Here is a 142,055-nt window from a genome sequence, read left to right as displayed (position 1 = left end):
AACACAGTTAAGTATTTTATCACAACTCCACACTGTTGCCAAATGAAACACTGCACTCAAAACCACGTCCTTTATCAAAACTGATTCACATTCACACACAACATTACACACTGTTATCATATGAATATCTGAGCATCAATTTAAAACATCATGTATGTTATGTTATGTTATGGAAGCCTGAGGCATTGTTTCATATGTACAAAACTGAGTGGAATCTGTTTCCTTTTGGTTTGTTTCACTGCAGCTGAAGAAATCAGTGCACAAATACAAAAGGTGGCAAAGCAAATACAGTATTTATTTGTCCCTGTGAGGCAGAAAAATGTTCAGCTGAGTGAAATGAGTGCAAAAAAATTATGTCGCCAAGTGCTTGCTCAAGGGGTGGGTAAATAGCACCAAAAATCAAAATGAGCACTTAAGAAAAATATAAATGTGTGTGTGTGTGTGTGGGGGGGGGGGGGGGGGGGTCACTGTATTACAATTTAATTAAAGAGTTTGGTCTCGACCTGCTCTAATTGAAAAGTGTCATGACATAACTTTTGTTGTGAATTGGCGCTACATAAATAAATATAGCGTCAATATATATATATATATATATACACATACATACAGCGAGAGCGCGGCGGCGGCTCACAGCATACCATAACAGACTGGCACTAAGTGCACTTTATTTACATTACTTTGTGTTTTACATTTTTTTAATTTTTCTTAAGTGCTCATTTTAACTTTTGGTGCTATTTATACGTGTGCCTTAAAGCCGAGAATGTCGTTCTGCTCGCATACTGACAACAGAGAACGGCTGCTCCATAACACAAACACGATGTGTATAAACCACGACATGTCTTGGCCGATGGACAAACATCATACGTTCCCTTTTTTGTCTTCCAGCACCATGCTGTCAATGACTTTGCTATAGGAGGAATCCCAGCCCTCCTCTAACGTGACAGCTCTCAGCACTGCTTTCTACTTTTCTCTTCTGTTTCTGTTAAGTTGGCCAAACTGTTCGAGATGTAACACAGCAAGTGCAGCAACATCCGAATATCTGGGAAGCTTCTCCAGATATTCGGAGGAGATACAGAAAGACAGACGGACAGAGATTCCTGTCTTTGTAGTTAGATAAAGCAACAGAGCGTATGGCATCACGAACACAAACTTCAGTATACTCACAAACGACTGCTGTCAGTGATGTTATCCTCCTGTACATTGTAGCGTAAACGTTCAAACAGCGCAGCAGCAGTCCAGACGTGATGCGCGTAACCCTGCGGCTGTAAACTGAGCAAACTGAGCAAACTGAGAAAGTCTGCCGACTGCTTAGTACTCGGTTTTTAGAAAGGGGTGTTTTCTTTAACTAACGTGTCATTGTTTTGCTTTACAGCCTGTCCCAATGAGAAGGGCGGTTGTACAATAACATGCCAACTGCCATATACTGTCACATACTTATTAAATAGCGAATTGGGCTCTAGTTATTATTTCTATAGTATTCAGTCAGTCGCATCGTAAATGAAAGTACCGCTAAATTAGTAAAGACCGTTAAATTAAAGCCCTGGTACAAATGCTACCGCCCGTGTGGAACACTCTGTTACCCAAACCCAGCGCCGCTATCTGCTGTAGCACCGCCTCCGACTCAGTGACGTGGCTCACACACAGGGACAGACACACCCACATCCACACACACCGTGCAGCTCAACGTCTCTGGACAGCGGGAGGTCAGGGGGAGGAAGCTGGAGAAAACCACCAACAGCAGCCCTTCACTACCCTCAGCCCAGTCTGGTCACACACTTCCACTCACACACTTACTCTCTCCATTTCAGCCCGCTCATATCTGACGAATGGCTCGTCATAGTAACAAAGAAGAGCCAAACAAAACATCCGTTGCCATGTGGTGTGACATGTTGTCACATTTCATAAGAGGCGTGCAGATGAATTTTACCATGAAACATTCAGGTGTGTGTTTTCTTGCTGTTGCTCCAAGCTTCCTTCACCAGAACTCCTGGTGCTTCTGAACAGTAAACGAGTTGTGTTCTGACAGCCATAAACTCATGTTTTCACCATCTGCTTTCCTCGTTTCAAGCCACGTGAAGTTACTGTTGTCTGACTCTCTTCTGTCTCCGACTCTCTCTCTGTGTTCGTGTCTCGAATCGAGCCCTGCGAGTCTCCACAGAGCGCTGTTCAGCTGGGGACTCTTATTTAACATGTCCCGAGTTCGAATGTCCCAAATTCAACAAAGCACGTCACGAACCAGCTGGGAAGTATCACGGAGGGAGGGGGACATGTCCCCTGCACTGCTTCAAAAGCCCAAAACGATGTCACTCTATAGTAAACAGAGTGCGTCCCCCCACCTCTGAAATCAAAACTTCGTCCTTGAGTTAGATTTTGACCTCAACAACAACAAAAGTTCAGTATGCTGACTAACAGCTGCTGTCAGTAATGTTACCCCCCCACACACTGTGGTGTAAATGACTCACAGCACAGCAGGCAGCTCAGACACACAAGTGATGTGTGCTGTCACAGCGAGCATCCAGCTACTGCTCATATAAAACTTCATCTCTGTCCTTCCTCGCTGTAAACTGGCGGTCGGTTGTTGAAAGTGTCGTGATACAACTGTTTCATGTTTGAACTGAACTGAACTGAACTGTTGATGCCTGTGTATTGCTGTAGCTGCTGTGACCTACACTAAGTGTGCACAGCAGTTGTGTCACAGCATTTTGACTTCTCTCAGCACACACACACCTGTGACTCACTTCCAGCCCCTGAACAAACATCACATCCATCCATTTTCTATACCGCTTATCCGTCAGGGTTGTGGGGGAGCTGGAGCCTATCCCAGCTGACTACAGGTGAGAGACGGTGTTCACCCTGGACTGGTCGCCAGTCAATCACAGGGCTGACACACAAAGACAGACAACCACACACTCTCACACTCACACCTAGGGGCAATGTAGAGTAGCCAATTAACCTAATGTGCATGTTTTTGGTATTGTGGGAGGAAGCCGGAGAACCCGGAGAAAACCCACACAGGCACAGGGAGAACAAGCAAACTCCACATAGAAGGGCCCAGACCGGAACCCTCTTGCTATGAGGTGACAGCGCAAACCACTGCAACAGTGTGCCGCCCACAAACATCACATGCCTGACTGAAAACTTGTGAGCCTCACTCACACACACTTTTCAAATCAGGAGTGTGTATTGAACCTGTGCACTTTCATCTCAGCTGATTTGCTATTTTTTAACAAAAGTCTGAACATGAAAATGTGTTTTTAATGGTAAAAAATGGTTTGGTCACTCAATAGAGACTAAAAGTTTCATTTTCCTCAAATGACAGCATTAACAGCAGCTGTGCAGTGGGTGACTGACAGGAAGTGTGTCTGCAGTATGAGGGGTAATGATATGTGAGTCCACCTGAGTCCATACAGTCCTGTATAGTTTTTATCTACCCAGCACTCACCCAAACACCTTGTTTCAACATCCAGCATGAATATTTCAGTCCCATATTTACTGGTCCCTGTATGCTAAGTTGCCTGTTAAATTTTATGGAACAGTCTGAGTTTTCCTGCTGATTTCTTTATTATCTGATGTATAAATGTATCATCAACCAGATGAGACTAATCTGATGATCTGATTTTTTGTCCCTTTATAAACACTGATTGCATCAAAAAGTGGCACAGGGAAATGTGTGGATTTTACAAATTATGTGGTAACTGTGAAAACTCCAAACATGTTAGTGGTTAGCTACTTAATGAGCTGATAAGTTCACACAGTGAAGAGATGTTTAAGAGATGTATATACGTACAACAACACATGTCCCATAACCTTGTTCCTTCAGAGAGACACACAGAGTAACTTCATGAGGATTTTGCAACACAGCTGCTCACCCACATATCACTTCCTAATATGGACTTCCTTTTTACTCAGAGAGACAAGATGTTTGAGTATTTTTTTCTTTCACGTTGGTGAAATATTTGTGCATGAATGAGCTGCACATCAGTGAAAGATATCAGAATCAGAATCAGAATTCCTTTATTTATCCCTGGAGGGAAATTCTTGAAATGCTATGCTGATGGCTGTGCAGGTACAGTGTGTTTTCTACACTGATTCAAATGTGTGGAAGGTTACAAGCTACCAGCTCCTTGTGGATGATTATCAGAATCAGAATCAGAATCAGAAAAGACTTTATTGCCATGTAAGTGAAGAGGTTTCACATTACTAGGAATTTGTCTTGGTGATTGGTGCATACATAGAACATAACAGTAACATATAATTGAAGAATAAAATAAAATAAAAAATAAAAAAATAAAAAATAATAAAAATAAAATAGAATAAGGTAACACAAAATAAAATAAGTGAAATAAATACTTTACTGGAGGTAGTTCAAAGTAAGGTAGTGCAGGGTGGAGTATAGTGCAAGTGGGTGAGGTAGACAGTGCAAATGAACTGCAGGTGGACAGTGAATGAGCAATGTGATGAGCATGTGAGCTAACAGAGAAGACTTAAGAAAAAGGGAACTTCCCACCCAGCAGTACAGAATGAACAGACTGACTGGGCAGCTTTTTTCGATGTGCAGAGGAAACACACCTTTCTCCTTCCAGCCTCCGCCCGTGTGTGTAGTTCTAAAATATTATCTGAATGTCATTGGAAGAGCTTCCTTGTTTACAGTGAAGCTAATAATCCTGTCAGGGAGGCAAAACTCTGTCAAGTCAGGTCACAGAGTGTATTCTGTTTGCTCATCACACACATTACTACACCAACATGACCTAACATATCCATCCACTCAGCCTAACACTGGCTCCTACATGTCACACACTCCATTGAAATGGCACAGGTGTCAAGTCAAGTGTTGGACATTTTTCCTTGTACCAGCCTCTCAGAAGAACAAAGAAAATGATATTCTTCAAGTGTTACAAAACAAACACTGATAGAGTTGTCAGGTAAGTCTGACACAGTAAAGAATATGAGGCGTTATGAAGCAAATAAGATAACACAAAAACATACACACGAGTCAGAAAACACCTAACAAGGCTCAGGAGTGGATCTTACAGACTTTGGTTGAGGGACACAATGACTCAGGGTGAATGCTTTTGCCGTCTGATCTAAAAAAAAAACAACAAAAAACCCAAAGACTGAAACAGGCTTTTCTACAATGGATTAATTCAGTTTATTTATATTGCACCAATTCACAACAAAAGTTATCTCATGACACTTTCCGATTAGAAATTAAGTTTTGCAATACAGAGAACCCAACATTCCCCCACAAGCAAGCACCAAGAAAACATTCCCATAAGAAAGCTGCAGGACATGGCAGTACAAAGAGGCTCCTCCACATGCAGATGTTCCAGATGATGAGAAGCTGTGGACTGGGACCAACACTGGAGCAGTCAGCAGATCATCCTGTCAGCCTGTCAGGTTGACCAACAAGCTGCTGTTAGCTGGATGTCATAGGGCCTATTTATAGCGTAGCTAGAAAAGGACTAAGGAGTATACAAATGTTTTGAACATTGTTATGACTAGGAAGAACTAAGATGAAGGAAAGAAGGAAACAAGGGAGGAAACAGAACAAGGAACACATCTGGAATATCCAGGAGCACATTATGAAAAGCGCATTATCAACTTTTAAAGGAAATGTGTGGTCAAATGTTGCTCATGGTGTCTTTACTATGTCTAATCCTTCATCTCTATTTCTGTTTGTCTGCATGTTTGGGTGAGATTATGAAACTCCAGAAGTTTGTCTTGCTTCACTGACACACGTGAAGTCATCAGTCCTTGAAGACTTGATGTTTTGCATAAGATGATCATTGCTGTAGTAACCGGAGTGTGGAGATAGTAACAGAGGTGAATTACTGTCTGTGTGATACATGCACATCTACATGCCACACCTCTTTTCTTCTGGAATCCAACCGTGAGGTCCATTTACCCCACTATCCAAACCTGTTAAAGGGCTTAAGGAATGCTGTGAAGACTTTTTTGTTTGTTTGTTTATTGCCAGGATACCACAAGTACTTTAGGTGTGTCAACTATTAAACCTTTTGACATGAAACTACATTATCAAGCCATCCTGAGACAAACTATTTCATCCTCACAGTGTCTCTTTTGAAATAACTTCATACTAGAGGAATATCTACTCCAACCTTGATGGCGGTATGACATTAACTTTAGACTTTAGACTTCAGACTTTCTTTATTTGTCATTTGGATTTTCATCGCAAATGAAATTTCGGTACAGTGGCTCAAGCACAGCAGGAATTACCGACATATTCTTTTAAAAGAAAAAAAAGTAAAAATATAATATATACACACAATAAATATGCAGTAAAAAGTACTTGAAAAATGAGGTATTTTGTATAAAAAGACAGTCAGCATATATACATATGTAATTATTATTGTACAGTGAGTATTTGTAATAAATAGTACTTTTGTAGATGTACAGAATATAAATATATTGCACGGTAAATAAATGGGCTGTAGTCCTGAGTGGTGTATGTGTGGGTGAGGAGGGGAAGTGATCATGTAGAGTTAAGTAGTCTTATGACATATGAAAAGAAGCTGTTTGCGAGTCTGGTTGTTCTGCACCGCATGCTGCGGAATCTTCTGCCAGACTTCAGCAGTGAGAACAGACCATGGTGAGGGTGGGAGGGGTCACTGGTGATGTTGTGGGCCCAATGTCCTGGAGAGGAGGGAGTGGAGTCCCAATGATTTTCTCCGCTGTCCTCACCACCCTCTGTAGTGATTTCCAGTCAGAGGCCCTGCAGGCCGCTGACCAGACTGAGATGCAGCTGGTCAGGATGCTCTCTATAGTTCCTCTGTAGAAGGTGGTGAGGATGGGAGCGGGTAGTTGTACTCTCCTCATCCGGCGAAGAAAGTGCATGCGCTGCTGGGCCCTCTTTACCAGAGTGCCAGTGTGATTGGACCAGGTTAAAGAGTCAGTTATCTGCACCCCCAGGAACCTGGTGCTGCTGACAATCTCCACTGCTACATTGTTGATGGTGAGAGGGGTGTGGCTGGGCCGGTTCCTCCTGAAGTCCACAATGATCTCTTTTGTTTTAGAGACATTCAGGATCAGGTTGTTGGTGTCACACCAGACTGCCAGGTGTTTCACCTCCTCTCTGTAGGCCTGCTCATCGTTGTTCGTGATGAGGCCCACTACTGTCGTGTCGTCTGCGAACTTCACACTACAATGTGGTTGGTAGTGGACCTGGCGTAGCAGTCGTGTGTCATAAGTGTGAACAGCAGCGGACTCAGGACACAGCCCTGAGGGGAGCCGGTGCTCAGAGAGATGACACTGGAGACATTGTTTCCCACCCGCACACGCTGAGGTCTGTTGGTGAGGAAATCAAGCAGGAAATCAAGCAGCCAGTTGCAGAGGTGGGTGTTATATCAAAGGGAGATTAAGGAAATGAATCACACTCACTTGATTGTTAAACCACAGTGTGTGTGTGTGTGTGAGAGAGTGTTTTAACACTGTGTAAACTTACTACACATACTTGTACGTACGGGGTAGCTCGCAGTGAGTAATTTGTGGCTGCTGGAGTACACTGATGCACTGCAATGGAAAAGTGAAACTCTCATAACATGAAAAAAAGCTAAACATTTTTCATCTAGTGCTGACTTCTTCAAATCCAACATGACTTTGCATTAGGTATGACTGATGGCTGATTCTTCATTCTCATGTGGTCTACAGAGGCCTGTCTCATGAGGCACAAGATGGGCAGCCTGATATGGAGACTGAAGCCCATTGGGCTTCAGTAAACACTCTCAAGCCCCTCACATGGGTTAAACAATAAATAGATATGTAATTTAAACCCAAAGGTCATAATTTGTTTCAGCTGTATGACACATCAATGATTGTAGTCATGGTGACCAAAATCACTGTTGAGTGTTTTTAAAACAAGACATTTTAATAAATGTAATTTATTCCAAAGTTTGTGATTAAAAAAAAGAAAGTCAAGTAAAGTAAAAAAATGCAGTTTTAGTAGTTTATTGCTTTTAGTAGTATGCATGCAAACTGGTGTCTCCACACTTTTGGACATCATTAGTTGGTTTAAAATGTGTGCTTAGTTATGTCATCAATACTGCTAAGTACTAGTACTACTACGACTAAGATAAAGCATAATGATTAATCTGGGGCCACTTGCTTATCAAATGTAAGAAGCAGCCAAAACACAAGAAGTCAGAGTACTTCATTTCTGGGGTCAGTGATCACATTGCAAATGTGTACATTTCTCTCAAAGGGAAAACAGACACTGCTGTGTGTGTGTGTGTGTGTGCGTGTGTGTGTGTGTGTGTGTGTGTGTGTGTGTGTGTGTGTGTGTGTGTGTGTGTGTGTGTGTGTGTGTGTGTGTGTGTGTTTGTCTAAGACACAAGAACCAACTAACACACACATACCCATTGATTATGTTCACCACAGGCCCTGGACACAGATTCATCTTCTCCCTACCTATGTACCCACTCCTGTGCAGTACACACTATAAGTAGGAGTATACACTGACTCCCTGCAGGAGTGGAGGGAGTGGAATCTCTTCACTGGAATCTCTTTCCCCTCCATAAGAGACATTTATATCACACGGTGCATCTGCAACCCCAGACTCTGCAACAGTTTCTTTCCCCAAGCCATCAGACTCCTCAACTCCCAGGAACACGACTGACACAAATACACACATACATTCTGCACACTCACACGCACACACAGTAAAAAATATTAGCGCACAAAATACTGTATGTACTCCTTTATGTTGCACCATGTAGCATCCTGGAGGAACGTTGTTTCATTGCTCTGTGTACTACACATGCTACACATGCACTGGACAAGTTTGTGTCGCTCTTGTCCTTAGTGTGTTACTGGACGTTCACAAAGGCGACCCTTCTCTGTCGCATACGCTGACAGGAAGCATTAGATACAGTCTTAAAACCATGTATACATTGGGAAATGTTAACTGTAATCCACAACTTAACATTGTTTCAGAAAGTTTGATGGAGGCACGTTCAGTTCAAGACAATCTGTTTGTTGTACTAAAACCACAGCTTCGTTTTCCTTTTCAGCTTTGAGTTTCTCCCACAAAATTGACATTTAACATATAGCACACATTTAACACATTACATTGCATGATTTAATATTTTCATTGACAAAATCTCGTAAAGATACTACACGTTCAAAGTCATACTTAGCCCAATATTTTAAAAGCGAAGATATTTTACACATTAAAAAAGAAGCAAATCATAAGGCTAAATGCCAACGTGGGCTCGTGCCTGTGCAGTAATCTGTCAGTGCACATAACATGACCTGGGCTTGGAAATGTTTCTCAAGGAACAGACACAAAACAAATCTCTGCTGACAGTAAAACTATGGTCTGAGTTGATCGAAATGCTGCCTAGGCATGACTCAGCATTTTTGATGCATGGGTTTAATGGTTGTTCAGGAGCTGGTCTCCTGATGGTGGGTGAATGTGAGTGATGAACCAGGTTACTTTAAAGAACCAGTCTTCTTATCAGTATTTCTCAGTCATTTGTGGTTTTCAGTGATGTCTTTATAACTGCTGAATGGATTGTCATGTGCCATGTGGTTCAATAATCCATGTTCCCCTCAAGATGAAGAGTAATAACTTTGGTGATCATCTAACTTTAAAATTTCAGTTTTCCCAATACTTTGGTTCATGACCATCTGCCTGCAAAACTAATCAGACTGTTGTCCTGTCCTGTGGTGAAACTCACTGAAACCTTCTCCTCACACTTCTGTCCAGTTCATAACTCTGACCTGACCTGGACAAAACTCTGCTCTGAAGTCCATTGAGTTGACCCCAGATGGCATATCATGTGGAAAACCATCATTTACATTTGAATTTATATTAAGTGGTCAAAAATGTGACCTTAAAGGAGAATTCCGGTGTTTTTAAAGCTGGGTCCTATACTTGGATATTCTGGTGTGTGAATGACTTATACTTAGCAAAGGTTTTGGAATTAGCTGAGGTGTTAGTTACTTATTTATTTAGTCTTAGTGACTATAGCTGTAGACTTTGAAAAAGTGATCGCTAAGCAGAGCCCTGCATATGCATCCAAATTTCACTCCATCTACTGCAAGACTCTTCTCATTCTCTTCTCATTAGATACATCAACAAAAAGCATGCTTTTTAGAAGCCACGTCCTACTATCCTGCTTCAGTGACGGACACGATGGGAAAAACAACCTTCTGTCTCACTCCTCGTCTTGCCTCCACTCCACAGCCTTTAGTCCTGAATCATTTTATTCTTCCTCTTTTTGAAAGCCTTCCTGACACTGATGGTACTTCAACAGACATAGATGCACACTCTCACAAATGGCCTATACACTAATGGTAAATGGCCTACCTTCAGTCCCAATATGTCAGAACTGCTGCATCGTTTTCACAGCTTAATATTGGCAGGTATGTAGTTGCTGACAATTAAAGCCAGAAATGTCAACTTCAGGGGATCACCAAAGTCAGTAATACACTACATCCTGTGGAAGACATGAATATGTGGACCAAATAGTTGTCCAAGCATTTCACTTTCAACTGAAAATATCAACCTGCTGTAAAGTGATACTCCTACATAACGAGACTGTGGATGCACAGTCATGCCAACACGCAGGACAGCAGAAAAAACGGACAGAAGAAGCCAGTCGACAGCTGGTCTAAATAAAGATTAAGCTGTTGTGTTAACGCATGATGTTTGGTCATGGACGCAACCAACATAATTTCTCTTGACACAAACTGTGAGAGTGTTTACTCAGAGATGAGTAACATTATCTACAGATGATCTTTGAACAGTAGGATACACTTGTGAAATTCCTCCATTTATTTATGTCTCAATAACACATCTCATGTTCTTTCTTTGTTAGAAAGGGTGAAAAACACATTTTGTGTGTCAGATGTATGTACAAGGCTAATGTTTCATAACAAGAGAAGTAGTAAAAGCTGTGTAGTAACAGCTAAAAGAAGCAGCCTTCCTGTTGTAAGGACATTGTGTGCGTAGTTCTTAATTTCGAACAGTGACGGGGTTCCCACTACACAGCCATGCACTTGGAGAAAGTATTAAATTCCCCAAAAAACAGAACGTAAAGTACAGAAGTATTATTATCTGTGTTTATTTATTGCATAACTGGGTACTAACGGTGGAAGTGCTCATTAAGCAGTTTGACTCCAGTTGTACATATATTACTGTTTTAACATAGCTGGTGCTGTATTTCACTGACAGTTGGGCAGTTGAATCTTTACAATGCATTAATTTTAATAGAGTAACAGGCCTCCAGAGTACCTAGAATGTCGAACATACAACCTTGACCTCTGAAATGAAGAGAATTAGAAGTATGTAACAAAAAAGATGTACCTCCATAGCGGTCCCCCACAATCACTTTCCACCAGTGAAAATAAAGCACCACCTCAAATATTCTCTGTGGTTACAATATTAGCCTTGTATGTAGTATATGTCTTATAACAGTCAAAATGTATTAAACACGATCAGAATACTCAACTTGCTTTTTCTCCCTGATTTAATGATGATCTTTTATGTGATACTTCTGTAACTGTAAGCCTGGATATCAAAAGACTTGTTTAATAATTAAAGCTGACAATGAGCTTTATCACACTGGAGATAACAGTATCAGTCAATGTAAATAGTACAGGGCACCCCACCTCATCAGGGAATATGTACGACACAGTTATACAAACAATGGCAACTCATTGACCATATTTATAGTATACAGTGTGATGGTCAAATACATGGTATACTGAATACCCATTTTATCAGTGGCAAATCTAACTGTTAGTATTCTTCAGAATTCTAACACTGTTTATTCTGCACAAAAGAGAATTTGACTTCTTTGATTTGACGGTAGTTTGTCTTTTATTTACTCTATGCACTGTGCACTACCGTGTCGTGGTTTGGGTGAGTCATTACAGATACACTAACGGCTTAAACAATCTATTCAGGATTAGTTATATTTGCTGAGCTCCATGCCAAATACAGCATAGCTTCAAAGCCCAACTTTAATGATTTCACTGCCATTATGTGTTCAAAGAGTGTTAGAGTAACATTGCTGTATCATTGTGGTCAGATAAGCTGTAGCACACAGATTCCAGATTGACAAGGATGTGGTTAAAACCACCACTTTTAATGTAAGGAACTACAGGGCTTAGTCGTATCTGGCCTTGTGGGTATAGAACCTATTCTGCATGCAAAGTGAGATTAATACTGACTGCACACCAATATGTTCATCAACACCTTTGAACTCTTCATATAAAATTAACTCAGCACTTTTCTGCAACTTGGCTCAGAACAAGGGAACAGGGGGTATGGACTGTATGTTACTGCTTTTCAGTTCTATTCAATTTCAATTCAGTTTATTTATATAGCGCCAATTCACAACAAAAGTTATCTCATGACACTTTCCAATTTGAGCACGTCTAGACCAGACTCTGTAATTAAATTGTAAATAGAGAGAGCCCAACATTCCCCCTTGAGCAAGCACTTGGCGACAGTGGCGAGGAAAAACTGCCTTTTAGAAGGCAGAAACCTCGGAGCAGACCCCGGCTCAAGATGGGCAGCCATCTGCCTTGACCGGTTGGGTTGAGAGAGAGGGAGAGAGAGAGAGAGAGAGAGAGAGAGAGAGAGAGAGAGAGAGAGAGAGAGAGAGAGAGTGAGAGTGAGAGTGAGAGAGAGAGAGAGAGCAAGGGAGAGAGGCAGAGGGGGTTGGGTGTGAGAGAAGGAGCACACAAGCAGAGATGCATAGCAGCAGTAATAATACCAGAAGTAACCAAATGTAGATATTGATAATGACAATGAAGTATGCAGAAGGTATTATGGTGATTTTGATAACAATGGTAGTAACAATAATGGTAGTAGCTGTACTGAGTCGTAACAGATTTAAATCAGATTATGACTAAACAGTAGTAATTGCAGTAGGTTTTGAGCAGGACGACAGCAGGACCGCAGCAGGAGGTCCAGTCATGATCGCTAGGAATCTGCGGGACAAGACAGCACAGGGACTCCAGGGAAGAAGTTGTTATCCTCAATTAATTTTGAGTAATAGGCTGCTCTGGCAGTCCGTAGGGCCTTCCTATATAATCTAAGACTGTCTTGCCAGATTGAGCGAGATTCAATAAGTTTGGAGGAACGCCATTTCCTCTCAAGTTTTTGCCCATTTTGCTTTAATTTGCGAACCTCTGTATTATACCAGGGTGCAAGTTTCTTTTGCTTTATGAGTTTCTTTTTTAGCGGAGCAACAGAGTCTAAAGTCGTCCTTAGTAAACTTGCAGCACTGTTCACGAAATGGTCAATTTCAGAGGGATTATTGTATTGTTCACTCGTATGGGGACATGATACTGAAGTTAATGACAATAGAACTGTTTCTTTAAATTTAGCCACAGCACTATCAGACAGGTATCTAGTGTAGGAGTTTTTTCTTGGTGGTATGAAGTCAAATAGTATAAACTCAAAAGTTATTAAACAATGGTCAGACAGAAGAGGATTTTGTTCAGAGACAGTTAAATGTTCTACATCTATACCATATGTCAGGACAAGGTCAAGAGTGTGATTGAAGCAGTGAGTGGGTTCATGTACACACTGACAGAAGCCAATTGAATCTAAGAGAGAGATAAATGCTGCACATCCACATGGATGTTGAAATCACCCATAATAATAACTTTATTAGTTTTAAGGACCAGACTCGATAGGAACTCTGGAAATTCCAGTAAAAATTCAGAGTATGGGCCAGGAGCGTGGTACACTACAACAATAAAAATTGGTTGTATTGTTTTCCAGGTAGGGTGTGAGAGAGTAAGAATAAGGCTTTCAAATGAATGGTAGTTGACTTTGTAGTTAGTTGACTAAATGATAGGTTTGGGTCAAAAATGGTGGCAACTCCACCTCCTCGGCCGGTGTCTCGAGGAATCTGAGTATTAATATGACTTTGGAGAGTGGATTCATTTAAACTGGCATATTCTTCTGGTCGAAGCCAGGTTTCGGTTAAGCAAAATAAATCTATATTATTGTCCAATATTAACTCATTCACTAGTACAGCTTTAGATGAGAGAGACCTAATATTTAACAGTCCACATTTAATTCTCCTATTTGTTGTAGCTGTGGAGGTGTTGGTGTTGATCTTTATTAGATTTTTAAGTATAACTCCTCTTTTTGAATTTGGTTCAATTAATTTAAGTGGTCGGGGGACAGACACAGTCTCTATGGGATATTGGGTGGGTAACTGTAATGGAAGCGCAGAGAGGCGTGTAGGACTGCAACTCTGCCTCCTGGTCTCAACTCTGGGTTGTCAGGGTTTTGGTTTAATAAGAAAGTCAGTCAGATTTCTAGATAAGAGAGCTGCTCCATCCAAAGTGGGATGAATGCCGTCTCTCCTAATGAGACCAGGTCTTCCCCAGAAGGTCTGCCAATTATCTACAAAGCCCACATTGTTTGCTGGACACCACCTCGACAGCCAGCGATTGAATGATGACATGCGGCTAAACATATCATCACTGGTCAGATTGGGTAGGGGTCCAGAGAAAACTACGGAGTCCGACATAGTTTTTGCGAATGTACAAACTGATTCTACATTAATTTTAGTGACCTCCGACTGGCGCAGTCGAGTGTCATTACCGCCGACATGTATTACTATTTTACTGTATTTACGCTTATCCTTAGTCAGCAGTTTTAGATAAGATTCAATGTCGCCCGCTCTGGCCCCAGGAATGCATTTGACGATGGTCGCTAGTGTCGCTAACTTCACGTTTCTGACTACAGAGCTGCCAATCACCAGAGTTGGTTTCTCAGCGGGTGTGTCGCTGAGTGGGGAGAACTTGTTGGAAACGTGAAGAGGTTGGGGGTGAACCGTGGGCTTGTGCTTAGCACTATGCTTCCTCCGTACAGTCACCCAGCCTCCCTGGTTTCCCGGCTGCTGGGGAACTACCGGGGGCAGGCTACGAGCTACACTAGATCGGTCCGCACCGGCTAATGGGGGCTGACTAACAACAGTAGCTAGAGACTTTGTTTCCATGGTGCGGAGCCGTGCTTCTAATTCACTAAGCCTCGCCTCCAGCGCTACAAGTAAACTACATTTATTACATTTACCACTTTCACTAAAGGAGGCAGAGGAATAACTAAACATTTGACACACCAAGCAGGAGAGAGCAGGAGAGCGAGAGGGAGACAGACAAGCCATCGCTAATGAACAGGCTAAGCTAGCTTAGCGGAATTTGGCAAATGCTAATCGGTTATAAGATTAGCGTCAAATTAATAAAGTGAGTGATGACGTCTATGACTAGAACAGACGATCAAGGTAACAGTGTGAAATTACTCGCTACAGCGAATATTAGAACAACTTAAGCGATCTTTAATTAAGGCGCAGACGGAGCTGCTCGTACCACCAACACACAACAACAGGAAATGACGTAGGACGCTTACCGCAACAGGAAGTTGATTCACGAATGTTGAGGCTGTAACTGCTGCCAAATGGGGCTTCTCATGTGTTAACATGACTATTTTTATATACAAACAATCCAAGACTGAGCCGTATAGACTGACAGGGAAGTCACTGGACAGCTGTGGTGATGTCCTGTTGCATCATCAGCGCTGCATGGAGCCATGTGGGGAAGTCAAAGTTTGGAGTCAAAGAGAGCTGACATTGACTTCAAGGGTGGTCACTGAAATTCACTTGTTTCATTTACATTTTATTAGGGAACTGCTAAAATATACAGAAATAAATTTTAAATCAGTTTCACTGATGCATCAGAGAAAATATTTGCACTCATGTGGTTACATGCATATGTGTTGTCAAGGTCACAAAAAGATCTTGAGAGTATTTACAATCAGTCCAGCATAGAACACTCTCTGTCTGTATAGAAAGTCGATAATAACGGAGAAAAGAACAGTAGAAACCTCAGGCAGAGCCACAAAGGGGGGTCCCTTTCCTAGAACAGATAGACAGAAAACAGATAACGTTTACAGAATAGAACATCCATCCATTTTCTATAAGGCTTATCCATCAGGGTCTCAGGGGGTCTGGAGCCTATCCCAGCTGACTACAGGCAAGAGGCGGGCTACACCCTGGACTGGTCGCCAGTCAATCGCAGGGCTGACACAGAATAGACCAGCAAAGTAAAATTCTGTAGTATGGACAATCAGGATACCACAATTCATCGATTACATTACATACCTACAGTCATCAAGTCACATGGTTGGTCTGCTTTGCTCTTATACCTCAAAGGAGCTGTATGAGAACCGTCAGACCAAGACCATCCTTTCATGATTTTGAATGATTGCAGTTCAGTTGTTGAGTCTACATTTCCACACATCTGCCCAAACAACACCAAAACAAGCACACACACCGGAGTTCAAGCTGAACGAAACAATGAAGGTGTAAAAGCACCTTAAGACTTGGTTTGAAGCAGTAACTATGATTAGTCACTTAACGCCAAATTAACTCACATTAAAAGAATCCCAGTTTTGATTTTTGAGTTTGGACTATCATTTACTCAAATATTAACTGATGTGTCCATTAAAATGTGAACATGGCCTCAGACTATCATCTGCAAGACACCAGTGGTAAACTATGAATCTAAAGCTATGGCGCCATCTAGTGGCAGCTTCAAGAGATGCATGCTGTCAATTGGCTATGTTCACATCCTGCTGCTCCTGGCCAGTTTCAAAACATTTATTAAGAATTTTCTCATATATTTTATTTGTCTTCAGATCTTTCTTGATCAACATGAACCACAACTCTGAATGGATGTGAGCAAAAAATACCTTCCCTGCAATGTACTAAGAAAGGGGGAACAAAGTGGAAGACAAAAAAATAAATAAAAAATCAAATGTGCATTGGCAGCCACTCGAAAAGTTCTCGTTTACAGAAAAGCCTGAGGAGGAGTGGCCTGGGGAAAGGGGAAGACATTTCTACTCACTCTCACTTCTGTCTGTTTGTCCAAGCCTACAAATACGTGGGAATACAATTAGATAACAAACTGGACTGGTGAGCTAACACTGATGCACTCTATAAGAAAGGACAGAGCCAGCTCTATTTCTGCTTCAGGCAGGACCTCAGCCTTCTCTGGCTTCCTGCCGGAAGCTGCTGCAGATGATGTACCAGACTGTCGTAGCCAGCATCCTTTCTATGCTGTGATGTACTGGTGTCATGCAAAATGTCCATTATTCTCAGCTCTTCAGTTCCTCCATAAGGAAGGCTGGAACTGGATTGCATCACTGGAGAGTTCTCATTTTACACTTGGGTCACATTACACTCTCTTTGCATGCTTTCTTCTTCACACTTTCTTCATATGTTTTAGAATTGTTTTACATTTCACTGTGTCCCACAAAGAGTTCTAATAGAACGTGATTTTGTTCATTATCAAGGCAAACACAAACTGGTTTTTATTAGGCACAAACACCAGTTAAAAAAGACATTAAAGCTTTCGTCGAAGTGCTGCTTTTTGCTGAAGACAAACAGGACATCAGCTTCTCTGCATGCTGCATTTTGTTGCAGTTTGAACAGACTGAATGCCACTGCTGAGCTTCTCCAACCTGCTGCGACTCGCCCTTTTGGACTTGTTTTTGCTTTGCTTTTAGCGTCACCTGTCAGTTATCAAGCATGCAGGTCAGACTTGATCAACAAGAACCACAACTCTGAATGGATGTGAGCGAAAAACACCTTCCTTGCAATTTACTAAGAAAGGGGGAACAAAGCAGAAGACAAAAAATAAATAAAAAATCAAATGTGCATTGGCAGCCACTTGAGAAAAACAAAAATCAAAATCCCTGAAAAAGTGCTGAGATCAGCAGTCAGACGGGCCCAGGCTTTCATTTATTGCCAACACAAACAACTATACCAAACTGAACTTTGCACCTTTAGCTGCAGGTGCAACATATCCAGTCTACAGACAACAGCACAGGCACAATCCAGCAGATTAGCAGTTAACTCTGAAAAACAAATATGTTTGCAGCCATGCATTTTTCCCCACATACAACACAAATACAAACAGAAGTCATAAACAAGCCAAAGCAAAGATTTTACAAAGTAATTTGATGCAGTTTGTGCTCACCAGTAGTACGATCTGCCACAGGATTGTACTTGTAAACAGGCAGAAAGGGAAAGCATTTACAGATAAGGCTGAGGAGGAGTGGCCTGGGAAATGGGCAGGAATTCCTCCTCACTCTCACTTCTGTCTTCTCAAAACAGGAAGCAACTCTCTGAGGGAAAAGGGAATGGAAAGTTGTGTTATGTTATGTTATGTTATGTTATGTTATGTTATGTTATGTTATGTTGTGTTATGTTATGTTATGTTATTTGGCGCACACACAGTATTCATGTTTAGTATTGGCTTTGGGTTGTGTAGATCAATGCATTCATGTTCAATAGAACACTGACAACTTAATTCTATTGAAGGAAATTCCATCGTGTTTGGATGACCTCGCTGAATTATTCTTTGCTTAAGTTGATTGCAGGGAGAGAGAGATCAACAACAGGGTCAATGGCTTTTAATAAAAGATGGAACAGGAACACACTGTGCTGTCAGTTCATCAGCTTGTGTGCGTGTACACCCATCAGCCGCAACATTAAAACCATCTGGGATGCACAGGATCCTTTGGGTCCCACCTGGTCGGAAGGTGGATTCAGCTTATTCAGCAGTTCATTCCACAGATTCTCAATGAAGTTGGGATGTGGGGAGTCGTTGCTGTGGTCCTTGTGACATTCCTGAACTGTTTTCAGAATTTGACAGGGTAGCCTATATTGCCAGTTGGGGGGAGGCTGCTGTCTGGCCAGTAGCGGTTTCTCATATGGGCGAATTGGGCGGCCGCCCAGGGCGGCACTTTGCTGGGGGCGGCATGTGAGGACCTCCGCCTCGCCCACCAAAAAAACCCCAAAAAGATAAAAAAAATACTTAAATAATTAATTAATAATTGGCGCCTCCTGGCGTCGTAATTACGCCCCCCGAGAGCGCCGCTGCAGTTAACTATACTGGCTTTTATTGTGTCAAGTTGCTGCTGGCTGACAAACCCCATGTGCTGAGACAATATTCAGTGATTGACATTGACATTGTTGTCTCCTCCATTCTTTAATGTCTTACTCAGAGGAAACTTTACAAACAATTCAAGATGGTTGTGCAGGTGGCGGTGCGGTAGAAAACACAGTGCCAAGACAGAATATTCATGGATACTTTCCTTATTGTTATCATTATGAGCTGAAAACCAGTGAAATTATTGCTGAGAGGTGAACTTGTATGGAGCACTCATCCTAACATTTAAAAACACAACTTCAGACAATAAGGAAGTAATAAGTGAGTTCTTACAAGTAGTTAGAAAAAAGTAGCACACGTTACCTCAAGTAGAATTCCTGCTGTTTGTCTTCTCAAGTTATAAAAGCAGAAGCCCTCTGGTTGTAGATATTACAATGGTAATGTTGGCTGGTTACCATCAGACACTAAAACTTATAATAAAATAAATAAATAAAAGAGCCTCTCTGTGTCTCTTTCTTCTTCTGAAATATCATAAACAAATAAAATGATTTTTTACTTCATGAACCTGATCGACTTTTGCTCTGTTCATCAAAGAGCCATACATAGTAAGAGATCTTGTGATACCAGTTTTTACTTCTGTTTGACAATTCTGATACCTGAAATATCTGAAGCATCATCTGATAATGAGTAACGATCTGATAATGCCACCTTTAATACATAGATAGACTGGATTTTGTGTAGTTTGTGCATAATCTGTTAAGTTGCACACAGGTGTATGGAACACTGCTGGGGAGTCCCATTGCAAGGATTGCAATTATGAATGAATTATGTGGTATCTGCTCAGATGTGTCAACTTCCATACTTGTTCATACTCAGTCCAGCGTTTTAAACCATGTCGGACACTTTTCTGATACTGGTACCTGAAATTTAATGCTGATCTATCTATCAGCTCTCTCACTCATCCAAAAGTAAAGGTTATGTTTGAAACATTAACAGTTGTTTCAATAAGCATGTATGATAAACCTTTCTGATGTGGTGTTTTGTGCAGTGGTCTGCCTAGTGGTTAATTTAATCTCTTAAAAAATAGTTGACCTGTAAAGTCTGAATGGGTGTTATGAAACAGCTCAGGGGCTGTTTCCAAAAAAAACATCTCTCAAGTGCAGGCTGGTATTACAACAACTTCACAATTTGTTCTGTGAAGAATGCACCCGATCTTACCTTGATGTGGTACAGAGGAGAGAAGGAAATCAACTGAACCAGCAATACAGACGTTTACACCAACCTGACTCTGCCTCTGGAGATCCTAGTCAACATGAAGGCATCTACAGCTGTGTGTCAGCAAACCCTGTCAGTTAGGAGACGGTTACTGTCAACTCCACACAGTGGTGTCCACTTATACAGTTAGTTAGTAAATGGGTAAACAGATGAAATGAAAATCAACTCACTATGTAATTTGATGGGTGTTTGTGTCATCATCATATTTCTGGGCAAATTAACTATTCTTCTTCTTATAATAATAATAATAACGATAATATTCTGAGTTAAAGCATTTTCATTCATTTACAGATCCCAAATGATTGCTGAAGTTGTAGCTGGAGTTCTTGTTGGTATATTGGTCTATTTGCACACGTGAAGGAGCAAAGAGTATTTAATTGCCTTTTACAATTCAACTTGTGTTTTATATTTATTTCATGTTTATTTTTCTTGACTTTGTTTTAGTATGAGAAACATGGGACGCCACCTCAGAAGAGCCATGTTTCAGAAGTATCTACATCAAAGACTGTTTCACGCTCTCTCTCTCTCTCTCTCTCTCTCTCTCTCTCTCTCTCACACACACACACACACACACACACACACACACACACACACACTCACACTGCCTTTCCACATCTCCCATCAATTTAAGTATGTTCTGAGTGCAACATTTGTCAGAGTACTGCAAGCAGCTTCAGCCAATCAGGTACACATGTAACATGACCAGGTATGATCCTCATAAGTAAAAATATACGTTAACATTTAAAACATAAATGTATTGGTATATTGTATAATGCAGTCTAATTTTCAAAATAATATAACAATAGTGCATTGCTCTATTTTGCCACACAAAGACAGACAACCACACACACACACACACACACACACACACACACACACACTCACGACTAGGGGCAATGTAGAGTAGCCAGTTAACCTAAGGTGCATGTTTCTGGGACTGTGGGAGGAAGCTAAGCTAAGTGTGTGTGTGTGTGTGTGTGTGTGTGTGTGTGTGACTCCTAATGGCTTTGAGGTTAATAAAAACTGTAGGATATCTGTAAATATGAGAGAGATAGTGAGGCTGTAGTTCTGTAAAGACAAGAGACATAAACAGATGGATTTATAGCATTTTTTAAAAAATAAAATAAACTTTGAATTTGTAATCAACAGTATTGTTGTTTGATTTAACAATCATTGTTCAACATGTTCAGACTGAGCCAACAAATTTTAACAGAATAAATTGAATATTAACAAAATGTGTGGGTCTAGGTAAAAAAAATATGTCCTTTTCCTGAAAACTATTAAAATGGATTTAAAAGGTTTTGTAAAAGAGCTCTTCGAATGTAAATGCAATAGTCTGGTGGCACTGTTTTGATTAATTCTTTTGTATATATTTGGGGAAAAAAGCATTTTTGAATTACATTTTCACTTTCAAGTTTACATCGTATATTAATAAAGTCCCATCAGGGCTTCCGTAGAGAAGGACACACACACACACACACACACACACACACAGCGGGGAAGTGTTCCTGGACGAGATTCAAGGAAGGTTTCAGCGTTTTATGGCATCTAATGTTGAACTAATCCACACGGCAGAGGAGGGAAATACATTAAACAAAACTGTAAGTAAACTGTCTTCAGGTTACATGGCTTCTTCAAACTTCATTAATGAACTATCGTTAAGGTTGTGCTCGTTCGCTTGTCCTATTGAAGTAACAGGCCGAGAATTATTGTTCTGGTGTTTTTAACTGTAACCCGTACAATAGCTTTATGTTCAGCTCCCTTATTCGTGTAGTTTTCATCCTTTTATTGTTTTAACTGTGAGTGTTGTTATTTTTGATCCCCTGCGTAGTTGAGAAATCAAATCAAACGTACACTTTGGTAAAGTTAGAAAGCGATTGACAGATTCGAACTTCTGAGATCAATAACTCACAAACAAAACGTTGTGGAGACACACTTAACTGAGTTTGTTTTTAAAGCGAGTGGTTGATTCCTCTAATTAACGAGTTTAGGTGTGTTAGGGACCACATCCATAGGACAGAAAGTAATCAAATGTGCCAAAAAGCACAAAAGAGAAAAAGTACAAAAGAAGAGAAAGCAAAAAAAGCACAACGCACACATGGGACTGCTGGAAAGGCTGCCACTCCCAGCAGCGCCAAAACAGATCAATCAGTTGATGTACAACAAGCAGGACCTTCTTGATTTGTGTAGTGATTTTTGAAACATTGCACTGAATATTAGTAAAGATATTGAATATTCTGTGTGGAGTTTTCATCTTCGCCCTGTGCCTGTGTGGGTTTTCTCTGGGTATTACGGCTTCCTCCGCTTTTCATTCCATTTTTTCTTTTCATGTGAATCTCTTTATTTTTTGTCTGGATTGACTTTAAGTTAAAACCATGACACTTTTTGTCTCCTTAGATGGCAGGCTCTGCAAGAAAAGTTCGGGAAAATGAGGATGTAGACAGTACTGATTCGGAGGACAGAGTTCCTCCACTCAGGGGATGTGTAGATAGGACATTAGCAGAAAGGTAAGTCCATGGCCTGTGCAGCAGGATGCTGAAAACACAGCTTTAAAGTTGGATATAGATGGATGACATGACAGTTCCCCAAAAGTGAAGCTAAACCTCCTGATTGCTACTGCACAGCTCTAAATGACATCATTATTGCAAGATGGCAGCAGTCATATCTGATATATGATAAGATAACATTGTATTGTAAATGTAATCATATCTTTACAATGCAGTACGGGAAAGCCTTTTGTACATTGGGGGACACAGACAAAGTGGAGACATGTCGTCCATCTTGGTATATGTACATGTAGTGAGAATATGAAGCTTTTAAAGAAAAATTAACACAGTTTCTTCGTATAAGACAAAAGTTTGGCTTAAATGTAATTGTGATAATATGTAAACATGCACAAAAGGAAGTTTTTTAGGCTCCTGTGTGTTTGGGCGCGTATAGACCTTATCCAGCCACAGAACATATATGTTCAGACTGAGACACTGAGTCAGTTCCTTGACTTGCACTTTACTCCCCACACAGGAGTGACATGGAGACATTTTACTGATAGGGCTTAAAGGGCCACCCACACCAACAACAATAGCTGTAAACTGTCCACACCACAGCTACACTGATCAGCCACAACATTAAAACCACGTACAGGTGAAGTGAATAAAATTAATCATGTGTTTACAATGCAGTGCTCTCCAAAACCTTGGGTTCAGTTACTGTAGTTATCATTAGAGTTATCATTCTTTGCGTAGACAGCCCTGAAGACTTTAACTGGACCTAAAGGATCCAATTCTAATTTCCTGCAGTCACGTGTGTAAACAGTATAGGGACTATGATGCTGCAGGTAAAAATACATTTACATATGTTTATCTTTTCCCCACTTTTTAGCGTTCGGTCTTTACATTTTGGTGTACATGAGATGGCCACCATGGACAAAGGCAGAGAGTTACTCACTCATTCTGGATCTGATGATGGACCTGCAGAAATGGAAAAGAGTCAAATCATGGCGATTATTAAACAGAAGCTTAAAGGTCATCTGAGGGAAAAGTTTACATACATAAACGAAGGTACGTCAGCCAGTCAGTCTCAACTCAAGAATATCCACACAAGACTCTACATCACTCGACAGACTGAGGAGTATGGCTGCATACCACATGAGATTTTAGATCAGTTTAAACTCCCAAATGAGAAGTCACCATATTCAAGGCTTAACTATAAACAGATCCATAGCCTGAATATCTTCAAACCAGGAGGAAATGTTCACCAACAACAACCTGCAAAGGACAGGTCCATCCGAAGAGTGATGACAAAAGGGATTGCTGGCATTGGAAAGACAGTTGCTGTCCAAAACTTTGCCCTAAATTGGGCAGAAGGAAAATCCAACCAACACATTGACTTCATCTTTGTGCTTCCTTTTAGAGAGCTGAACATGCTCAGAGAGGGTGAGTACAGTCTGCTGCAACTTCTTCTTCACTTCTACCCTGAACTGAGACTGCTAGAAGATACGCAGTTATTTGTGAACAAGCAAATACTGTTCATCTTTGATGGTCTGGATGAAAGTAGGTTTCGACTGGACTTTGAAGTAGGTATGAGAGTTAGTGAAATAGTTCAGCAGTCAACAGTGGATGTGTTGCTGACAAACCTCATCAAAGGGAACATGCTGCCCAATGCTCTGCTCTGGATAACTTCCCGTCCTGCAGCTGCCAGTCAGATTCCCCCTAAATACATTGACCAGATGACAGAAGTGCAAGGGTTCGCTGATCAACAGAAGGAAGAATACTTCAAGAAGAGATTCAGCAATGCTAGGCAGGCCGAAGAAGTCCTATCTTGTCTCAAAGGAATGATAAGCTTCCATTTCATGGGCCATATCCCAATCTTTTGCTGGATCACAGCTGAGGTATTTAAGGCAGAGTGGAGTGACCAGAGGAGTCGAAGGATCACAACAATGACAGATTTATATATTCATTATTCACTAATTCAAACACAGAGAGCAGCAAACAAATATGGGAAGAAAAGTTCCAAGGCACAAAAGAAGAGATCGAAATCAGTGAATGCGGACATGATTTTAAAACTGTCCAAGTTGGCATTTGAACAGCTGCAGAAAGGAAACATCATATTCTATGAAGAAGACCTCAGAGAATGTGACATTGATATTGACAAAGCTTCAGTGTTCTGTGGATTTTGCTCTGAAATCTTGAAGCAAGAATGCGGCCTGTACCAGAAAAAGATGTTCAGCTTTGTGCATTTAAGCTTTCAGGAGTTTCTTGCTGCTCTTTACATGTTTCACAGCTGTGTAACAAAGAATATCAGCACTGTGAAGTCTTTCTTGGGTGTTGACCCTACAGATCTGAGCTTCCTAGATTTGCAGAAGAGAGTTGTGGATAAAGCTTTGCAGAGTGAAAAAGGTCAACTGGACCTTTTTCTCTGCTTCTTCCTTGGATTATCGCTTGAGTCCAGTCAGACAATGCTCGGAGGTCTACTACCAAAGATAAAGAGCAGCTCGGACACCGTTGAGGAGGTGAAGAGATACTTAAGAAATTTTCATGCAGGAAACATCCCTCCAGAGAGGTGCATTAATCTTCTTCTCTGCAAGTTTGAGCTGAAAGAAGAGAGATTTCAGGATGACGTCAGAATGTATCTAGATTCAGGAGTAAGACTATCACCCATTGATTGCTCGGTGCTGTCCACCGTGCTGCAGATGTCTGGTGAACTGGTGGATGAACTTGATCTGACAAAATGCTTCACACCATTAGAGGGGATTGAAAAACTTCTCCTACTAATGAAGAACTGCAAGAAAGCTGCGTAAGTACCACATGAAATCTGATTGTGTGGAAAAGGTGTGCTATTTCTACTCTGCAGTACTCTGGTGTTTGACTGTTTTAGAGATTCTGCAACAATTATTTATTTGCCCTGATCAGCCAGTCAACTGTACAGATGTTAGCTTCGGTTAGCTAGCAACTTAATGTTTTTATGTGTAGAATTTGGCTGGTGTGCATATGGTTATGTGACGGTGTTGAAGTGGATTCAGTACAGCCTTAAGAAAAGCAGACAGTTTTTGACATCTTTGAGCTGCATTCAGTCTGGACTGCTGTAAGTGTTCTGTGGAACCAGAAGGTATCACTGAAAAGCTAAGTAACAAAGAGTGACCACTTGTAGGGCAAGTTAGTAGTCAACACAATTTATCAAAACACATATTTGCATATGTATTTGACTCCTATCTCTCAGCTGAATGCAGACCATGCCACACCTTTGTTGTTGAGCAGTTTATACATGAACAGAGCAGAGCTATAAATTAGGAAGGTATATTAGCAGCACAGCTAATATGACGGCTTCCTTCATTTTGGAATCTTAACATGGCACATCTAGATAAGCCAATTCTTGTAACTGGTTTCACATTTCTTTTCAGCGTAATATATTTAGTGATTCATGTTTAAAAAAGTGCTGCAAAAGTGCCATCTTGGATGCCTCTGTCGTAGTAATGATCACTAATCCTACCTGCCTATTTCCTGTTTTAACAGGAAGTTTAAACTTAGTCTAGTCAACTAGTCTAAAAGTAAGAAAACACTCAGAAAACAGTCGAAATTGAGCACAATTTTATCTGTAACGTTAAAAGTGTCCAAAAATATTAATAAATATAGCATTTTAAGTTATGCGAAATAGTTAAACACATTTTTCATTAATATCTTACACTCAACAGTTAACCAGCATTGTTAACATCTTTTTTATAAAGCAACATTTGATGAGGAAGACATGATAGTTCAGTGTGATTTATGTCAATATTTCATTTAAATGTGTACTCTAACAGCTAAGCCTAAACTTAAAGCTGCTGAGGGCCTGCATAGACTGATAGCTGACTAATAGCTGGATTGGGTAATAAATGACAGAAATAAGTCTGACTTCTGCTTTTCTTTGATGGAATATTTATTGCTCGCTGTTAATGTTCTGTGTTTTACATACAAGAATCCATGACTATTGTCCATAACTCTCCATACAGCTAAACATTTCACCAAAACAACAATGAAACATTCGCCTAGCATAACGCTCAAAATGCTATTTGTGCTCCTAAATCCAGCAACACCTTTTGCCCAAGTGAAAGTTCCTACCTGTACTGTAAGTGAGCCAAAGGTGACCTACTGGACCAAGGTGATGTCCTACATGCACTTAGCTCCGGAAAATGTTCTGATGTGTATTAATTAAATAATAATAGTTATAGTAATAATTTACTAACCAACTCGGATTTCTTGTGCCAGCTTGCGAGATAGTCAATTAATTGCTTACGTCCCTACTCTGTGGTAGATAAAATATGATGCAGCGCCCTCTAAGGTGGTTCACTGAGTGTTTTTGTTAGAGAAGGCAGCAGTTATTAGTTAGTTGATCTTAATCGCATGCTGGTACTGCATACTGCTGGTGCCCCTGTCCCTCAAAGAGCCGGAGTCTGCCACTGCAAACTTGCCAAAGTAAAAAAACAAACAAAAGAAAATCTGCCAGTTGTTTTGATGTTTAGGGCTCAGTGCAGAGCTTTTCACTGATGATGGTTATGACTGCTGTTAAGGCTTTTGTAGTACCACCAAAATGAGCTTGTGTTGTTGGGAATAAGTTGTACTTAGTATTGATGTAGTTGTATACTCTTACAATGTTTTCTAAAACAAAACAATACAGTAGCTGTTTACTTTATTACCCCTGCTGCCAGCTGTAGCTTGGAGGGATCATGTTTTTGTTTGTGTGTGTGCTTGTGTCGATGTCTGTCCATTGCTTTTTTTGTGCACATTTGTGAGTGTATGGTTAAGGATTTCTCATAGCTGAGATGTGTTATTGTAAATGTAAAGCAGTATTATGTTCAAAGGAAAATGCATGTGCAAGATAGTCCAATAAAATTAATAAAAACTCAGATGTTTTACCTTTTCAAACAGTGCAATGTCTAATTATGAAAGACCATTAGATCCGAATGATTGTGTAACTTTTTTAGTTTACTGACTTTATTGATTACCTTTTGGAGTATTTTCATGACAAGCTGGCTTATTGCTTTTCTTCTCATTCTGCAGACTCAAGAGTGAGCATTTGGGACATGATCGTCTTACTATACTAGTCTCCACTCTGCAGTCAGCAGACTCACGCCTGAGAGAACTGTGCCTGGTGTGTTTTTCTAACTCCAATGTTCCTCTTCCTGAGGCTCTCTTTGCTGTACTGGGACATCCTGACTGTAAACTGGAGACACTGAGGTCAGTTTAAGATCCAAACCTGAACTGTTAACTGTTTAACTGTTTTAAAATATGAGACATGCTCAGTTATATTATCTACACTCTTGACTTCACAAGTGAATAACAGTAAATTTTGATCCAGCACATCTGACAGACTTTGGCTGCACTGTATTTATAAATGATATGTGATGTTTTGTACAGACTGTCGGGGTTTGCTCTAGGTTTTGAACACTGCCACGCACTGACCTGCATCCTCCATTCAAAACACTCATCTGTGAGAGCACTGGACCTGACAGACTGCATATACAGTTATCCACAGGATTGGAGTGGATATTACTCTCAAGAGGTGAAGGAGAAGAAAAAGTATGAAGATGTTGATGATGAGTTAAGCCTGCTCACTATCATTCCTGCTACCTTGATCAGTCCAGTCTGTAAACTGGAGAAACTTAGGTAAAAGTTTTTAACGATAGACTCATCTTCGTTAATTATTATCTTGTTAACATAATGCTCCATCATTATGTATTTTTGTCTTATTTACAGCATGCTTGGTTGTCACCTGAAAAGTAAATGCTGTCAAGTGTTTGCCTCAGTTCTCTGCTCAAACTCCCAGCTGAGAGAGCTGGACCTCAGTCGGAACAACCTGCAGGACTTAGGAGTGCAGCTGCTCTCTGTTGGACTGGGGAGTTCAACATGTAGGCTGGAGATACTGAGGTACAGAGACATACCTGGACCTTATGATGTAGTTAATCAGCTGGGTATCTGCAAGAACAGTTACAGCTGGAAATCCAGGGTCTTGTGTGTTCTTCTGTTTTCATAAGAGCCCTTTCCTCTACAGGCTGTCACGTTGTGGGATCACAGAGGGAGGCTGTTCCTCTCTGGCCTCAGCTCTGAAGTCTAACCCTTCCCATCTGAAAGAGCTGGACCTCAGCTACAATCACCCAGGGGGGTCAGGAGTGAAGCTGCTCACAGAGAGACTGCAGGACCCAGAATGTAGATTGGAAATACTCAAGTTGGTATACTGTAGAGCTTCCATATTAAAGGAATAGTTCACCCGAAAATGAGAATTCAGTCATTATCTACTCACACTCCATGTAAGTGGAGAGCTGGGAAAAGTTTCAGGAGATCGGTGAGAACTTGCATAGATCAGTGTTACTGCTACTGTACCCAGAAGCTTGTGTATCATGTGAGTACTCACTCACTGCAGATGGGATGATAGCTTAGAGCTACAGTGAAAATCTTGGTTTAAGAAAGGATGTAAATAATGTCTTTTCAGCCCAGTTTGGGATCTCAAGGCTTCTGGAGACTTGGATTATCAGACTTGGATATTATGAACTGTATGGAGCCATTTCATATTTTGCTTTTTTGCCATAAAGTTACAGAAATGTTTTGTGGGCAAACAAATTTTACTCAACTAAATGACAATTTTTTTTGAATTGTGATTTTTTGGTGAACTATTCCTTTAAATAATAGTTCTCCTTCCCAGTACAGGCACCCTTTAAAGCCAGTAAGTGTGGATTTTTTTTTCTTTGATTGTAACATATGTGGAAAATCTGTGTGAATGCTGTGAGCTATGGCTGCAGCATTCAGGAGAAATTGCAAGATTTTTTTTATATATATTACTAATAGGCATTGTCAAAGTAAGAAATCCTACACATACTGGCTTTAAAGCTGCTGTAGTCAGTTCACTTATTATTCATATTAACCTCCTCACTAAGCTAGTAGTGCTGTCAGTACCAGCACATGGGAGAGCTTTTGGCTTTCTTCCAGAACACTTGTTAAATGTTGTCAAAACACAACGTTTTCCACTATGCATTTTTGTTACCTAACCTATATCTGTATGTAACATATAGTGCCTTCTGAACATGTCAGTGTGAGCACATTAGTATCTGATGCCCATGTTAATGACTGTGATCCTCTGTCTCAGTGTGGACCATGATGAAGAGCTCTGGGTGAACACACAGCTTCTGAACAAGTGTAAGCTACTCATGGTGTTATTTACTGAATTTCTACTCTGCCCTGTTAAATGCTCAAAACCAAAATTTGGCTCTCACCATTTCCTTGATAGATGCCGTTGAGCTCACGTTTGACCCCAACACGGTGAATGAACACCTCCTTCTGTCAGAGTGCAAGAGGACAGTGAACCATACTGAAGAGAAGCAGGCATATCCTGACCACCCAGGGAGATTTGATCAACAGAAACAAGTGCTGTGTACAGAAGGTCTGACTGGACGCTGCTACTGGGAGGTGGAGTGGACCGGATTTGTGAATGTCGGTGTGGCATATAAGAGCTTAAAGAGGAAAGGCCGGTGGGACACGGAAATTGAATTGAGCGACAAGGCCTGGACTTTCAATATTACTGTGTGGAACGGTTATTCTTTTCGTCACAGGCGTAGGGAAACATTCATTCCAGTCCCCATCATTGACGTCCAAGGCTTTCTAGCAAGAACGATGAGACTGGGACTGTTTCTCGACTGGCCGGCTGGCATTCTGTCTTTCTATTGGCTGTCTGGTGACACAAAAACTCTGCTTCACACTTTCCACACCACTTTCACTGAGCCTCTCTACCCGGCATTCACTGTTTACTCTGGATCTCTGACGCTGGCCAGTGCAGTAAAGCTGAGAATGGATCATGTGAGTACTAGTTGTCTTAGAGCACCACAGTCCAATTTGGTATCACTGGAAAAACAACTAATTTCTTTCCGGCTTTCTGGATTCCAGGCTCAGTCAAGCTTCACACCTGAGGTGATAACAGAGAGAATTGGCATCTCATACAGGTAAGAAATATTGTTGGTGTAACGGTTACGGTGGGCAACCAGACCTTTTCCTGAGGAGGGCAAATACTGAAATTTAATGGCGGGCAAAAGGAAAAAGCAAGCACCTGTTGAATTGTTTTGTATTGTATTGTTAAGATGCAACATGCCACTAGGTCTTTCTTTGTCTCACTTTTATATTTTCAGGTTGACTTAATTACTAAAATCTTTCAGATTTTTTTTCTTTTTTACTGTCTCCCCACTCTGATCCAAATGAGAGAAAGAGTAGCTGATAAAAATGTTGATACACTCATTTGAGTCGCCTTCATTTACTGTGGCTCAGAGCAATAAGCTAATTGAAGTTACATATAGTTAGCCTAATGTAGTACTCAAAAAACAGCTGTGCTCCTCCAACCAGTAGCAACTGTCCTGAGTGGAAATTCACACTACTGTATACAGTATGTCCTATATTAACCAAAGCACAAGGGTGACACCTACTGGACCAATGAGGTATCCCACATACATTCAGCTGAATCTTCATGATTTCAGTTTACTGAATTGAGATTATAGATGAATAAAGTACAACTATAACTGTAATCATATAAACAGAAAAGTATGTTATGTGCTATATAAAGAGCAGTCATCTCTCCTCCTCTCCTCTCCTTTCCTTGGCTCTCCTCTACCATTCTCAAAAGCATCATTTTACAAAGAGTATCATAATCAGTGGTCATATTAAAGCCAGCACAGTTTTTGACACTTGTTGCACCTGCATACAGGAGAGGAGCAACAGCCTCTGCTGGGGTACAGCAACCCCTTTAACAAACCACACACCAGTTCTGTAGTACTAGAACTGGTAGCAATTTTAATGGCAATTTGTTGACTTTAGTTATGATTATGATTACATTTACTAATGATTATTTGCTATTGTAGCATAGCATTATATTGAGGGGCATTTTGAGCATTGTTTGTGGATTATAATTACTGCCATGCTCCTTTATTTAAATTAGCAGAAATAATAATTAGTTAAATAAAAGTCTAGTGTTTATTTCAGTAATTTCTGAAAGGAATATCTGTGCATATCATCATTCTTTTTATTTGAAAAGGAAAACAAAACAAAGTTTCCACAAACTGTCAAAGTCCATCACAGTTTACAGACTGACTTTGTGGTTTGACTTTGACCCCCCATACCTACTACAGCTGTGCACACATAGCTGTTTCCTGTCCAATTTTTGGATGCACTCACATTCAGTTTTACCTTCAAATGAATTGATTTACATAGAGCATTGAACACAATAACATTGATCTAATTCTAAGAATGAAGGCCAAAGCTTGTCCAGTTGTTTCCTGTTTTAAAATCACTCTGTGTTGTCCAGGTTCACATTCCCCAGCTCAGGTGTGTTCCAGTGTTCTTTGACTGGGCTGGTGTTTCATGTGACTCAGGAGGGGGAGGTCATGTACAAGACTTTGATTTGGGATAAAATGCTCCTCCAACCTGCTTGCAAGGTACCTGGAGGCCCGCTGTTCAGTATCAAGTGTTCTCAAGGCTCCATCTGTCAGCTTCACCTCCCACACTGTGAACCGGAACCTGGTAAGGACTCCATGGCCACCTGTTATACCAACAGACTACAGTATTTTCTTTGTAGGTACCTAAAGTCTGCAGCTGTGCTTTGACAAGGTCATGTAGTGAAACTAATATCAGATGCTGTTGCGTATTCTCAGAACTGGTCTCGGAAAGCCTCTCTGTCGTCCACATTACTGAGGAAGGCATGACCATCTTACAGCCACGGGAGGTTACTAAAACCCACGTGGTTGTGGACACCCCTGACCTCTCTGCCTTTGGCATCGTATGGGATCTCTTCAGCAGGTTTATGAACATCTTGACCAAACCAGTAAGCGGCCAAGTGCTCCTGTTCCTGCGACCAACGGGCAGAAGGGGGAACCTCATCCTCAGCGTGCTTCTGCTACCAAGCAACGTACCTCTGCAGGAGGTAAAACCCTTTGTCACAGCATCCCTTCAGACTTCTTTTGTGTTAATCAACTCTGAGTCATTGAAGTGGCCTCCTCATTATTACAAAAGCACGCAAACATTTCTTAATTAACTCCTTTAACCCTCCAACAAAATGTTCTGATAATCACCAAAGGTAAAAGTGCAACATGAAAACTGTGAGTACATCCAGGCCCCATCCTACTGTCTCCTCCACAAAAGCCAACATTACAGCCTCCACAGTGACCCAGAGGGCTATAAAATCCAGCCCCCAGTGAGTATAAGTGTCAGATACAATTTCTACTGCATGTGCATACAACTCTGAGAGCAATCAATCTGCAAAATGACATGATTGTATTTTCATTTCAGCGTGCGCTGTTTTTTGAAAACTACGGACCAAATTACCATGCATCGTTTGAGGTCATCCTGACGACGAGCACAGAGGAAGTGACTCTGATGGTGCAAGATCCAGACAGGATGCAAGTTTGGGTTCATAGCCTTCATCTGCCTGGTGAGGACAGCACTGCTCACTTCAAAACACAGGCTTTGAAACTGTGATACAGCGTGATGTATATTGTAAAATTTGAGTCAAAATATCATTTTTTATCACTCTTGGAGTCATATGTGAAAAACACAAAAGCCCATCTCTGTAGCTGGTGTTTGGTTTGTCCTGTCTGGGCTACTGTACAAATGTGGCTCATTGTAAGGTAACAAAAACAATCCATTCCTGCTCCGAAATTCCCTCCAAATCCTACACATTGGACCTTTAAGTTCATAAATTGAGTTACATTTTTAGAAGTTCTCACATTTTTAGCTGTCTTTGTTGAAATATGGCCACTGACTGCTGAATCAAATTATTTTTTCCAGCTTCATCTGCACATGCTTCTCCAGATGAAAATCTGCAAAGGATGCAGAGCAATATCTCAGCCGAGGAGAAGCTGCGAAAAGCTCGGGGACACTTTATTGAGCGAGTGTCTGATCCTGTCCTCAGCAAGCTGCTGATTGAACTTGTGCAGCACAAGGTTTTAAGTGATGCTGAGGAAGAAGCAGTCAGAGACAAACCCAGGGCAGACAAAGCGCGAGACTTAATAGACATGGTGCGAAAAAAGGGAGCAGAAGCAAGTTCGATCATGATTAAAACTCTCTCTGTGAATGATAAATTCCTTTGCAAAGGGCTCAGCTTAATGTGAAGCAAATATGCATTGAAATCTAAAGGCAACTTTGAGGATCAGAACTTAATGAAGATTTGAATGAATGTTGAACATGTAAATGGAGGAAAGAGGATAGAAGATCAATGCAATGAATGATACTGGATTTAACCCCCTGGAGTCCAGGGACGTGCCGGTGCGTCTTTATCACGTTTCACAATGAGATGACGTCGCTGCAAGACGCAGCCTCGCTGAGTTTTTAGTTTTAATTTGTGTCAAAAGTGGACACTTCAAACTGTATACAAGTTTTTAGATTTTGTAACATTTTGTCAAGTAAAACCTGAGTTATGATAAACAACATACGCGATGCTTTTTTCTGAACATTGTCAGCACGTTTTTAGAAATAATATATATAAGTTTTACGTTTTATAAATAATTTGTGTGTGCATTTTATTGTGACACCTGATTGTGTTGTAAATAGCTGTACAAAAAAACACCTGAGGCATTTCCTGCATTTTAAGGTAAATAGTTGTAAATAACTTGTTGTTTGCGATTCTTTTTTTGAGATTTACAATTTATAGGCAAGGCAACGTAAACCATTTTTAAGCTGAAATTTAAAGGTACAATCACAAGTAGTCAAAAACAGACAATGACTCCAGAGGGTTAATGCTTTGTTCTAAATGATTTTGAATGTGGTTGTATGATGTAATCGGGTGACGTATCAGAGTGAGCAGAGGCTTTGCTATACACAACACTTCTTGCACTTTACTTTGACTGAGCAACATCACAACATTTCTGCTATGGGAACCATGTGAACCTTACAAGTCACATGATGAAAGGGTGGGCTGATGACCGACGACGAGCCACACTGTGGCTCTGGGAGGACAGGTGAGTCATTCACACCTGGACACATCAGACTCTAACAAGTCACATGATGGCTGTGTGTGACAACGACCCATTCACCACCTTGTGGTCACATGTTGGCTGGGCAGGTCTCCTGTCTGGGTTTAATACCTGGGACTCCCAGCCAGTGAATCAGCACTGAAGAAGCCTTCTGGATGAGAGGTGAAACGCTAAGCTCTTCTACACAAGATGGCCTGGATGACTGAGAATCTACACAGACAACATTTCTGTTTATATTTCTGTTGATTACCTCTAACATAGCTGTAAGACAGTTACTGTATGTACCAGTGCTCTACAGAACATGCTGTTTCACTACAATATGAACAGATTCTGCTTATTCAGCTTCCTCCTGTCCTCAGTGAATTTGATGGCAGTATTCTGCTCATCTGCTGGGTCTACTGCATTTTTCTACTTGTCATAATTTCTTATTTTCCATTCCAAGTACACATTTAACTTTAATATATTATCTGTATTTTTTATTTTCTCTGCTACTCCTTCTGCTACTCAAAGCCTTCAAGAATATTAGTCTGGTGGAAAAAATACGAATTCTCTCCATTTTACTTTGTATTTTTGGTTGAAATTTAAGAATTGAAGAATGTAAATTTCTCAGGTCTTTCAGGTTCCTCAGGTTCTTCAGTGGCCAGCTCGGACCATGTGCATATGCATATAAGAAACAGGTTTATTTTATTTACTGCATTTATGAAAGACATGTTTGAAAAGTTGTCTTTAAAAAAAGTTTTCAAGTAATGTTTGAAGCTGTCTGAACTGTGTTTGGGTTATATGAATAAAGAATTGAAAATATGGCCAGTGTTTCTGTTATATTTACCAGCTATGGCGGCATGGCTGGTGTATTAACCTTGTTGTTCTTGGTGTGTGCTTGTGTGTGTGATGGCAAAATGTGATCCTGGAGACACTTCCTGTAACATGGACTATCACACTTTGTAGTCATTCCTACAGTATTACTGGAGTACTCAGCGGAACTGCAACTAACAATTATTTTTGAATGTCATATTTCATTTTCAGTATTATTTCAGACACTCATCTGAAAAGTTTTTTTACTGCACCTTGCACGGTGGTGACACTATCCCTTTGACAAAATCTGTCCATAGACGGATTTAAACATGTGACAAAACTCAAAACCATCACCAGTGAGTTTCTCCATGACCCCATCTTGCCATGTTGGTACACACACACACACAAGCAAGATAATAACAATACTGTATATATGTAATATACTTGAAAAATCAAAGCAAAGTAAAAAATACTCATTTAGCAAAAAAGGCCCCTGTGCATGTTACTGTCATAGCTGGTTGGTTTGAACTCCATTACATAAACTTCATATACAGTGAGGTAATTTAGTCTAGCAGTCCCAAACTAGGGGTTGGGTCTTTCCAAAGGGTCACAGGATAAAATTGAGATGTTGTGAGAAGAGAACAAAGAAAAAGCAAACTCTGTCTCAAATGTCCATGAAGTTTTTGGACTCTTTGTCGGAACTTGATTCACAACCCAAAACATGCAAGGAACTAGTGATTTAATTAGAAAAAAATGTATTAGCTTATCATATGTAGAGCTGCAACAGTTGATTGATTAACTAGTAAGTTGATTAACCAAAACAAAAATCAATGACAACCTTTCTGATTGATTCAAAGGTAATTTTTCAAGCAAAAATATCACGTCACAATATATACAGAAGTGTATATATGCTGCTCAAGCTAAATAAATAAATGAATAAGAACATCTGACTCAGTCTCTCGTCATGTCCTTTACTTTGTTATTACATATTTGAAGGCGTGTAAAGTTTTATAACACTACAGATGTTTTGAGGACGGGACACAAGAGGGGGCTGCTGCTCTGCCAGCTGACCTGAACCATCAGTAATGTGTGTTGCAGCTTCCTGATACTGCAGCATTTTTGTATTTCAGACAAAGTTTTCATGCCCAACATTCATTTTTAAGAGCAGTAGAAATTTATTGTTGTCATGAGGGCTGTGGGCTGTAACAGAGATGAGAACCCCTGCAGATACTGAAAGAGACAGAAGCAAAACATCTACAAGGCAGTGGAGACAGTTTAAAGGAGGCAGATCCCGTGTTGAACAAGAACGAGGCAGAAATCTCATATTATCAACGTTATTGCTCAGTCACTCAGTCAACTTTCTCAAACTGTACTGTACAAGGAATTCTACATCAGCTGGGAACAAAGAGGACTTAATGGTGCTGAGAGTATTTACAGCAACAGGGCAGTGTATGAGAGACATCACCTGAATCTGCAGCTCCCCTCAGTTTTACAGTTTTGGTTCAATTTCAGCTTCAAATAATCGTTACTGTTGCAAGAATTGTAAATAAGTAACTAATGTCAATGTTTTTCTTGTTTCTGCTTCCCCCAAGTGGCCAAAACATTAATTACTGCAGGTTTAAAGATAAGAACAATAACAGATTAGAGAGCAATAACATCACACTCATTGTTAAACCGTTATATCAGATTTGTTTTTGTGCTGTTTTTGTACATCTGGGGCAAAAAAAGAAAATCTACACAGCAAGCTGAAAACACGAGCTGTGCGTTTTTCAGCTAAAGTACATTCTGAATTTAGATCCAAAACAACATTTTTATGAATTTAAAGTCATATTTTTGATAATTTATGGTTTGGTCTTGAGACACAATCTCTTTAGCAGCTAGCTGTTTGACCTTCTTAACCAGTTTGATGATGACTCCGTTTTCCATTTAATGCAGGGTGGATGGCATTTGGTTGGAGGCAGTGGGTTGAGACACTGAGGTAAAAGTGGCTAAGTCACTTCGGACTCTGTCTCCTGGAATATGATTTATTCCACCAGTCACACTCTGCATTTAGAACTGGGCCAAACAGCTTCCTCACTCTGGCATTTCACTAAAGTTGACTCCTTTGAGATGAGACACAGTATACAGAAAGAGATGAACTTATCAGATTTTAAAAACACATGCAGCATGTGTTTCCTCTGTTCTTATTTGATGGATAAGAATTAAAACGCGGCTGACATCAGTGTAGAGCTGATGAAACAGTCGTAGCTCTTTTTCTCTCTCTTCTCATATCAGTCAAAATAATGCCAACAGTAACCGCAGTCCCAAAGACAACCACGGGAATCAGGAACAGCCAGGACCGTGTGTTAGTGTCTCCTATGGGAAACATTTAGCATCATGAGGAGAACACGCTGACACATTGTGTTTTACTGAGAATATGAAAATAGGAGAATCAGTCTTACTTGTGATGTCCGTTTTGTTCTGTCCACCACAGGATATCACAACATTGACTAGAAGAGTCTTCTGTTCAGCAGGGTTTGCAGCCACACATCTATAAGAGGAGCTGAAATCCTGTTGGTGTACAGTGAGAGGCAGAGAGAGAGCGACGCTGCTCTGATTCACTTTGTCCTCGTCTCTGTACCACAACAGAGTCGTCTCTTCAGCTTTCTCCACAAAGCACAGCAAGGTGCAGCTCTCAGCACTCACATTCAGTGTGATCACTGTAGGAGTTGGGACAGCCTCTGGAGAGGAGAGTTTTCACACAGCACTCTTTAAAGGCTCAGTTCACGTGCTGTGCTGCCCAACATTAATATTAATATATTAATGTTAAAAATACATTAAATGCAGTTTACGATAATACTTTAACTTTAAAAGCTCAGTATGCAAAATTATACCGAGTGAAGTTTTTCTTACCATACACTGTGATTCTATAAGCTTGATTGAAACCTCTTCCTGTTTTACTGTCAATATGATAAATCCCTGAGTCGTCCCTCCGTAGTCTTGTGATTGTAAAGAGTCCAGTGTTGTTGTCCCAGAGAAGTCTATCCTTAATTTTATCAAAAGACTGGAACTTCCTCTCAGTCACCATAGCAACAATCGTTCTTCCAAAGGAGAGAAATGCCCTCTCCACCACAGAGTCAGGTAGAGTGATGGACCCTCCCTCTGTGCCTGTCAAGTTCTTCACTTCCTCAGCATCAGATGAGACTATCACTGTAAAATATAAACAGATACAACGTTTAGCACAGGTCACAAGTTATTATTGATAGAAAACTGCAGTGTTTAAATGATTCCCACGTGTACACAAAACTTCCTGTGCTGCTTTAGCAGGTCATCCCTGACAGATTCATAGTAAACAGACCACAGAGACAGACAAACAATAAACAGATGTACAGCACTGGAACACAGCTCTTCAGGCAGTCATGACCGACAGGTAATAATAACAATAATATGAAAAAGAAGAAGCAGAACTTTATTTGTATTTGTCTGCTTGGGTCACCATACAAATCATAGTTGTGAATAAGAACAAAAGATATTAAAACACAACAAGCACAAAAGTCACAGTAACAGGTTAAGGTGAGGTTAATCTCCTCAAGCAGGATATTCCAGAGGTTTGGGACAAAAGACGAGTCGACCTGAAGTCAGCAGCCTGGACGGAGGAACAACTAACAAGGACAGGTTAGAGGCTCCCAGGTCATGACTTGGAGCATAACGAGTCAATAGCTCTATAATAAAACTGAGGGTCAGACCATGTTTGGTGTTACAAGTTATGAAAAGAACTTTTAAATCAATCCTGGCAACTAGTTAAAGGAGGAAAGAGTTTTTGAGACCCACAAATGGTCTTAAAATATGAGAAGCAGAATTCTTGATTAGCTGAAGTTGAGCCACTGCTGCTTGACTGGAAAATGTCAACAGGGATTGTGATAGTCGAGACGCAATAAGACAAAAGTGAGCATAAGCCTTTCTAAGTAGAAAAGCTTATCTTAGTCACAAACATACAAGCAACTTTTTTTCTTTTTTCTTTTTTTTTTAAACAATTTTTATTATTTTATTATTAAAAGATGCTGAAGCTGATTTATAGCTTGTTTTATTACAATCCTCTCTCTCAGTTCCCAGACTTACTGCACCTGTGGAACATGAAATGCTTCCCATGTAATTTTTAATAAACACCACAGATCCTAACAGTATACCACTGACCATTTAGCTTGTTTATCTATGGACAATACAGTCGGTTCCATTTGTTTATGTATCAGTGTTTTTTTCAGTTCAAGGTGGCACATTTATTACACACCGAAAATTTACACAGTTATCATTAACATGCCACAGAAACTATTTATATGAATTGAAAATGAATTCAATTCATACTGAATTAATGCTTGAATTGAAAATAAAACTTGGATCTGTGCACCATTTCAGTCATCCACACATTTTCTAACCAGCTTCACCAAAATGAAATATTTGACAGTAAATGTTGAAGATGCAGGTTTGGTTTAAAATGACATTTAAAGGACTGAACAGATTCAGCAGAAATTATTCACACACATCTCTCAACACGTAAACACTGAACATCACACTAACAAGTTACATCAGTTATGTCCATAAAGAGTTACCTGTGAAAACGAGGAAAATCATCATGTGGAACTTCATGGTTGTTTTTGGATGTCAGACCTGAAACTTTGTGAGAAACCTGAAACATGTTTGTGTCACTCGTGAGTAGAGCTTTGTTTCAAATCAAACACAAGCATCATCACCGCAGCTTCCTGTCCAACCTCCCCAAAGTTAAACGCTTCATTAACCCCTAAAGATCTTAGCAGTAAAATTACTGAAATTACTATTATTTTCACGAGAATTTCTTTGTTTTATATTAGTAATGCTTGTATAAATCATTTCACACCAGGACATCTGTCTTCTGCCGTCCGCAAGGCTTCCACACAGTGCCAGTAACATTAGTTGCAGCAATACTAAATTCGGTAAAGGAAAATGTCAATTTCTTGTTCATGAGATGAAATGTCCACACTGAGGGTAGAAGCTGTCAGTTATCAACTTTATCAGCTGGAAACAAGGGAGTTTGTGTTCATCATCAGGAAGAATAAGAAGCATATTTCATACAAAGCAAGATTTTCATTTGAACTAATGTGTTTCCCATTCAAAACGTCCGTGTTCAGAAGGAACACATCTTCAATGTGCAAGCAGCAACACGAGAGACCCAGCAAGAATCGTTCATTCAATCTACTTCACACTCGACACTGACTGCACAAGTTTATCAAGAGAGATTAACCCAACCCTCTCTATATATGGCTCTTAATTTAATCACTACAGCAGGGGTGTGCAAACTCTTTGCAAAGAGGGCCGGATTTGATAAAGTGAAGATGCCGGGGGACCAATAGTTCCTTCTGACATTTTTTTCAACCACAAAGGTTACATGCAAATACACACTGTTATAAAACAATTTTCTTTGTCACAAGTATCTTTATTTTTCAAATGGCAAAGCAACCAAATAAGCCACTCAGGCAGACGTGAACAACTCTAAAAACATTTTCATGTCTGGAGAGTCAGATAACATTGAACAAACTGTGTGTACCTTAAATTTCCATCAGTTTGATGAATATCTTTGCCTCATGATCATTTTAAACATGAGTTATAAGTAATGCAAAGCTGTCTGTTACCATTAAAGTTTAAAACAAGTGAATTTTGCTCTTGTCTTTCACAAGGTCTTTCAGAAAATAATAATTTGTGTCACATCTACAGGTACATAACATCAACAGTGATAACCAAATTATATTAAAAAGTTCAATAAAATAAGTGCCATAAGTCCAAGTGCATAAGTGTGCTTTTGGCTTTTCTCTGTTAATAATGACAAATGTTACCCTTCAAAACACTCAATTTCAGATTGATTAAGAAACAGATAATTTGCTGACACTAATGAGAAGGGTGCTGCTGAGATCTGGATTTCAGTAAAGAGGCCAGGTCTGGTTTGAGGGCAGTGGCTGAGATGCATAAAATGTCACATAAGTGGGAGTCACTTAGTCTTGACCTCAATCAGTTCTTATTCAGGTTCATTACAGAGAATGTCTGCTCACACCAGTATGTGGAGCTGTGTACTTTCCCCTCTGCTCTTCTCCATCTACACCAACTGCTGCACCTCCGGCCACCAGTCTGTCAAGCTGATTAAGTTTGCAGACGACACCACCCTCAATGAACTCATCTTGGACGGGGATGAGTCTGCCTACAGGAGGGAGGTGGACCGTCTGGTGTCCTGGTGCGGTAACAACAACCACCTGGAGCTGAACACCCAGAAGACGGTGGAGATGATCATTGACTTTCGGAAAGTGCCAGCTCCATCGCTCCCCCTCACCCTGACAGACACCCCCATCTCCATGGTGGACTCCTTCTGCTTCCTGGGTACCACCATCACCCGGGACCTCAAGTGGGAGCTGACCATCAGCTCCCTCATCAAAAGGGCCCAGCAGAGGATGTTCTTCCTGCGGCAGCTGAGGAAACTCAAGGTGCCAGTCAAGATGATGGTCCAGTTCTACACGGCCATCATTGAGACCATCCTCACCTCCTCCATCACCGTGTGGTACGCTGGGGCCACAGCCAGGGACAAGCACAGACTGCAGCGTGCTGTGCGCTCTGGTGAGAAGGTGATCGGCTGCAGCCTTCCATCTCTCCGAGACCTGTACACCTCCAGGACTCTCATGTCATGATCCACCTGCTGACCATTTGAGCTGTTTGCCTCACCTACTTGCACTACTTCCACTCTGTACTATCTCACTTTTGTATTACCTCCAGAACCATATTTATTTTACTTATCTTATTTTATTTTGTCTTACCTTATTCTATTTTATTATTATATGTTACTCATTCTTATGTTCTATGTATGCACCAATCACCAAAACAAATTCCTAGTAATGTGAAACTTCTTCACTTACATGGCAATAAAGACTTCTGATTCTGAGGAAGCTCAGCATTTTCTTAGCAAATGAAGAGATGAAGAGAAAATCAACATGTCCTTTTCAATAACTGCAAAATCCTGAAAGCGTTTGTTAACTTCCACAGAAAGAGATGCTATAGCTGTTGTTTTTGCGCACTGATGTTGTTCTGTGGGAAGCTGCCAATGACCTCTTTCAAAGCGGGGAAGTGGACAGTGCAGGGCTCTGTTTGGCACAAGTGTCTTTGGAAAAGCTGCAGCTGAAAGAAAGAGATGAACTTATCAGATTTAAAAAACACATGCAGCATATGTTTCCTCTGTTATTATTTGATGGATAAGAATTAAAACGCGGCTGACATCAGTGTAGAGCTGATGAAACAGTCGTAGCTCTTTTTCTCTCTCTTCTCATATCAGTCAAAATAATGCCAACAGTAACCGCAGTCCCAAAGACAACCACGGGAATCAGGAACAGCCAGGACCGTGTGTTAGTGTCTCCTATGGGAAACATTTAGCATCATGAGGAGAACACGCTGACACATTGTGTTTTACTGAGAATATGAAAATAGGAGAATCAGTCTTACTTGTGATGTCCATCTTGTTCTGTCCACCACAGGATGTCACAACATTGACTAGAAGAGTCTTCTGTTCAGCAGGGTTTGCAGCCACACATCTATAAGAGGAGCTGAAATCCTGTTGGTGTACAGTGAGAGGCAGAGAGAGAGCGACGCTGCTCTGATTCACTTTGTCCTCGTCTCTGTACCACAACAGAGTCGTCTCTTCAGCTTTCTCCACAAAGCACAGCAAGGTGCAGCTCTCAGCACTCACATTCAGTGTGATCACTGTAGGAGTTGGGACAGCCTCTGGAGAGGAGAGTTTTCACACAGCACTCTTTAAAGGCTCAGTTCACGTGCTGTGCTGCCCAACATTAATATTAATATATTAATATTAAAAATACATTAAATGCATTTTACGATAATACTTTAACTTTAAAAGCTCAGTATGCAAAACTATACAGAGTGAAGTTTTTCTTACCATACACTGTGATTCTATAAGTTCTAGGGAAACCTCTTCCTGTTTTCCTGTTGTCAATATGATAAATCCCTGAGTCGTCCCTCTGCAGTCTTGTGATTGTAAAGAGTCCAGTGTTGTTGTTCCAGAGAAGTTTATTCTTGTAAATTTCATCAAAAGTCTCTAGTTTCCTCTCAGTCACCATAGCAACAATCTTTCCTCCAAAGGAGAGAAATCCCCTCTCCATCACAGAGTCAGGTATAGTGATGGACCCTCCCTCTGTGCCTGTCAAGTTCTTCACTTCCTCAGCATCAGATGAGACTGTCACTGTAAAATATAAACAGATACAACGTTTAGCACAGGTCACAAGTTATCATTGATAGAAAGCTGCAGTGTTTAAAATTATGAAGGGATTTTTAAACAATTCCCACATGTGCAGAAAACTTCCTGTGCTGCTTTAGCAGGTCATCCCTGACAGATTCATAGTAAACAGACCACAGAGACAGACAAACAATAAACAGATGTACAGCACTTTTTTAACATTTTTAAATCAATTTTTAAATCAATCCTGGCAACTAGTTAAAGGAGGAGAGAGTTTTTGAGACCCACAAATGGTCTTAAAATATGAGAAGCAGAATTCTTGATTCGCTGAAGCTGAGCCACTGCTGCTTGACTGGAAAATGTCAACAGGGGATTGTGATAGTCGAGACGCAATAAGACAAAAGTGAGCATAAACCTTTCTAAGTAGAAAAGCTTATCTTAGTCACAAACGTTTTTTTTTCTTTTTACTTTTCCCTTTTTTTTTTTTTTTTTTTTTTTACAATTTTTATTGTTTTGTTATCAAAAGATGCTGAAGCTGATTTAAAGTTTGTTTAATTACAATCCTCTCTCTTGGTTCCTGGACTTACTGCACTTAAAGCAAGAGATGCTTCCTGAGTCATTTTTAATAAACACCACAGATTCTAACAGTATACCACTGACCATTTAGCTTGTTTACATATGGACAATACAGTCGGTTCTATTTGTTTATGTATCTGTGTTTTTTTCAGTTCAAGGTGGCACATTTATTACACACCGAAAATTTACACAGTTATCATTAACATGCCACAGAAACTATTTATATGAATTGAAAGTGGATTCAATTCATATTGAATTAATGCTTGAATTGAAAATAAAACTTGGATCTGTGCACCATTTCAGTCATCCACACATTTTCTAACCAGCTTCACCAAAATGAAATATTTGACAGTAAATGTTGAAGATGCAGGTTTGGTTTAAAATGACATTTAAAGGACTGAACAGATTCAGCAGAAATTATTCAAAATTATTCACACACATCTCTCAACACGTAAACACTGAACATCACACTAACAAGTTACATTAGTTATGTCCATAAAGAGTTACCTGTGAAAACGAGGAAAATCATCATGTGGAACTTCATGGTTGTTTTTGGATGTCAGACCTGAAACTTAGTGAGAAAGCTGAAACATGTTTGTGTCACTCGTGAGTAGAGCTTTGTTTCAAATCAGACACGAGCATCATCACCGCAGCTTCCTGTCCAACCTCCCCAAAGTTAAACGCTTCATTAACCCCTAAAGATCTTAGCAGTAAAATTACTGAAATTACTATTTCTTTGTTTTATATTAGTAATGCTTGTATAATTCATTTTACACCAGGACATCTGTCTTCTGCCGTCTGCAAGGCTTCCACACAGTGCCAGTAACATTAGTTGTAGTAATACTAAATTCGGTAAAGGAAAATGTCAATTTCTTGTTCATGAGATGAAATGTCCACACTGAGGGTAGAAGCTGTCAGTTATCAACTTTATCAGCTGGAAACAATGGAGTTTGTGTTCATCATCAGGAAGAATAAGAAGCATATTTCATACAAAGCAAGATTTTCATTTGAACTAATGTGTTTCCCATTCAAAACGTCCGTGTTCAGAAGGAACACATCTTCAATGTGCAAGCAGCAACACAAGAGACCCAGCAAGAATCGTTCATTCAATCTACTTCACACTCGACACTGACTGCACAAGTTTATCAAGAGAGATTAACCCAACCCTCTCTATATATGGCTCTTAATTTAATCACGACAGCAGGGGTGTCCAAACTCTTGCAAAGCAACCAAATAAGCCACTCAGGCAGACGTGAACAACTCTAAAAACATTTTCATGTCTGGAGAGTCAGATAACATTGAACAAACTGTGTGTACCTTAAATTTCCATCAGTTTGATGAATATCTTTGCCTCATGATCCTTTTTAAACATGAGTTATAAGTAATGCAAAGCTGTCTGTTACCATTAAAGTTTAAAACAAGTGAATTTTGCTGTTCTTTCACAAGGTCTTTCAGAAAATAATAATTTGTGTCACATCTACAGGTACATAACATCAACAGTGATAACCAAATTATATTAAAAAGTTCAATAAAATAAGTGCCATAAGTCCAAGTGCATAAGTGTGCTTTTGGCTTTTCTCTGTTAATAGTGACAAATGTTACCCTTCAAAACACTCAATTTCAGATTGATTAAGAAACAGATAATTTGCTGACACTAATGAGAAGGGTGCTGCTGAGATCTGGATTTCAGTAAAGAGGCCAGGTCTGGTTTGAGGGCAGTGGCTGAGATGCATAAAATGTCACATAAGTAGGAGTCACTTAGTCTTGACCTCAATCGGTTCTTGTTCAGGTTCATGACAGAGAATGTCTGCTCACACCAGTATGTGGAGCTGTGTACTTTCCCCTCTGCTCTTCTTCCTCTACAACCAACTGCTGCACCTCCGGCCACCAGTCTGTCAAGCTGATTTAGTTTGCAGACGACATCACCCTCAATGAACTCATCTCGGACGGGGATGAGTCTGCCTACAGGAGGGAGGTGGACCGTCTGGTGTCCTGGTGCGGCAACAACAACCTGGAGCTGAACGCCCAGAAGACAGTGGAGATGATCATTGGCTTTCGGAAAGTGCCAGCTCCATCGCTCCCCCTCACCCTGACAGACACCCCCATCTCCATGGTGGACTCCTTCTGCTTCCTGGGTACCACCATCACCCGGGACCTCAAGTGGGAGCTGACCATCAGCTCCCTCCCTTCAATAACTGCAAAATCCCGAAAGCGTTTGTTAACTTCCACAGAAAGAGATGCTATAGCTGTTGCTTTTGCGCACTGATGTTGTTCTGTGGGAAGCTGCCAATGACCTCTTTCAAAGTGGGGAAGTGCACAGTGCAGGGCTCTGTGGGACAGTTCCTCCAACGGTTGCCCCTTTTCACCCAAGAAATGTCCAATTTTTGATTGATTTGATATTTTCCTTCGACTCACAGACCAGTGTGAAGAATTGCTGTTGTGATGTCAGGGCAGCTTGGAGTTGCTTCATTTTTTTATTTTCAGTGAATAAGTACTGTAAATCCCATCTCTTCTAAAAGCGGCGGACCTCACTCTCAACTTTCCTCTTTTTCTTAGCAGTTGCCCTGGCAGAAATGAGCAGAGAAGGGTTCGCGGCAAGGAGGCAGAGCCAGATAGCATTAAAGCGATGGAGGAATTACATTTGAAAGTTTTATGATTTATTTATTCTGTTTGACAGTGCTCGGGGGCCATAAATAATACAATATAAGACTGAAGCTGAGGGCCGTATGAAATCTGACGGTGGGCCATGATTGGCCCCTGGGCCGGACTTTGGACTTGCCTGGTCTACTGTAAGCTCTGTTATCATCCTCTACTTTTCTCTTTTGAGAGCACAACATGTGCTCTGACTGTCTTAAGTCTCCACCAGTTTGACTCTCATCTTGTCACAATGTGCAGCGTGACTCACCGAGATGAGTCAAGCTCTGGAGTCCCACCTCCACTGCTGTGCAGAGCACTGTTCCACTGGTTATTCAAAGTTTACATGCATATAAATACATGCAACCAACAACAGATGAAATGTCAATTGACGGAAAATGTCAGGGCAACTTTGTATGAGATGGAAAATTTGAAACTCCTGCAATTGTCTCCTGTTTGCATTAATGTGGCTGGGGCAGTTTGAGGACTCTTTTCCTGATTTGGCCTTAAATTTGGAGAGTTTGTCTTATAAAAAGAGAAGGAGTTAGAGTTGGGTATCCTGAGACAGCAATCAGACATTTCTAAAGCGTTGGCACAAAATAATGAGGCAACAAACAGAAATGACCAAATTAGGCTTATAAAGCAAGTGACTGAGTTTAATTAAAGAAGTTAAACTGTGGATTGAAGGGTTGGCTTGGTGCAGTGATAATTCACAACATCAGGTGATGGTGGGGATCCCTGCACTTATACTTTGGCTGGTCTCTGCTGGGAAGTGGGTGTTCTGGTGGAGGGTTTCTTACAGGGCTGAAGTGTTTGTGAGTCTGGGTTTGTTATTTCTGCCATTTTTTTTCCTAAAAGGTAACTGAAAAAACTGCACTGTGCATAACGAGCACTGTAGAGTGCATGTGAAGCCAGCTGCATTAGCTGATCCAGTTTCCAATCTTGTTATTGCTGACCAGCCAAACGAGTTACCACCTGTCATGCTGTCGAATCCTGATTTAAGTTCCTACTTGCCTTTTATTTCAAAAGGTTGTGTGTCTCTTGTTGGTAGCGATGAGGAGGCGCCTGTGATATTACAGGACAGAGGAGCATTCAACTCATTTGTCTTTAAAATCAACCACTTTCAATGACCTTTTTCAGTGAACTTTTTTGTAAATGCACTCTGCATAGCTCTGACTGACTGAAGATATGACAGTGAATACAACGGTGTGTTTGTATTCATCAAGCCTTTCATTCGAGAAGCTACTCTCACCATAATTTGCTTTGGTGACAGAGCGTGTGGTGGCGTTTCTTCTCTTTGGAGCAACAGTGTAGAAGTTTTAACTGGACAATCAACAAATAAGTACCATGATGAAGAATGTCACCATCCACAAAAACATGGTTATTTATTTATTTAATGTGTGAGAGTGTGTGTGTGTGTGTGTTAGGTAAAGTTGCATCCTCAAAAATACAGGGCAATGTGCAAATATGCATATTTTACACACTTATTTTAATTTCAAACAAAAAATGATATGGGTTTTACAAATGTAGCATTTGTTTTATTTCGTTATTTTGGTTTTATTGCTAACATCTTATCAACCTGGTCTTTATCTGAGCTCCAGTCCAGTGAGCACACACAACGGTTTATGGAATATTTGTTTTGTATGTATGGTATTTTTTTGACAGTTTAGAAGACTCGGCTTGGCTTGGAGAGGACAGAAGAGGGGTTTCCTTTGGTCTGATGTTTGACTGCAGCTGTGGTCTGACTTCACATCTCCACTATTTATTTAACAAGCCATTATTTCCCCACCCTGTCTCCTAGCCAGCCTTATCTTTTTACAAACTGCAGATGAGACTATTTTTCACATACTAATATAGAGTTTTTTCTGTCAGTCTGTTTTCTCCTCACCTCTCTTATTTTTCATTGACTATTTTATTAAGACTTTAAGAATGTGACACTGAATTTGGCTGGTGCATTTGAAAAACAGTAAAAAAAAAAAAGATTTCAGCTTTTTCCATCTGACTCAACCTCTAAACATAAATGTAGTGAGTCATAACATGCTTCCTGTTTAATGTGTCAACACTGTGTTTTATAGCCACTGTGTTTGACCAACAGCAGGTGGTAGTTTTTCAAAGAATGAGGGTGGGAACAACTACGACTACAACTAAGGTGACTACATGAAAAGCTGGTATTCACAGATTTGGTTTTAGGTAGTAGTAGTCAGGCACAGGTTTGTGAAAGTGAGGTAGCAGAAAAATGTAATAATTCAGTAAAGTTACAAAGAGCAGATTATAAAAAGCAATATGCTCTTAACTTTAATTTACTACAGAACAGCTTTACTCTTTCAGAGAGTTGTCAGTCACTCACTTGAATGACCAACACCGCAAACACAGCAATAACAAAAAATATCACTTGTACAATCTGTCAACACCAGCAGTCACACAGGACTGACTGCATTTTGTGTGAGAACCTGACAGAAAATCCTTCTTTGTGGTCAGTTTCTAAAGAAATGAAAGCAAGCTATGTGTAGTTGTTGTGGGTTGGTAATATCTTAAGCAGGCTTTAACTCACTACACCGAGCTGTGGTAGACCAGAGGGTTTGAAAGACTGGACAGCAACAGCACATCTTCTGCTTTAACTGCCTTTAAGTCTGACTGCAAGTATGACAGGAAGAGGTATCTGGTTTCCCTTCTGTAACAAACAACTTTCCACCACACATCATGCTGCAGTCAGAAGAAATATGTTTAGAGAAAATGGTGCTTTAAATGCTTTTGTGCATAGGATTTGAATTTGATTTATTAAATAACTATACTTTCTGGACTGGTATCAAGTATATTTCTTTCCTGCAGAGAACTGCAGAGAGTAAAGTGTGAACATCATTTCATACAACACAAAGTCAGACATCATTTGCAGACAGTATATTTATTTGCACATTAGTATTGTCCATCATTCAGACATATTTACTGAATGTCCAGCACCTTGGTGGTAGATGAAAAAAAGTAAAAAACACCCCTAAAAAACAAAACAAAACACTGTATTGGAGCCTGATGATAATATAAATATATTTCATTGTTTGTCTGGTGTGATGGTCCACTACGCCTATTCAACACAACAAATCTTAGCTCCTCTGGCCTGTTTTGATGACTGATGGCAGACAACTCAACAAATAACAACAAAAACAAGAGAACAATGCTTTTGGAAATAAACTTGTCCGCTACACTTAATATAATGTTACCCAAATGTTAAGTGATGTTACAAAGTAGCAATGTTAGTCATTGTTATCAAGATTATGTTGGCTGGCTAGCTAGCCAGCTCAAGCATCGCTAATTTCTCACATTAATGTTCCAAACATAACACTGATTTGAGAAATTGTTTCTATGCTTTATTGGGTAATGTTAGGTGTCCAGTGAGAAAACAGTAGCTTGATAGAAAGCTAAGAAATACATAGCTAGCTGAGAATTAAGGCTAAACGTTTGAAAAAACAAAACCTACCAGGAGTATCAGTGGAACTTTGCAAGATCATATAATCATATGATTATATGATCATCATATACTCTGCCATCGCGTCAAGCATTGCTGTTACAATGCAGATGGCAAGTAAGTCTGATAAGGTGTATGGATTCAGTAATATTGAAATTTGGATTTCTTTTGCCCCAACCAATGACACTTGTGTCTTACTGTTAAATTGGACCAACTAAAACAACTATGTGGCAACAGTTAGGAAAAAGCCTTTTGCTGTTTTATAGTGACAGCGCGCCCGTCACCTCAGTGATGACCTTTTGTACAACTTGGAACAATAATTAAGGGCTGTCTTTTCCATCCATGGACACAAGTTCACACAGACACACTGAAAAAGCATTCCCAGAAGAGTGGTTACTGTTACAGTCCAACTCCAAGTGTCTTGACTCCAAGGAAAGACGTCCAACAAGCTCATATCAGTGTGATGGTCAAGTGCTGAGTTTTGGCAATATGATCTATATTCAGTTGGGACTACAGTGCAAATGGGAAGGAAGCTTAAAGATTTTTAATATTAAAACACAATTTGCGGCCTGGTTGGATTACTGAAGAGAGAATGCCAAATTCTGACAAAATATGGCTAATGAAAATCCTATATATCAATCACATCCCTTTCACTATTCACCTCTATAATTCAAGATGTGTTCGAGGTATCATTTGTTGTTGAAAATCTTGAGATTGATCTTCTGCCAGACTGTGGAAATGTGGGACAAGTGGAAGGCAGGACAAGACAGCACTTCTCTTGAATAGAGTATTTGGTGACCTTCCTCTGTCAGAGAAAGGCAAAAAATGTTTATATAATGCACATCATCATCACAGAAATGTCTCAGCTGCCATTACGGTGTATAAAAGATAGATTATGTAGTTCACAAGTTGTATGTATGTGTTGGATGTTGTCTCATTTCCTTAGTGTTCTCATGCCGCCATGTGTTGGAGTTCTCCCCGGTGAACGAGAGAGTCGTTTCCCTACGCCTTCGAGTCGGGGATAGGCCTCTCACTGTTGTCTCGGCCTATGGGCCGAACAGCAGTGCAGAGTACCTGCCTTTCTTGGAGTCCCTGGGAAGGGTACTGGAATGTGCTCCCACTGGGGACTCCATACTTCTACTGGGGGACTTCAATGCCCACGGCAACGACAGTGACACCTGGAGGGTTTAGGAGGAACGGCCTCCCCGATCTGAAGCCGAGTGGTGTTCTGTTGTTGGACTTCTGTGCTAGTCACAGTTTGTCCATAACAAACACCATGTTCATACATAAAGGTGTCCATCAGTGCGCATGGCACCAGGACACTGTGAGCCGGAGGTCAATGATCGACTTCGTGGTCGTGTCATCTGGCCTTCGGCCATATGTTTTGGACACTCGGGTGTAGAGAGGGGCTGAGCTGTCCACCAATCACCACCTGGTGGTGAGTTGGATCCGCTGGGGGAGGATGAATCCGGGCAGACTTGGCAGACCCAAACTTATTGTGAGGGTCTGCTGGGAACGTCTGGCGGAACCTCCGTCAGAGGGGTTTTCAACTCACACCTCCGGGAGAACTTTGACCAGATCCCGAGGAAGGCTGGGGACATTGAATCCGGGTGGACCATGTTCTCAACCTTCATTGTAGAAGCTGCTGCTCGGAGCTGTGGTCGTAAGGTCTCTGGTGCCTGTCGTGGCGGCAATCATCGAACACAGTGGTGGACACCGGAAGTAAGGGATGCCCTCAAGCTGAAGAAGGATTCCTATCGCGCCTGGTTGGCTTGTATCGGAGGGCCAAGTGTGCGGCAGCCCGAGTGGTTGTGGAAGCAAAAATTTGGGTCTGGGAGGAGTCCGGGGAGGCCATGGAGGAGGACTATTGGTCGGATTTTTTTTTTTAAATTTTATTTAAAAAAATAAGTTTCTCCAACATTTTGAAATTGAGTCTGTTATGCTTTTTTGATACTACTTCTCCAGCTGTAAAAAACACCCACTCACACGGCACACGACATGAGGCTGGAGTGCAGAGAAATTGTAAGGAAAGCTGGTAGAGGTTTGGATAGATTGTCTTTTGGTTGTCCCAGTATCTCATAGGATCCTGGGACCTGGCCATATTGCCCTCTGCCAGGTATCTCTGCACCTCCTGGATGGCATCAGCTGTGGCACTTTTGGTCTGCCTGCGTTGCTGATGAGGCCAATAACTGGTGTGATGAGCAAATTTGATGATGGAATTGGATCCACGTGCAGGCCTACAGTCATGGGTGAAGAGGGAATAGAAGAATGGGCTCAGCACACAGCCCTGTGGTACGCCTGTGTTGAGTGTGATGGTGGAGGAACAGATGTTGCCTGACCTAACATGCTGAGGTCTGTTGGTCAAGAAGTCTCTGATCCAGTAGCAGAGGGAGGTGTTGATCTCCAAGTTTGGTGATCAACTTGGAGGGTCTGACGGTGTTGAATGCTGAGCTGAAGTCCACAAACAGCATCCGTGCATATGTGTTGTTATTGTCCAGGTGTGTGGGCACAGAGTGCAGTGCTGTGGATATTGCATGTACTCCTATTGCTGCAATAGGCAAACTGATGTGGGTCCAGTGTGGGTGGGAGGTAGCTCTTCAGGTCTACTAGTGCATGCTAGAGCATTTTCATCATCGGGGTGACCTTGGACCCCGACACTCGCCTCTCTTCAGACTTCACTGTAGCTTGAAGGAAAGGACAAGAAGTGTTTCTCCTATGATGGTATACTCATCAGCTGTAAGTGGAGTCAAATCTGTTTTTAGAGAGGTCAGAGATACCCACACTGGTTCCCTCTCATCATGTAGCCTTGACAGCATTTCATATGTGCTGTTCCAGCGTCTTGGCACCTCATTGATAAGTTTCAGGGTTGGTCGTCCCATCTGTTGCTGCACTTGAGCAAGCTTCTCCTTGGCTGTAGTGCTTGATCTGAAGTATGTGACAATGTGCCTAGCTTTGTGTCTGATGGATGTAAGTGTGGGGATCTGATCACATGATTTTCTAACTAATAAATTGAGACTATGTGCAATGCAAATTGAGTGCCGAATTTGGAGCTGTCTAGCGGATGCAATCATGTTTGGTGGTGCATCGGTCACAAGACACTTTACTTTATTGGTTATGGCCCAGTCCTCCATCATGCCCCTTTTGACTTGGGCCAAATTGTCAGCAGTGTGACTTTGTGGAAAGTATTGCACTCCCAACACAGATGTACACAACTGCAAATTCTCATTAATGTAGTGACAGGTAAGTAAGCCTCCATGTTCACAGATGTCCACATGTCAGCTGTTATACTCACTGTCACAGCTTGCTGGAATTCCATTTTCACTCGTTCCCATTCCTCCTCATACTTTTTGGCCACCATTTGTTTGATGGTCTGAAAATTACACCAAGTCAAACCAAAAGCAAATCAATATATTTAAATTAAAGATTAAATAAACTGGATATATCAACTACTACTTTAGATAATTTCCACACAAACCTTTCTGGTTGGCAAAACATATGAGGGCTCAAGGACCTGAACCCTTCCCTCTCAACAATGCTGAGGGGCTGGCAGTCTTTCAGGATGAAATTTAGCAAACCCTCATCCAGCATCTGCTTCCTGGAAGCTTGATGGTTAAAAATGAAGTAAAGAATAAATTAATAGGAATTAATTATCAATAAAGCAACTGTGAGTAAGTTGTAGAGTGGCTGTATACCTGAGTTTATCCTGGGTGTATCTCGGACTTCATTGTCATGCCTGGCCCTGTAATGCCTCAGCATTGAAGAGGTGCTTTTGTTTAAATAGGACAGTTCTGTCAAACAAATGCGACATTTAACCTGCAGAAAACAATATGAATAGTAAACTAAGAGTCACTTTGAAATGAATTTGAATTCACATAGATCAAGTGGAAACTCTGAGAGGAACAGGATGAAACAACAAGGATATTAAAACAAATACCTTATTTTCCGACATGAGATCAAAATGGTCCCACACAGCGGAAACCTTTCTCTTCGCTTGAGGCTGCACCATAATTCTTGATTAATTTAACAAAGATATGATTAGATCAGGTCAGCTCAGAGATTCTTTTGGCCGAAACATCCCATTGACAGATGCGCTTCCTTATAAACACAGTTTGGAGCTCTATGAGCTCGACGCATGCGCCAACGCATCGATGTTGCCGGACCCATCACTACTGTTTACAGTAAAAGTGGGGAGTTGCTGACTTCGAATGGGGATATTGTTGGAAGGTGGAAGGAATTCTTCAAGGATCTCCTCAACCCAGCTGACGTGTCTTCCGTCATGGAAGCAGAGGCTGAAGACTCTGAGGCGGATCCACTCATTATTGTTTTGTGGACTTGGAGAAGGTATTCGACCGTGTTCCCCGCGGTATCCTGTGGGAGGTGCTCCGGGAGTATGGGGTCCGTGGTCCTTTGCTAAGGGCTGCCCTTTGTCACCGGCTCTGTTCAATATTTTTATGGACAGGATTTCTAGGTGCAGCCAGGGGCCGGAGGGTGTCTGGTTTGGGAACCACAAGATTTCTTCTCTGCTTTTTGCGGATGATGTTGTCCTGTTGGCTCCTTCAGGCCAGGACCTTCAGCATGCGCTGGGGAGGTTTGCAGCCGAGTGCGAAGCAGCTGGGATGAGAATCAGCACCTCTAAATCTGAGGCTATGGTTCTTGACAGGAAAAAGGTGGTCTGTCCCCTTCAGGTTGGAGGAGAGTTCCTGGCTCAAGTGGAGGAGTTTAAGTATCTCGGCGTCTTGTTCACGAGTGAGGGAAGATGGGACAGACAGCAGTAATGTGGTATCAGTCCGTCGTGGTAAAGAGAGAGTTGAGCCGTAACTTTGGGTCATGACCGAAAGAACAAGATCTTGGATACAAGCGGCTGAAATGAACTTTCTTCGCAGGGGGCGCTCCCTTAGGGTGAGGAGCTCTGTCACCTGGGAGGAGCTCGGAGTAGAGCCGTTGCTCCTCCATATCGGAAGGAGCCAGTTGAGGTGGCTCGGGCACTTGAGAAAGACCCAGGACCCGCTGGAGAGACTATGTCACTCCTGGCCTGGGAACACCTTGGGGTCCACCCAGAAGAGCTGGAGAAAGTGTCTGGGGAGAGGGAAGTCTGGGTATCCCTGCTCAAGCTGCTGCCCCTGTGACCTGATCCTGAATGAAGCGGAAGAAGATGGATGGATGGATGGATGGATATTTTTACAGGACTCATACTCAAAAGATAGTGTTTGGGCTTGTTTTAATTCTATTTTGTTTTATTGCAATATATCATTTTTTGTGTTTTTTCTTCTGTGAGGCACTTTGTAGCTCTGTGTTTTAAAAAGTGCCATAGCAATAAAGATTTACTTACTTGCTTTACTATCCCATAACATAACACTTACATCTAAAATGAGCAACCAACATGACCATGGTTTTCCTTACAGATGCACTAGTATCCACCAAGTCCATCTCTTCACCTGCATAAATTGAAACACGCTCCAAAGCTTGTTAGCTCTCATTTTATTAGATTGCTGGGGGACTCATCAGGAGCCTAATTCTCCCATTTTTTCCCTGTTGGTTTTATCTGGGAGTTTTTCCTAAGTTGATGTCCCTTTGAGACAAACTGCTTGTAAAAATGGGCTATACAAATAAAATTGTCTTGTCTTGTCTTAATTTTTAATGTGCACATTGTTTATCATTCCCATGTTTAATGTCCATTAACATATCAAATAATTAATTCATTTGTAATTTTGTTTATTTATTTATAGATTGATACATTCTGTATCTGTAAGAAATAAAATGTAATGCTTCTTTTTATGTTGTAATTAATTATTACTTACTTAATTGAATTCTTTATTACTTACTGTAACGTATTACGTAACTCTGGTCTCAACAGTGTGGGGATTTCTGCCACTCGTGTGCTTTCCTTGTTCAGTCGTGTACTGCCGAAGAGAAGCGCATGATGCCTGTTTAACTCTGTGATGGAAGTACAAGAGAGAATCATTTTCCTTTTGATCGGTAAGTAAATGCTTTTGACATGATGCTTCACCTGACTGTGTGTGTTTGTCAGTGTCTTATGTAAGACACAAAAGGCATTACAAGGTATTTAAGAAACGCAACGTTACCGAGACGTTAAACGCTGCCTGATTCTGCCTGAAAGACAGTATCTCAGACTGAAGGCACGAATGATTATTATTATTATGTGTGCGCTGTTTAGTCGGTTTGTAGATATTTGGGAATATAGTTTGACAGAGCAAACTGAAACGAAGAGCAAGATGTTCAGAATACAAACTTCCACAAGTTTCACAGCGTTTTTCTACTCTTTCCCCGAATTGTTTGCACAGATCGTATCTGAAGGACTTTGTCTGTGACATATGTCTCCGTCTCCGTGCAGAGAAGAGTCCCGCTTCACCATTTGCTCCATTTTCGCCCTTCACACTTTTCAATCAGTAATTACAACGATTACGTTATTTTTCACGTACCTTAACATGTATGAAAGACAGTTGCAACACTTTTTGCATTTGACTCTATTACTCAGAGACGGTTTGGATTAGACAAAATAAACGTACATCTGTCTGTTAATAGTCAAAACTATTTAAAGATGATTACAGAAAGTACATTCTTCACAATTTCAGTCAGACGGTGCAACTGACCCCGGGTTGCACCATGTTACAAATATAATATTTCCGTGTTAATAAAAGGATAAAAAAATGTATAAGTTGTAATAATATTACGGTGTTATTTATTTATCAGCTTTGATAAGATGACAATTATAGATTTGTCTAGATGAGTAGGCCTTATGTGCAGATGTCAAAGATGCAAATTGATATAAAATACAGTAGGCTTTCAGTGACGTAGGAAAATTGGAACAGTTTATGAGGCAGTTAACTTTTATTTTGCCTATTGTCAGTATATGCATTCATTATGACTATCGAGAAAACTGGACTGTAATTTGTGAAACTTCAGAAAACTTCTTAAAATGTTTTGTGTTCAAACTGTATTCAAAATGCTTCTCCCCACGTCTGGCCACAACCCCGCCGGGTGCCTGGACTGTTGTTATACCTCATCTCATCGACGTTCCAAATGTTCTGAGGAGAGAACTTGTGCTTCTCGAGAACTTTGCTGAGATTGTCAAAGAATTTTCCTGCATTCACCTGGTTGAAGCTGGATGTTCTTGACAGGCATGTGGCTTGTGGATGTCTAATTGAGAGACTGGTGTTCCTCTTCATGAATCCTGAAAACCAGTCTTCCCCAGCCACACCCGTCTCTCTCCACTGCTCAGGGAATTTGCACCCACAGTGGTCAGCTGATATGCAAACCTCCGAACCTGAAATGAAAGTGTTAAAAATGTAAATACTGTCCATCATATTATCTTTAGACCTAATTCTATCCTCCCCCTCCCTATCTGTTCCAAGACTTCTCTCTCATATTAACATGTCCCTTAATAATCCCTGTGGGACACAACCCAAAGTATAGGTCAGCTGCCGTTTTTAAATACTGCCTGACACTGTTCTCTTGTTCACCTGTAAACACTCTCCTGCGGCTCCAGTAACCAACACCTGGTGACTCATCATGTCCCTCTGCTTGTTTGTACAATGTGGTGTGACAGATGACAAACTGTCTCACCACTGTCCTGACTGCCCTGCTTTCATCCCTGATAATGTTAGAGGTTCTCTCCAAAATATGGAGTGGCACCCCTCTGTGATATTCTCACTCTGAGCATACTGAAAAGAAAGAGACGAATATGTGTTTATTTTTAGTTAATCAGACTATTCACTGTATTCTCCTCTGCACATAAACACACAGTTGCACACACTGACACATCTTGTCATTCTTAAGGTCATGTCTTTTTGTTTTTCTTTCTTTCATTTTTCATATTTCCTGTTTTATTGTGAAAACTTACCTCTCGTTTCAGATCACTTCATTTCCTGCCCGTTTTTTCCGTCCAGTTCTGATTGTCTGCCCCGCCTTCATTAGATTCACCTGTGTCTCATTGTCCTTCCCCTCCCTTGTGTATTTAGTGTGTTTCTCCTCCTCTCTGTGCCAGTTTGTCTTTGTACCTCAGTGTCAAATGTTCTAGCAGTTTTCTTTTTTTTCTATTTTTGCCTGTTTGTTTCTTCTCCTTTGCCTTGCCCTTTGGATTTGTTTGCTGAGTGGACAGACCCTCGTGTACCAAACCCCTTTTTCCAGTAAAATGTGTTTGTTGAAACCCAAACTGTTTCTGACAGTCGTGCTTTTTGGAGTACCAGTCGTAACACACATAAACCTCCTGTCCCTGCTCTAACCTGATGTCAAAGTCAAAGTCAAAGTGTACTTTATTGTCAAAGATCTATGTAACAGGGGTTAGCACAGAAAATTGAAATTTCGTTTGACCAGTCTCCAATGTGCAGTAAAAACTAAAAACTAGAACTAAAACTAAACATGTAGGTAAGACAGTGACAATAATTTCACACACACCCATACACATACGCCCACAACAGGCACACACAGTGTGCAGTAAAAGGACAGCATCCTGATAAAACTATGTACAATAAAAATACACACACACACACACACACACACACAGTCATAGCAGCAGAAGTACAGTCAATGGACATACCGGTATGTGCAGTGGGATGCAGTATGTAAGGTGCAAAGAGTAAAGTGCAAGTGACATGTCGTGAAATGTTCATGGAGTGTTCATCAGTGTGTTGATGAGTCTGATGGCTTGTGGAAAGAAGCTGTTTCTCAGTCTGCTTGTGCGGCACCGCATGTTGCGGTAGCGCCTCCCTGATGGTAGTAGGGAGAACAGTTTATGTGCTGGGTGAGTGGGGTCTTTGATGATGGTTATTGCTCTTCTGGAACAGTGTGAGGTGTAGAGGTCCTGAATGGCTGGTAGTGGTGATCTGATGATCTTTTCTGCAGTCCTCACCACCCTCTGTAGTGCCTTCTTGTCTGCAGCTAGACAGCTGCCGTGCCAGACAGAGAGGCTGCTGGTCAGGATGCTCTCAATGGCACCTCTGTAGAAGATGGTGAGTGCAGATGTGGGGAGGTCAGCTCTTCTCATCCTCCGCAGGAAATGGAGTCGTGCCTGTGCTTTTTTGACCAGGGAGGTGGTGTTTGTGGTCCATGTGAGGTCTTCTGTGATGTGCACTCCAAGGAACTTTGTGCTTTTCACAGACTCCACAGCACTGCCGTTGATGAAGAGTGGGATGTGTGGTGGTTGTTTTTTCCTGAAGTCCACAGTTATTTCTTTTGTTTTGTCGACGTTGAGTGACAGGTTGTTCCTCTCACACCAGTTGATGAGTTGGTGTACCTCCTCCCTGTATGATGTGTCATCGTCGTCACTGATGAGTCCCACCACTGTTGTGTCGTCAGCAAATTTGATGATGTGATTTGTTGCAGATCTGGCACAGCAATCATGGGTCATCAGTGTGAACAGCAGAGGAGAAAGCACACATCCTTGTGGCACCCCGGTGTTTATGATGGTGGTCGCTGAGGAGTTGTTTCCGACTCTGACTGTCTGCGGTCTGTTTGTGAGGAAGTCCAGCAGCCAGTTGCACAGTGGAGTGTTGATGCCTATTGCACTCAGCTTGTTCACCAGATGTTGGGGGATGACAGTGTTGAACGCGGAGCTGAAGTCGATGAACAGCATCCGTGCGTGACTGTTTTTGTTCTCCAGGTGAGCCATGCAGAGGTGGAGTGCTGTTGCTATGGCGTCATCAGTGGAGCGCTTGGGGCGGTATGCAAATTGATATGGGTCCAGAGTATTGGGGAGGGTGGATGTAATGTGGGCCTTTACTAGTCTTTCAAAGCACTTCATCATGATGGGAGTGAGTGCTATGGGTCTGTAGTCGTTTAGTGATGATGCTGGTGACCTCTTTGGTAGTGGTACAATGGTGGTCGCTTTGAAGCTTGCTGGTATGGAGGCTTGGTTCAGAGAGGTGTTGTAGATGTCTGTGAGAACATCAGTGAGTGAGTCTGCACAGTCTCTGAGCACACGCCCTGGAATGTTGTCTGGACCTGCAGCTTTTCTGGGGTTCACCTTGAGTAGGGTCCTCCTCACGTCTGCTGGGTCCAGTTGAAGTGTTATGTTGTCTGGGCTGACGGGGGCTTTTGTAGGTGTTGTTTTGTTATTTTCTTCAAACCGGCTGAAGAAGGTGTTAAGTGAGTTGAGGAAGTCTGTGTTGTCCTCACACAGTAGGGGGGCTGGCCTGTAATCTGTGACTGACTGGATGCCTTGCCACAGGCGTCTTGGATCTTTTGTATCTGTGAAGTGGGAGTTGATTTTCTGTCCATAGGCACGCTTGGCTGCTCTCACGCCCCGGTGCAGGTTGGCCCTGGCCGATTTGAGGGCCTCCTTGTCCCCAGACTTGAAAGCAGTGTTTCGTGCTCTCGTGCTCTCGTGCTCTGATGAGAGCTGTATTATATTTAAGTAAAAACTAATGAAAAAATGTTTAAAAAATACTGTTATGTGGTCTGTTTTTATATTAATGCATTGTCCTGTCAGCCATGATAAAACCTCATGTGCTAGCTAAACAAGGTGACTTGATACATGCTAACCAATATTAGGGAAGGTGATATTCCCTTCCCTGATGGCACTGACCTCTTTCAGCAGGATACACCAGGTACACCACTACTAAAAAACAAGAAATGTTGGCTCTATTATGCTCAAAATCACATAAATAAGCTGCTGAAGTTTTGGGATTCTGTTCTTGGAGTGATGAAACAAAACTGGAATTTTTCATGCCTACAGATTAGTAGTATGTCTGGAGGAGGAAGAATGAAGCATATGCTGGAAAAAACACCCAGCATGCAGTGAAGTATGGCTGCTTTTTCTGAGGAAACCTGCAGCATGTGGAAGGCAAGATGGATTCATTCAAGTATCAGGAAATTTTAGGAGAAAACATCACACTGTCTGTGAGAAAACTGAAGCTTGAGCATCACTTCCAACAGGACAGTGATCCCGAGCATACCAAGTTCACCAAGACTTGCATAAGTCCTGGAAGACTCTAGAATGGCCACCAAAGACTTAAACCCCAGTGAACTGGGGGTCATTACCTTGTGGAATGGGCTGAGATACCTCAGGTACGCTGCTGGAAGCTGATGTCTGGTTATGCGTCATGTCTGCAGCAGGACATAACAGCAAAAGTATGCAACAGCAAGATGCTTGCCATGATGGGGCTGAATAATTTTGACACAGCAGTAAAAGTTGTGTTTTGTGTTGAATTAGGGGAAGATTATTGAATTTTGGGGACAGTAACATGGCCAGATAGACAGTCTTGTTGTTAAACGTACCTTATAGGATGTGATTAATTGTTCCAGGTATTAGTCAAACCTTCCAGTGTTGCCAGGGAAATGGAATTACAGCTTCTGAAAAACGTTTGATCGCAAAACAGATGGTTCCATTTATCCCTTTCATTTAAATGTAAGGGATAATACCTGCAATTTTCTCCAAAGCAGTAAAGCTGTTGGCCAAAAAAATGGAGCTGAAGGGAACTGTAGTGTCAGACAGAAATTCTGTATGGCTTCATCCCAACAAGCACTCATGTCATCCGTTAATTTCAAAGTATAAAGTAAAAAAAGTATATAGTATAAAGATTGTAGCCTACTGTATTTCCGAAGGAGGCATTAAAGCTGTGTTCTCAGTTGTCCACCTCATTTCCTTTCTGTCTGGGTATTTGTGGCAATCATTCCTAATAAATGGATACGTATATGTATGTTTGATATACTTTAGCCTGGCTAAAACTGGGAAAAACTGCAGGTGAATTGATGTAGACTCATCTATAATAATGATATTTGTGATAGTTGCTACCTAAGCAGCATCACGCAAGTTCTTGTGCTTTTCTCTATCACTGATAGCTGCCCAGTGAGTTATGTGCTCAGTGAGATTTTATTTAATTTTAAATGTCCTGTTGTTTCACTCCTCAGTGTGCCTGTTGGTGTGACAGAAACAGCAGATACAATCTAAAAACTCTGCAGCCCCCTACAGGCCCGTAGCTTATCAATTGAACAGTTGTCTTTTCAACTTAATGAACTCATTTGCTACTTTTAAGATGCATATTTTTGTAAATTATTAGTTTGTAACAACCGGTATCAAAAGGAGAGAACATGCATGGATCTGATAATTGAAAAAGTGATTCACTCTTCTAAATAAGTGGTGGCCGGCAAGTAAAGTTTAAATTATTTATTAAAATTGTGGCACTCAGCTGATAGAGTCACTAAAAGGGATATTATACACATGGCTACACAGTCTTTTATAAAGCTGCAATAGACACTATGGTAGTGAGGTTACCTTTCACTGTCAGTGGATCAGCCCTACACTGTACATCTCTGACTGTCATTATCTCTCATTTTACAGTGATAGTCTCATCTGGTGCTGAGGAAGTGAAGAACTTGACAGGCACAGAGGGAGGGTCCATCACTCTACCTGACTCTGTGATGGAGCAGGGATTTCTCTCCTTTGGAGGAACAATTGTTGCTATGGTGACTGAGAGGAAGTGCCAGACTTTTGTTCACAAGAATAAAGTTCTCTGGAACAACAACACTGGACTCTTTACAATCACAAGACTACAGAGGAGCGACTCAGGGATTTATCATATTGACAGTAAAACAGGAAAATTTTTCACTAGAACTTATAGAATCACAGTGTATGGTAAGTGAAATTCCTTTGTCAGTATACCAATCAGTGTGTTGTTGGAGACATAGCTCTAAAAGCATCTGAGCCCATTTGTGACCTCAGCAGTTAACTGATTTGGCATTGTAGTGTTCTCTACTTAAACCTCAGGGAAAATGTTCATTATTTCATTATCATGGTTATGTTTTTTACCTGTGGTGCAGTGTCAGTGGCATAGTTAATATACGACTGAAGAGATCAGACAGAACAACTCAGTCTGTTGTAATGCTGGCTTTTATTTATTTATTATGTTATGCATTCATGTGAATTCTGTTAAGAGTTCGTCAGCTGGTCCCAGGTCTGCTGGCACTGTTATTGTACTGCAGCCACACCTTCATATGTTCAAAGCTGAAGCTACAGCAGTTATCTCTCTCTCTTGCTCGCTCTCTACATTATATATATATATATATATATATATATATATGTATGCATGCAAGTCAGTCAGAGTAGAGAGTGTAGCACTGAGCTAATCATCTATCCCAGGGTTGTTGCTACCAACCTGCATGCTGCCGGCTCTTTCCAAATACACAAATACACATGGCAAATGTCAGTTCAGTCGATTTGCATAAAGTCAAAACTCATACAGGACCAGCAAAACCAGAAACCTACCCAGCCCTTGTCTTCATGTGATTTGAGACTAAAATGATACGTTTCAGGACAGTAACGTGTTGATGCTTTTTAACACAACAGAAAGTATTTATTAGGCATATACCTAAACAAGATTTGCTGATTGATTTGCCAAGTTGTAAAATAATATAATCAACAAGCAAAGAATGTAATAAATTCTTTACCTTTTGACATAGTTACAGTGTTTATATATAGTGTTATAATGTTTTGTGACCAGACAGATACAGACTAGGAATTTTGTGCTGGTGGAAGTTGGTCATCTAAGCAGGTTGATATGTGTTGCTTGACATGTGTTTCCATTTCATTCTTGCTTCAAATCCACAGTGAGGACACAGGAACTCCGACTAGCCAACATTCCAATACATGGAGGCCCTATCCTGCAACCCACAGGATCAGTGTTTATTTAGCATACGCCATTTGATTGCTGGAATTTATACGCTGATCTCTCTGTAACAAAATGTTTTATCCAATGAACTGCTTCTTCTCAAAAGTTTAAGTCAGACTGTGCCAGTCTTTGACAAGTAGGTAGCTCAATGATACTGACTGTTGATAGCTATCTGACCATTTCACAGTTCATAAAATGCAAATATGTCCATCCTTTGGTCTTGCTGATCTATTGCTGTGGTTCTCTGTTGATGCATCTTGTTCATATTGTTGATATTTTCTTGGGGTTTTGCTTACAGAAATATCAAGTGGCCCTGTTAGACCGATGAAGGGTAGATAAAACTGCGTTGCAACAGGATGTGCGGAACCACAAACAGCAAAGCTTGTTTCACTTGAGTGGGTTTGCTTTCTGTCTCCAGCAGTGAGCAAATGAGCTTGCCCATTGCACCATCACTTAAGATAAAATACGCCTTTATTACCTGTAGCTAAGCAACCCGCATTGTCTCCAATAGTTGACGTTGTGTACCTTGTTTTTAATTATGAGTGTTATCCTGGTGGCCAGGGACATAAAAAAGAGAAGGATGGTAGACATTGCAATGATGATCTTATCCTCCACAGACATGTATTTACAGCAGGTAAAGGCTTTACTTTGTGGCCACCATTCAGTTGCCTTTTTGTTGTTAGTTTCTCTACAAATTACTATAGCTGCAGAGGTGGATGGTATAAAGTTAAAAAAATGTTTGGGAAGAACACAAAAGGAAAGTCACCAACACTTAGGAACAGAAAGTGGTAGCTGAGTTTGGAGCTTCTGAAGTCATGTCATCTAATTTTTAATCTCCATCATTTTCTCCTTCAGAGGCTGTCCCAACTCCTGCAGTGATCACACTGAATGTGAGTGCTGAGAGCTGCACCTTGCTGTGCTTTGTGGAGAAAGCTGAAGAGACGACTCTGTTGTGGTACAGAGACGAGGACAAAGTGAATCAGAGCAGCGTCGCTCTCTCTCTGCCTCTCACTGTACACCAACAGGATTTCAGCTCCTCTTATAGATGTGTGGCTGCAAACCCTGCTGAACAGAAGACTCTTCTAGTCAATGTTGTGATATCCTGTGGTGGACAGAACAAAACGGACACCAGCCAAAGCCGTAAGACTAATTCTGACACTGATTTGGCCAGTAAGATTCTCACAGTTTAAAGGCTGTTTTCATTGGCACATGTTGTTCAATCTGCTGTGTTTCTTGTTCTGTGTTTTGTTTCACAGATATGGCCAAAGTTGTAATCCCCATCGTGACCACTTTAGTTGTTATATTAGTTGTTATTGTTGTTGCCTTTGTCTTCAAGTGTTTGAACAAAAGCAAGAGACCCACCAATCAAACACAAGGCAGGTATTTGGTTTTTGTAATCTCTCTCTGTTTGATTACACGCATTTGTCCCAATTAAACATTTTTCTAAAGATCTTCGGATTTCTCTCTCAAGTTTTATAAGATCTTACATTTAAAGTACAGATCAAATTAGACATAGATGTATTCAAACACTGCAGATCAGTCATTTAGTTCAGCAGGTCTTACTTAATCATTGCATTTGTATTTCTGTCAGTTTAGTTCTTGTTTGTCCAATCTAATTTGTTAATCATTTCATTCAGAGCAATAGAAGTTCACAGAGCGTTCTGTTTGCGTTATGACAACAGCTGACTGTGAACTGCAATTTGATACCCGCCATCATGACAGGACCTGTTTTGTGTCCTAGAGGCTCCTGTTTCCAGGCCAACGCTGTGTCAGTTAATATGGTACTTTCCACATTTTACTGTGGTTGTCAATGCAAATGGAGTCGAGATACACTTTGCTAACGACAGTCCTGGGTTGCCAGTGAGTTTGGTTTTCTCAGGTGCTTTCCATGTAAAAAATCTGCACAACACAACGAACACTCCTAATCAGAATATTTATTTCAGATGTTCGACTGAGGTACCAGATCATTTTATTTCTGAATGTCTTATATTTACTCAAACAACAGCAAATTATTCTTGGGTTTATCAGGATCTGTTGGAAGTGAGTAGACAATGTTGAATTGTCATTCTCGGGCGAACTGTTCGTTTGAGAGGAAAAAACTTCTTTGCTGATCGTGAATATTTCTTAGACAACTTACTCCAACCTGCTTGATAAATAGAGGCCATAGCTCATAACACACTGATACATGCAGCGGGTGAGAAGTACATGTAGCAGTACTTCATTTTATTTTAAGAATCACAAGCTAAAGGGGAACCCCTGCTTTAGGTTGTGACAGTAGTTATTGAAGATAAAACAGTGTTTGAGAAAGATTTGGGGAAGGTAATGGTGGGACACAGGATGTAAACAGGCTGTCACCCATGTCAAAATCTCACACTTTGGATTTGTGATGCCCTCATGTCTCATTATACAATATTTGCCTTTCCCCTGACACACAAGAGTCATGGTTCACATGGCCTGTAGTCCTTGTCAGGTAAACATAAATAGAGGTCATATCAGGCAATGGAACAGCCTGTGCTGTACTGATCTTTAACAGGAAGTCTTAATGACTTGAAACATTGTACAGTTTGCTTCATCCTCTGTCAGTGAGTTGCTGATTCCACACATCCTGTCTGGCATCAGTATTTGAATCTCATCTCCAAAACTATTCATTCTTTAAGACATTTTATTGATTCTTGCTTGTCTTTGATTTAATTTTTTGTTTGGCTGCTTTTATCACGTTTATCACTATGTTTTTAAAAAGTACTATATGAAGAGAAAAGTTTTACTTAATTACAAGTTGAGATTTAATGTAACTCTTTGTGTCTTTGTAGAGGAGCAGACGGCACTGAGCAGAGACGACGTACAGTATACTGACATACTTGTATCAGAAGACAGACACAACCAGGTGAGTGCACAAATTCACCCGAGGTAACGTTTAATGGTAATGATGATCCTGTTTCTCAGCTCTGTCATTAGCAATATTTGCTTCATTATCCTCCTACCTGACTGTTTGCAGACACACCTATATATCTCCTAACCTGGCTCCAAACAGATGAAAACCAAATAAAATAATAAATAACATTCTAAGAAAGAAGATTTCTTCCAAATGCCGTCTAAACTGGCACTGTGAATTGTCTTATCTGTCCAGAGGTTTTCAAACTCGCTGCAGGGGTTGTGGATGGAGATGGGAATGGGAACACACAGACAAAATCCACACCTTTTTAGATTCAATGTGACACCCACTGTCCGAGGACATCATCATGCCTATCACGAACAAACGTATCATGAGCAAATGCAGACATTTAATTAGGACAAATCTGCTGAGAAATCGTAGAGATTTTAGAGACTTTAATATGAAAGTTATCCAGTAATAGTTGTGTGTACTTTTGTGTATTATTGTGTTTGACTAACAAAAAGACAGCACATTGAAAACTGAACAATTTGTATAGAAATCACAGAAATCTTGTACAGTTTCTGCAGAAGGAGAAGTGGACCTGAGGTTGTTTTCTTTTGTAATTGAAGTCTTTATTTTGTTTTATTTGATTTTATTTCTATGCTCTTCCACTGGAGTCACAGTTCCAGAGAGATCAGATGGCTGACCTTTGTTTTTGTTCCTGTAGACAGATCCATCAGGACCTGCTGACCACTCCAATCTCAGAACAGTTTATGATAAACTGGAGGTTCATCGCATGGCTCCCATCACCAGTGATCATTGTTAGGAAAAGAAGAACAGGAGCTGATAGTACTCTGCATTATTTTGAAAGACATTATGAGCGCTCATACCATTTTATGTGATTTCTTGCCTCAATACATCGCAGCTTATAGAGATTCAATCCATCCATTCATTTTCTATTCCCGCTTATTCATGCAGGGTAGCTTGTCCATACACCCTATCCCTGCTGACTACAGGATTGGTTGCCAGTTAACCACAGAGCAGACACACAGACAGCTATACACATTTGCACCCACCACTCACACCTATGTTTATTGAACCTATGTGTATCTTTTTGTGACTGTAGGAGGAAGCCGGAATTCCCGGAGAAAATCCCCACAGGCACTGGGGGAACATGGAAAATCCCCACAGAAGGGCCCAGACTGGGACTCGAACCCCTTTTGCTGTGAGGTGACAGTGCTAACCACTGCACCACTGCTCTACTTATACAAATTAATTAAACTAATTCAATTTTCTTCTAAAATTACTTTTCTTATGTTCAGGAAAAGAAAAAAAATTTTTTTCAATAAATTATTAGATTGTTAGATTCTGCCAGGTTAACTAAGTAAGGTTAACTGCTGGAACCTCCTTTTGGCACAATATAACAGCGAAAGTGGAATTAACAGAGTGACCTCACATATTTGAATAAAGATCAGAAACAAGCCCCAGGAAGGAATATGTTTTCAATTACGTTATGGAAAAACAACCTTTGTGTACTGTAACTCTACCTTTGTGGTGTTATACTCTTTGTCACTATTCAAAGTACAGAGGCAGCTGGTGTGTGATAGCCCACAAGCAGGTGCAGCAGATACTGAGTAAACAAAGATTTCATTCAGGGGAAGAGGAAGAGGAAGACAATAGACAATAGGTTTCATAGTTATAAAACACACCTACAGGGAAGTAGCATGCATTACAGGTGTTCAAGATTTAGAATGAATAAAAGCAAATCAAAACGAGAAATACATTGAAATACAATACACATTGGATAAATTACACAACTCCATTACTTGATTCAAAAGTTAGTTCATTTAAATTTGTACTTGACTAAAAGTACTGGAGTATTTCCTTTTAAAATTGCAGTACTTAAGTATTCAGCAGCCAGTGCATTCATGTCAAACCACTGATGTGAATCTGCTGCCTCTGTGCTGTTACTAATAGTGCTGCATTTACTTGAAATATATTTAAACACATATTTCATATATATATATATATATATATATATATATATATATATATATATATATATATATACACACACACATATATTTATTGGCAAATCCAAAAAAACATGAAAGCTCATTTGATTTGACTGCCATCGCATAAAAGCTGCAACTATTACAAGCAGTCAGCTTGATTTAAAGTGCTTATTTGGAATTAAACAGATCTTTATAGACCTCAACAAGCTTTCTTTGGTTAAAAGAGAATTTTTGTAGACACTGATTAAATTTGTACACCGTAAACAGAGCAAACATTTAAAACAATACTCAGTCCACTTCTGAATGTATTCCAGTAACAGGAACTTAACTCAACCATTCACTGAATATCAGCTTGTATTTAAACTGACCACTGGGTTGTAGTTGTAGGTTTCACCAGTCAGCACCTGAAAAGCTTCTGCCTTCTACACTGTGCATACAGAAACCCCTCCTGCCCCCAGGTGACACCAGTACTACACCTGTTCATTGGCAAGCAGCTCTTTCATCATATCATATCATCACTCCGTGTTGACAAAAATGACATGCAGTGTTTTCACATGTTTTATTTAGAAATGATAACAAAGGGAATAATTAAAAACAAATGAGAAATAACTGTTCTGATGTGCCAAAGCATTATCTGGTCTGAGGGGGCAGATGTTACAGTGAAATGTAAGAAAAACCTGCAGCTCTTGTTATATTTTTGTCTTCGTCATTTCAATAAGTGTGTGTATTGTGTACATTTTTAGCATATCACATTTAATTATTTTTCTACATTTGACTTTTGTTTAGTTTGTTTAATTGTTTTGTAAGACAATGTCCCTCCTATTAAATATCATTTCCTAAACAAATCACACAGTTACCACGGCCGAAAGGACATGTCAGGCTGTCTCTCACATACTGCCTGTAGGAGCTGAGAACACAACTCTCTACTCCATGATTTGATTGTCCCCCAAAGAGTGTTGAAACTGTTAAAAGCTGCACAGCTCTGAGTGTGATAGTAGTTTATTGTTGCATATCCGTTTTGCCAGTACCTTGATAAAAATGATTCAGGAAAGACAGAGAGACATAGAAAAAGAGAGGAAATGTATGTCATTATACACATAGAAAGAATATATGTGATCAGTATGATTGTTTTTGATGCTTGAAATCATGGTTTAACTTTTTTACATGTTTTGATTTGCCAAGAGGGCCAAGAGAAGCAAATGACTTTGCAAACAATGTTTAATATGCCGAAAGTCTCTCTATTCATCTATATACGAAATATGATGAATGTTGTCCCGGTGTTGCAAATGTGTTGGTTCTTTCATGTAATTTGAATTTGAATGTATTTTCAGAGAATAAAGAAGGATGAAATTATCTCTTAACACTTACGCAGTCCTAAGTGGCCTGTTGTCGGTCCACATCCAGTCGCTTTGGGTGGATGTCTTTCTCAGACCGATCCAAAACTTCGAATAGGCTCTGAGATTATTCAGAAACTCCTTAGGGTGAAAAAAAAATTCAAAATTCAAACACACACCTTAGTTTGAATGTTTCTATAACACACTCATAACTCACCATCTCTCCTTGGTTGTCAATGATCACCAGGTCTGCTTGTTTGCTTAAACATGCATGTCTACTGCTGTCCCATGTGCTCAGTGTTGTATAGAAAAAATAACAACTGCTACCAGAGTGCCTCCATCCCTGAGGGCATGTTCCTGAGGAAAGACACACTGGTCACCTTATGAAATATGTGAGGAGATCAGAACAGGTAGCAGCAGTAAGGCCTGGTGAACAGCTGAGTACGTTTTCCTAACCAGATAGGCATGTTCAAAGAATAGGTAAAAAAAGATTAAAGATTAAAGTGACATATTTTGTCATTGGAGGGAACTCACTCCAACGAAATTTGTTCTCTGCATTTAACCCACCCAAGTGACGTGCACACACACACAGCAAACCCGGGGCAGTGGGCGACCGCGTGCAGCGCCCGGGGAGCAGTGGGGGTTAGGTACCTTGCTCAAGGGTACCTCAGCCATGGATTAATGTCATAAATAAATGAAAGCGCACTAAAGGTCTGACAAAAAGGCCTTTTATGCTGCATTCTTCTATCTCAATACACCATCTTCAACTTACTTAAACTACTTGTAAGACATTTTACGGTACAAATGGGACCCGAGCACACCAATTTACACTGAAGGACATTAACTGAGGGCGGCACGGTGGTGCAGTGGTTAGCACTGTCGCCTCATAGCAAGAGGGTCCCAGGTTCGACTCCCGGTCTGGGCCCTTCTATGTGGAGTTTGCATGTTCTCCCTGTGCCTGTGTGGGTTTTCTCCGGGTTCTCCGGCTTCCTCCCACAATACCAAAAACATGCACATTAGGTTAATTGGCTACTCTAAATTGCCCCTAGGTGTGAGTGTGAGAGTGTGTGGTTGTCTGTCTTTGTGTGTTGGCCCTGCGATTGACTGGCGACCAGTTCAGGATGTACCCCGCCTCTCGCCCGTAGTCAGCTGGGATAGGCTCCAGCTCCCCCGCGACCCTGACGGATAAGCGGTATAGAAAATGGATGGATGGACATTAACTGACCAAACAGGTCCTACTGTTACAGACAGAGATGCAGGAAGGTGTGAGCAGACAATGAGGATGAGGTTCATATGTGAAATCAGTAGTGTTTGGTACACAGTCCACAATCCTCACCAATACTCTTCTTCATGTTGCTCAGTTCGAACAAGGCACTGTTGAGGCTGGTTTGCAACCGATCTCTCTCGTCAGTCAGATTCTGGTACCTGGCCAGGAGCTGGTCTTTCTCCGCCGTGTGATTGGCCAGGTCTCTGGACAGCTGATTAAAGTCTCGGCCATCTGAGAGGAAAGTAAAACAGCAGAGTGCAGGTGCAGCCTTGAGTGCTGCTCAATCTAATCTGCTCACTCATCTTTATGTCTTTCTGTTTTCACATTTGATCTCTAAAATTTCAATCTTTTTCAATGTCAGATTGCTTTATCGGCATAAACAAATGTTACCAAAGCAGATGACAGAACATCCAATAATATATATTACATATATTAAACATGCAAATACAGTAACTTGATACCATAGACATACCTATGTGATACATATATACTTGTCCTTTAATCTTGAGAATTGATAGTTTCTCTTCAGGAGTTAGCATGTGAAAGCTATTCTCTTTGTGGAGGAGGAAGTTCATTTGATTTTACCTTCCCGGATGAGCGCTGACCACGAGCAGCTATGTCTGTTTGTGTCTCCGTGTTTCTACCATCAGTCTGTGGTCACGAGCCTCTGTTTGGTAAGAACCAGTCTCTGTTTCATATCTCTGACAGAGTGGAGATACTATAGCCACCTGTGTTCAGCCTACTGTGGGTTTTGTGTCTTATTTCTCCAATGTTCTGAATATTGATTTTGGATTCATTCATGATTTGTTTTATTCTGCTGTGTTTAAATCATTGCTGATGGGAGCCTGATGGCCTTGCTTCTTCAGCGGCTGAGCTCTTACTGCGTTGGATGAAAACTTTTCGTTCTGACTAACTCAGATACGATGCTCTATATATGTGTGTGTGTGTGTGTGTGTGTGTGTGTGTGTGTGTTCTCGAGGTTGCTGCTGGCACAGATTCCTCTGAAGTTATTACTGTATGACTTCTACTGCATACTCTTACCCTTACAGATAGTCATGATCAGTCCTTGGTTCCAGACATCAGAAAAGCAGCTATCTAAATTATTTCTACCTAAGTGGTCATGTTCATCATGATCCAGTCTGTTAGTCTGTGTGATCTTCTATTGTTCTTGAGTGATGCTCTTTTAATTTCAGTTTATTAATTATAATAAGAAGAAGAAGAAGGAGAAGAATTTCTCCAGATTTCTTTCTCTGAATACTCACATTGTACACCAACTCCTACGACTGTCATCAGCAGGAGGAAACACAGCAGTGCCAGGCAAACTGTAGCTACTTTAAAAGACGAGCATGTTTCAGTTTCTCCTCTGGCCACAGAAGCTGTTCTCACAGGCTTGGTTTCTGCAGGTGTACAGTTTTCAGAGTTATAAATGTAATACACTGGTGTCTTCTTCTTCAGGATTGGTATAAAAACTAGCCACAAGGCACAACGCTCATATGTTGTACATATAGCACACAATGCATTCCATACAAGAATACAGACCTGTACACTTGCATTAATGGATTGTGAGAGCGTATTACAATATCGTAACATAGAAACATTAGCCACATTACAGTTGAAGATGATACATCAAATAATCCCTAGTGAGAAAGAAGGGAGAAGAAATGAATAAAAAAATTATTATATTATGTAATTTATTATGTAAAATCAGGAGAGAGTAGCCCAGACATTCCACATAATAACCCACAGCGGTGATTTCTCAGTTTGCTAATTTGTTATTGCAATATTTGTAGATTATGACCAGTATATTCAAAGAAACATGTCCAAGTCATATTAGCCGTCCACTCCACAAGTTGTAGATCAGATAATCCATAGATATTAGCTCAGCTATATGTGATCCTGCAGTTGTCAGTGCCATCAATGCAGCTTAGTGTTACATTTTTCTGGGCAAATGCAAATTCTTTTTTCCAAATCCAAGTATTTATGAATCAAAGCTGAAAACGGTTTTACTTCCACTTAAAGGATCTACTCACTTTTTTTTTTTTTTTTTTTTTTTGTGCTTCAAGGAAAAATACTAGATTGCCTTTGTCTTCTCTGGTGGCCCTCAATGGGCAATGGTACCATTGCCTCATGGTAACTGGCAATGGTAGGCCTGCTAGTTATAGTTAGCTAGCTGAGACAAAATGGGTTTGTATTTGCAATGAAAAAGTGATGTGTGAGACGGCCTTGTGAGAGTGAGCGCTTCAAAGCATATGGTCAGGATTCAGGATTAGGTCCCGAGGCAAGTTTGTCTCGGACTGTGCTACCACACAGTGAGAAAATTCCACCATGAATACATTAAATTTGGATTCATAATGGCAGACAGAACAGAATGTCAAATGTGGTGAAATTCAGTCAAAGAAGATACTTCAACCATCGTAGCTCAATTATTGGCAAGAGAGAAAAAGAATAACGAAGGAACAACAGAAAGTCATCACGACATTGACACTCATGCTCAGAAATGTTTTAGCAGTCTGAAATGGAGCTGATGTTATGAAAGACTGAGATCTGGTGTTGATCTAATGTTTTGCAGTTGGTGGAGTGTGAATGAGAAAAGACTTCATGGATTTTGGAAAATGTGGTCCTTTTGTGCGAAAGCTGTGAAAAATGATTCACAGTTTGCGCCACACACATTTCTGTTTTGCTGACTGTGCAAAGGTGTTTGGCAAACACCTAATAATTAATTGACTAATTGTTTTATCTTTGTATCAGGTTTTTATTTATATCCGAAAGCAAGTGCTTCAACATCATGACTAAGACAATGAGGCTGAACATTAAGCATTGTTCTGAAAGCAACTTAAAATGTGTACCCAAGCGGCACTCATCAACATAATGAGCAAATTGAAATAATTTAAGTATTTACAGTAATGAGCGATTCCATTTTGTGTCTTATGGGCTGTTTCAGACCTCTGCTGATAATGGTGTCGACTTCATCTATGATAACAAAATTCATACTATGGCATTTTACAGGCTTACCGGTGTGTCGCGGTTGTTTCTGTTTAGTGTGGCATTCACCAAGCTCTTCTATGTTGACATATATCTGGTCTTCTGCCTCCATCAGAGCACCTTCTTCAGTCTGTCTGCTACCTGTGTGTGTGTGTGTGTGTGTCTGCCGGTCTGTCTGATGAAGTAAACAGCTGAACACTAAACACTGAAGCTAAAAAGAGGGTTATGTGGAGGTTTCTGTTCCTAATATTTTGGTTAATATTAATATCTATTTTCATGAATGTAACCTATTAGTCACTATTTCTTCCAGTGATATTCACCAAATCCAATACTACATATTTTTACACAAGATGAAGAAATAATTCTTCTTGCTTCAGAAAGTACATCAGAAAGGTTAAAGTACAATTAACTGCCAAAAACACAACCAGTTAACTGTGTTATGCGGAAGCTTGAACTTGAATATTGACAAAACAAAGTCTTAAAACATGTCTTATCTTAAAATAGGGTCAGACACTAGGATACCGTGGTATAAGCTTGGTGGTGCATCTAATAACACAAAAGGGGATTATGAAGGGTAAATTTACAAAGAAATTTAAAACATTTGCAGGATGACTTTAAAAATATGTATTCATTATGAATTACAGTGCCTTACATGTATTGAACAAGAGGATTGTGCAAAAGTGTAAGTGCAAAAGAAATCTAGAAACTCCAGCAGATATGTGTATATTATTTATACTATAAATATGCATGTATAAGCAAAGTAATATAGACATACTACAAGTAATAATACAGTACTATGGAATATATATCATCAAAATGAAATAAACTATTATATAAAATAAATAACAAATGGCAGTATATTAATATTGTAATATGGTTGTATTAGTAATATAAACCGTGGTGCGTGTGTATTATTTATGTTTCTGAATGGTTAATAAATTAATAATAAACTAGCAGCTTTTTGGTTGCCAGGTTGTGAAAAATCATTTAGCTGTTGTTGATGCTCCTCCAGCATGACATTTGCTTTGTTAGTTAACATTTACAACATGTACATCTACAGACTAGCTGGAGTCTCACTCTTTCCTTGACTTATTAACTGCATTTGATGGCTCATCAGTGAGGACTCCTCGTGTATTCATTAACTGATAAATTAACTTTTTACCTGAATTACAATGCAACAGAAAGGATAAACATAATTTCAATGGATTTTTCATAACCTGGAAACCCAAAAGTTGCACTGTTTAATGTGGTGATATGTGATTACTAACACTGTTTTCACACACACACTGTTGCTCCCTTCACCTCTTTCTCCCAGAGGGGAACAAACATGTTAGAAGCGATTTCTCACTTAGTGCTGCCATCTGCTGTTGCCAGTAACTCTGGAACGAACAGATGTCCACCAACAATGGTGTAATGTGCTGGCACTAACACCATGAGTGTTATAACTTCCATAAAGACATTCATGAGCCTTTTTCTGGTGTCTTGTGACTGATAAGCAGTCATCTTTTGTTTTCCAAAAATGTCTCTTTTACTAGGAAGAAAGACAAACAAAGTCACACCAGAAGGAACACTAGGTCAGGCAACATAAGTAGTAAGGTGACTTAAGAGGCCTGAAATAATGCATAAATCTATGTGTGCTGTGACTGCTGTTATGTCGGCCATGTTTACAGGTTATATCATAAGCAATGTCACAAAATGTACTACACATATATAGTCTACACAACAAAGTTTATGTTGTGCCATTTAATTAGTAGTTGGTATTTCAATTCAATTCAGTTTATTTATATAGCTCCAATTCACAACAAAAGTTATCTCATGACACTTTCCAATTTGAGCAGGTCTAGACCAAACTCTTTAATTAAACTGTAAATACAGAGCGCCCAGCATTCCCCCTTGAGTTCTCAATTTTTCAGATCTGTCACATTTATAATCAGGTCCCCAAATGAACACTGAAACAGGTTCTGCTTATTGTAATATTCTTCCTGATCATACTGGCTAAAACATTCATCTAATAAAGGCCTAGCTTATCTAATCTTATCTTATAATGCTCTTTCATTGCAAGTGATGGGGGACTAAATGCACAGTCCTTGTTCGGTGGCTTTTTTTGGTAATGTTTTTGTATTTTGTACTAAAAATACTTATGGAATTTCTATCATTGCTCTGATCTCAGTTCAGTCAGTTTTTATCATCATCATCACAACCTATAACAGCCTTAGTTGACTTGTCTCCCAAAAATTGAAGTTAGGATATTTACAAGATCATTACAAAAAAAAAAATTACAATGCATTTGACTCCAGCACAGCATGGAAAATAGTATCAAAAATCCAATGTGGAATATTATAATTTGACTGTCTACCTCCAAGCAGGGCTTTCAGTGCAAATCATTTTATCACAAATCACATATGAAGTAATTCATTTTACAGAATATCTGGATTCTAATACATGATATCATTACAATAGTCTACACCTTCAAATCCTAGTACACGTAATCCAGCATGATATGTGTGTGCCGATAACTTGGAGTCCTCCATGGGATCATCTTGAGGGTGTTTTCATTCAAGTTCACCTTCCACCAGCTAGCCAGCCAGCTAAAACATTTGGCTGCCAAGTAGAGCGCTCCAGCACTGAGCAAAATCTTGAAGAAGCTGAAGCCGCCACCACCACCACCACCACCACCACCTCTGGTGACTTGTTTATTATAACCTGTAGAAAGAAATTCACAGAAGGTCAAGCAGAATACATAGAGTTATTACAGTTTGTTTAGCTACAAACTGGTTTGTGCAAAATTGGTAGGTTCACCCAATTTACCAAAACACATATCCCACACATTTAACACCAGTTAACACATTTAACACTGGCTTACTATTCTCCTTAGAAAAGGTATGGACCTATTTAGCATTTAAGATGTCTACCTCCTCACCCCCATACAGAATGGAGTTTGTGCTCACAGCACTGAAAAATTATATTTAAAAAATTGGACACCAACCTTCCTATGCTGACATAATGCCCCTGTTACTGAACAATCAACTGATTTCACTGCCAACAGTTTTAATAGGGACTATTTCTTCAGCATAAAGTAAAGTAAAATCTGGCCAGATAAAACTAAAACTGCATGATTAGACATAACTAGAGGCAAAAGAAAAAAGTACAATTTGGGTGAACTGACTCTTTAATCACTGAAGTCAATCGCACACATTGCAGGGGTTACAGGCGTACATTTTAATATCCACTTACCCATCTTACTGAGACTGTGCTCACATGTAAATAACCCCACTGATGATATGCAAAGAACTGTGAGACACACACAGGAGCAAAGGCTGAGTGCACCTTTACCTTCACTAATCTGTTCCCACGCAGATGGCCAGTAACTTTGTCTCAAAGCTCTTGGTCTCTTGGTAGCTTTAGGCTTCCTGTGCTTATGTTGCACTTCACCGTAGTTGCTGTGTGAGGTTACGTTGACAATGTAGTGCAGTTGCTGGTCGTAGTTGAAGGGCTCTGCATTGGTCCATAGTTGTTCTTTGAAAGCATTTAGGAAGTCATCTATTTGTGCCGTCCTTGTTGTAGATCCACTGTAGGTCTGCACAGTGTTGAACATCTGGTTGACTGATAGTTCTGGGTAACCTATCTCATCTATGTCATTAGCCTGAACAATTTGAATATCACCATAGTAGCCCATTTGGGTGAGAAAAGTGGTGAGATCTAAGTGCGGGCTCTGCAGTGCTTGAATCAGTTCAGGGCTGATTTCATAAGTCCCGTCAGGACTGAACCTCCCAAAGCCTGCTCCATCATGCTCTGTGATATACACCGTCTCCACCACATTGGCTGTCATCTGGTAACTGATGATGATGCGATCTGTATTGTATTTACCACGGTTACCATGCAAATCATAATTTTCCCTTACAAATGTCGGGAGGTTTGCAGCAGATGGGTAGGTTTCTGTGTTCAGGTTGCCAACCTCATAATACTCAACCTGGAGAGAGAGAGAGAGAGAGAGAGAGAGAGAGAGAGAGAGAGAGAGAGAGAGATTAAAAGGAAGAGAAGGAGAGATCGAGAGATTAACAGCTGTATTTCAATGAGCCAAAATTGTGGAATTTAGGGATAAAAATGATGGCACATAGATGAGCATTTAGGTTTAAAAATGTACTTAACTGGTCACTCCAACTATTTAGTATTGCACTGCTTTGAGAGAAAATTTCTAAAGAGAATGGTCGACATTGAAGCAGCACAGGCTAAGATATTCTAAAATCTACTCACTAGTGAGGGTCAGGATCCAAAAACACTTTCCATGTTACGACCGGATAGTAACTCTTCCTGAGACAATCTGAATGGTGTCTTCGATACTCCACAGCCCCAGTCTAGCAGCATCTGTTATAATTTTGTATTCTCCAAGACCAAGCTGATGACATCATCAGGGACATTTACTCACATTTAACCAAGCTCCTCCTAAAGCCCACAAGACTTTATACACCAATCTCCACGGGCTATATAATACAGCTAGTGAGAAATAACCTGATTTTCATGTGCAACATTGTTTAAGATCTCCTTTAATCAAGGAAAGAAAAAATGATCAAACAAGCCAGATCACACACCTTTCTCTTTGCTTTGCGTCTCCTGGGCCTGTCCAGCACAGGCAGAAGCTCCTCAATATTACCAAAAGAGTGGAAGCCATAGAAACCGTTCTCTGGTTGACAATCTGACACCAGCTGTGGCAACAGAATCTGGTCACTCCACATATTAATTATATGTACATCTGTCTGATATGCATTGATACACAATCATATACTAGAAGTAATACGTTTGTCAAGCAATTAAACTTGTAAACTGTTACCTTCATGATGACCACAAAGTTAATCATTTCAAAGGTCACACAGCAGTTAGCAAACCAATACAGTAGCTGAAGGCCGTGTCGTGGAAAAGGACGGCCAAACCTTGAATTCATCAGGTGCTCAAGAGTGCAGAGCTGCCACTCAACCATAGTGGGGCTAACAGGGGGACACACACACACACACACACACACACACACACACACACACACACGCACACAAGGCTGGTCATCTATGTTGTGGCAACTTCTCCACATAGTAATAAGGGAAGTACTGAGAGGACACTTAAAAAAAGCTTGAGATTAATAAAATCGCGAGCAAGTCTCTTATGACTACATTTAACAAAACGATAAGCTGTATGCAGATCACCTCAACTGATGTTCAAACTTACTGTTATGATAAAGAATGATATGTTGATTTTCAGTCTTGTTTACCGTTTCGGCTGCTGTTCCACTCACTGGTATCTCAAAACACTTCCTTATTTCCGATGATGTAGCTGAGCTATGATAACTGATATGTCAGAGCGTCGTTTAGGGCACTTTTTTTCACAGGATGGCGAAGGCGCACTGAAGCATTAAGATTTCCCTTCACTGCCACAAGAAAGGGGCCTTGCCTGAACCTTGAAAAACAGCCCCATCCCACACCTGAATTCAATAATAAAGAGGTGTCTCCCAATACGTTTGTCTGCATAGTGTAGTTATAACTACGATAATATATAACAAACTAAGGACGGACGAGGAAAACCCGAGTTGAATGATGGAATTAATCCTCCGCCCTGCAATGACCTACTCATTAAATAGACCTCGTCTCTTTTATCTCACGTCAGCCAGACAGGCCTCTCTGGTGGAAAACTTTCGATATAAACGTTTCCACGTGCTAGTATATAAATGACTTTATCTCGAATGTAAGTGTTTAGGAGACACTTTGATGTCAAGAAGGTTTGTTCATTGTGACTGGACAACGTTTCGCGCTTGTTACACATACGTAACATGCCGTCGCCATGCTGGGAACAAAATCTTACCCGCCGTCTGCCTGAGCCGAACTGCGTGCTCGTTCACGTCGTTACGTATCCGTAACGTACGTTCAAGTGGACGTCTGGTCTACGTCATTTGCGCGCCGCCTCGTTCCTGATGCACCTCTTCTCCCGAAATACTAAAGATAGATGTTTCGATTTCAGGTGAGTATTGTACGATTAAAGCCCACGTTCCCTCTCCTGGTATTAATTTGAAATGTGTTAAAGAAAGCAAGCAGGTAGTAATCCGAGATTGCGTGTGATTCATATGTTGAATGCTGTGTATTGTTTATGCGACTGCCAAATTCAGTGCGGTTGGCGGCCTGTGAAGCAGCCCTCTTGCCTGGTGACATGAGTCGGAGGGAACGTGAGCGCTCTCTCCCACTGGTGACAAAGATGAGGTTATTGCTTGATACATTAATCGCAGTTCTGAAAGGCCAACTCGTGATACTTGTATGTAACTGTGCCCAGACAACTTAAAAATATGGTTAGGTTTAAGGCAGCAGCTTTTCATCGACGTGGGTTCTGCGTGATGTAACGTCAGCATTAGCATTGTGGCTAACTGGTTCTGGCTATCTACAGTGTACCAGGGGTTCATGGAGAAGAAGTCCCCAGTTCTATTTAAATGCACATTATTCAAATCTGATAGTTCAAAAGCTATTAGCTGTTGCATTTAACGTTATCTTAATGTTTAACTGTAACTATGTTAATCTGCCACGCTTTGACGTTTTCCTCAGTGAAGAACCCACGCTCGGCCACTGTTGACCTGGCCGCCTGATGTCCTAGCCTTATAGGCTATTATAACTTAATTTGACAACACTTTGGAATCTTTAGTACGCCAGATTAATGCTCCCTTTCGTTTTACCCTGCTAGCTGAAATAGGTTTAATATTTTGGCACTTAATTATAGACGTTACATTAACTTGCGAATAAAAGTGATCATTGGCTCTACACCATCAAATTGGGTTTTAAGTTTAATCAGCGTCCCACTTTTTAATGACTGCGATCTATATGACATTAGCAGAAACAAACTGATCATTTGCTAGTGTAGCAAAGTGTTTGTGCACTTTTGTAGTGTAATGTTACACTGGGAACCCAGTTGACTGAACATAACCCAGCATTCAACCAGCAGATTCACTCCAGATAGTAAATCAATAAACTGTACCATCCACCAAGATGTGAGAAAGGCAGCATTCACAAAGTCTACTGACAACTGATCATAGTGGACAGAAACTACAAAGAACAAATAACATTTTCTGAGAGTTTCATTAAAGGCCTTATCTCAAAGCTGCTGTGACACGTTGCACATTGAAAGATGATTTAAGGTTTGCCAACACATTTGTGAAGTTGTTTCATCTTGCTGTTGATGTCATGTAGTAAGAAAGGAAGTCATCAGCTGAACAGCCATTGGGAATATATAATTTACTCAACTCAAGTGTAGAGCTGTTCTTGATTCAGAGCTGTGTTGGTCAAATAAGATTTGGTGGTTCTGTGTGAACAGTGCGGTGCCACACTAAATTCTGATATTGGCCTTCGAAAGTTTAATGTTTTACTTGTACAGCTCAGATTTTAATGATTTTCTTTGTCAGCAGCTACCAAACTGGTGTAGAAGGAAGAGACCATTGTACAAACCAACCTTGGTGGCCGTGCTACTTATCGTGTTATAGTTACAGACTTGTCATTTTTACATGCAGCGTCTCACGCTGTCAGCCAAAGAGCCAAAATGTCTGTTACTGCTTCTCAGGTGAAAAGGAAAAAAATGTTAGAAGTTGTTAAAATTTTAGAGATCTGAGAATAAATTAGAAAAAAATGCATTATTTGTGAAAAGCACTGATATTTGTAAAAACCTATAATTTAGAAATATTTATTGATAAGCCGATTTGACAATTTTTCCTCTGTCTTGGAGTTGAGGTTGAGGCGCTGTTCCACTATACATGTGCACATTGACACATGTATAGTGGAACAGGAGGTAGCACATTAAATAGTAAATCAGTGGCTTTATTCTTCGGTCAGACGTTTTCTTTCTGGAAAAATCAGTCAGATCATCATTTTTAGTTCTGGCAAATATGGAACTGAACCCTCCTTGAAATTGAAAAGTTTGTGCTTTTGAAGGAAAAAACATCAAGGACTTTCCAGTTTTTAAAAAAATGGACATGGTTCAGTGAAAGTGCTTGAATTTCTGTAGGTATGCCTGGAAAATGTAAATTCCAGGACTCCAGAATCCCAGGTTCACCAAAGACATTTATAAAGACTGGCTCATCTGTAACTCAGCACAACTGTGAAGTGTTGACACATTCATCTCTGTTTCTTTTTAATTGTCTGTGAGCTTCTATCTGTGTCTCAAATTATGCAGTGGTAGGTCCTTGAATTTAATGGAATATGGCCAGGAAAATTCTTGAAAAGTCCTCGAATTAGCTATTGAAGAGGGTGTGGCAACCGTACCTAATCAGTCCCAATGGAATCATGTCTGCTTCATTAATAGTTCAAAAATCTTATTCTTGTCTATATTCCCCTTTCCTCTCCATCACCTCCGTCTTCTCTCAAACCTCCATCACTTTCTTATCTCCACACTTTGACTATGTCTCCTTGTCCTACCTCTTTCCAACCTTCCTGTCCCTCCTTTCTTTGTCTTCCCTCCTATCTTTGCAGTCCCTGGATGAAGACTGTACGTTGGAGGAGGAAGACGAGGGACTGATAGAAGAGGAAGATGAAATTGATCAGTTTAATGATGACACATTTGGAGCTGGGGCCATTGGTGAGTCATTCCTGCATTATATTTGGATTATATTTCTATTAAGTTACTATGGCAGAGGGCATGCACAATTGATACTCCTGTGCTCCTTCCTAATTATACACTGTTAATGGTTTACTTTAGAGAGTGGTTAGTTTTTGATGGCATCTTTTGGCTAATTGAGCATGTATGTTAAACTGGGAGACCAGCAGACTAGATGATGTCCTGCTGATGACTGACTGGATATTTAGTGTGAACATTACTTGGATGTCTCATGTTACCCAATGTTGTCGGCTCTCTGCTACATTGAGGCTCCTTGTCAAGGACACCTGATCTTCTTCTAAGACTACTGTTGACTCCCTGTCTATGTTATGTCTGTCCGATCTTGGGCAGAATGGGGAGAATGGTGAGTTTATGTGTTTGCCTGATAGGCAGAGATTAAATGTACACTCTGAAGACATGCGCTTGTTGAAGAAGAGCCTAGGCCAGGGTTCGGCGACGCGTGGCTCTGGAGCCGCATGCGGCTCTTCAGCGCCTTCCTAGTGGCTTCCTGGAGCTTTTTCAAAAATGTATGAAAATGGAAAGAAATAGGGGGGAATATATATTTTGTTTTAATATGGTTTCTGTAGGAGGACAAACATGACACAAATGTTTTCCAGTGCTGTAAAAATGTTTATAATAAATATTAAATTTCAACATTTCTGTCAACGACGATGTGCGTCATAGCCTGAGACACACATTTCAGCGCCACGCGGTGAAAAGCAGGTGGCTGTTGTAAACAAACCGACGGGTGTGTCATGGGCCATGGATCCCAAAGGGAAAAAGCAAAAGATAGCTGATGAGAACGGAGGATTCAAGAAAGAATGGACCGAATCATTTGCTTTCATTGCTGATGCGGAAGGATTGCCTGCATGTTTGCTTTGTAATGAGAAGTTGGGAAATAACAAAAAGAGTAATTTGGAAAGACATTTCCAGGGAAGGCATGCTAAATTTGCAGCAGACCACCCAGTTGGGAGTGAGAGGAAAAGTGCGATTGCTTTACTTCTGGAGAAATTAGAGGAGCGCAAAGATAGATTTAAGAAGAGGATTGCATCTCCAAACTCCACTTCTGCTGCTAGTTTTGTTGCAACCCGGGAGATAATAACGCGTGGAAAACCGTTCACAGATGGTGAGTTCATGAAGGATTCATTCATCAAATTGGTCATTTTGGTAAGCTAATATAGCTAATATACACTTACAGCCTGTGTTCCCTTCATATAAGGCTTATATAAGCCTTTTAATTTTTTGCGGCTCCAGACAGATTTGTTTTTTGTTTTTTTGGTCCAATATGGCTCTTTGAACATTTTGGGTTGCCGACCACTGACCTAGGCTGACTACAAACCGAGTGACTGGAAAATTCCATCACAACAGCTCTGTAAGGTGAGAGCCTGGAACACGTTCAAATCGTGCAGTTGGTCTTTTAATGCCTTGACCATGGAGAAATTAATAAAACCAACCAACCGTAACAAGAAGTGCTGTCCCATTTCTATTAATACCATTTCTCTTAGGTACTTATCGGGTGACATCAACTGTGTCTGTTAGAGTTCACATAGCGATTGGGCCCATGTTTGGATGTTGGACGTTAATGGAATGCAGCAGCACATTTGTAATGTAGTAGCAGCACCCGAATGCCTCATTAAGAGCGCAGTCACCAGAAATGGGCAGCTTTTTTACTGTGGGGCCACATGGAGTAAGAACAAGGTCCAACAGTCCAATGGGTCTGGAACATATGATTGCAAGTCCGAGTCCCTTGGACATTTCAACTTCAGTCTCTGGTTCAGTATTGTCACATCCCCTAACTGTCCTGCAGCTGTGAAACATGTGGTTTAACTATGCTGGGATTCCCCTCCCCTGTAACTGATTTCAAAGATGATTCATTGCTAAAGAATAATCAACCGCTCCATATGACTCCTCTGTTCTTCTAGATGACGACTGGCAGGAGGAACACAAACGCCTCGCTGAGCTCGATGAGAGGGATGGGCTAGGAGCAGGGCTGGGGTTGGGAGGAGGGGGAATGGGAGCAGAATCGGATATAGGAGGAGCTGAAGACTCATCCTCCACCCAGCTCCCTTCCTCTACGATCCATCTCCCCCTTCCTCCTTCCCTCTCTTCACTGAAATTCTCCTCGTCTTCCTCTGGAGTGCCTCCGCCAGGTGAGTGAAATCCTGTTCATTCCTTTGTTTTCTGGTTATTTTAAGATTGGCTTTTGAGATTGTCTAAATGAATTTAAATCTTTAAGTTTAAAATTGAGATTGGGAGCACGGCAAATTGATTGGCTAACAGGACAGAACTGCTGGTCACAGATTTTTTCCCCCCTGTCTTTACCAAAGTAAAACTGTTGTTTCAGATGTGGAGGAGCGAGGAGGGGGTGGTGACTTGGCTGAGTCCCTGGCCAGACTCATCCTGGAGACTGACCCGGCGATTGCTGGGGTTGGAGCAGCTGAGAGGCCCGGTCCGTCCCCCAGCTCTTCAGGATCCAGCCTTTCAGCTCTGCAGGGGCTGAACCGCCACAGAGTCCTGCCCCAGCCCTCCCCCATTCCACATCCCAGTCAAGCACACCAGCACCCCCATCACCCCCAGCACCAGCTGCCTCCTGGGCCGTCCACCTCAGGTAAGAATGAATATAACCTGTATTTTTGCACTGGTGACAGCAGTTACCGGTTAGATAAATTAACTGTTGTCCTTTACCAAGCCTTAAATCTCACATAACTGTTAATAATGTGAAATGTAACTTGTACAACAGCATTTTTTTATTTTTAAACATGGAAACAGTGAATTAACAAGACTGAGACACTGAATGAAAGAAACTAATGATACTTAATTTCCCTCTGGGGATTAATAAAGTCATCTGTCTATCTATGTATGATAAGTTCTGTTTTCACCTTGAGGTTGTTGCTGTTACCTTGGTCATAAATGCTTTTGGTTTGACACTGAGTATTTTCTAAGCATATAACAAGGGTATGTTGTTTCATACACAAATACTGAAATTTGCTTTCAGACACAACAGACTGTTTTCAGCTACTTTGAGACAATGAGGTTCACTGTGTTATATTCTATGAATCAGCTGTGTTTGACTCAACATGGTTGCCTGTTGCACTCTGCCTTACTCCAGGCCTTTCCTCTGGTCCTCCTCCTTCGTCCATGCTCAGCTACCAACAGCAGCAGCACATGCTGCGCAGAGGGACTGCTCCTGTGGGCCAAGTTAGTTTTAACTTTTAACTGACTGTCTTTCTGCACCATGTTTTCTTTCTGCACTTTATTGTTATTGTTATTAATATTATTATTTATAAATATTATTAATAAATATTGTTATTTATTGGCTACATCAGCTTTTATGATGTGAAAAGACTGTATGGTGTGTCTGAGACTAAACTAATAACGTTTATGTTTTATATGTGGGATGCAACAAATTACAAAGCTGACAGTTCTGACTATATCACTATTTTGAATTAAATTGGGTGTTAGAGTTAATTTTAAATTAATTTAAAAATGCGCTGCTGAGGCTCTGTTGAAGCCACCTTTCTGTCTGTAGTCACCACACTGTAGCAGGGCTTGGAGATGAATGAAATTTTATTCATTTCGATTAAACATGTCCTGCATGCATCCTTCATGCTGTCAGATATACGGTGTTTGTAGTAACATTCATTGGTGTAAAAATCATTCAGGATCTTTGAATTGAATTTGTCTCATTGTCTCTCTTAGATGAACTCTCACAATATCTGGGAGAACAGTATGACTTTTGGTCCAGTCAGTGTCACCCCTGGACTGGTTACACACATGGAGGTGAGGAACACACTCCTGTACACTCGTTAAAACAACTGGTTTCACACTGGTATAACAGCTTATCGTCAGTTTATGTCTATGTTCATGGACATGTTCAAGACATTCTTAGAGTTTATATAAATGCCCAAGGCATATCTGAAAGGACAAGTTAAAAATGACCTTAATAGGTTATTTGGACAATTTACCTTTTACTAGAGTGTATCCAATTTCACTGTGTCATTGATGTCACCTCTCCATCCCTAAATAATTGTATAATGGCAACAAGCTAAATCCATGTGCCTGTAATTGTAAGGTGACGAGAACTTACAAAATCGAAGAAGATTAACAGCATTTACCGATTCCTGCAAACAAGCTTTCTTAGAGTTCATACTATTTAACAAAAAAAGTCTTCAATTTTGTCCAAATTTTCACTAAAGCCATACTGCAGCTCAGCCATTTCTGGCCTCAGCAGTCACAATAAGGGGCAAAATCCTGTTGGTAACAATTTGTTTGGTAAGCCATTTATGGCCTAAATGCAAATAAGGAAAAAAAAAATCTGCTTTTCAGATTTCAATTGTTCTCTTATATGGTGTCCATCACAAGTTGTACCGACTGTGCATATACCTAACAATGATTTGTTCAGATTTTATAATGTTAAAAGGCTTAGTCAAGCTGTTGACTTACTGTATTCTCCCTCTTCAGGATAGTCCACTAATGTCTATAATCAAGGAGGTTGGCCTTCCTAAACGAACTCCTCAGGGTAAGACTGATGAGGGACAAGATTTGTCAGAGAGGGTCCCACCTCCACGCTCTTCTTCCCCTGTGATTGGCTCCCCTCCAGTGAGGGCAGTGCCTATTGGTACCCCACCCAAACAGCCAATGAGCCACGCCCTGAATCATCAGGTGAGTAGCAAACAACTGTTCTCCTCACTCCACTATTTCTAGGGTAATTGACTTTGTGTTTTCTAATACTTTCAATAGAGTGCCTTCCCTTTTAAAATGTTGTTTATTTATTTGTTTAAACACATGGGCCTTAAAAGATGTATTTGCGGAAGTGGTGCTATTTAGAGTCCTGAAGTTATATGGCATCTAGTTGCAAATGCCTGTTAGTCTAATCATAGTGTATCTAGCAATCTCATTATTTGTAGTAGTTACTTGCTGTGTCTTGTTGTGTTAGTACATATGAGCTTATGCTGTAACATCTCTGTTAACCCCATCCTCTGTGTGTGTGTGTGTCTGTATCTATATTTGTGTGTGTGTGTAGATCCATCACCCCATGGCGGTTCATGTGAGAGCCCCAGTCCAGCACAGATACCCTCCTCCTTTCCCTGAGCGTCTGTCACCAAACACCCTTCTCAATATAGCTGTGAGTTTTCCTCTCCTCCATCCTCCTCTCAGTTTTGTAGGTTTGTATGCACATTCAGTAATGGAACGTATTTGGGTTCCTTTTAGCAACACGAGTCAACACATGAGTTTCTGTGGTTTCACTTGTGGATGGGATCTTGAATGGGGTCTTCAAATGAGGACTGATTGCTTTTTTTTTTCCCTGGGCCAGTACCAGTTCTAAATAATCACAAGCCACATTTCAGCCAAGCAGTCTGGTTCAGTTGGCAGTTATTTTCAGTTGTCAGAATTTGTGGATGGTACCTATTGAACCACTCCATGTCGTTTTTCTCAAATAAAGCTTTTTCTCAGATACAAGCTTCAAAGTTCTTGGGCACAGAACAAGTTCACAGTACTTGATTCAATACATTGTGCAGATTGCCTCACAAATTTTTCTGGGAGAGCTCTGGCTTGTTTTTGTATTTTAAACCAAATCACATTCATCTTGGGAGGTGCAAAGCTCAGGAGGCAGCGATGATGTCCTTGCAAAGTAGTGTCCGAGAGATCTTGTCTTGCATGTGGGGAAGTGTGTCCTAGCAATAAGTTGTCAAAGTCCATGCAAAAGAAAAAGTAATAGCTGCTATCTTATTTACGTTTGTACTAGGGCTGTGACAGCATTAACGCATTATTATCGTGTATGCGTTAACATGTTAATAAATTAATGCTGACAGTTATTTTATCGTGTAGTTGTTTTTATTGTACTAATTATTTTTACAATCTGGTGCTCACTAGCTATCTAAGCGTTCCTCACTTGCTCACTAAAAATACTGCATTAATGCACGATAAAATAAAAACTAAAAATTGTCGGGGTAAGTTAATTAATTGCATTAATGCACTGTTAATCGCATTGTCGCGATGAAAAAACGTTCACTTGCCCAGCCTAATGCGTAAATGTGTTAACATTTTCACAGCCCTAGTTTGTACCGTTAACAACCAGGTTAGGTTAACTTGCCATTTATAGCTTAGAGCTTGTTTCTGTTGTTGTTTCCGTTATTCCACTTTTGTAAGTGAATGTGAGCAGAGAAAAAAGTGAGCAGCAACATGTCAGTCTGGCAGTAAAGTTACATACTGGTTTCAAGGGTACTCTGCTGAAAGTGTTCGGTGGAAATGCTGCTGTAGACACAGATACATAATGTTCTGCTGTACCTCAGTGGACACACAGCATTGTAGGCAAAATGTCATATGTCTTGCAATGATATCTAGAATATACAGCAGATACAGCCCAAGCCTAGTGGGACTGATGTCATTGAGTTCTCTGCCATAAAATCAATAGTACTCCCCAAAATTTTGAACTTTTTATTTAAGAGACAAACAAAATCTACTGTTATTATTTGGGGATGTGACATTTCAATTTGGTGTTTTTCCTCTGTACAGAACTCCCCGCTGTGCCGTGGTCCGTTCCCTCCTGGAGTTGGACCGGTCCTGTCTCAGATTCAACGGGCCCAGCTGCTTAACTCTCAGGTTGATACCACACACATACAGTCTTTGTAGATTAGTAAAGTTAAAATCTAAAAAGATAACTCTGTTTTTTTGGATATAGCTTTGATATGTAATACCCTAAGATTAATTAAACTGTAATGGTGTTAGTTTCCGATATCTTCAGCCCAGCTTTAATAAAAGACTAGAAACAGGTGAAATCACCTCACCTTGATCAAAAATAAAAGTACCAAGTAAAATTAGTAACTTATTAGCTAGTTGAGTTTGTCCAGACTAACGACATCATGCACACCTGGCAACCCCAGCATGAGGACTTTTTGGGTCAAGAAACAGCTTCACTGAGGAGTCACAACATCTCTAATAGTTCAGCAGTTCACTCTCTCCCCCCTGCTCCTTGTTTGTCTCGCTCCAGGTGGCTGGTTTTCCTCGTGGTGGTCCAGCGCCTCCTTTGTTACCAGGCGGTGGTGGTTTCAGGCCGTTCTTTGGGGGCCCTCCTCCTCCACACGGCCACCGAATGGGCCCTCCTCCCCCTCATGGCCCCGCCAACCACACGCCAACCATCCGACACAACACCACCCACCTCCACCCACAGCACCGCCGCATGCTCACGCAGCGCATGCAGAACCGAGGAGGGTAAGGAAGTGTGTGTACAGCAGATATGGACAGCAATAGAGCTAGAATGTCTCACAGCACTGTGGTCCCTGATCACTAACCAACACGCAAACATTATCCTCAACATGTCTTTGAGCAGGTTAAATGCAAAGCGTTACAAACCGAAAAGTTGAGAAAAGGCTGCTGTTACCTTTTAGCTGCAGGATGGTGTCTCCATTCAAATGGCCGCTGAGTAGATTGTATCTTCTTTGTGTTGCTGTAGTGACCGTGGCAGGACTGGAGGGGACCGGCGCAGCAGGGACCCCTACAGTAACCTGATGACTCAGAAGGAGAAGGAGTGGGTAACCAAAATCCAGATGATGCAGTTGCAGAGTACTGACCCGTACCTGGATGACTACTACTATCAGGTTGGTTTTTGATACACTTTACCTCTTAGCTGCGTTCGTGGAGTGGACTCAAAATATCTTTTGGTTGGGTGTTTGTGTTCTTCATTGTCCTTAAAGGGACAGTTCATACCAAAAATTAAAACACATTTTGGATGTTTGCTATTTATCCATCTAGGTTGTTCTGGTGTGAGTTGCAGGGTTTTGCTGATAACGGCTGTAGAGATGATAGACATTATCACCTCCGTCCAGCATAATAGAACTATATTGCAGTTCACTTGTGGTGAAAGCGAAGTGTCAAAAAATAATTATGGAAAAGCTCAACAATAAGGTCTCTTTCTGTGTGGATGGTGTGATACTTTTTCACACCACAGTTGATGTTGGTGTGTTAGGCTGTTGGAGCCTTTGCTTGATGGTCAATTTTGTCTTTTGTTGAGTAAGTCCTAAACCAAGTATTTAACTAATCAATTCGTTTTTCTGCAGGCAATAACAGTTAAATGATCGGACAACAATTGTGCCAATCCATTAATCATCTGGAAAGGGATTCTTTCTGTTTCATACCAAAACTGCTGTTTTAGCTCAGGTGTTTCTGTTGAAAGAGGTCTCTACAAAACCAGTCTAGAAAAGCTATTGAGTAGGGCTGGGTGGTCTGGCCTGAAGTTTATATCACTGTACAGTTTCGGTTTTAATTAAATTTTGTAATACAGAGAACCCAACATATTTCCCCTTCATATTTCACAAAGTATAGTGCAGTGTCTGAAATGTACATTTTGACTCACCAGACAAATTGACTGCTATATGGAAAAAAATCTACTGGTCAAAATTTATACATAAAGGGAAATTCTTTATTATTTCAATATACTAATGTGAAACAGTTTGAAAATTATCACTGAGTTACACAGGGCCCTGTTGTATGAGAATATTATGAAGTTGATAGATTTCATTTTTACAGAATTTTTAAAAAATGTCCTTATGTGAAAATTAATGGGATATGTGTGTTTGTGTGTGTGTGTGTGTGTGTGTGTGTGTGTGTGTGTGTGTGTGTGTGTGTGTGTTTGTGTGTTTACACATGTAGAACTACTATGAAAAGATGGAGAAACGTCAGGAAAGAGAGAGAGACAGCAGCAAGAAGGAGCACACCACCAAACTGATCACTCCGCAGGTCGCCAAGGTTGAGCACTCCTACAGACCAGGTTAGTCATTACAGAGTATTATTTGCACTCCGCAGTACATGGTGACACACATAATACTGGAGACATGTTTGCTGACTTGTGTTTGTCAACAGTTCAGTTTGCAGGATCTCTAGGGAAGCTGACGGTGTCCAGCGTCAACAACCCCCGCAAGATGATCGATGCTGTGGTGACAACTCGCACAGATGATGAGGTCTGTTTCTTTGTTGTTCTTCTAACGGCATCTTTTTGTAAAAAGCTGCAGTTGTGTCTTGTAATACAAACAAATACACTTAAGCTGACTAACAATGGAGAAAACACTGTGTACATGTTTCCTAATCAGGGCTGCTTTAAGTATTATTTTCTCATCAGTCCTCTTGGTCAGTTTGTCTGACTGTCTGCCTGTCTGTCTGCCTCCAGGAGAAAAGAGAGAAGCAGGTTTGGAATAGGAGGCGACAGATCCTTTACACCGTGGAGAAGGTAGGACTGGGACAACTGTAGAATTTGTTTAGTGCAGGAAAAACTCTGGGATCCTGACTACATCCCTGTAACCTTTTACCTTGTATCTGCATGCTTTCCTGTCCTGCAGATGTACAGTTTGCTGCTGGAAGTCCAAGACTTTGAGAAACGTTTTGTCCAGACACCAGAAGAGGACAGGGAGGCTCTGCTGGAGCAGCATAAAACCAATACTGTGCAGCTGTGCAACTCTCTGCGGGAGAAGGAGTGGGATGACAGGTAAGAGGAAGGGCTAATACTTGAATTACAAGAGCCGCACTTAGCAGTCCTTGTTCATTTCAGTCCCAGTACAACTTGCATCTCTGTGCAGACTGCATGCAAGACAGCAGTGTTGAAGATAATTAGCATGACAAAATGCCTTCTTTTTCTTTTCCTCTTCATAAGAGTGAATGATGAGCAGTGTGTGATGATCATGTCGGTGAGGAAGGGCAAGCGGCTCATCTCCAGGCTTCTTCCATTCCTGCCATCACCCCAGGCCACCGCCGTTGTCATGGCGATTGCCCGCAACCTTCCGGCCTTGGCCAAGAAGGACAAGCAAGACCAGGTAATGACTTTAGCGTGTAGCATTGTCACACACAAATCCAGGTTGTTCTTGTGAACAGGCTATGAAAATGTCAGGGACTGTGAAGAGAGTTCTTTGTTGAGCTGTGTGTTTCTACATATACATTCATTTATCCTCTCTATGTAGGGGTAGTAGAAACCCCCTACACAGTGTCTGTGTTGGCTTGAAAAGTACAAATTATAAAGGTGCTGAAAATGAAGCATGGCTGACATCTGCTGGTCAAGTACAGGTAGTATTTTCAGTGAGCTAAGGGGTGCTTTCCTGCTAAATTATGCTCCCTCCTGGCTCCTCTGGCCTGTGCCCCTATTGATCAAGGTCCACCAGTCCCTTCACTGCATCTCCGGAGGCTCTTTGAGGAGCTTCAAGTGAGGATGCGCATGCTTGTACCATGCTGATTTTTATTTGTTGTTTTTTTTTTATTATTTGTTTGTTTTAACCATACAGCAAAATCTCTTCTATTGTAATCAGTTCACAATTGGTCTGCTGACAACTGACTGAATGTAAATGTTTAACATTTGAAGTTTGCTCCGAAGTTCATGAATGTAGCTTTGAATGTCTCTAGTTGTATTTTATGTTGTCATGCTCCCAAAAAAGCAAAGAAAAAACTTACTTGTAAGTAATCTACTGTAATGGTGTTTATGATATCAACATTAGAAGAAAAAGACTAAGCAAGTTGTTAGTGTAGCAGTAAATGTAGATTGCAAATTTCCAATAATATGACAAGAATTAGCCAGATGCACCCAAGGATTTCATTACTGTGTCGAAGACTGTCCTGTTTGTTAGTTTAGATATCAGAAAGTCTTGGTTAACCAGCAGCTGCCTTTCATCATGCGTCTCTGACCTCTTGTTCAGGTGCTGTGCTGGTTAGTGGAGCCGGTTTCGGTTGTGATCCAGTCATTGTCAAGCTCCGCCCTCACAGATTTGTTGCAGGAGCTTCAGGGCAACGAGGGTCAACTGGCCACAGTACTGCACAACAAGGTATACACACACACACACACACACACACACACACACACACACACAAGCAAACCCTGCACACTAATGTAAAACACGCAGTCATCTATGAACTGTAGAGCAACAATGACAGAAAGATGATCCTCTGGTCAGACAGATAAATAATGTTTTGTGGCAACATGTTGTCCATTAGTCTAGTCTGCTGATTGCTGTTTTAAACAACTGCAGCTGCGGCCTGATCAATACTGGAGTCCAGTCCCAAAACATCAAATTGACTTGACCTCATTATCTCTGGCAGTATCTGTTATCTGCACGCAACACAAGCATCAAACTTTGAACTAAAGGCTGATGTTTACACGACCATCCATATTGTATATTTCCTATGATTCAGTTGAAAAGTAGTCTGATTCCACTTTGAGGAAACAAAACCTACAATGAATTAATCCTACCAGCAAGTGTTATGCGCATATCCAAAGTCTGATATATTTGATTCCTCCAAGCCATAGAGGTCCATTGTTTTCTGAAAACTATTAGACACATCAGTCAGCCACACACACACACCGTCCTGCTGCTGTCAGTAGACAGCTGATAATATTCCCCAACAAATACACTACGCCTGTAAAGAAGCTATAAACAAGGTCATTATTTCATCATTATTTACTGAACCCAAAGAAACAGTTCACCCCAAAAACAAAAATGCATATTTTCCTGCTTAGTTTTAGTGCTGTTTGTTTATCTAGATTGTTCTGGCATGAACTGCAGAGGTTGGAGGTATCAGCTGTAGAGACGTCTGCCTTCTCTTGAATGTGATGAAGCTAGATGTCACTTCGAATGTGGTGCTCAATGTACCAAAGAGAAAAAAAACGAAAAAAACCCTGAAAAACTCACTAGGAATGTTTCTTTTCAGAAATCATGACCCAGTTACTCAAGATAACCCACTGACCTTGTGTGTGCAGTTTCTAGTGAACTATAGTGTATCACAGAAGGACACGGGATCTACTCGTAGACTCACGATTTCTGGAAAGAGACAATGAAATGTATTTATTTATTCTTTGGTTATTTAATTGATTTGATTGTAGAAAGGGCAGACGTCTCTACAGGTGACATCTCCAAACGTCTACAACTCACTCCAAAACAATCTAGATGGATAAATAGCACTATAACTAAAATATGAAAAATATGTATTTTTAGTTTTGAGTTGAACTGTACCTTTAAACCGCTCAAATAACCATTTATATCTCAGTGAGTGACATTCAAATAACTATTTTTTGTCTTATTATTAATTTTGTAAAAATGTCAAAAAGCAGTGAGAATGTTTTTATTCCTATATGTATTTATGATTTGGAGGTGAACTTTGAACACACCACACACACACACACACACACACACACACACCTCTCTGTTTGTTTCTGTGTAGTTTGGCGTGACACTGCTGTATCTGATCCTGAGCGAAGGAGAGAGGATGCAAAGCTCCGACCCCAACTGTCAACTCATGGACGACAATCGATGGTAAGCCTTCTGTGTGTCAGTGACATCACTTCCTTTCTCCTGACAGCACACAGCAAAAAGACTAAATTCGATGAGACAAAACACCACCATGAGTTGTTTATTTTTTTGTTCCATATCGTCTTCTCCTTTTCACACTTGACTTTTGTCGCTTCTTCAAATATGTCTCTTCCCCTCTTTGTCCACATTCAGGACCGAGTTGGTGTTTTCCGTGACGAGGGAGCTGCTCAGCGTCCCCTCCGCGTCCCTCTCTGCTCCCCTCTTTACCCCTCCCAACCTGCTCTCCCTCCTGTCACGCTACGTCGATCGGCAGAGGCTGGAGCTGTTGCAGGACAAGCTACAGTGAGTTGCATCAACACACACACACACACACACACACAGGGGCGTGCTACTTTGGTTGGACAAGCCAGCACAAAGCAACAACAAGCATTGGAAACGTTATTCCTGTTAATAATTTTGGTGTATCTTTGTTTATTTGAGGCGTTGGTTGTATTTAGCTTGCTGAGGTGTACGAGGAGCTGCTTCAGTTGTTCTGTTCATTGCTGAAAATAAGAACTAATTGGTTGTTCTCTCTCTTTCTCAGGATCTCTGCTTTGTCCAGGTAGAAGTTACAACAAACATCAACCCAACCCTCTCCCCACCTGATGCAGACTTTTCTTTTTGTGTGTGTCAGAAGAGAGAGAGAGTGTGTGTGTGTGTGTGTTTGTGTTTGTGTGTGAGCTCTTGAGGTGAATCCATGGTGGATAATTTTAATCCAGCAGAATCTCTAGTTGCTTTTGTTTTTTTCTTTGTGTTTAGTCTCTGGTGTGTGTGTGTGTGCGTGTGTGTGTGTATGTGTGAGAGAGAGAGACAGTGACACAGAGCGCATGAAACACAGTCTGAATGATAAAAATGAAATCTGCATTTTTAAACATCTTGTTTACGATTATGCCTGTGATGAACCTTCAAATTAAAAAGTATTTCTATTATATAAAAATGAGGCCTTTCTCTTCTTACACATCCACAACATTTTAAAAGTCCCATCTCATACTGCAAGAACCTAATTGTGTGTGAAGTGTTAGGGATTTAGCATCCTCAGCATCGCACTCCTGTATCACAGTCAAACTCTTGATGAACAGTTAAAAACAAAAGGATCTAAACTGGTGCAGCTCTATAAGTGATGTGCTTTTTATCTTTTTATTCTGCACATTCCTTGTTCTTGATTCCCGGTGCTTAGATGCCCCATAATGCAACTATTATGTTATGCTCATAACATCTAATGTAGCTTTATAATCTTTCACCAGACTTTTTTTTTTCTTTTTTTGAAAGGCCTGTAAACAGACCTTGATAAGTCCAATTAGTGAAGCTCCCTGTGAACACAAATACCAAGGAAAACATATCTGACTATCATAGCCATCTAGAGTCCGTGTTTGATCAGTTTTCATCAGCTGGATCAGCCATCAGAACATGGCATGGGAATACTGCTTCAATAATATAATGCAAAAATATTACAATATTAAATACAATATTGTAAATATTTTTTTTTTTAAAAAAAAATGTTATTTTAAGCTTGCAGAACAATGTGGGGTGATGGAGGAGACTGATAATGAAGGTTGAGTACAATTTGCACGTGAAATGAAAATCTTCATCTGGCAAGGAAATAACAACATGGTTAACGCAGTGATGGAAGGTAGCTAATTGTATTTACCTAAATACTGTACTGAGTACAATTTTGAAATATTTAATTTTGTATTTTATTTCCAATTTGTTGCTTTATGCTTCTACTTCACTTCAATTGAGAGGAAACTAATGCATTTTGCAGAATCATATTAATAAACTTATGATGATGATGTGCTAGTATCGATTAAAATGATTTTATTGATCCTTGAGGTAAATTCATAAGCTACACAAAAGTATTTAAGTAATTAAAATTTGCTCCAACTTAAGTCACCTGAAACATTTAAGTGACGTACCAGTAATTATGATCCAACCACATGCTGCGCATTGATATGAAATGAGACTTTCTGCACAATGAGAACCTTTACTTTGGCACTTAAAATGTATTCTGATGACATACTTTTACTTGTAACAGAGTATTTATACACTGTGATATTGCAGCTTTTGCTTGGGTAAAAGCTCTGAGTACTTCTTCCACCATTGCCACTTGATATAATGTTCTGTCTTTTTGTAACTGCCACCACAGAGGTCCAAGAATATGAGCACTCCATTGAGGTTGTTTGTTTATTTGAAATTCAAAATGCTTTACAAAATACGCTGAAAAGGAAATACGACTGATAATAATCAAGCAAACTTTTTTTAAGCGAAATAAAACCTTCACACTGGGTTCGAAGCGATTACACTGTTAGCAGATCACTGTTATTCACATGGAAAGATTTCAGGTACAGTTAGTCCACGTTAAAACAAAGAAGTACAGTCTACTGCCCGGGAATAATCAAGCTGCATTTTGTCCCAGCATAAGTAAATAAAAACATTTAATTCTCCTGATGCCACACTAATGTAGATGTAAGTATCTTAAGGTTCTTGCCGTGTCTCTGTCTGCCTCCTCAGGATTAGGACTGAAGAAGATTCCACCTTCATGTTCTCAGTTCTTGCCTGCTGCCCCTCTAATCACCTGAAGAGACAAAGCACAAACAGAGGTGACTTTGTTTAAGGTGAAAATGGTCAGCTTGCTAAGAATTATCAACTTTGTGTTTTAGCTCCTTTCAGCTAACTTTTTATTGTTTTACAGTTATCGTAAACCTCATTTCCAGACATGGCAGGCTGCTGTTTTCAGTGAGAGGCTACCTACATAGCAGCAGCCCGCTGATGTTCGCAACATGCTGGTCAGCATAGGACAGCATTTACCACATGCAGAGCAGATGTTTTCAGAGGGGTTTGTGGCCATCAAACCAGAGCTAAAAGGAGAGTGAATACTGGACTGTTTGATTTGTCAGGTGATCAGAGACATGTCTGCAAACTACTGCTGATGTATAAACAGGTATGGAACCCCATTTCCAATTGTGTGATGAATAAAAGATCTTTCAAGTCATTGTAATAATGAGAACCTTTCTCAAAATAATGACTTGGAATCTCAAAATAATTACAGAATAATCACCTAAGAGATGGGACGTTTGTCCACCTTTTTCACTGTAACCTGTAGGGCTGCTCATGTCTTACCTGTGCACACCACCTCCACAGCAGAAGAGGAAAACCAACTCTTCATGGTTCCACAGTCTAGCAGGGCGGACTCGGAACCATCACAGTCAGAGAAAAAACGAAACATAGTTTCATTTGTGTGGAGACTGATTTCTCTGGTTGAAACAGCAGAACCGCAGCCCAGCTGTCTACACACCAGAGAAGCATGCTTCAGGTCCCAGACTGTGGACTCTGCGCTCAGCGGCAGCCACTCATCACGAAACACCAACAGTTTGCCGGCACAGACCTTTCTGTCGTCTTCTCTGAGCACTCCGTCATGCAACTTCACGTCTTCAGTATCTAGCCAGGAATTAGCAGGAAAAGCCCAGGTAAGTTTATACAAGACTGAAGTCATATCTAATAATTATTTATTGCTATATTTTTTTATTTACAAAATTCTATAATCCTACCAAAGACAGTGAGTGAGAGGTTCTGACTCTCAGCAGAGAAGTTATGATTGAAAACAAAGTTGTGATAAACGCAGCTGTAGTTCCCCTGGAGGGACTTGTCTGCAGCAGTAAAACTGAAGTACGCCGAGTGATTGACAGCTGCTTTGGTGTAGCTGCGGGTTTGGTTGAGGCCGGTGAAGATGACGCTGAAGTGACCTCCGGGGTATTGTGCCTCCACAGAGCAGTTGATGATGAAGCTGCGGCCCTTGAAGAGCAGCACACCCTGCTGGTCATCGGAGAGCTTTCTCACATAAGGAACAGAGATATTTGGCTGAAGCAGGATGTCTGTAGGCAAAGATGAAGAGAGACTGGAGACGGGACATAGAACTGATGCAGATGTAACTTTATAAATGTAGGAGTGCACAAGCTTCTATCTCTGTGCCCAACATTTCTCTCTTAGCTTTGTCTGGACTTCATTTGGCAATTTCCAAAAAAAAATGAAGCAGTATCTGTCACTTGCCCATTAAAATGCTTTTTAAATGCCAATCTTTTGAGGTAGCAAGTTTGCTGGTTGGTTTTCAGGAGACTATAACAGTAAACATGATCATATTGGAATTCAGCAATAACTCATTGAATAGCTGTTTTACATTTGTAAAACAAAACAAAATAATAATCATGTCTTAATTCTATTGCTGTCGTGCTGATTTAGGATTAATAATATTTTCTTCCTCTTACAAAGGAGACAATTACTTCATAATCAATAAACCAAATTCTTGATGAATTCAGTTTACTCCTTGCTGCTCCAGTCTTACTTGGTCTGGTATAACCAGCAGCTTGTGGTGGTTAATCATAGCAACTTTAATTTGAGCGAATGTAACACAAATACTGCTGTATAACAGACAGTACTGAACAGATCTCTGCTACACTGTTAATATAAATGTTAGATATAGAGATTTATGTTAACAGACATGGCAATGGCTCTTCCTGCGAGGACATGGGGGATTTGGTCTGCAATGTTTAGGTGGTTGGTGCGGGTCAAAGAACATCCACGTGGTTGCCAGAACCCAATGTTTCCCTGCAGAACACTGCATTGTAAACAGATGATTAATGCAATTCCTTCACCTGTCAGTGGTTTTAACGATGTGGCTGATCAGTGTATGGTTCACCTTTTAGATGTTTCTGTTCTGTGATTCTCACAACTGAAGCATTGATAACAGTATTACTTTAACGTTTCATCAAACATCAGTGTGGGGCAGGTAGTCTAGAGCTCAAATCACCAGAAGGTGACGTTGCTACTTTTTTCACCTGAACAGACCACTTCAACAGTGGAAGAGGTAAGCCACTTGTCGACTGTCCCGCAGTCCATCAGCGCTTGTTCAGAGCCGTCACAGTCAGAGTAAAAGCGCCACACAGGCAGGAGTCCAGCTGAGTTGTCTAGCTTAGAGGTTGAGACAGCAGAGCCACAGCTGAGCTGTCTGCACAGCACAGTCGCCTCCTTCAGACTCCACGAGCGCCGGTAGCTCACTGGTCTCCACTCTTTTTGATGCTCCACCTCCACTCTGCCAACACAGCTGTGAGCAGCTTCATTCACCAGCCTCACATCTTTGTGCTCTGCAATGAAATTATCAGTCACAATCCATCGACAGCCGTGAGAACACAAAATGCAGAAGGATATGAGTGCAAGCTTGCTTTTGTTTAGAGATTGAAAAAAGAAAGACAGAAAGAAGAAGATTTCACCTCACTAGTCCTGCTGTTCAGATTAGCTCATCTCAAATCGTTACATAGTCTGACTTACTTCAGTTTTGGTCCCGCTGCTCACTATAAAAATTGTACATGCAGTGGATTATCTTGTTACCTTTGCTGCATTAATAAACTCATGTTTACCTTTTACCGTGACAAAGATGGCATGTGACTTAGAGAATATTCCTGGACTGAAATCAAAGACATAAGAGCATTCATATGTCCCTCGGTGGACATCCCCTGCAGCAGGAAACATGAAGATGGCTCTGCCATCGACAGCTGGCAGGATCTGCTCAGTTTGGTGTCCAGTGTAAACGGCAGATTTTAGGCGGAAGAAGCGTATTTTGTAAGGTGAAGAGAATCCACATGAGATGGCAAAGCGTTGACCCTTCAATACCTGTGGGCGGTCCCACAGTTGGTCTTGGACATGCACTGAGATGTGAGGCTCAGTTGGAAGTGCTGCAAAAAATCCAAAACAAAACAGAGCAATATTTCAAATGAACCCATGTCCATGTATAATAATATTGGATCCATACCTGAAAATAACAAGCTTTTTCACTGTATGTCAAAAACATATGTTTGATATTATCCAGAGGAGCAAAAAAGCTTTTAATGATCTAAATTTTGCATTGTTTTACTCCTGTGACACAACTAAATGGGAAACACAATCTCAATCGAGTAATGCCAGCCTTGATTTTTACCTGTGCAGGTCAAGTAAATACTGTGACATTCACTTTCTGTGGCATTGAGTGTAGTGGAGGGACAATCCATAAGACGCTTCTCTGTGCCATCACACGCAAAGACAGGATCTGTATTTTGAAAATGGCTGCCAGACTTCTTCCCATAGTAAGTATGAGGAAACCCACAGTCAAGGTCTCTACAGGTAACCAGTGCAGCCTCTGAGTTGAAGAAAGCCTCACACACTGAAACCCACGACTGACCAGACTTCACCTCGAGCTGGCCCGAGCATCTGCTGGACCCTTTTACGAGTCTCACTGCCTCTGGAGAAAGAGAAAGAATAAGTGAGGAAGTGAGTTCTTTTCAGATCATCAAGCAAGCAAAATAAACATGATACATAGCTTGTATTTTTCAATTTTCAAATTGGAGTGAAAGTGATACAGTGCTAAAAATGTCCAAATTTCTGTTCTGTCTTGACCCGTCACATTCAGGTTCTGAAGTCACCTCCATGAAAAAACTGCCTTGAATTGCTTTGAGCTCAACTATGGAAGTCATCATGAAAATCAAGGATGAACAAAAGGATACACTCTACTATTACCTGAACAGGTAACGGTAATGACTGAGGCCGAATGTCTGCTTCTCCATGGTTTACAAATAGAAGAAGAAGTCTCGTCACAGTCAGTTGACACCTCCCATGCAGGTTGACTTTGCGGAAGATGGTTCATTGAATATGAGATGACATCTGCGCAGTCCACCTTCCTACAAATGTCGGAAAAGTGTTGTGGCATCAACATATGCCACACATCAGCCAGGGGCCTCCACTCTCCATCAGAGTTTCCCTGCAGTGTGCCTTTACAGTGATTTTCTCCTCCCCAAAGTCTCACATCAGGAAGACCTGGACAGAGACATGAGAGTCATTAGACAACTCTTAATGGGAGCTGTCGTGCTGTTGTCATTTGAGAGCTCTATTTACAGCTGCGCAGGCTGAAACTGTGTATTATTACAAAACTATAATGTGTCAGAAGTATTTTCAGCTTATAATGCTGAAGTCAAGTAGGAAAAAAATGAATTTGCAGCTTTAAGGACAATCCATGAGAAGAGACACATCCATGTGGCTGTGGTGGTTATGACTGACAGGGACAGACACATAGCTGGTCCAGTGTTGTAGAAACATTAGTATAATAGTATTTATTGTTTCATTTATAAATATGTCAGATGAACAAGATTACTTCCTGCTACCAGATTTTTATGCTAAATCATAAAATGAAATTAAAATTAATGTTTTAAAGACCCTGACTTCATTCTTGCATACAAGCCGGGTCTAAGCATGTTACAGCACAGGGATCAGCGGACATTAAGATCTTCACACAGGCTGTAAAAAAATGGGTTAAAAATAATCAAGATATACACACTGCATGAAATTGCAGAAGCTGGTGTGCAGTTGTTGTGGACTGAACTGGCACAGTAATCCAGACGAGACTCGTTGCCTTTACACTGGAACTGTTTGCCTAAGACCAGTCCTTTCTCTTTCCCTTGTGATTCCATAAAATCATCTGGAGGTCCACAGCCCATCTGCTTGCAGACCACCTCTGCAGCCTCAGAATTAAAACCATCCTGACACACTGAGATCCAGCGTCGATCAGACTTCACCTCCACATGGCCTGCGCAAACATTTGATTGTCCAAGGAGCCTCACAGACTCTGAAACCAGACACAGACACATGAACTTTACTGGTATGTGTTGTGGTGCAGTTTTGACTATTCCACACATTGTTTGAGGTGGAGGACGTAAGCTGTGTCCCAATCCCAAAAGAGATCGTCTTTCATCATTCATTTATCCATCTGCATTTATCTGTTTTAATTTCAATTCAATTAGGTTTATTTATGTAGCATAGTAAGAGGGAGAGGAAGAAAGAGCTTAGTGCGTCATGGGAGGACCCCATGACGCACTAAGCCTATAGCAGCATAACTAGGGGCTGACCTAGGCCAGCCCTAACTATAATCTTTATCAAAAAGAAAAGTTTTAAGTCTACTCTTAAAGATAGAGAGGGTGTGTTGGAATGGTTTCACAGTAGATGATCTTGATAACTAAAGGCTGTGGTTCCTGATCTACTTTTAAAGACTCTAGGAACCACAAGTAGCCCTGCATTTTGGGAACGCAAAGTTCTGGTGGGATAATAGGGTACTATTAACTCTTTAAGATAGGATGGTGCCTGACCGTTCAGGGCTTTATAAGTAAGGAGGAGAATTTTAAAATCTATCCTGAATTTTACAGGTAGCCAATGTAGAGAAGCCAGAACAGGAGAAATATGCTCTCTAATGTTGGTTCTTGTGAGTAACCGTACAGCAGCGTTCTGGATTAGCTGGAGAGTCTTTAGAGACGTATTGGGGCAACCTGACAAAGAGGAATTACAATAATCCATCCTGGAAGTAATAAATGCATGGACTAATTTTTCTGCATCTTTCTGACTTGGAATGTGCCTAATTTTTGAAATATTGCAGAGATGAAAGAATGCAGTCTTTGAAATATTTGTTATGTGTGTGTTAAAGGACATGTCCTGGTGAAAAATAATTTCTAGATTTATTACAGTGGAACTTGAGGCCAAGGTTAAGCCACCTAAAGTTGCTATATCACTGGATAATATGTTTCTAAGGGGTTTAAGATCCAGAACAATAACTTCAGTTTTGTCCGAATTTAAAAGTAGAAAATTGCAAGTCATCCAGGTGTTTATGTCTTTAAGATATGCCTGAACTTTGGCTAGCTGATTTATTTCATTTAGTTTCATTGACAAGTACAATTGTGTGTCATCTGCATAACAGTGAAAATGTATGGAGTGTTTCTTAATAATATCACCGATTGGGAGCATGTATAGGGTGAATAGCATTGGATAGGACTGGATAGTATAGGACTGAAACCAGCTTAATGCAGTTCCTTTAATGCCAGTTCTAGTACTAACTGCAGTCTCTAGCATATCACTACTAAGGCCACGAGACACATGAACTAATTACATTAGTTCATGAGGTTCGATTTAAAAGTGCCGAGTTCACAACTAGCACATCATTGTGTTCTGCTTCACAGGCAGGAGCAATTAGAGTAAGAATCTAACAAATGTTCAACTCAGAGAGTGGATTCTTTGACAAAGCTCACAGAGACCAAAAGTATTTGGACAGCAGATATTTGTAAGGTCTAATATTTGCAAGAATAGTGCAAAATTGCCTCATAAATCTAATATCTTTATGATTTTTTATCAACTTAACAAGTCAAAATTATTCAAACATTTTGGAATTCTGTGTCCTCCACAATCACATTCACAAAGTCAAATTCCTCAGTTGTATTAATGTAAGACTTTGCCATCTGACTGTTTCGACATATGACAACTAGATGAAAAGTTTTCATTTTCATGCAACTTTCTGTTTTGACACTAAAACACGGTTGTGAGGGATTTGGAGAAGTATTTGATGTATCTAGTTAATTTGGACCAACATGAAAAAATTGCTCTTAACAGTGATGTGTAATGTGACATGAAAATACCACATATTGCCAAAGTTTTTTTTTTTTCTGTATTACCTGAGCAGATCACCTCCAGACTGTAGGCAGAAGTACGTTTTCCCTGCACTCTTCTTCTAGTTCTGGTGCTGTCACACTCCTTCAGGGTTGACTCATCGCCTCTGCAGATGAAATGACCCTCCCATGCTGGTTGCTGGTTAGTGTTGTTGGTGCTTTGTGCTATGGAAACTACAGAACCACAACCCATCTGCTTGCATGCCACTTGAGCGTACCTGATATTAATCCAGGTCTCTTGTTCCTCGATGTTCAGAACTCTCCATTCTCCCTGATGTTTCATCTCCAGCCTGCCGGAGCAGTGGCTGCCTCCTTCGACCAGCCGAGCATCAACAGGCACTGCACAAGGAGGGAACACAGTGAAGCTCTTGTTTAGATTCAGGCACCGAATGCAAAAAAGTGATGAAGTTGTCGATATGCACAAGAGTCAGCAAACACTTCTTTTCTCAGGTATGTGAACCTGAATTATGAAAAGTCAACCAGAATTGGAGAATAGCAACAAGGCCACTGCCTTTTATTTATGTTCTTCAATTAAGTTTTTAAATAGATTTAACATATATTGTATTTGGATGTTAGTGCATGATGTGAGTTATGCAGTGCCCCCAATTCTTACAATCTCTGTGGTTATTTTAAATGTGCCATGGAATCCATGTTTGTCTCTGAAAACTTTGGGAGATTGACAGGAATTTAAAGAAAAATCGTGCATGGGTTTCAATACTTTTCTACTGCGGGATCAATCAACACAAACATATTTTACAGTGAGGTTTTTTTTTAATCTACAAGTAAACATTGCATGGCAAGTGACAGGCCTTCAAACAGTAGGTCACACAACAGCTGTATTTTATCCTTTTGAGGAGGTGTAAAATTCATTTGCCCTTCATTCGGTGGTTTTCAGTTATTTACCTATGTTAGTCTAAGGCGTAGGAAATTAACATAGATTTTTTACTTACTTTGCTAAATATGCTTCAGTATTTGAATGTTCACTGTAACCCTCCATATCCATCATTTTCTTTCATAAATGCAGACCTGAATAAAAGACTAAACTGAAAACATGATGTTTCTGCCAAGTACAAACACCAGTGAAAGGCACTTACCAGGATGTTTTTCTGCTTGTTTTAGACTGGAGGTCTCTGTCATCAGCAGGGCAAAATGCCAAACTACCACTAAAGACAATTGCAAAAATAAACTGTGCTGCACTGAGGGCATTTTTAACTTTGCTCTGATTTCATGTAGCATAAAACTGAGTCTACATACAGTTCTGGGAGCTTACTCAGTGAATACAACAGGGCTGCACTCATACAGCCTCTTTTAAGGACAAGACTGTTTGCACTAGTCGGCATAGTTGACCCTGTGGCCCATAGCTTGTTGCCACACCAACATGACATCCATTCACAATTACTTTTTCTCCAGCATACAAACCTTATTCTTAGTTTCCCACACCCAGGTGCCTGCGATCCTAAAGATCAACCGTGGCTCAGAGAGTGCTTCTTATATTAATCATAATATTACATTTGAATGTATCCAGTCTTATTACCTTGTTATCACAAGCCCACCTGTTTCTTGGTGAATTTCTTATTTCTTAAAGAAAGAAATGTTCAATTTATCACAAGTTTTATCACACTGGATTACATTTTTTACACACCAGATTTACCAGGATGTAGTCTGAAGTAACAAATAACAGTTTGTCAATTTGTCAAGTCTGCTGGCAAGAGGAACGGAGTCATCTGATTCTGTATGTTAACTGTGTGGTTACTATATTACAGAGGTGAAGTGACATTTGACACTCCTAGCCTCCAGTCTACCTAGACTGAACTTTAGCTTTTATGTTAAAGATTATGATCACAACAAACAAAAGATATGTTATCTAATGGATGCAAAGGAGGAGATTGTTATTGAGAATCAATATACACACTAAACAGGCACTGGGGTCCAATGACACTTCTCATTATCAGCTTGTATTATGGATCTTCTATTCTCTAGTGCTGCCAACAATGAAATCACTCAGTCAAGAGTATGCTGATGTAAAATGAAAAAATCATCTGTCATTGTGTGGACATACTGTTTAATCTTTTTACACACACTTTATGTTTGATTATTTCTAACTTTATTCAATTCCCCAAAACCACAATATTGGAAACAGAACATGACAGATAAATATGAACACCCAACCCAAAAAGATAAGATAATTCATATAAACAAATAAAAATCTGCACATTATGTGGACAGGACAAGACAGGACAGGTAAAGAAACCAGAATAGAATAGCATATATATTTGCTAACTTCGCTCAATCTGCATGAACCCCTCGGATAAGGGGAGTCCACGTAACGTAGTAAAGTAAAACTGTGATGAAAGATGGTCTGGTTATAGAACATATTAATATTATACTGTTTTGAAAACAGAGGGTCTTCATGGTTCAAAACCTGTACATTAGTTGTACCTTGTCTGAACAATGTTTTAGTATTTTAAAGGATTTTGTGTTCAAAAGATCCAGGATAATTTTCTTGTCAGTCTATAATAACATAATGGAAACTCCGACCTTTCCAGTGACACTAAAACGCGCCGTGAACGGGAGGTAGCAACTCCGGTTAGTGTCGGACGAAAGTTTTCCCATTTCAGAGTCACGCAGACATAAATGTATGTTCTTGCCAAAATACTTCACAAAAACTTATATTTTCGCCCAAAACAGCAGACTTTTATTTACTTACGTTTCTTTCCTAAGTTTTGGACCAGCAGAGATCTGAAAGCACTTAGCACTCAGGCAGTGTATGAAGACTAGCTGCATCTGGGGCTCTGTCGCCATCTAGTGACTGTGTCACAGTACAAACGTCACTGAAAAAAAAAAAAAAGTCTTGTTCGAGCCCTCTGGGGAAAAAAAAGAACAGACCAGAAATATATTTAGGTATGTTACTTCATGTGAGTTTTCTTTGGGACAAGGTTATTTTTTTTATTTTTTATTTTTTAGCTTGTGTTGCGTTCATCGTCTCATGTTTCAGGGAAGAAAACGGTCTACTACATTAAGTTAATGACCTGCTGTGCTTCAGCTTTTTGTATACATAAGTACACCGACTATTTTAACTGTTACATTGTTGTAGGGTTGTGTTTTACAAGTAAACGTTGTAGGATTGTGTTTTATGAAGAATAAATGTTTTTAACTGAACTGCTTCCCTGTTTGCTTGTGAATTAAAGTACATATTGCCAGTTGTGTATTGTTTTCATGTCAAAATGGTAAATCCAAAAGCTGTGTAGCTATGATTAGCCTTTCATTTGGAGTACATCTTTGGCAGTTCCCTTAATCAGTCCTTGTAAATCTGCACCATTCAGATTCCGTTTTGCCCATTGATGCATTTAAAATGAATTAATATGCTGAATTTAAAAAAATGCATCCACATAGTCAAAGTTTGGCAAAATTACAAGGCTGAAATTAACTTAATACTTGTTAATGGCTTAGGTTTTGGTGACTCCGGGATTCAAGTCTTATGCATTTTCACTTAAATCCTGCTCTCAACAGTAATGAATACAACTGTAATAAAGAGAGTAAACAGTAGTGCAGTGAATGAACAAACTTTATTTCATACATGGATAAACAGATCAGACCAATACAAGAGAATGGATGCCTGTTTAATACTCCTCCCCTTCATCCTCCTCCTCTCCAAGGCTATCAGTACCAACCTCTTCATAATCCTTCTCCAGAGCTGCCATGTCTTCTCTGGCCTCAGAGAACTCTCCCTCCTCCATACCCTCACCCACATACCAGTGAACAAAGGCACGCTTGGCATACATCAGATCAAACTTATGGTCAAGGCGAGCCCAGGCCTCTGCAATAGCAGTGGTGTTGCTCAGCATGCACACAGCCCTCTGGACCTTGGCCAGGTCTCCACCAGGAACTACAGTGGGTGGCTGGTAGTTAATGCCAACCTTGAAACCAGTAGGGCACCAGTCCACAAACTGGATGGTGCGCTTGGTCTTGATGGTGGCGATGGCAGCATTCACATCTTTGGGCACCACATCGCCACGATACAACAGGCAGCAAGCCATGTACTTGCCATGGCGAGGGTCACATTTTACCATCTGATTGGCTGGCTCGAAACAAGCATTGGTGATTTCTGACACTGTTAACTGCTCATGGTAAGCCTTCTCAGCAGAGATGACAGGGGCATAGGTGGCCAGAGGGAAGTGGATACGAGGATATGGCACCAAGTTGGTCTGAAACTCAGTCAGATCGACATTGAGGGCACCATCGAAACGAAGGGAAGCAGTGATTGAGGACACGATCTGACTGATCAGCCTGTTCAGGTTGGTGTAAGTAGGACGCTCAATATCGAGGTTTCTACGGCAGATATCATAGATGGCCTCATTATCCACCATGAAGGCACAGTCAGAGTGCTCCAGGGTGGTGTGGGTGGTGAGGATGGAGTTGTAAGGCTCCACCACAGCGGTGGATACCTGGGGAGCTGGATATACCGAGAACTCCAGCTTGGACTTCTTGCCATAGTCGACAGACAGGCGCTCCATCAGCAGGGAGGTGAAACCGGAGCCGGTGCCACCTCCGAAGCTGTGGAAAACCAAGAAGCCCTGGAGGCCAGTGCACTGGTCAGCCTGAGGACAGAGAGGCAGACAATCACATACGAGATACCAAGTTACACTGCACAAGTGTGCTCTGGAGGCAAATTTGCAATTAAGTTATTTTACTCTGAATTTACCCACCAGTTTACGCATCCTGTCCAGCACCAGGTCGATGAGCTCTTTACCGATGGTGTAGTGTCCACGGGCATAGTTGTTAGCAGCATCCTCCTTGCCAGTGATCAGCTGCTCAGGGTGAAACAGCTGGCGATAGGTTCCAGTACGCACCTCATCTAAGAGGAATTAGTATATATATTGTGGAGGAAGGCATGATGGATTAATACTTTTCACACAAATGCTTTTAATACACAAAAAAGATTTATTTCTGATTAATCTCTATTGTTGCATTTATGCAGTTAATGGTTTACCAATGACAGTGGGCTCCAAGTCCACAAAAACAGCTCTGGGGACGTGCTTTCCAGCACCAGTTTCACTGAAAAAGGTGTTGAAGGAATCGTCTCCTCCTCCTATGGTCTTGTCACTGGGCATTTGTCCGTCCGGCTGGATACCATGTTCCAGGCAGTACAGCTCCCAGCAGGCATTACCAATCTGGACACCAGCCTGACCAACGTGCACTGAGATACACTCACGCTGTGGAAAACAAAAAACATAGTTTGTATGTTATAATAATAATAATAAAAAAAAGCTTGGCTGACTGAAAAGCTCTCCTTAGAAGTTCTAAAACTGGAACTAATGAAATGCTCAAGGCTGCTCATGTGTTACACTTCCCTAGAGCTAATAAGAGATCTAAAGAGGAAGGGAGAGGGAGTGGGAAGGGAAAAAAAAAAAAAAAGACTCTTTTGTAAAGAGCCAGACACCAGATCATCATGACTGAAGTCACCTGATGACACGTTGCATAGTCATTTATCCTCTAAACAAAAAGCTCTTTAGAAACAATTATATCACGGAAAGGCTCAGGATTCAGACACACAATGTACTTAAGAAAAAAACTGGCCTGAACAGAAGTTTTCCCATCAAAGTTCTGAGGTGGAAAAAAAAAAACAGCTGCGGTTTTATATTCTCATACGAAAAATACCAGAACTGCACAACATGAAAGATTACGTACAGAAGCCCATAAGGCCTTCAGTGAATAGGTTTTGTCTGAAAGGCCTGCGGTTGCAGTTTCACACAGGCCAGGCCGCTTCACACAGGCGGCAGACAGGAATGTTTCAGGCTGAACGCACACTGACCTTCCTCAGCTGGGTTGATGTCCCGACATAAAACCGGAAACCGGCAGCCCCTGACTGAACTTGACTTCGGAGTCTGGCCCTTTCAAGTTACACTTAACTTACTTAAATCACTGTTACAAGGCCCCACTGAAAACGGAGTGTGGTAAATCAAAGCTGAGATGTGGGCTTCATTAAGTTGATGGTTAAACTGTGCTGCCACATGATGACACGCTCCTTGAAAGCTTTCAATTTGCTCCAAACGACACGCGACAAGCGAAGAAAGAGTGTGGTTTCATACTCACCATGTTTCCTGAAGCTGTTCTGTCTCTAGGAGTTTGGATTGAGGAAGATGAGACAAAGCTAGCTCTTACAGTTCAGCCTTTAAGGACCCTTTGTAAGAAGTAACTAATTAGTTCAGCTGGGCGGGGCTTTTTATATTCTCGAGGAGAAGCGCTGATGTGATCTGATTGGTTACCGGAGTCACATGGCCATCCAGGTCAGGAAAGTAGGGTGTCACGTGCGACAGAAAAGAACTGATTTTTAATGCTTTAGTCTTTGTTTTGTATTGCCTTTACTAATACACCAGTATCTCATATACTATATTTGATTCGCTGTTTCTGGTTAGAACCGATTGTTTTTTCTTTTCAACTAACACATCTAAGAATGTGTATTAAATAAGAATCCCTGACTGCTATAAAGTTGTGTCTGGAAGTTATTCAACTTAAAATATAGAAATCCTGTTGTTTCCATGTTCCAATCAGTTTGTCAGGAAGTGTTAAATTTATTTAAACCATAACCACAACCGAAATTTGTTGTTTATTATTTTATACAAATTTACTGTACATCTAACAATACCGTTCATCGCCTCAGTACACTTCAATTGTATCAGTACCTGTATGTCTAAGATTTATTTAATGTATCGTTATTTTCACTCATCTATATAATTTAAATGAAGCATCTCACCATACCAGACAGGATACAAGATTAAGTATACTAAATATATGTACCCAACACTAAAGGTTTTAGATTTATTTCTGTTTCTAGTTAAGATTTTTGTTATTTTCATGCCTTTGTCCTTTTATCTACCTCTGAGCGTCTTTATGTTTTGTGTTGGCTACTATACCACTGCATTAACAGATCTGGACTGGCAAAGTGCTCAACTCAACCGTTGTCTCCTGGCATCGTGATCATGTGAGTGTGGTCAAAGCAAAGCCCATCGACAAACCTCTTCTCTAACACTGTTTGTTCTCAAGTCACTTTTATAACCTACAAGATTTGACATTTAGGCTGAAAATCACATTGGATACTTCACAGGAAGGTTTTCAACCTTGTGAATTTGGATGAATACACACACACACACACACACACACGCTTGTGGTATGGATGTATTTTTGATGTCTTTGTAAGTCATTTACCTTTCCACTTTGAATTTCCTGGTTGAAAAAAAAATCACAGAGGTGTGGTTTGTTTACAGCAGCAGATCAAAGGAAGAAAACTTCAATGCCATAAAGAACCTAATGTAGTTAGGTACTAAATGGCATTGAAGATTTCAAAGTGAATCAAAGATCTCCATTATTTGTCTCAGTGGCACACCCTCACATCACAGAACAGGAGATGAAAACACATAATCTGACCTTTTGATTACAGACCATCAATAATGTACACTGGTCGACATATAAGCTGCAACTGTTTTACAGCATTACAGGACACTTCCACACACAAAGTGCTTAATGTTCTGCTCCTGCAGAATTTTGTTCACTTCTTTTCCTTACTTTTCTCCATCATTCTCACATGAATCGACAGGTAAATGAACTAGACCAGGTTGGACCTCAGGCAGTGCTCAAGTAAAGCACAAATCACACCTTAAATTAGTAAATGTGACATCTCCAAATGGTACACTCAAAATGTCTGATGTGTTTAAAAGTCATTTAGTAATTAAATTCCTGCTGAAATTCTACCTGCAATATTTTAAGCTTAATTTAGTTTAGGTTCCGCATAGTGTGGACTTCAAACATCTGTTGAACACTACTGCCACCAAGTGACCACAGTGAGTGAAGCAGCAAGGTCATCACTACAGTATTTTACATCTTCTTACTGACATCAGATGGAAATATAAACCATATTAAATGTCTGATTATAGAAGGATTTGTTCAGTAATCATTCTCTGCCTCCCCTACAGCTGCTAGTTGATGAAAACCTTGAAATTAACTCAACTTTAATGCCTCCAACCTGGTCAAGAAGGCTCATTGGAGTCTTTTCTTGTTGAGGACACTCAAGTAAAGTCACCTTTGTCCTCGGATTCTGTTGTACTTCTACTGTTGCACCATCAAGAGTATGCTGGATCACAGTTTGGTATGGGAACTGCTCTGCCACCAAGCAGAAGGCACTGCAGAGGGTGGTGAACACCGCCCAATGCATCACCTGTCATTTAAATCATTGTATTGTATGGTGTATCATATATCACACTGTATAGTGTATCGTGCCTTAGCTTTATATTGTATCACATGCTAATGTAATATGCATATTCAATCCATAGCATGTTCTATACATATAGTATTTCTATATAGTCTGCACTTACTGCTTCTGCACTTCTGGTTATTTTGATCAGAATATTCTGTTGTTGTGAAAACTTGTTGGAAATAATTGAGATTACACCTGAAACAATAATTCAATGATCAGTTGATCTACAACCCACAACTACATTTATAATAAATCGATCATTTAAGTAAAATCTTGTGTTAATTAATTGCTCCGTAGCCCTCATAGTTCTGCGACGACAGAACTGAGAAGGATGACATGAGCAGCTCCTCACAGAACATAACAATCATCAAAGTGTGTGTACGTACAGTAAATAAATGAATAAAGTCATATATGATAACTATAAGTGAAAGGATCTTTTTCTCATGCAAAATCTGATTTTACACTCAGCACACTTTATATTTAACAGCAACATTTCGTGTGAGAGAATTTAATGTCATTATACATTCCAGTTATTATTCAGGCCAATATATAGTGGCTTTAATCACTCTTCCTCTTAATTTGACTGTTTTACTACTTTGAGTTCAATGTGCTACTTTGAGTGATTGCACGTTTATGAACGTTTAGCTGTCATCGAGCTGAAGTCTGACTTCCTAGAATATAATCTAATGAAAACATAATCACCTGCACATCACCCATGTTCAAATATTCAGATAACTAATGAGAAAGAAGTGGATGTGGATGGAAAACACCTGTGGGCATTGCACTGGCGCTGATGCTGGTACTAATAAAAACGAAGAAGAGGCTAATACAAAGGCAAAGAGGGTTTATTTCTTGGTCATGTCAGAATCATGTGTTTTCATGTTTATGGAGGCGATGCTAACACAAAAAATTATTATTATTATACTATTTGGCTGACTGTAAGGCTACAGCTAACAACTGTCCCGCTTTCCATTTCAGCGTCATCTCTCTAACCTGGCTAACACAGACTGCTGCTGAAGCCATGTTTGCGACATCAAACACTTAGCATTTTCAGCTAACGTTTAGCTAAAAAAAACGCTAAATAAAATGCATTAATTAAGCCTAAAGTACGTGAAATAAACAGAACCCAAAAGTAGTGTATGCATGAATAAAGTATTTTAAAATACTTAAACATTATTAAGGGAATAATGAATCAAATAAATATTTTATAATACTGTGAATGTGGGCCTGTACGTACGTGCTGTGGACGTTAATTACGGAACGACGTTAGCATTCGATGGTTGCTATAGATTCCGCACACATATAAATGCACTGGATGACCCCACTGTCGTCACCATTTCACTCGTGAAATTGGAGAGAGACGCTCGCTGAGACAGCTGAGAGAATTTTTTGGAAAGCGACAATTTGCTAGCTAGTAGCTACAACAACCACCGAAGGACGGGGACCGACAACGGACCCGCGACTGACTCCAGTTCAGTTGTTGCACTGCTTCCCCATGGACGACGTAAGAATATTAACTCTTTCAAAGCATTCTAAAGCATTTTAGCGTCTTGGCTAAAGCTCCGCTATCCTGAAAATTCAAAAAATGCCTACAGGATGTGAAAGTTCTAAAGGCAAGTTAATGTTAGTTAAGTTCAACCTAAGCCTTTGGGAAGTTCAATATCGTGAATTTTGCGTAAATATCTTTCAAATTTTACGCAATAGCCGGATAGACAAAACAGTAAACACAGTGTGGTAAAATACAACAAAATACAAAACGATATGGTAAATATTGCCCTTTTCCGTATGACGTTGTGACAGCATGGCTAATAAACTGACAGTAAAGACAGTGCAGCGGGGAGGGCGGGGGCTGCCCTGCGCGCTGTGAGCATTTCCTCCTAAACTTTCTGATCAGTTGTTTACGCGTAGAGAACTGCCGTTATGGAGTTTGTCTATTATAACTGTTGAACATTGAGGAAATCACTGAAGAATCCCAGTTGACATTTTTAGCAATTATTATTAAGAAAGTTCATGTGGGTGGGGTTTTCCTTCAAGAAAATCAGACTGACTTATGAGTGGTGTTTCTGCTGTGACCCCTGTCAGCCCAAATCCTTTGTCTTGTTTGTCTCTTACTAAACTGCTGTGGCTTTTTTCTCCCTTTGTCCATCTCTGTAACAGGTCCGGCGAACACGGAGGAGGAGGAGGAGGAGGAGGAGGAGGAGGGAACGGAGGCAGCCTCAGGTGAGACACCGCAGACCGCGTGAGGGCATCCCGGATCTGGGCATTGTTGTGGACATGGCGGCCGACGGTCCCATCGTGCACATCCCCACCTGGGTTCCACCTGCTGTTGCTGCAGAGGTATTGTTTGCAAAAGTGTTGGCATGGTCGAACTATCGTTTATACGGTGTGGCAATGTGAGAAGGCTCACATGTAAAGGGCCGAGCATAGCTGGTCCATCAGGTGAAGTATACTTATGATAAGTGTAGAATATTGAGTAAGTCATTTTAGGTCTCTTATATTGTATTATTAAACATTTGTCTTAGGATGTCTAGCAGTAACGGTAAGTCTTACAACTCTTCTACAACTACAACTTTTCTTTCTATGTTCAACAACCACATTAAAAATATTTTTTATTTCAAACACACTGTAATTGAAGCACAGGGCTTCAGGTGGGACTTCAGGAAATGTTCCATTGAAATCTAATTCTTCCAGTCTCATTGTTATCAATGTCTAATTTATTTGTAATTAAATTCACTCATGAAAACATGATATGAATTTCCATAAAATATGAATCAGTGTTTAAATAAATGTCTTAACAGAAAGAACATATCTGGATGGAACATTGACAAAGAATCAGAATCAGAATCAGAATCAGAATCAGAATTCCTTTGTTTATCCCTGGAGGGAAATTCTTGAAAGGGTTCGGGTCAGGGTGGGTTAGACCTCCTGAAGCCCTTTGCTTCTGTTACTTTTTGACTGTTGAAGTCTTCCATACCTTTTTTCTTTCCACACTTAATTAACAAAATTTTCTGAAAGGAAAAGTCAGGTGATATTATACAAACATTTGTACACAGAACTTGTTCTCAGCTAATACCTTTACAATTAGTTAAATTCTTAATAGTAATTAATGAATAAATGGTGAATCATTAACACCACAGTCAGAAAGTATAGGAAGATACCATAAGCATTGTTGCTGTTGGTCTTTTCATTAGATTTGTTTCTAATAATTAAATATATAATATCACCAGACTCATCCTCTCAAATATAAAGCAAAGAGTGTTAAAGAAGGAACGGACTTCAGGAGGGTCTTTTGGCAATGTTTAAATCCTTATTTTCTTATTATTAATGTCAGGCTTCCTCTGTCATTATTAATAGAGGTTAATGGAAATGTAAAACTGATAGACTGAAAACTAATTGACAGTTCACAATGAGAAACTAATAGCTGGATGGAGCATTGCCAAAGGGTTCGGGTCAGGGTGGGTTAGACCCTGCTGAAGCCCTTTGCTTCTTTTACTTTTTGACTGTGGAAGTTCATTTAAGAACTTTTAAATTCAACAGAAGTCTTAGGATGCCTTGTGCAGTAGTAATGATAAGTCTTCCAAATCTTTTTTCTTCCACACTTAACTTACTGAACTTTCTGAAAGGAAAAGTCAGGTGATATTATACAAACCTTTGTACACAGAACATGTTCTCAGCTAATAACTTTATAATTAGTTAAATTCTTAATGGTAATTAATGATTGATTAATGAATGATTAATGATTCACTTGAAAAATGGTGAATCATTAATACCACAGTCAGAAAGTATAGGAAGATACCATAAGCATTGTTGCTGTTGGTCTTTTCATTAGATTTGTTTATAATAATAAAATATATAATATCACCAGACTCATCCTCTCAAATATAAAGCAAATAAGAGTGTTAAAGAAGGAACAGACTTCAGGAGGGTCTTTTGGCAATGTTCAAATCCTTATTTTCTTATTATCAATGTCAGGCTTCCTCTGTCATTAATGTCATTAATATAGGTTAATGAAAATGTAAAACTGATAAACTGAAGACTAATTGACAGTTCACAATGAGAAACTAATAGCTGGATGGAGCATTGCCAAAGGGTTCGGGTCAGGGTGGGTTAGACCCTGCTGAAGCCCTTTGCTTCTGTTACTTTTTGACTGTTGAAGTTCATTTAAGAACTTTTAAATTCAACAGAAGTCTTAGGATGCCCTGTGCAGTAGTAATGATAAGTCTTCCATATGTTTTTACTTCCACACTTAACTTACTAAACTTTCTGAAAGGAAAAGTCAGGTGATATTATGCAAACATTTGTACACAGAACTTGTTCTCAGCTAATAACTTTATAATTAGTTAAATTCTTAATGGTAATTAATGAATAAATGGTGAATCATTAACACCACAGTCAGAAGGTATAGGAAGATACCATAAGCATTGTTGCTGTTGGTCTTTTCATTAGATTTGTTTCTAATAATAAAATATATAATATCACCAGACTCATCCTCTCAAATAAAAAGCAAAGAGTGTTAAAGAAGGAATGGAGTTCAGGAGGGTCTTTTGGCAATGTTCAAATCCTTATTTTCTTATTATTAATGTCAGGCTTCCTCTGTCATTATTAATATAGGTTAATGGAAATGTAAAACTGATAGACTGAAAACTAATTGACAGTTCACAATGAGAAACTAATAGCTGGATGGAGCATTGCCAAAGGGTTCGGGTCAGGGTGGGTTAGACCCTGCTGAAGCCCTTTGCTTCTGTTACTTTTTGACTGTTGAAGTTCATTTAAGAACTTTTAAATTCAACAGAAGTCTTAGGATGTCTTGTGCAGTAGTAATGATAAGTCTTCTATATGTTTTTACTTCCACACTTAACTTACTAAACTTTCTGAAAGGAAAAGTCAGGTGATATTATGCAAACATTTGTACACAGAACCTGTTCTCAGCTAATAACTTTATAATTAGTTAAATTCTTAATGTTAATTAATGATTGATTAATGAATGATTAATGATTCACTTGAAAAATGGTGAATCATTAACACCACAGTCAGAAAGTATAGGAAGATACCATAAGCATTGTTGCTGTTGGTCTTTTCATTAGAATTGTTTCTAATAATAAAATATATAATATCACCAGACTCATCCTCTCAAATATAAAGCAAAGAGTGTTAAAGAAGGAACGGACTTCAGGAGGGTCTTTTGGCAATGTTCAAATCCTTATTTTCTTATTATTAATGTCAGGCTTCCTCTGTCATTATTAATAGAGGTTAATGGAAATGTAAAACTGATAGATTGAAAACTAATTGACAGTTCACAATGAGAAACTAATAGCTGGATGGAGCATTGCCAAAGGGTTCGGGTCAGGGTGGGTTAGACCCTGCTGAAGCCCTTTGCTTCTGTTACTTTTTGACTGTTGAAGTTCATTTAAGAACTTTTAAATTCAACAGAAGTCTTAGGATGCCCTGTGCAGTAGTAATGATAAGTCTTCCATATGTTTTTACTTCCACACTTAACTTACTAAACTTTCTGAAAGGAAAAGTCAGGTGATATTATGCAAACATTTGTACACAGAACTTGTTCTCAGCTAATAACTTTATAATTAGTTAAATTCTTAATGGTAATTAATGAATAAATGGTGAATCATTAACACCACAGTCAGAAGGTATAGGAAGATACCATAAGCATTGTTGCTGTTGGTCTTTTCATTAGATTTGTTTCTAATAATAAAATATATAATATCACCAGACTCATCCTCTCAAATAAAAAGCAAAGAGTGTTAAAGAAGGAATGGAGTTCAGGAGGGTCTTTTGGCAATGTTCAAATCCTTATTTTCTTATTATTAATGTCAGGCTTCCTCTGTCATTATTAATATAGGTTAATGGAAATGTAAAACTGATAGACTGAAAACTAATTGACAGTTCACAATGAGAAACTAATAGCTGGATGGAGCATTGCCAAAGGGTTCGGGTCAGGGTGGGTTAGACCCTGCTGAAGCCCTTTGCTTCTGTTACTTTTTGACTGTTGAAGTTCATTTAAGAACTTTTAAATTCAACAGAAGTCTTAGGATGTCTTGTGCAGTAGTAATGATAAGTCTTCTATATGTTTTTACTTCCACACTTAACTTACTAAACTTTCTGAAAGGAAAAGTCAGGTGATATTATGCAAACATTTGTACACAGAACCTGTTCTCAGCTAATAACTTTATAATTAGTTAAATTCTTAATGTTAATTAATGATTGATTAATGAATGATTAATGATTCACTTGAAAAATGGTGAATCATTAACACCACAGTCAGAAAGTATAGGAAGATACCATAAGCATTGTTGCTGTTGGTCTTTTCATTAGAATTGTTTCTAATAATAAAATATATAATATCACCAGACTCATCCTCTCAAATATAAAGCAAAGAGTGTTAAAGAAGGAACGGACTTCAGGAGGGTCTTTTGGCAATGTTCAAATCCTTATTTTCTTATTATTAATGTCAGGCTTCCTCTGTCATTATTAATAGAGGTTAATGGAAATGTAAAACTGATAGATTGAAAACTAATTGACAGTACACAATGAGAAACTAATAGCTGGATGGAGCATTGCCAAAGGGTTCGGGTCAGGGTGGGTTAGACCCTGCTGAAGCCCTTTGCTTCTGTTACTTTTTGACTGTTGAAATTCATTTAAGAACTTTTAAATTCAACAGAAGTCTTAGGATGCCCTGTGCAGTAGTAATGATAAGTCTTCCATATGTTTTTACTTCCACACTTAACTTACTAAACTTTCTGAAAGGAAAAGTCAGGTGATATTATGCAAACATTTGTACACAGAACTTGTTCTCAGCTAATAACTTTATAATTAGTTAAATTCTTAATGGTAATTAATGAATAAATGGTGAATCATTAACACCACAGTCAGAAGGTATAGGAAGATACCATAAGCATTGTTGCTGTTGGTCTTTTCATTAGATTTGTTTCTAATAATAAAATATATAATATCACCAGACTCATCCTCTCAAATAAAAAGCAAAGAGTGTTAAAGAAGGAACGGACTTCAGGAGGGTCTTTTGGCAATGTTCAAATCCTTATTTTCTTATTATTAATGTCAGGCTTCCTCTGTCATTATTAATAGAGGTTAATGAAAATGTAAAACTGATAGACTGAAAACTAATTGACAGTTCACAATGAGAAACTAATAGCTGGATGGAGCATTGCCAAAGGGTTCGGGTCAGGGTGGGTTAGACCCTGCTGAAGCCCTTTGCTTCTGTTACTTTTTGACTGTTGAAGTTCATTTAAGAACTTTTAAATTCAACAGAAGTCTTAGGATGTCTTGTGCAGTAGTAATGATAAGTCTTCTATATGTTTTTACTTCCACACTTAACTTACTAAACTTTCTGAAAGGAAAAGTCAGGTGATATTATGCAAACATTTGTACACAGAACTTGTTCTCAGCTAATTCCTTTATAATTAGTTAAATTCTTAATGGTAATTAATGATTGATTAAGGAATGATTAATGATTCACTTGAAAAATGGTGAATCATTAACACCACAGTCAGAAAGTATAGGAAGATACCATAAGCATTGTTGCTGTTGGTCTTTTCATTAGAATTGTTTCTAATAATAAAATATATAATATCACCAGACTCATCCTCTCAAATATAAAGCAAAGAGTGTTAAAGAAGGAACGGACTTCAGGAGGGTCTTTTGGCAATGTTCAAATCCTTATTTTCTTATTATTAATGTCAGGCTTCCTCTGTCATTATTAATAGAGGTTAATGGAAATGTAAAACTGATAGATTGAAAACTAATTGACAGTTCACAATGAGAAACTAATAGCTGGATGGAGCATTGCCAAAGGGTTCGGGTCAGGGTGGGTTAGACCCTGCTGAAGCCCTTTGCTTCTGTTACTTTTTGACTGTTGAAGTTCATTTAAGAACTTTTAAATTCAACAGAAGTCTTAGGATGTCTTGTGCAGTAGTAATGATAAGTCTTCTATATGTTTTTACTTCCACACTTAACTTACTAAACTTTCTGAAAGGAAAAGTCAGGTGATATTATGCAAACATTTGTACACAGAACTTGTTCTCAGCTAATTCCTTTATAATTAGTTAAATTCTTAATGGTAATTAATGATTGATTAAGGAATGATTAATGATTCACTTGAAAAATGGTGAATCATTAATACCACAATCAGAAAGTATAGGAAGATACCATAAGCATTGTTGCTGTTGGTCTTTTCATTAGATTTGTTTCTAATAATAAAATATATAATATCACCAGACTCATCCTCTCAAATATAAAGCAAAGAGTGTTAAAGAAGGAACGGACTTCAGGAGGGTCTTTTGGCAATGTTCAAATCCTTATTTTCTTATTATTAATGTCAGGCTTCCTCTGTCATTATTAATAGAGGTTAATGGAAATGTAAAACTGATAGACTGAAAACTAATTGACAGTTCACAATGAGAAACTAATAGCTGGATGGAGCATTGCCAAAGGGTTCGGGTCAGGGTGGGTTAGACCCTGCTGAAGCCCTTTGCTTCTGTTACTTTTTGACTGTTGAAGTTCATTTAAGAACTTTTAAATTCAACAGAAGTCTTAGGATGTCTTGTGCAGCAGTAATGATAAGTCTTCTATATGTTTTTACTTCCACACTTAACTTACTAAACTTTCTGAAAGGAAAAGTCAGGTGATATTATGCAAACATTTGTACACAGAACTTGTTCTCAGCTAATAACTTTATAATTAGTTAAATTCTTAATGGTAATTAATGAATAAATGGTGAATCATTAACACCACAGTCAGAAGGTATAGGAAGATACCATAAGCATTGTTGCTGTTAGTCTTTTCATTAGATTTGTTTCTAATAATTAAATATATAATATCACCAGACTCATCCTCTCAAATATAAAGCAAAGAGTGTTAAAGAAGGAACGGACTTCGGGAGGGTCTTTTGGCAATGTTCAAATCCTTATTTTCTTATTATCAATGTCAGGCTTCCTCTGTCATTAATGCCATTAATATAGGTTAATGAAAATGTAAAACTGATAAACTGAAGACTAATTGACAGTTCACAATGAGAAACTAATAGCTGGATGGAGCATTGCCAAAGGGTTCGGGTCAGGGTGGGTTAGACCCTGCTGAAGCCCTTTGCTTCTGTTACTTTTTGACTGTTGAAGTTCATTTAAGAACTTTTAAATTCAACAGAAGTCTTAGGATGCCCTGTGCAGTAGTAATGATAAGTCTTCCATATGTTTTTACTTCCACACTTAACTTACTAAACTTTCTGAAAGGAAAAGTCAGGTGATATTATGCAAACATTTGTACACAGAACTTGTTCTCAGCTAATAACTTTTTAATAAGTTAAATTCTTAATGGTAATTAATGAATAAATGGTGAATCATTAACACCACAATCAGAAAGTATAGGAAGATACCATAAGCATTGTTGCTGTTGGTCTTTTCATTAGATTTGTTTCTAATAATAAAATATATAATATCACCAGACTCATCCTCTCAAATATAAAGCAAAGAGTGTTAAAGAAGGAACGGACTTCAGGAGGGTCTTTTGGCAATGTTCAAATCCTTATTTTCTTATTATTAATGTCAGTCTTCCACTGTCATTAATGTCATTAATATAGGTTAATGGAAATGTAAAACTGATAGACTGAAAACTAATTGACAGTTCACAATGAGAAACTAATAGCTGGATGGAGCATTGCCAAAGGGTTCGGGTCAGGGTGGGTTAGACCCTGCTGAAGCCCTTTGCTTCTGTTACTTTTTGACTGTTGAAGTTCATTTAAGAACTTTTAAATTCAACAGAAGTCTTAGGATGCCTTGTGCAGTAGTAATGATAAGTCTTCCATATCTTTTTGCTTCCCCACTTAACTTACTAAACTTTCTGAAAGGAAAAGTCAGGTGATATTATACAAACATTTGTACACAGAACCTGTTCTCAGCTAATAACTTTATAATTAGTTAAATTCTTAATGGTAATTAATGGATAAATGGTGAATCATTAACACCACAATCAGAAAGTATAGGAAGATACCATAAGCATTGTTGCTGTTGGTCTTTTCATTAGATTTGTTTCTAATAATAAAATATATAATATCACCAGACTCATCCTCTCAAATATAAAGCAAAGAGTGTTAAAGAAGGAACGGACTTCAGGAGGGCCTTTTGGCAATGTTCAAATCCTTATTTTCTTATTATCAATGTCAGGCTTCCTCTGTCATTATTAATAGAGGTTAATGGAAATGTAAAACTGACAGCCAGAAGACTAATGGACAGTTCACAATGAGAAATTAATAGCTGGATGGAGCATTGCCAAAGGGTTCGGGTCAGGGTGGGTTAGACCCTGCTGAAGCCCTTTGCTTCTGTTACTTTTTGACTGTTGAAGTTCATTTAAGAACTTTTAAATTCAACAGAAGTCTTAGGATGTCTTGTGCAGTAGTAATGATAAGTCTTCCAAATCTTTTTTCTTCCACACTTAACTTACTGAACTTTCTGAAAGGAAAAGTCAGGTGATATTATACAAACCTTTGTACACAGAACATGTTCTCAGCTAATAACTTTATAATTAGTTAAATTCTTAATGGTAATTAATGATTGATTAATGAATGATTAATGATTCACTTGAAAAATGGTGAATCATTAATACCACAGTCAGAAAGTATAGGAAGATACCATAAGCATTGTTGCTGTTGGTCTTTTCATTAGATTTGTTTATAATAATAAAATATATAATATCACCAGACTCATCCTCTCAAATATAAAGCAAATAAGAGTGTTAAAGAAGGAACGGACTTCAGGAGGGTCTTTTGGCAATGTTCAAATCCTTATTTTCTTATTATCAATGTCAGGCTTCCTCTGTCATTAATGTCATTAATATAGGTTAATGAAAATGTAAAACTGATAAACTGAAGACTAATTGACAGTTCACAATGAGAAACTAATAGCTGGATGGAGCATTGCCAAAGGGTTCGGGTCAGGGTGGGTTAGACCCTGCTGAAGCCCTTTGCTTCTGTTACTTTTTGACTGTTGAAGTTCATTTAAGAACTTTTAAATTCAACAGAAGTCTTAGGATGTCTTGTGCAGTAGTAATGATAAGTCTTCCATATGTTTTTACTTCCACACTTAACTTACTAAACTTTCTGAAAGGAAAAGTCAGGTGATATTATGCAAACATTTGTACACAGAACTTGTTCTCAGCTAATAACTTTATAATTAGTTAAATTCTTAATGTTAATTAATGATTGATTAATGAATGATTAATGATTCACTTGAAAAATGGTGAATCATTAACACCACAGTCAGAAAGTATAGGAAGATACCATAAGCATTGTTGCTGTTGGTCTTTTCATTAGATTTGTTTCTAATAATAAAATATATAATATCACCAGACTCATCCTCTCAAATATAAAGCAAAGAGTGTTAAAGAAGGAACGGACTTCAGGAGGGTCTTTTGGCAATGTTCAAATCCTTATTTTCTTAATATTAATGTCAGGCTTCCTCTGTCATTATTAATAGAGGTTAATGGAAATGTAAAACTGATAGATTGAAAACTAATTGACAGTTCACAATGAGAAACTAATAGCTGGATGGAGCATTGCCAAAGGGTTCAGGTCAGGGTGGGTTAGACCCTGCTGAAGCCCTTTGCTTCTGTTACTTTTTGACTGTTGAAGTTCATTTAAGAACTTTTAAATTCAACAGAAGTCTTAGGATGCCCTGTGCAGTAGTAATGATAAGTCTTCCAAATCTTTTTTCTTCCACACTTAACTTACTGAACTTTCTGAAAGGAAAAGTCAGGTGATATTATACAAACCTTTGTACACAGAACATGTTCTCAGCTAATACCTTTATAATTAGTTAAATTCTTAATGGTAATTAATGATTGATTAATGAATGATTAATGATTCACTTGAAAAATGGTGAATCATTAATACCACAATCAGAAAGTATAGGAAGATACCATAAGCATTGTTGCTGTTGGTCTTTTCATTAGATTTGTTTATAATAATAAAATATATAATATCACCAGACTCATCCTCTCAAATATAAAGCAAATAAGAGTGTTAAAGAAGGAACGGACTTCAGGAGGGTCTTTTGGCAATGTTCAAATCCTTATTTTCTTATTATCAATGTCAGGCTTCCTCTGTCATTAATGTCATTAATATAGGTTAATGAAAATGTAAAACTGATAAACTGAAGACTAATTGACAGTTCACAATGAGAAACTAATAGCTGGATGGAGCATTGCCAAAGGGTTCGGGTCAGGGTGGGTTAGACCCTGCTGAAGCCCTTTGCTTCTGTTACTTTTTGACTGTTGAAGTTCATTTAAGAACTTTTAAATTCAACAGAAGTCTTAGGATGCCCTGTGCAGTAGTAATGATAAGTCTTCTATATGTTTTTACTTCCACACTTAACTTACTAAACTTTCTGAAAGGAAAAGTCAGGTGATATTATGCAAACATTTGTACACAGAACTTGTTCTCAGCTAATAACTTTATAATTAGTTAAATTCTTAATGGTAATTAATGAATAAATGGTGAATCATTAACACCACAGTCAGAAGGTATAGGAAGATACCATAAGCATTGTTGCTGTTGGTCTTTTCATTAGATTTGTTTCTAATAATAAAATATATAATATCACCAGACTCATCCTCTCAAATAAAAAGCAAAGAGTGTTAAAGAAGGAATGGAGTTCAGGAGGGTCTTTTGGCAATGTTCAAATCCTTATTTTCTTATTATTAATGTCAGGCTTCCTCTGTCATTATTAATAGAGGTTAATGGAAATGTAAAACTGATAGACTGAAAACTAATTGACAGTTCACAATGAGAAACTAATAGCTGGATGGAGCATTGCCAAAGGGTTCGGGTCAGGGTGGGTTAGACCCTGCTGAAGCCCTTTGCTTCTGTTACTTTTTGACTGTTGAAGTTCATTTAAGAACTTTTAAATTCAACAGAAGTCTTAGGATGCCCTGTGTAGTAGTAATGATAAGTCTTCCATATGTTTTTACTTCCACACTTAACTTACTAAACTTTCTGAAAGGAAAAGTCAGGTGATATTATACAAACATTTGTACACAGAACTGGTTCTCAGCTAATAACTTTATAATTAGTTAAATTCTTAATAGTAATTAATGAATAAATGGTGAATCATTAACACCACAGTCAGAAAGTATAGGAAGATACCATAAGCATTGTTGCTGTTGGTCTTTTCATTAGATTTGTTTCTAATAATTAAATATATAATATCACCAGACTCATCCTCTCAAATATAAAGCAAAGAGTGTTAAAGAAGGAACGGACTTCAGGAGGGTCTTTTGGCAATGTTCAAATCCTTATTTTCTTATTATTAATGTCAGGCTTCCTCTGTCATTATTAATAGAGGTTAATGGAAATGTAAAACTGATAGATTGAAAACTAATTGACAGTTCACAATGAGAAACTAATAGCTGGATGGAGCATTGCCAAAGGGTTCGGGTCAGGGTGGGTTAGACCCTGCTGAAGCCCTTTGCTTCTGTTACTTTTTGACTGTTGAAGTTCATTTAAGAACTTTTAAATTCAACAGAAGTCTTAGGATGCCTTGTGCAGTAGTAATGATAAGTCTTCCATATGTTTTTACTTCCACACTTAACTTACTGAACTTTCTGAAAGGAAAAGTCAGGTGATATTATACAAACCTTTGTACACAGAACATGTTCTCAGCTAATACCTTTATAATTAGTTAAATTCTTATTGGTAATTAATGATTGATTAATGAATGATTAATGATTCACTTGAAAAATGGTGAATCATTAATACCACAGTCAGAAAGTATAGGAAGATACCATAAGCATTGTTGCTGTTGGTCTTTTCATTAGATTTGTTTCTAATAATTAAATATATAATATCACCAGACTCATCCTCTCAAATATAAAGCAAAGAGTGTTAAAGAAGGAACGGACTTCAGGAGGGTCTTTTGGCAATGTTCAAATCCTTATTTTCTTATTATTAATGTCAGGCTTCCTCTGTCATTATTAATAGAGGTTAATGGAAATGTAAAACTGATAGATTGAAAACTAATTGACAGTTCACAATGAGAAACTAATAGCTGGATGGAGCATTGCCAAAGGGTTCGGGTCAGGGTGGGTTAGACCCTGCTGAAGCCCTTTGCTTCTGTTACTTTTTGACTGTTGAAGTTCATTTAAGAACTTTTAAATTCAACAGAAGTCTTAGGATGTCTTGTGCAGTAGTAATGATAAGTCTTCCATATGTTTTTACTTCCACACTTAACTTACTAAACTTTCTGAAAGGAAAAGTCAGGTGATATTATGCAAACATTTGTACACAGAACTTGTTCTCAGCTGATTCCTTTATAATTAGTTAAATTCTTAATGTTAATTAATGATTGATTAATGAATGATTAATGATTCACTTGAAAAATGGTGAATCATTAACACCACAGTCAGAAGGTATAGGAAGATACCATAAGCATTGTTGCTGTTGGTCTTTTCATTAGAATTGTTTCCAATAATAGAATATATAATATCACCAGACTCATCCTCTCAAATATAAAGCAAAGAGTGTTAAAGAAGGAACGGACTTCAGGAGGGTCTTTTGGCAATGTTCAAATCCTTATTTTCTTATTATTAATGTCAGGCTTCCTCTGTCATTATTAATAGAGGTTAATGGAAATGTAAAACTGATAAACTGAAGACTAATTGACAGTTCACAATGAGAAACTAATAGCTTGAAAACCCAGGCCATTGGTATTGATAGCTTATTAAGTTATTGTCTGTTCAGTCAGAACCAAATTAGGATGGAGCATTGCCAAAAGGTTCGGGTCAGGGTGGGTTAGACCCTCCTGAAGACCTTTGCTTCTGTTACTTTTTGACTGTTGAAGTTTATTTAAAGACATTTCAATTCAACAAAAGTCTTAGGAATCCCTGCAGTAGTAATGGTAAGTCTTCCATATCTTTTTTCTTTCCATACTTAATTAATTAAATGCTCTTAAATGAAATGTCTGGTGATATACAAACATTTGTACACAGAACATACTGTCAGTTAATACATTTATAATTAGTTAAATTCTTAATAGAAATTAATGGGTTAGACCCTCCTGAAGTCCTTTGCTCCCTTGTTTCTGAGCAGTGATTACTTTTATAATATAATTTTGACACAGTTGACTGAAATAGCTGAAACAAGTTGCATAAACAGTCCAATGAAAGACAATGTCAGGATGTTTACATGTAAAGGTACGTCATTCGTCCTTTTTGTCCTTCTACAACAACTGTACAAAACTTCATTTAGAATTTCAAAAACCAAAACTGCACATGAAGGAAAAGTCTTTAAGAAGGCCTTTGGTAATGTACCATTCAAATCATTTTAATTAGTGCTAATTTTACTCTTCTGATGTCACTATTAATAACTTCTAATTCATTTGTTACGTGACAGTACAGTAATTGACAAGCAGGTAAAAAAATATCTCCACATTTTGTAAACCAGTGTTAGACCATTTGCAGAGTTTCCTCAGAAACTCACTGGAAAGTACCTTTTGACCGACGGAGGTGTCTTTTTGCTGAACCAACAGAGGTGAGTGGTGAGCTTTCTGACCAATGTGAGAACCACCATTCTAACTGCAGTTAAAAATGAATCTTATAAATATGGCTTGGGATGATATGCTTATCTCCAGAGTCAGTGCTGTCATCTTATTTGCATGTCAGTTCATTTCAGAATTGATTTTAGATTGATTTTTCAGTTTGAGGGCCAAATTACAATGGAGCATTGCCAAAGGGTTCGGGTTAGGGTGGGTTAGACCCCCCTCCTGTAGGCCTTTGCTTCTGTTCATCCTGTTTCTGTTACTGAGTAATGACGGCACATCTTAAAAACATTAAAATAAGTAATGATAGATCTGCTGTGTCTTTCGTGTCCAACATGTATATTTGGATGCAGCATTTCAAAGGTTGGGTGAGTTAGCATTACAAGAATTCATTAGAAAAACTTTAATTAATAAAAAACTTAATTAATAAATAAAGTTAAACATCTTAAGAAAGAAAAATCAAAAACTTAGAATTGACTTCGTCTACTAACAATTTTCCATTGCAGCTGTTTTTTTCTTCTGGTTGTGCTCTTCTGTAAGATTTTATTATACATACATATATATACTGTGGATATACGTGTATATATACACACACATTACGCACTGCCATGTTTTGCACATTTCTTTTGCACTGTTGACAGTACTGTTATCATTTCACACCGATGTCACACTATGAATATATGTATTGTACATATTATTGTTCACATCTTCATTTTTATTTTATTCTGTTTTTATTTTTGTATCCAAGTGATGATGTTGCTGATGTTGCTGATGTTGCTGTAATGCAACAATTTCCCTTATGGGATCAATAAAGTACCTCTATTTATATGTATGTATATATCTGTCTATCTGTCCTTCACTGCATATGCTCATGTAATGACTGAACAGAAAGAATTTCCTCATGCTCATGTGAATTTCCCTTCCTCATGTCAATATGCTGTGGATACTTACTGAGACACAAACAGAATCAGTAAATCAGTAATTCCCACTGTCATCACAGAGAATGCTCATTTGGATACATTTTAGGCTTTAGTAATGGCATTAACCTTGTAATGAGCTTAAATGTTTTTTTGAGCAAACAAATAGTGTCCACATAGTAGTAGTAGTGTTTGTGACCTAAAACACGTTTGTTAGATATCAAGGATAAACTCATCAAAGTCTAACAAATGTGTTGAAAACATTTTCTTTCTGATCAACATTCACACAGATTATTTAAATCCACATTCAAATAAGAGGGCAGTTGTCACTAGAATACTGAGTAGAATATGTATGTCATGTCCGAACCAGGAATCCAGTCGTCACAAGACCGATCCATTGTTCTGCATCAGTGACAGGTACCCCACAGAGTTCTCCACAGGGGACCTGACATAAAGGTTATGGAATCACATGAAAAGTGTGCACTGCTCACATCTAGTGGCTGAAACTTGTACATCACTCTTTGAATGAGCTGCTTTGTTTCAGGCATTTTCTTCACCGGTTCTTTTAAGCCCATAGCTGTTAATATTGCATTTTAAACAACAAGAAGCCCCTATTTGGATAGAACATTGCCTTAGGGCTAAGGTAAGTGAGGGTTGGACCCTCCTAAAGCTCTTTGTTCCTGAGTTTACCAGCAGTTTAGAAGTTACCACTGCTTAACAGTACTGCTACTACTACTGATAGCACTTTCATTAATTATGCTAGTAGTGACAGTGCTAGTAGTAGTGATATTAACAGGCAGAAGTACTTTAAATAAAATTTAACAAGCTATCCATCCATCCATTTTCAATACCGCTTATCCGTCAACCTATCCCAGCTGACTACAGGTGAGAGACGGTTCACCCTGGACTGGTCGCCAGTCAATTGCAGGGCTCAAAGACAGACAAGCACAGTCGCACCTAGGGGCTATTTGGGGCCAATTAACCTAATGTGCATCTTTTTGGGACTGTGGGAGGAAGCCCACGCAGGCACAGGGAGAACATGCAAACTCCACATAGAAGAGCGCCGAACCGGGATTCGAACCTGGAACCCTCTTGCTGTGAGGCACCACTGTGCCGTCCCACAGGCTATCCAAACGAAATAAAATAAAATCTAAAATCTTTTAAAATCTTTTAGATTAATGCAGGCAGCATGAATAGTAATGTTATAAGAACTGGCACCGCCTGTGTCAAAGGTATTGGAGACATTTCAGCTGTAGTTGTAGCCATAACAACAGGCTGTAAACAGTAAGTATTAGTAGCTGGGGAGCCTCCTGCTTGTTCCTCAGAAACAGAACTACTAAAATAACTAATAACAATAGATGAACAAGTAATTCTAATAATCAGCATTGATCAATACATGTTGCAGAAAAGACGCAAACCTGGCAACTTTGCATATGTCTTAGACAACACACTGGAGTTAAACTGACAAGGAAACAAGGTTATAGTCAGCTTGTTAAACACAGTAACAAAATAAGAAACAATTTTAAAAATACTTCCTGGGTCCTTTTGTCCAAGAAAAGTAAATCAAAACATGCTGATAGAAAGAAAGGACTGGAGCAGGGTCTTCCTGAAATATTCCACTTAACCAGAACAAGCTGTGTTAAATAGCTTGTTAAACTAGTGTCATTTCTGATCACAGCATAGAATCAGAATCAGAATCAGAATTCCTTTATTAATCCCTGGAGGGAAATTCTTGTTTCTACAGACATTGCACATGCAGTATTCCTGACCAAGAAAGGAGAAAAGTGCAGAGTATAAAAATAGGATAAAACAAAAACTAAAATCTCAAGTACAGTAGTATTTACAAAAACTGTATTCAAAATTTTTTAAGAAAATTTAAAAATACAGGTATGTACATGTGTAAAAGAGCCAATATGTACATTGTATATACAAGTGAGTGTGTCCGTCACAGTGCTGAGTTTAACAGTTTGATGGCGACAGGCAGGAATGATTTCCTGTGTCGCTCTGTGGTGCATTGTGGGAGTAAGAGTCTCTTACTTAATGAGCTCCTGTAGCTGATCAACACATTGTGGAGAGGGTGAGAGGGAAAGTCCAGTATAGTTCTTATTTTGGACAACATCCTCCTCTCAGACACCACTGTCAGAGAGTCCAGTTCCTCTCCCACAACATGGCTGGCCTTCTTGATGATTCTATTGAGTCTGTTTGTGTCCCTCACCCTCAGGCAGCTGCCCCAGCAGGCAACGGCATATGTGATGGCACTGGACACCACCGACTCATAGAACATCCTCAGCATCGTCCTGCAGATGTTGAAGGACCTCAGCCGCCTCAGAAAGTAGAGGCGGCTCTGGCCCTTTCTGTAGACCATGTCCACGTTCTTGCACCAGTCCAGTTTGTGGTCTAAGTACACCCCCAGGTATTTGTACTCCTCCACCACCTCCACAGTGTCCCCTTTGATGTTGATAGGGGTCACTGGAGCCTTAGTCCTCCTCAGGTCCACCACCAGTTCCTTGGTCTTTGTCACATTGAGCTGTAGGTGGTTTTTCCCGCTCCATGTGACAAAGTTGTCCACTACCGTCCTGTACTCAACAACTCACTAGTGACTGTGTCTAAAATTTTATTTTATTCTGTTGCTGTTCTTTTTTTAATCACACTTGCATTTATATAGATTTTAAAATGACAGTATCTTAAAAATATTTTAATTATACATTTTTTTATTTAAGTTTAGATGAACTTTGACCTACTCTAGTTCAAAGGTCAGTATTGTGCTCGCGACAAAACCAGTGGTCATGGAGAGTAAGCTAGCGGCGCAGCGAAGATGAGCGCTGAATGCAGTTTCTTACCCCCGCAAAATGGCAGAAAAAAAAGAAAAGTTATCACTTTCACAACACATGGGAGGAGGAGATCTTTTTTACGGCTGTGAAAGAAACCTGCGTGTGTCTCATTTGCGGGGCGACTGTGGCGACAGCAAAGCGGCACAATGTGGAGAGACGCTTCACTACGTGTCACAAAAGCTACCATGCTAACTACCCACCGGGAAGCGCGTTACGGGCAGAAAAAGCCTGGGCCACAGATTTGGTCATTAGTTCAAAATGTGACAAGATTTATTTCAAAATATGTAAGTTGATTTTTTTTTCTTTAACATTACATAATTGATAACTTTTTGAAACGTGGTGAATGGTTTGCTATAAAGGTTTGTCTGTGGCTAGTGAAAATGGGACATTTACTGAGATTAATAAAGTTCTGAATGCTGATGTCTGTTTCCCACCTTGTTGTTATTGTTGATAATTATTGTGAGAAATCATTAATGTGATCAGTGTCTTCACATAGATGAGTATCATTATTAATAGTGTGTAATTAAATGCAAACTGAGCAAATTTGTTATTTCAGAAAAGTGTATCAAACTGGTAGCCCTTCGTATGACTCAGTACCCCTGAAGTAGCTTTCAGTTTCAAAAAGGTTGGTGACCCCTGTCCTACAGAAACCATATTAAAACAAAATATATATTCCCCCCTATTTTTTTCCATTTTCATACATTTTTGAAAAAGCTCCAGGGAGCCACTAGGGAGGCGCTGAAGAGCCGCATGCCGACCCCTGCCATAGACTCTTAGCGATTTGTTGTCCTGTAGGTTGATAATATCATCTCAATGAATTTCCCGCACACGTTTCATTGATAGACTTTTTGTTTAAAGTAGAGGTAGAAATCGTGTATTGCTCAATGGCCAGTTCCTTTCCAAGCGTGTCCGAGCTTGTTGCGGAGGCTCGGCGTTTGTACGGTGACATGTTCGGGGAAGAGGCTCCTCTGATGGCGGTGTGCGCTCCTGGACGAGTCAACCTGATCGGGGAGCACACTGACTACAACCAGGGATTTGTACTTCCAATGGTAACAGTTTGACTGTTCAATCGGTTGCACCCAGCTTGCCAATGGTGATTTGGGTGAAATGATAACATCAGCATCTGTGCCACCAAATGTCATTCAAAAATCTGGAATTTAAATGTTCCCTTGCTTGTTTTGGGAACACGTTTTTCATGACATAACTTTGGCTCTCTTGAAACACGTTACAAGGAGTCTCTCTGCTGTTCGGCGGTGGAGACTCTCCTTCCAATTTCGAAATACTTGAGTATTTCCATTTTCTGCTACTCCTTTCTACTCCATACCAATTCAGAGGAAGATATTAGTTAAGTTTACTATACTGCAGTTGTTTAACAGCTTAAGATACTAGTTACATTACTTAATTTAGTGTATCAGTATGAAATGTAATATTATAGATTGAGATAAGACTTAATTGATTCCTGACTAGAAATTCATTTTCTGTCATTTTCTACCCTTCGCCATATTAGTATAAAGTTGGATTTAGCTCTTTAGTCTACAAAACACCCCCCCCCCCCCCACACACACACACCCACACCACAACACACACACACAAATGAAAAATACAGCTTTTTTCAATGATTCAATGATCAGCCAGTTCTGTAATCTTGCATTAACAGCAATCTCCTTTAGGGTGGGTCACTAGCATGACACATTTAGCAGAAAAGCAGAACCAAGGATTAGCAAGTGGACTATGCTTCTGTGTACCACTAATGACAATGAAATGTTATACTTTTTGTTTGTTTATTAATGGAGTTTGACCCCTCTGACAAAGACAACCACTCAGTTTGCTTTGCGGCTTTGCTTGTGTTTGTTGAATCAGGCCTTGCCTCTGGTGACTGTGGTGGTGGGGAGTCAAACTTCTGGACATGATGTTACCGTGGTGACAGCAACTAAGGATGCTGATGAGCCTCGGAGGATGGACTTCAGCCTGCCCACTGATGGATCACCACTGTCCCCAGGGTTACCCAGCTGGGCAAACTACGTGAAGGGTGTTATACAGCATTACAGGGGTAAACAAATGAGCAATGTATACAGCTGTAAAAACTAGGAATCGACTGTGTTTTTGTCAGGGTCCATACCGGTTACTACTAATTAAGAAGACCAGTAACCAATATTTGGACCTGATATACAGTACATTCACAGTAAAAATCAAAAATATTAGTTTCAAAATTTAGAATACAAGTTTTAGATTGTAACTAAATACATTTACTCAAGTACTATACTTAAAATGCACTAAGTACCAGCACCTTAAAATTATACTTGATTAGTTCCATTTTCTGCTACTTTATACTTTTCACTCCACTGCACTTATTAAATATCTTTAGTTATTAGTTGCAGATTCCGATTATTAATAGAAAATAGATTATATTAATGAAGCATGTACTGTCAAACTGAATGAGATCAGATGTCACAAAGGTTCTATTATCCTACACTGTTTGGACACCACATGATATTTATTAAATGTGTACTTTCTGTGCGTCCTGCTACGCTTCAGCTCCTCCCGTCCTGGGTTTCCGGGCAGTGATAACCAGCAGTGTCCCCCTGGGAGGAGGTCTGTCCAGCTCTGCCTCTCTGGAGGTGGCTTTCTATACATTCCTGCAGCAACTTAAGCCAGGTCAGTTGTTTTTTTGTTTTTTGTTTTTTTTATACAGACTTCAATATGTGTACGGTCAGAAACCTTCTTTATAATAGAGATAGATGATGAGCAATGATTTCTAAACTGATGCTCAAAATGAAAAAAAAACCCCTGAAAAAAACAAAACCACTTTTCTTCTTTAGGTATATGACCGTGGATTTTTAGTATCCATTTGACATTTTTCTACAGATGATGGAGACAAGATATCCAAAGCATTAGCCTGTCAGCAGGCAGAGCACACTCACGCCGGTGTACCCTGTGGTATTATGGACCAGTTTGTGTCTGTGCTCGGCAGGGAGGGCCATGCTTTGCTCCTTGACTGCAGGTAAACATCCAAAGAGAGTCGATTAATCCAAGAGTCTTTGGTAACATCAAGATGTCTGGTTCCTTTCTTCTTTGTTACAATTTGCTTTGCTTGCTCTTGTTTTGTATGACAGATTTTATTGGGCTTTAATGTTTTGTAACCCACGCTAGTTAATCCACAAATTATCATGATCCACATAAATTTTACTATCCACAAACATGTATATTTTTATTTGTGTTTTGTACGTATAGGTTGATTTCCTTGTAAACACATGTTTTAATTTAACATAGAAATGATATATGTTTTACAAATGTAAATACTCAAATGTAGAGTCATATTTGCGCATTTATGGATCACTTCCTGTCAGACCATGTGACATTTGTAACTTCCCTTCTATATGTTTTAGTAATTTTGATCTGCAAATATGTAAAGCCCATATCCCTTTTATGTGAAATTAAGATACATATTTTATCTTCAGGGATTTAACTCCATGTTTCATGGATAGAATTCTATGTCTGTAGATAGTGAAATTTTTGTGGTTCATGGTCCATATTGCGTATGTGTACAGTTGCGTATGTGTGGTTTGACGCAGGTCCCTGGAGGCCACCCCTGTACCTCTGGCAGATCCAGGCCTGGTCATTCTCATCACCAACTCCAATGTGAAACATTCTCTGACCGGCAGCGAGTACCCCACGAGACGCAGACAGTGTGAAGAGGCTTCCTCCATCCTGGGAAAGGAAAGTCTCAGAGATGCAACTATGAAGGACCTGGAGGGTGTGAAGGCTATATTTTTATTTATTTATGCCCATATACGCTATGGTCAAGTAGGGTGTTGGACCCGTAACCGGTGGATCGCTGGTTCGATTCCCCGTACCGGTGTCCATGACTGAGGTACCCTTGAGCAAGGTACCTAACCCCCACTGTCCCGGGTTTGCTGTGTGTGTGTGCACGTCACTTGGGTGGGTTAAATGCAGAGCACAAATTTCGTTGGAGTGAGTTCCCTCCAATGACAAAAATATGTCACTTTCATCTTTCAAGTCAAGTGGCTTATTTTATTGTCGTTTCTGCTGTTTACAGCAGTACAGTGAACAGTGGACTGAGACAACGTTGCTCCAGGGACAAGGTGCTGCACTACACCACATGAGAAGTTAAATACAACCTGTAAAGAGCTGTGCATTGTGCACACAACACAAGACTACACATAATGTGCAAGGACTACACACAGTGCAGAAGGACTATACAGACTGTACATACAGCACAAAGACAACGCATAGAGCAAACAGGGAAAACGCTAAACACAAAAGGAGCACAAAGTGCAGGAAGGACAGTTAATGTATTTAATGTAAACAGTACAAACAGAATAACATGCACAGTTTAAGAAGAGTTTGTGTGATGGGTGTGCACGGGCATCCACAATGCTGATGTGGTGAGAATGTCCCTGATGGAGGACAGAGAGACCCTGATGATCTCCTCTGCTCTTCTCAGCTCTCTGCTCATCAGCCAGACCTCATCCACAACAGAAGAGTCATGATTACTATTTATCTATTTATTTTCCAGCTGATACGATAAGCGATCATTACCTGCCTCTCATGGCTGATACCTAAGATAAGCGGTAACATCACACTTTACTTTAAAAAGAAGTTCAAAGCCTGTAGTGCGTACCCCAACCTACTGAGTGAATGATCAGCGTTAAGCCAGTGAAAGAAATTTGCCTTCGTAATTTCAGCTCCTTTTATCAGCCATCATTATTAAATTAGAAATTTTGCTGTCGGGCTGATAATTTACTGGCCCAGTAAATATTGTTCATCGCTAGTTCAAGTACAGGTTCTGATAGTCTGTATGCAAAAAAACAACTTCTCCCTTGCTTTCTTCAAAAGGACGACACACAACAATTAATATACGCTGCAAATCTTTAGACTGTAAAAATTAATATGCAAGTTAATTCCGAGAGCTCTAACAGCCGATATGTCCACTTGAGGTTGACTTAATGTGTATATTTAACCTCATCTATCATTTCAGAGATGAAGGATAGACTGGATGACGTAACCTATCGAAGAGCTCGTCACGTGATTGAGGAGATAGAAAGAACTGTCCGTGCTGCTGAAGCCCTGAAGAGAGGAGCCTACAAAGAGTTTGGAAAGCTTATGGTGGAGAGCCACGGCTCACTTAGGTTGTGGTGCATCTGTTGAATGTAGAGTCACTGTTCAAGACAGACTGAGGCAGGTAACCTGGTGTCCCTCTGTCAGAGACCTGTACGAGGTGAGCTGCAGGGAGCTGGATGAGCTGGTGTCTGCAGCCATGGAGGTGGAGGAGGTGTTTGGTAGCCGAATGACAGGTGGAGGCTTCGGGGGATGCACTGTGACTCTGCTGCAGGCCCACGCCATTGACAGGACTGTACTGCACATTCAGGTTAAAACACACACACACATTCAGGAGCTCATGTATTATTTACAAGAGAGATCATGTGCACTATATGTTAATCAGCAGGATTGTCATTATTAAGTCCATTAAGTGAAGTTTTTCTTTTGAATCCACATATGGAAAGCTGACAGTTATAGATATGCCATCGGCAGGCAGAAGCTGCCTTTATTAAAGGTACATTTCACAGATAATGTGGTGATATTTCAAACATCCAGGGAGGATTTGGATGGTTAACAGATGAAAACAACCATGGAACACACTCTTCTTTCTTCTGATAACTTTACATGTACATCTATGAGCACCTGATGCTACATTAACGTACCTTTTTGTAAATGTCAGCGTTTGTCTCAGCTGTTTTGTCCCTTCTTTCCTAATCCACTATAGATTAATTTAGTCCATAAATCTGTTTCTTTCAAAACCATCAGATAATATTACTGATGCAAACAGACCACTGAATCAACCTCTGAGAAACCAGTAGTTTGGGTGGCAGAGGAAAGTGTTTTACTCATCAACAGCCACTGAATTTGTTTCTACAGATGCAGGCAGGCCTTTGCATTAGATTTTTCATGAAGTTGGTTTTAAATGACTATTTTATGGTGATTTTTTTTATTGAGTGTTTGTTGACAAAATGAACGGCAGCTCAGACAGCACATGGTTGGTGTTTGGTTTGTTCTACTTTAGAAACAATGCAGTGCAAGAGAACCTGCGCCCTCTGTGGATATGCAAGGCTCATTGGAAGATAACAAAATCACAGAAATTCATAGTTTCAAGTAATTATACACCAGTGAAAACAGATTTAGAAATATTTTTAGTTTTTTTTTTCTTTAGATCCTCCAAAATCCTACACTCTGGACCTTTAAGTTGGACATGAATGTGCAGTTTTTTGTGTATGCAGTACAAGCCCAAAGATTCCCCTGACTTGAAATTGTGTTTTTCCCCTAAAATGTCTGACCTGGACTACATTTACGCAGCACTTTGGTATGTCACAAATTCAAAAGGCGGTTGCTGTCTGATTTACTGCTACTGCCAATGAGCCAGACAGACTTGGTTGGCTATCAAGATGTGACTACACTGTAACGTCACGGCAGATAGTGTTGTTCACAATCACTATTGCCATATCAGTCACTGCCATTTACAGGCTAACGAACAACATAAACAAAAGATGCCGACTACACTTAGCATTCTGATGAATAGTGACCCGATGTTGGTGCACAGAAGTCTGGGTGTGACTGAGGTATGGCTGAATGTCTCAGATGTCTTCGCACCGTATTCAACTGAGTATAGGTTGAAATCGATTTGTAAATGATTGCATTCTGTTTTGTTTCATGTCTGCAGCAGTAGTTACAGACTTCATTATTGTCATCCTGCGACATTATACGGCAGGTGCGACAAAGCGAGATTCCAGTTTTTATGAGTCTGTTTTTCTGCAGATCTTTGCATTCCGAAGGGTATTTGAAATGAAAAGTTTCTGAGGACATTGTTCATTTGTTCTCTGGGGATAAAAAGCACTTCTCAGTGTTCAGGCTGTCACTTTAAGGGGGGGGCATTTCAGACAAATTGCCCAGTCCCCCGTGTCTTGCTCAGACAGCTCCAGTGTGTGTGTGTGAGAGCGAGAGCGAGAGATCGGGGGTATGAGCTGAGAATAAAAGCGAGTTTCGTGGCGACGGAGCCAGAAGTGTCCAGTGATTAGCATGCTGGTCTGGTCACTGTGGCCCCGCTGCCTTTCTGCCTCAGTGCAGTCAGAGTGAAGGCCTTGCTGTTGGCTGACACCATTCAGAATCCTGCAGGAGATACATCAACAACAGTTTAAACTTAGCCACAGAAAAAACACGGGGAACACCTGCATTCATAAGGATGTTTCCTATGAGGAAAAGTGACAAGGAGAAGACCAGCAGACTTTTATAGGCTTTTATAAATCTCCAGCTTTGGAAGCAGACTTGGCAGATTTCCTCGCATCTTTCCTCAGTTGGCCTTTTCCCGGCTACTACTGTGGCTTGCTCACTGTCAGTGGAGACAAGTTTTTCTGGGACACAATAGAAACCCTCGAAATTTCCCTCAGTCCTCAGCATTCCTGAGAACCAGAGCAGAAGGATCCTTGGGCTCCCAACAGCAACATCAGAGAAAACTTTACTGGGTCACAGAAATCACTGCTAACCCTCCAAGATGCTGAACCTCAACTCACCGGACAACAACAGCAACAGGAACTCTCTCCAGGACCCAGTTTCCTTGAACGTCGGTGGAGAAATTTACACAACAACCCTGGACACTCTGACGCGCTGCCGTGACTCCATGTTAGGTGCTATGTTCACCGGACAAATGCCTGTGCTTAGAGATAACAGAGGGAATGTTTTCATAGACCGTGATGGAAAGGTGTTCAGGTACATTCTTAATTACCTGCGCTCCAGCTCCCTGGACCTACCCAATGGCTTTTCAGAGCTGGCACTACTGCGGAGAGAGGCCGATTTCTTCCAGATACGCCCCCTGCTGGAGGAGATTCGCCATTACGAAGCATCAGTGCCTCTCAGCCTTAGAGGAGGGCCACTGGGAGCCATGATTATGGTGAATGTTGATTCCGAGGTACGCATTTTAAAGTTGGACCAACAGGTCAGTCTTGCAGTGAATCAAGCAAATGACCCTCATGCAAGAGCGACATGTAGGAACAAAAGTGGCACGTACGAGTGATTTAAGTGATTTAAACAAATGAGCGTTTCAGAGCTGAGAGAGAAAGGAAAGGAAAGGAAAGGAAAGTGACATATTTTGTCATTGGAGGGAACTCACTCCAACGAAATTTGTTCTCTGCATTTAACCCACCCAAGTGACGTGCACACACACACAACAAACCCGGGGCAGTGGGCGACCACGTGCAGCGCCCGGGGAGCAGTGGGGGTTAGGTACCTTGCTCAAGGGTACCTCAGCCATGGACACCGGGACGGGGAATCGAACCAGCGATCCACCGGTAACGGGTCCGACACCCTAACCGCTGATCCACGACTGCCCTAGAAACTCAGAGAAGCTACAGTAGGAAAACACTGACTGAAAATGAATTCTAAAGCTTTCATCCCAGTGAATTTGGAGTTTAAATATCAAGCAATCAAGTAAAAATAACACAAAAAAATCAAACTTTAATTGTAAAAATACAATTAATTAATATACTGTTTACCATATACCATCATGACTGGCCAATTTAATTTTTCATGGTACGACTTAAAGGATATAACTTAATGATGTAGAAAAATCTGTCACTCCAACAACTGTCTCAGGGCGTCGATGGAGATGGCCGTCAGGGCGTGATAAATCACTGTAACAGCTCACAGTGTGACATCACGTATTGTTCTTTATATCTGTCACAGTACAGTGCTGCTCTGACAACACGTACTTGACAACTGCATTAATATTTTCAATTTTGTTTTAGGGGAGAGAGGGTCGTGTAAAAAGAGTGCTGACACAGCTTTGTTTGGTTTGTGCCCACTGTATGGCGGGTCTTAAAGCTCTGTGGTATGAAATTCTGAATGAAACTAGCTCACATACTGCAACTTAGATGCGCCGGTTATGATGATGATGAAATTACATGAACATGCCCCTCCTCATGACCACATGATGACATTCATCAGGTTGAAAGTAGCAATTTATAGCATTTTTTTGTCCTGTTAGGAAAATTTGTTGAATGTTATTTAAAACACTGGTACGAGCAAAACAAAAAGATAAGATGAAAGATAAGAATAAGAAAATGTTCTCTTGCATGAGGCCCATTATTTGATTTTAAATTAAGTTTAGATTTAGCCTGACTGTTATGATGCACGATTTCAGCTTTATTGTAAAATGAATAAGTTGCCTGTAGAAGCTACAGCTGGTACAATCAGATCTGGTAAACCAGTTTAAAGCAGTACAACCAATGAGAAATAACATCTTAATTCGTGATCTTTCAGCACACTAAGGGGTTGGACATTTGGACAGTGCCAGACTCTGTGCTTAGTGTTGATGTCTTTTGCACGCAGTCATCAGGATGATATTTCAGAGATTTCAAATCTGATGACGTCAAGTAACAAGTGGATGTTGCTCCAACAAGCGTGTCTGACTTCTGCCAGGGCTCAAAGGCACGTGTTCTGACAAACAGAACCCGGAATGTCCTTTGATGAAAAGAACTGGCTGGTGTTCCAATACGCATGTTAGAATGTAGAGTCACTTGTA

The 142,055-nt window shown here is 40.0% G+C and overlaps 9 protein-coding genes and 3 long non-coding RNA genes across 21 annotated transcripts; 7 read left to right on the top strand and 5 right to left on the bottom strand.

The window, feature by feature from the left end:
• Positions 1–21,705: 21,705 nt before the first annotated feature.
• Positions 21,706–35,493, top strand: LOC124065613 (NACHT, LRR and PYD domains-containing protein 3-like). 2 transcript variants are annotated; one of them, XM_046401125.1, is made up of 15 exons: positions 21,706–21,818; positions 22,615–22,724; positions 23,596–25,509; positions 27,750–27,926; positions 28,107–28,355; positions 28,446–28,616; positions 28,741–28,914; positions 29,830–29,879; positions 29,971–30,536; positions 30,624–30,679; positions 32,029–32,243; positions 32,375–32,643; positions 32,797–32,913; positions 33,009–33,150; positions 33,507–35,493. In XM_046401125.1, exons 1-15 carry the CDS (start codon positions 21,759–21,761, stop codon positions 33,827–33,829), a joined length of 4,593 nt encoding a protein of 1,530 aa, XP_046257081.1. In that variant the 5' UTR covers positions 21,706–21,758; the 3' UTR covers positions 33,830–35,493. The 2 variants fall into 2 exon arrangements, with proteins under 2 accessions (XP_046257081.1, XP_046257090.1); XM_046401134.1 differs by lacking the exons at positions 21,706–21,818; positions 22,615–22,724 and having other exon boundaries at positions 23,663–23,774; positions 24,127–25,509.
• A 6,815-nt stretch (positions 35,494–42,308) lies between these two features.
• On the bottom strand, positions 42,309–44,938 carry LOC124053533. The gene is made up of 4 exons (XM_046378778.1): positions 44,802–44,938; positions 43,422–43,724; positions 42,971–43,249; positions 42,309–42,884 (listed from the first exon to the last, which is right to left on the bottom strand). The coding sequence occupies exons 1-4, from the start codon at positions 44,836–44,838 to the stop codon at positions 42,748–42,750; spliced, it is 756 nt and encodes a 251-aa protein (XP_046234734.1). The 5' UTR covers positions 44,839–44,938; the 3' UTR covers positions 42,309–42,747.
• An 11,304-nt stretch (positions 44,939–56,242) lies between these two features.
• Positions 56,243–68,943, top strand: LOC124065564. Of its 6 annotated transcripts, XM_046401047.1 has the most exons (7): positions 56,243–56,364; positions 62,687–62,980; positions 64,869–65,153; positions 65,270–65,389; positions 66,824–66,897; positions 67,613–67,734; positions 68,012–68,942. In XM_046401047.1, exons 1-6 carry the CDS (start codon positions 56,328–56,330, stop codon positions 67,709–67,711), a joined length of 909 nt encoding a protein of 302 aa, XP_046257003.1. In that variant the 5' UTR covers positions 56,243–56,327; the 3' UTR covers positions 67,712–67,734; positions 68,012–68,942. The 6 variants fall into 6 exon arrangements, with proteins under 6 accessions (XP_046257003.1, XP_046256985.1, XP_046257020.1 ...); XM_046401029.1 differs by lacking the exon at positions 67,613–67,734 and having other exon boundaries at positions 68,012–68,943; XM_046401064.1 differs by lacking the exon at positions 67,613–67,734 and having other exon boundaries at positions 65,270–65,393; positions 68,012–68,943.
• Positions 68,944–68,965: 22 nt separating this feature from the next.
• LOC124053281 (oxidized low-density lipoprotein receptor 1-like) lies at positions 68,966–75,029 on the bottom strand. Its single transcript, XM_046378352.1, has 6 exons — positions 75,006–75,029; positions 74,514–74,694; positions 72,764–72,898; positions 71,571–71,732; positions 70,452–70,591; positions 68,966–70,375 (listed from the first exon to the last, which is right to left on the bottom strand). The coding sequence occupies exons 1-6, from the start codon at positions 75,027–75,029 to the stop codon at positions 70,265–70,267; spliced, it is 753 nt and encodes a 250-aa protein (XP_046234308.1). The 3' UTR covers positions 68,966–70,264.
• Positions 75,030–76,192: 1,163 nt separating this feature from the next.
• On the bottom strand, positions 76,193–80,327 carry LOC124065546. 3 transcript variants are annotated; one of them, XR_006844444.1, is made up of 6 exons: positions 79,698–80,327; positions 79,312–79,465; positions 79,073–79,186; positions 78,738–78,879; positions 77,817–78,453; positions 76,193–77,186 (listed from the first exon to the last, which is right to left on the bottom strand). XR_006844444.1 is itself a non-coding variant. In XM_046400998.1 (5 exons), exons 2-5 carry the CDS (start codon positions 79,456–79,458, stop codon positions 76,960–76,962), a joined length of 1,125 nt encoding a protein of 374 aa, XP_046256954.1. In that variant the 5' UTR covers positions 79,459–79,465; positions 79,698–80,321; the 3' UTR covers positions 76,193–76,959. The 3 variants fall into 3 exon arrangements, 2 of the variants coding, with proteins under 2 accessions (XP_046256954.1, XP_046256946.1); XM_046400998.1 differs by lacking the exon at positions 78,738–78,879 and having other exon boundaries at positions 79,698–80,321; XM_046400990.1 differs by lacking the exons at positions 78,738–78,879; positions 79,698–80,327 and having other exon boundaries at positions 79,312–79,691.
• Positions 80,328–80,335: 8 nt separating this feature from the next.
• Positions 80,336–96,347, top strand: patl1 (PAT1 homolog 1, processing body mRNA decay factor). The gene is made up of 20 exons (XM_046400948.1): positions 80,336–80,483; positions 82,967–83,072; positions 85,013–85,240; positions 85,435–85,698; positions 86,200–86,288; positions 86,790–86,870; positions 87,552–87,752; positions 88,114–88,215; positions 89,607–89,693; positions 90,082–90,302; positions 90,544–90,688; positions 91,740–91,857; positions 91,950–92,047; positions 92,254–92,313; positions 92,423–92,568; positions 92,734–92,893; positions 93,764–93,889; positions 95,283–95,374; positions 95,564–95,713; positions 95,955–96,347. Exons 1-20 carry the CDS (start codon positions 80,469–80,471, stop codon positions 95,974–95,976), a joined length of 2,511 nt encoding a protein of 836 aa, XP_046256904.1. The 5' UTR covers positions 80,336–80,468; the 3' UTR covers positions 95,977–96,347.
• Positions 96,348–97,588: 1,241 nt separating this feature from the next.
• Positions 97,589–107,721, bottom strand: LOC124065533 (scavenger receptor cysteine-rich type 1 protein M130-like). Its single transcript, XM_046400964.1, has 10 exons — positions 107,621–107,721; positions 104,920–105,252; positions 102,765–103,052; positions 101,951–102,247; positions 101,376–101,675; positions 100,819–101,133; positions 100,240–100,545; positions 98,956–99,279; positions 98,528–98,845; positions 97,589–97,982 (listed from the first exon to the last, which is right to left on the bottom strand). Exons 2-10 carry the CDS (start codon positions 105,194–105,196, stop codon positions 97,975–97,977), a joined length of 2,433 nt encoding a protein of 810 aa, XP_046256920.1. The 5' UTR covers positions 105,197–105,252; positions 107,621–107,721; the 3' UTR covers positions 97,589–97,974.
• LOC124065607 lies at positions 102,939–107,622 on the top strand. The gene is made up of 3 exons (XR_006844460.1): positions 102,939–103,085; positions 104,928–105,055; positions 105,170–107,622. It is a non-coding gene; the product is annotated as an uncharacterized LOC124065607 (long non-coding RNA).
• Positions 107,722–108,460: 739 nt separating the features above from the next.
• LOC124065535 (tubulin alpha-1C chain-like) lies at positions 108,461–111,157 on the bottom strand. Its single transcript, XM_046400977.1, has 4 exons — positions 111,007–111,157; positions 109,904–110,126; positions 109,620–109,768; positions 108,461–109,511 (listed from the first exon to the last, which is right to left on the bottom strand). Exons 1-4 carry the CDS (start codon positions 111,007–111,009, stop codon positions 108,534–108,536), a joined length of 1,353 nt encoding a protein of 450 aa, XP_046256933.1. The 5' UTR covers positions 111,010–111,157; the 3' UTR covers positions 108,461–108,533.
• A 2,974-nt stretch (positions 111,158–114,131) lies between these two features.
• LOC124065595 lies at positions 114,132–121,739 on the top strand. Of its 2 annotated transcripts, XR_006844458.1 has the most exons (5): positions 114,132–114,668; positions 115,322–116,946; positions 117,564–118,201; positions 118,810–119,447; positions 120,056–121,739. It is a non-coding gene; the product is annotated as an uncharacterized LOC124065595 (long non-coding RNA). The 2 variants fall into 2 exon arrangements; XR_006844456.1 differs by having other exon boundaries at positions 117,564–119,447.
• Positions 121,740–122,523: 784 nt separating this feature from the next.
• On the top strand, positions 122,524–129,546 carry LOC124065603. The gene is made up of 2 exons (XR_006844459.1): positions 122,524–123,805; positions 125,708–129,546. It is a non-coding gene; the product is annotated as an uncharacterized LOC124065603 (long non-coding RNA).
• A 3,657-nt stretch (positions 129,547–133,203) lies between these two features.
• Positions 133,204–140,575, top strand: LOC124065560 (galactokinase-like). Its single transcript, XM_046401015.1, has 7 exons — positions 133,204–133,515; positions 134,327–134,516; positions 135,002–135,121; positions 135,332–135,467; positions 136,039–136,220; positions 137,466–137,616; positions 137,693–140,575. Exons 1-7 carry the CDS (start codon positions 133,351–133,353, stop codon positions 137,946–137,948), a joined length of 1,200 nt encoding a protein of 399 aa, XP_046256971.1. The 5' UTR covers positions 133,204–133,350; the 3' UTR covers positions 137,949–140,575.
• Positions 140,576–142,055: the final 1,480 nt, after the last annotated feature.

This window comes from Scatophagus argus, chromosome 2 (genome assembly GCF_020382885.2).
Source record: "Scatophagus argus isolate fScaArg1 chromosome 2, fScaArg1.pri, whole genome shotgun sequence".
Lineage (NCBI taxonomy): Eukaryota > Metazoa > Chordata > Actinopteri > Scatophagidae > Scatophagus > Scatophagus argus.
This window is presented reverse-complemented; position numbering and strand designations above follow the sequence as displayed.

Excerpts from the sequence above, each read along its gene's own strand:
- LOC124065533 (XM_046400964.1), bottom strand. The coding sequence starts at position 105,196 with ATGAAACATCAGGGAGAATGGAGAGTTCTGAACATCGAGGAACAAGAG. Across the intron at positions 101,676-101,950 it reads CATTACCGTTACCTGTTCAG|AGGCAGTGAGACTCGTAAAA; the intron begins GTAATAGTAGAG and ends CTCTTTCTCCAG. Across the intron at positions 99,280-100,239 it reads TGTTGAAGTGGTCTGTTCAG|ACATCCTGCTTCAGCCAAAT; the intron begins GTGAAAAAAGTA and ends CTTTGCCTACAG.
- LOC124053281 (XM_046378352.1), bottom strand. The coding sequence starts at position 75,029 with ATGCACCACCAAGCTTATACCACG. Across the intron at positions 70,592-71,570 it reads CAACATGAAGAAGAGTATTG|GAACATGCCCTCAGGGATGG; the intron begins GTGAGGATTGTG and ends GTCTTTCCTCAG. Across the intron at positions 70,376-70,451 it reads TTGACAACCAAGGAGAGATG|GAGTTTCTGAATAATCTCAG; the intron begins GTGAGTTATGAG and ends TTTCACCCTAAG.
- LOC124065564 (XM_046401029.1), top strand. The coding sequence starts at position 56,328 with ATGGAAGTACAAGAGAGAATCATTTTCCTTTTGATCG. Across the intron at positions 65,390-66,823 it reads ACCCACCAATCAAACACAAG|AGGAGCAGACGGCACTGAGC; the intron begins GCAGGTATTTGG and ends GTGTCTTTGTAG. Across the intron at positions 66,898-68,011 it reads CAGAAGACAGACACAACCAG|GAGGAAGCCGGAATTCCCGG; the intron begins GTGAGTGCACAA and ends TTGTGACTGTAG.
- LOC124065535 (XM_046400977.1), bottom strand. Across the intron at positions 109,769-109,903 it reads CTTGGAGCCCACTGTCATTG|ATGAGGTGCGTACTGGAACC; the intron begins GTAAACCATTAA and ends AATTCCTCTTAG. Across the intron at positions 109,512-109,619 it reads TGGACAGGATGCGTAAACTG|GCTGACCAGTGCACTGGCCT; the intron begins GTGGGTAAATTC and ends CTCTGTCCTCAG.
- LOC124065613 (XM_046401125.1), top strand. The coding sequence starts at position 21,759 with ATGGCATCTAATGTTGAACTAATCCACACGGCAGAGGAGGGAAATACA. Across the intron at positions 21,819-22,614 it reads GAAATACATTAAACAAAACT|ATGGCAGGCTCTGCAAGAAA; the intron begins GTAAGTAAACTG and ends TTGTCTCCTTAG. Across the intron at positions 25,510-27,749 it reads AAGAACTGCAAGAAAGCTGC|ACTCAAGAGTGAGCATTTGG; the intron begins GTAAGTACCACA and ends CTCATTCTGCAG.
- LOC124065546 (XM_046400990.1), bottom strand. The coding sequence starts at position 79,563 with ATGTGGAGAAGTTGCCACAACATAGATGACCAGCCTTGTGTGCGTGTG. Across the intron at positions 79,187-79,311 it reads ACTTTGTGGTCATCATGAAG|CTGGTGTCAGATTGTCAACC; the intron begins GTAACAGTTTAC and ends CTGTTGCCACAG. Across the intron at positions 77,187-77,816 it reads GTGGGAACAGATTAGTGAAG|GTTATAATAAACAAGTCACC; the intron begins GTAAAGGTGCAC and ends TTCTTTCTACAG.
- LOC124053533 (XM_046378778.1), bottom strand. The coding sequence starts at position 44,838 with ATGAAGTTCCACATGATGATTTTCCTCGTTTTCACAG. Across the intron at positions 43,250-43,421 it reads TTATAGAATCACAGTGTATG|AGGCTGTCCCAACTCCTACA; the intron begins GTAAGAAAAACT and ends TCTCCTCTCCAG. Across the intron at positions 42,885-42,970 it reads GAACAAGATGGACATCACAA|GAGACACTAACACACGGTCC; the intron begins GTAAGACTGATT and ends TGTTTCCCATAG.
- LOC124065560 (XM_046401015.1), top strand. The coding sequence starts at position 133,351 with ATGGCCAGTTCCTTTCCAAGCGTGTCCGAGCTTGTTGCGGAGGCTCGG. Across the intron at positions 133,516-134,326 it reads AGGGATTTGTACTTCCAATG|GCCTTGCCTCTGGTGACTGT; the intron begins GTAACAGTTTGA and ends TTGTTGAATCAG. Across the intron at positions 136,221-137,465 it reads AACTATGAAGGACCTGGAGG|AGATGAAGGATAGACTGGAT; the intron begins GTGTGAAGGCTA and ends CTATCATTTCAG.
- patl1 (XM_046400948.1), top strand. Across the intron at positions 86,871-87,551 it reads GACTGGTTACACACATGGAG|GATAGTCCACTAATGTCTAT; the intron begins GTGAGGAACACA and ends CTCCCTCTTCAG. Across the intron at positions 92,569-92,733 it reads GAGAAGGAGTGGGATGACAG|AGTGAATGATGAGCAGTGTG; the intron begins GTAAGAGGAAGG and ends CCTCTTCATAAG.